Here is a 144,179-nt window from a genome sequence, read left to right on the forward strand (position 1 = left end):
AGCCACTCCCTCTTCGGCTGCTTTTAAGCCTCACAGTGCTCAGCACCTGCCAGCTATCTCAGTCCTGCTCCTGCGAGCACTCATCATCACTAATGATGCTGGGCCGGTGCTGTGCTGCTAGCCTGGCACTGCGCCTTCTGGCTTGGAGGTCTCTTCTAGCCCTCCTTTGGCAGCGCTCCCGAGGCTCTGGTGATGAAGGGGGAGAGCTGGCCTGCACCTGGCTTTCTGTTGCCAGCCCAGGGCTGGGAAGCTGAGGAACCGATGTGCTGGGACCTGGCTGTGGATCAGTAACTGAGCCTTCAGAGCCTGCCTCCTCCTGCAGTGCCTCTGCCACTGGCTGTGGATCTGGGTCAGGTTCACCAGCTGCCTCTTCCTCAGAGGAGTCCTCTGAGTCTCTCTGCTCCACTGGGCCAGGTTGGTCCATGACACTAAGATTTCCACTGCATCCTGTGGGGACCTGGATAGCGAGATACAGAGTTGGGTGTCATCTACATATTGATGACATCCCACTCCCTAGCTGTGAATGAGTTCTCCAAAAGGTTTTACGTAGAGGTTGAACAACATGGGCGATAAGATTGCACCCTGTGGAACCCCACAAGATAGTTCCCATTCTGGAGACAGCTGATCTCCGACGGCAACCCTTTGAGTCCGTTCCATGAGAAACGATTTAAACCAGTCCAAGGCACATCCTTGGATGCCCACTTCTGTTTCCAAACGCCTCAACAGGATGGCACAGTCTACTGTGTCAAAGGCTGCAGAGAGATCCAGGGGGAGCAATAAGGAGATGGGGCCTTTGTCTATATTCAGATGGAGATCATCCACTAATGCTACTAGTGCTGTCTCTGTCCCATGCCCTAGTCTGAATCCAGACTGGAAAGGGTTCTCCAAGAAGATCTGGAATTGGTCAGCTACTACTCTCTCAATCACTTTGCCCAGAATGGGCAGATTAGAGACTGGGCAATAATTGGCTACATCATTTTTGTCTAGGGATGATTTTTTATTCATGGACTGATAACTGCCTGTTTGAGTGGCTGGGGGAAGGTGCCCTGAGTTAGTGATTGATTTGCAATAGATCTCAGTGGTTCATTTCTGTGATCTTTACTTGATTTTAACAACCAACATGGGCAAGGATCAAGTGCACAAGCAGTGGCTTTCATAAATGCCAAGATCCTGTTAAGGTCTGTCATTGTAATTGGTTCAAAGCAGTCTAAATGTAGGCCAGATAGCGTATTAAGCATTTCTCCTATCTCGCTTGCTTTGCATCTAACATCTAGATCAAAGAGTATTCATGCTATTTTATCAGCAAAAAACTTAGCAAAGACCTCACGGCTAATAGTCTGTTCTAGGGACTGTAAAGGTTTGGATTTAGGGGTTAGAGGGTGTTTGGATATCCTGAACAGTTGGGAGAGCATGAACTAGCTGACATAATTGTTGCCGAGAAATAACGTTTCTTTGCCGCTTTCGCTTCTGCTTCATAGATCCTCCAGTGTGTTCTGTAGCAAGCTCCAGAGGCGTAGCATGAGGAGGGCCAGGGGAGTGGCTGCCCTGGGCACAAAATTTTGAGGGGGTGCCATGTCCATGGCCCCTCCAGGAGCGCCCCTGCTCACCTCCCCGCCCCTTCGCTGCCGCTGCCAACACAGCGCCCAGTGAGCCGGGCCCCCCTGTGGTGTGGCAGGCGGCCTGCCTCCCCGCTCATCTCCTGACCCTCCCCACTCCCACAGTGTCAGGTTCAGAAGGTTGTCTTGTCTGCTTGTGCTTAACCGACTCCATTTTTAATCCTTTCAGTGTTTAAGTGCTCTCTTCCAGGTGCCAAGGTTCCCAGGCAGCTATCTCACTGAACTGTATTGTTTTGGCTACCGATGTTCCACCAAGAACCGGCCTTGAGGAAGCTTTCGCTCTTCTGACTTCAAAGGGAATGTTTTGAGAACTATGGGGGGAGGATGGGCCAGCTATGATCTCTTACTTTGTATCTCATGCTCTGCCTGGCATTGGTAACAATGCATATGTACCAACCTGAATATTGCATTCAGGCCAGTGGACTATAATAATCTTTTTCTTCATTAAATGCTTTTTGGAAACAATGGACTTTTGTCTAATTGCAGAAGGCAGACTGGAGGAAGGATATTATCTAGCCACAGTTCTGACATTTTGTTACCAATCACCTTTTCCAATGCCTAAGCCGGATCAGACGGACTCCAAAGCTGTCCCAGTCCAAAGGGATCCTTTGTTTGACCCGTATGCCTCTCCCGGCTCTCAAGGCTTGGAACCTGTACCGCGGGGAGACAGTTCCTCGGTTACTACGGTTTACACCCTCGCTACCAGCAACGCGGATATGCGGCCTAGAGCCACAGCTGCACCACTCTTCAACTTGCCCACCCCGACGCAGTGGGGTGCAAGGCCAAGGGAAACGAGAGAGCAGAGGGCCAGCGCGATGTTTACGCAGCTACAGCTGGATAGTCGGCACAGTTTGGGATCCATACCCGAGCAAACGGATTGGGAAACGTCCCGCCGTGGCACCCTGAGTTGGGATTATGCGGAAGTCACCCCGTGGTCGGGGCAACAAGAAGTGGAAGAACTCATACCTGGTCTGCCGAGGCCACCTACTGAAAATATGCCCTCTTCGCAAGCTACTGGCTATACGATACAAGAGGAGGAAACTACGGATAGAGTTCAGCTGTTGGAGAACAGACTCCTAAATATGGAAGAAAGTTTGGCAAATGCCATCCACCTGCTTTCAGTGCTAGGGGCGGGGGACAGAGGTCGTGTCCCGCCAGCTAGTCTACCGGATATCAGCCAAAGTTTGCTTAACTTGCAAAATCAACTGTGGCCGCAACAGCCACCAGAAACGGGAGACGAGGACTCCATCACCGGGGAAGGACCCTGCCCAGGAGATCCTTGTCCAGACGAACCCCGCCCCGAGCAACCGATGGCACCAGGAGACGTCGGTGCCGATGGGGGAGGTGGAGAACCGTGCCCGGAAGACCCTCGTCCCGATCGCCCTATAACTCCGGCAGATGATGGGAATGGGGGAGGAGGTGGGGGAGAACCAGGACAACCGCTGGAGCCAGCTGCCCCGATAGTCCCACCACCTACAACTCAAGCGAGCCAGACCCCAGACCTTCCGGGAGGAGCCACGCCGCCGATCATCCCTGGAGCGGGCGGGCCTCTTCCTACACCAGGGCCGCGGGGGGATACGGTCCCTCTCCAACCCATCTCTCCTCTCCCACCTCCGGTGCGGCTGGCTCCCACTCCCCGTCAACCAGTACCCGGGGGCCTACCGAGGGGGCCTCCGGTGCATCTGGCACCAAGAGGGCCCCAACCCATTCCTCAGCCGACTCCGGGAGCGCCTCCACCACCTCAACCACAACCCTACCCTCAACACCCTCCGCCGCAGCCACAGCCGAGGCCGCGACAGCCTCTTCCTCAACCTCAACCTTACCCTCACTATCCGCAGCTACCACCGACGCTGCAACAGCCTCCCTTACAACTAGCTCCACTAGATGTCTACCCAATGCCGGCACCAGCTCCTAGACACGATCTTCCCATGGGATGGGTCAAACTGGACGCTACGTTTGATGGAGACCCTTCCAAATTGGGATTTTTCCTGGTACAAGTGGTGCAATTTTTCAACCAATGGGGACATCTTTTCGGGAGTGAGGCCAGTCAAATAGAGCATCTGGGATCACGCCTTCAAGGTAAAGCTGCAGACTGGTATGTGGGGCTTTATAATGTGGGAGCCCCTGAATTGGATACGCTCCAAGGGCTAGTGGATGCGATCCGAGCCCAGTATGAAGACCCCCTAGAAGAAACTAGGGCCAGAACGGAATTGCAAGCAATTAGGCAAGGCAGCATGTCGGCTAGAGACTATGCTACAAAATTCCGACAGCTCGCTGCCAAATGCCCAAGGTGCGAAGAGTCTACCAAGATTATTTTGTTCAAACAAGGGCTAAATCCTAAATTGTTGGACCGAGCTCTTATGCAAGATAACCCTCCTACGCTGTTAGGGTGGATACAATTGACCTGCGAAGTTGAAAACCGTCTACTAGAGGTTCGCTTAGTGGAACAACACCAACAACCTCCGGGCCAAAGGCGTTCCTCCACTCCCCTCAGGGGAAGCCGGGGGACTGGATATGCCACTCGTGGAGCAAGAGATGTTAGATGGCAACAAGGGCTTTGTTTGCAATGTGGCCAAAGTGGTCATTTTGCGGCGCAATGCCCATACCGGCCTGTGCAAAGACCTCTGCTCCAACTAAGACGCCCAGCCCCCGCAGCCTACCCGGCGCCACCGCGCCCCACTCCAGCTCCAAGAATCGCTCCAAGAGGTAGGGGGGCGTCGAGGAGAAACCTCCCCGAAAGAGGACTGGAATTGGAAGAAGTTATGGAGGATGATCCAATAGCCTTATCGGGGGGAGAGAATCCAGAGAGCCCCGCTTCGGGAAATGAAATAGATCTGTCGTAAAAGGACCCAAACGGCAGATCAAACCTTCGGCAGTTCCGGTTCCAAACCGACCCCGTGGGTCCATCCTTTTCATACCAGTAACGTTGGTGAATCCTGACAAGAAAATGCATATTCGCATACAAGCTCTAATTGATTCAGGTTGCTCCAGGGACATCATCGCTCCAGCCGTAGTTAATGGACTAGTACTTCCGGTAAAAGATTTGGAAATACCGGTAATTTTTGAGCAAATGGATGGCACTAACATGAACCCAGTCACTACCGAAACCACTCCAATTATAACAGGCATGGGACAACATTGGGAAATATGATCATTCGTCATTAGTGCCACAGCGAAATACCCCTTGATCCTGGGAAGCCGGTGGTTATGCGATCATAACCCTTATATCAACTGGGCAGAGGGAAGTATCACGTTTACACATGAATCCTGTAAAAATCATCGTTGGAATCAAAACTGGGGTAAGGACCCTACTATAAATGACTCCGCTCTCCTTACCATGGAAGAAATCAACCAAATACCCAAGCAATACCGAGCATACACCCAAGCCTTCACAGAGGAAGAAGCCAATGCTTTGCCTCCTCACAGGAGGACAGACTGTGCCGTGGAAATATTACCGGGCGTCTCGCTGCCCAAGGGCCGTCTCTATCCGATGAGTCCCAACGGAAGAGAGGAGCTCCGCAAGTTCATTGATCTCAATCTTCAAAGAGGATTCATCCGCCCTGCCAACAGTCCCCATGCAGCACCAGTGCTTTTTGTCAAAAAGAAGGACGGGGGCTTAAGACTGTGCACCGACTTTCGGGGACTTAACGCCGTCTCCTCCAGCAACGCCTACCCTATCCCGCTCATCAGAGATCTACTCAACGTCGTGGCTCAAGGTAAGGTCTTTACGAAATTAGATTTAAAAGACGCTTACTTCCATGTCCGTATCCGAGAAGGGGATGAATGGAAAACCGCGTTTAACACGCCCCTCGGCCAATATGAATATTTAGTTATGCCTTTTGGCCTGGCCGGGGCATCATCGGTTTTCATGTCCATCATCAATGAAGTACTACATGAATTTTTATACAAAAGCGTTGTGGTGTACCTTGATGATGTGTTAATCTATTTGGAGACCGAAGAGGAACATGTGGACCTTGTAAAAAGGGTCTTAACCACTCTCATGAATAACAAACTGCCCATTAAGCTCTCTAAATGTGAGTTCCACAAAACAGAACTCACTTACTTAGGCTATTGCATTTCCCAAGAGGGCTTGAAAATGGATCCAGGCAAAGTACAGGCAGTACTCAATTGGCAAACACCCGCGACCCGCAAAGAGCTACAATCATTCTTGGGCTTTGCCAACTTCTATAGAGAATTCATTGCAAATTTCGCCCAAATCACGCTCCCCCTAACTGAGCTGCTAAAAACCAAAGACAAGGGGGACCAAGCTAAAAAGCCAGGTGCAAAACTATTGTGGACACCAGAATGCCAAACAGCGTTCAATCACCTTAAAACGCAGTTTGTCTCAGAGCCCGTTCTGCAACACCCCGATGAGAACCGCCCCTTCATAGTACAGGTCGACGCCAGCGACATGGCAATTGGGGGCGTGCTGCTACAGCGGGGGCCGGATGGGAAGCTCAAACCCTGCGCCTTCCTTTCCAGAAAGTTTTCAGAGGCGGAAAGGAATTGGAATGTATGGGAAAAGGAAGCCTTTGCTGTAAAAGCGGCTCTCACTAACTGGAAGCATTGGTTAGAAGGAGCCCGTCATCCGTTCGAAGTCTGGACGGACCATAAAAATTTGGAGGCCCTTCACAGCCCTCGGGCAAAACTAACTTCTTGGCCGACGCTCTATCACGCATGCCCCAACACAAAAGCAAAAGGGAGGAGACAATTGACACGGTCTTTTCAGCTACGCAATTAGGGGGCGTGGTGACCACACACAGCCGCACAAACCCCTCCCGTCAACCCGATCAGGGGTGGAGAGACAAGCTGAAAGCTGAAGTGGAAAAGGAGGGGGGGATGTGCCCAAAGACAAACTGCAACAATCGGCCCAAGGGGAATGGCTTTGGGGAGATCGATTCTATGTACCCAAAAGTTTGCGGAAAGACGTTTTACACCGTTGTCATGATGCTCCCACGGCAGGGCACTACGGGTACTTAAAAACACTTCACTTGGTGCAACGCCAATTTTGGTGGCCGGGCATGCGCAAAGACATTTCCCAATATGTAGCGTCTTGCCCCATCTGCCTCAGCGCCAAGTCCCGAAAGGGCAAACCTCCGGGACTCTTACAACCTTTAGAAACGCCAAGTCGACCATGGGAAATAATCTCTATGGACTTTATCACTGACTTACCACCCTCAAAAGGGCACAATTGTATTTTAGTCGTGGTGGATTTGTTTTCCAAGCAAGCTCATTTTATACCCTGCACCACGATTCCTTCCGCTAGAAAGTTGGCCGACATATTTGTAAAAAACATTGTAAAAATACATTCTTTTCCATCGAAGGTGATCTCGGATCGCGGCAGACAATTCGTTGCCAATTTCTGGCGGGAGCTTTTACAGTTGCTGGGCACTGAACAAGGTCTCAGTTCAAGCCATTACCCAGAAACAGACGGACAATCGGAAAAAACTAATCAGATATTAGAGCAATTTCTACGTTGTTACATTAATTTCCAACAAGATAATTGGTTTGACTTGCTCCCCTTGGCAGAGTTCTCGTATAATAACAGCGTACACGCTTCCACGGGAGAAACTCCCTTCAAAATTGTCTACGGCTTCCACTTCAAACCATTTCCGTTCGAAGCGCTTCCCCCCCCACTACAGCTTCCAAAGACGTCACCGAATGGTGGGGGGAAGCAGCTCAACAATGGACTCAAATTAAAGAACACCTCGACAAAGCCAAACAGGATTACAAAAAGTACGCCGACCGCCACCGTGCGGCAGCATGGGATTTACAACCTGGCGATCTTGTTTATCTTTCTACAAAGAATCTGAAAGTAACGCAAACCAGCCGCAAGCTCACTTTAAAGTTCTTAGGACCTTTTCCTGTTCGCAAAGTAATCAATAAAGTGACTGTTGCCTTGGATTTACCAAAGAATCTACGCCACGTACATGATACTTTCCATGTCAGTCTGTTGAAGAGAGCCCCCATTGATAACCAATGGCACACCCGGGCCCCTCCAATCCCTACTTTGATTGACGACCAAACCCACTATGAGGTGCAACAAATATTGGACTCTAAAATAAGAAGAGATCAGTTATTTTACCTCATTAGGTGGAAGGACTTTGACTCTGGGTTTGATGAATGGGTGAACTCTGTATATGTTCATGCTCCTAGACTGGTGAGAGCGTTCCACTCTCACTACTCACATAAACCTGGGGGAGGGGCGTCTTAGAGGGGGCAGAATGTCAGGTTCAGAAGGTTGTCTTGTCTGCTTGTGCTTAACCGACTCCATTTTTAATCCTTTCAGTGTTTAAGTGCTCTCTTCCAGGTGCCAAGGTTCCCAGGCAGCTATCTCACTGAACTGTATTGTTTTGGCTACCGATGTTCCACCAAGAACCGGCCTTGAGGAAGCTTTCGCTCTTCTGACTTCAAAGGGAATGTTTTGAGAACTATGGGGGGAGGATGGGCCAGCTATGATCTCTTACTTTGTATCTCATGCTCTGCCTGGCATTGGTAACAATGCATATGTACCAACCTGAATATTGCATTCAGGCCAGTGGACTATAATAATCTTTTTCTTCATTAAATGCTTTTTGGAAACAATGGACTTTTGTCTAATTGCAGAGGGCAGACTGGAGTAAGGATTTTATCTAGCCACAGTTCTGACACACAGTTCAGGCTGCTTGCGTCGTCCGCCCCTTACCTCTTCACCACAGCCGCCTGCACCGCTGCCATCAGCTCAACACCCAGCAGCGGTGCGGGCAGCTGCGGTGAAGAGATAAGTGGTGGTGAGGTGAGCAGCCTGAATCATGGGAGCGCTCTGGGGCGGGGCTGTGCCCCTGCAGCCCACCTCCCTGCTCCTTTGTCGCAGCCGCCCATGCCACCGCCACCAGCTCACTGCCCAGCAAGCTGGGCCCCCCAGCGGTGCAGCAGGCAGCGCGGCTTGCGGCCTGCCTCCCAGCTTTCCCCCAGAGCATTCCCGCATTTTTGGCCATGCTTGCCTCCCTGCCCCTTACCTCTTTATTGCAGGTGTGGCGAAGAGGTAAGGGGCGGGGAGGCAAGCTGCCCAAACCACAGAGCGCTCTTGGGTGGGTGGGGCCGCGTCCTTGCGTGATGACGTCACACAAGTGACATCATCGTGCAGGACCCAGAGCGCGCGCCCACGCTTCACGTGCACGCACAGGGGCGAAGGCACCACCTCCTTCCCCGGGCACCACTAAGGCACGCTACGCCGCTGGCAAGCTCTATCAGCTTCCATGAGGGTTTTTCGCCAGTGTCTTTCTAGATGTCTTCCAGCCCTTTTCAGGTCAGCCAGCTCCATGGTAAACCACGGTGCCGGTTTCTGTCCCAAGGGCTGGAGGAGTTGACAAGGAGCAATGGTGTCGATAGCTTCAGGGAGATTTGTGTTCCACTCCTACAGCAGCTTCTGTGGAGCCTGTGTCTGGGATTCTAAAATCCCCCAAGGCATTTTGAAATCTGGGAGGGTCTATGAACCTTTGTGGGCGAATCATTTTAATTGGACTCCCTATTTTATGGGCAGTTGGGGCCATGTTCACTTTTGCCTTCAGCAGATGCTGGTCTGACCATGGTTCATGCCGCATTTCCAATGTTCAGCCAAGGTTTCCCCTCAGAGGCTCAGTGCAAAATATTAAGTCTGGTTTGTGACCTCTTTCATGTGTAGGGTCTGTCACAATTGGCGAGAGGCCCAGGGTTGCCGGGCAAGCTATAAATTCCTGAGCTGGGCTTGACTTTGAACACTCAGCATGGATGTTGAAGCCTCCCAGAACAATAAGTCTAGTTGTCTCCAGCACCTAGACTTGTGGACCTTCATCCACTCATGGGTGAATATTCCAAAGCAACAAATTAACCAGTAAACCACTAGGCTATATTAGGATGATCATTTTCTCTAATAATCTTTGACAGGCAATCAGCCCTCTGTTTTATTTATTCTAGGAGCGGAGGGCAATCTAAACTCCCCTCTGTCTGGAGATCAGGGGGCGGGGCCATCAGCCATGTGACCATTTTCAAGAGGTGCCAGAACTCCGTTCCACGGCATTCCTGCTGAAAAAAAGCCCTGCATATCACACTCATTTTGCAGTCACTCTATTGGCTTCCCATCAGTTACTGGACTCAATTCAAGGTCATGACTATCACATTCAAAGCTCATCATGGCCTTGGCTCCTTATATCTGCTCAACTGCTTCTCTTCCTATAGACTGTGCTATTGGCTACTGTCAGCTGGTTGTAGGTATGATCCTTTGGGGGAGTTTCCACATTGCTAAAGATGTCGTGTTAATTAGTTATGCTTTGGTTTTCAGAAAGATTTAATCTCTGTGCTCAATATTAAGCTTGTTTTCAAATTTTCTGCTACCACAATTGCATGTGTTGATTGAATGCCCTAACAGTTGAATCATATTGTATTATATGCAGTGACTGTCCTAGCAGTTGACTATATTGTATTTCACTTGCACTGTGTAATCCACGTTGGGTCTCAGTGAGAAAAGCAGGCAATAGAATGAATGAATGAATGAATGAATGAATGAATGAATGAATGAATGAATGAATGAATCTGCCCAGACTTCTTGCATTGCTCACAAGCAATCTCCCCAAGCTCCTGCTGGACATTGGCATGGCTCTTGGTGGTGAGATAATACAAGAGTAGGTAGTGCTAAACCTTCTTCCAGTGCTACTGGTCAATCTTCCCTGGTTCATACATTGTGTCTGGAAGACTGAATTTGCCCTGGTACAGAAAGATAATATTAAATAGTGGGTTCAGACTTGAAGTAAACCAACAGCTCTTTATTCAGTATAACCACACACAACACAACAACAACTGACAGAAACCCTCAATATATATACATACCACTTTTCCCTCCTAGAGAGTGATATCCAATGAGAACATGTACTCTAGAATACCCTCGTTTGCATAACTCACATACAACGTAACTTATTTACAGCTCAGTGATTGGTCTTTATCTGGCTCTCCTGATTTGCTGCCACCCGTACTTAGTGGCCAATGATAGCAAGCCTTGAGTTCTCTATCAGCTAGAGTTCGACCAGTACATTACACTCCTCCCCCCTAAGTCAGAACTGACCTTCTAACAAATATAATCTTTCAGGTGGCTGGGAGTAGTCCGAGTCCGCTGGGACCTCCGTAAGATCACTTGAGGCGAGGGACAATGTGCGTCCGACACTTGAGCCGGTGTTTGGGCAGTTGGTAGCCCGTTACTTAATTCCGCTTGGTTCTCGGGGGTAGTACTTGCCTCTGCAGCTGGTGAGCTGACTGTTGGTGCCTGCTGTGGTATAGATTCACTGTCCGTTTCTTGAGTGATGGTGTCCTGTTCACTGGGCGTTGGTAAGCTCTCGGCTCCCGTTGTCCTGGTCGGCCATCTGCATCGTAGCTGGTCCACATGTCTTCGTAGTTTCCTGCCATCCGCAGCGACAACGGCGTACGATACTGGCCCCGTTGTGGTGTCCACGGTCGCAGGCACCCATGGCAGACGTCCGCTGTAGTCGCGGGCATATACGAGATCCCCCGGCTGGAAGGTCCTTACCTCTCCTTCCGGCATGGCCTTTCCTCGGCCGCTAGGTCAGGGTGCAGCCTGTCGAGAGTCACGGTGAGCTTCCTGTTCATTAGTAGCTCAGCGGGGCTACACCCTGTCGTAGAATGCGGCGTGACGTGTTGCTGTAACAGGAACGCAGCCAATCGCGATTGCCAGTCTCCTTGGCTGTCCTTTGTTGTCCGCATCATCCGTTCTGCCTGCCCATTGGTGGAAGGGTGGAATGGAGCAGACGTGACTTGCCTGATGCCGTTGTTGGCCAGGAACTGCCGGAACTCCGCTGACGTGAATTGAGTTCCGTTATCCGACACTACCGTGTCAGCCAAACCGTGTGTTGTAAACAGCTGACGTAGGGCCCTAATGACCACAGCAGTAGTCATTGTGGAGACAGGAACAACTTCTCGCCATTTGGAATAAGAGTCCACAACTATTAGGAAGGTTTGTCCCTGAAATGGCCCTGCAAAATCAATGTGGAGTCTCGACCAGGGTGCTCTTGCTGACTCCCAAGGATGTACTGGGGCTTGCGCTGGAGCTGGGCGTGTTTCTTGGCACGGCTGACAGGTACGGACCCATTCCTCGATAGCCCTATCCATGCCTGGCCACCAGACATAGCTGCGCACCATTGCCTTCATGCGGACTATGCCTGGGTGTCCGCTGTGTAGTGCTTCCAGCACTTGTTGTCTCAGTTTGCTGGGGATTACAACTCTATTTCCCCATAGCAGACAGCCCTTGTGTACTGAGAGTTCGTGCTGTCTAATGAGGAATGGCCGAAACTCTTCGGCCAGCTGGCCTGATGGCCACCCCCTCCACACCCAGTTGAGAACGCGGCTGAGGGTGCGATCTTTAGCAGTATGTGACGCCACGTCGGATGCTCTAAGTGGTGGACTCGGCAAGTCTTCCAGCAGCACGATGTGATCAGCTGGAGATGGTTCGGTCCCCTGGTCAGCAAGTGGCAGGCGGCTCAGGGCGTCGGCATGTCCCATTGCTTTGCCGAGGCGGTGCTGTAAGTCGTAGGAGTAGGCAGACATGAACACCGTCCACCGCAGCATTCTGGGCGAAAGGATTTGAGGCGTTTGCTTGTCTGGAGAGAGTAGTCCCAGGAGTGGTTTGTGGTCGGTTGCGATGAGGAACTTCCGGCCGTAGAGGTAATCATGGAATTTTTTCACTCCAGCTACGATTGCCAGAGCTTCCTTGTCTATTTGGGCATAGTTCCGTTCCGCAGCCGACAAGGTTCTTGAAAAGTAGGCGATGGGCGCTTCATGCCCGGTATGCATTCTGTGGCTTAAGACGGCTCCGATACCATATGGGGAGGCGTCGCAGGCGAGTACGAGTGGTTTTTTCTCATCAAAGTGTGTCAGCACGCTCTCTGACGACAGTAGTTTTTTTACTGCTTCAAACGCCGCGGCTTCTCTTCTGCCCCACCCCCAGGGGGCGGAGGAATCTAGGAGGCGGTGCAGGGGTTCTGCAACTGAGGCCTTATGTGGCAAGAATGCGTGGTAGAAGTTTAATAGGCCCAGGAAGGATTGTAGTTCCTTCTTTGATCGTGGAGGAGGTGCACTTTTAATGGCCCGTACCTTTGCTGGTGTGGGATGAATACCGGCTGCGTCAATGAGGAATCCCAAGAACTCCACACTCTCAACATCGAATTGGCATTTCTCTCTCTTTACCTTTAAGCCGGCGTCCTGTAGTTTGCGAAGGACACAGCGAAGCCTCTCTGCAAGTGCGCTTTCTGACTCCCCCGCGATTAGAACGTCATCAAAGTACGGAATGACTCCTGGAATTCCGCGTAGAAGTCCTTCCATGATGCCTTGGAAAATTCCTGGGGCAACGTTGACGCCGAATTGTAGTCTCTTAACCTTGAACGCCCCCCGGTGTGTCACGATCGTTTGGGCTTCTGCCGTCGCCTCGTCCACAGGTAGTTGTTGGTAAGCCTGTGCCAGATCAAGTTTGGCAAAAATCTTTCCCCCTTGAAGCGATGCCAGGAGATGGCTCACGACTGGTACTGGGTAGGCATGTTGCTGCAGTGCTTTGTTGATTGTGCATTTATAATCTGCGCAAATTCGGACCGCTCCATTGGGTTTCAGTGGGGTTACTATGGGAGTTTCCCATTTGGCGTGAGAAACTGGCTCCAGGATCCCCTGTTCGATCAGACGATCCAGTTCCTCATCTATCTTTGGCTTGAGCGCAAATGGAACCCTGTGAGGCTTCAGGCAGATGGGGGCCACGGCTGGGTCTAAGTCAAACGAGACAGGCGGTCCTGTGTAATTGCCAAGGGCCCCGTCGAAGTCTGCTGGGAACTCTCTGCATACTGATGCTACCTCATCACGATGCAGCCGCTGCACGCCTGCGATTTGGATGCCGAGAGGTCGGAACCAGTCGAGGCCGAGTAAGCTAGGTTGGTGGCCTTGAACTACCACTAATCGTAGTGGGCCAATAAAGTCCTTGTACTTTACTTGGAATGTGCCGATGCCCATGATCGGCACGCGGCGGCCTTGGAAGTCTTTCAGCACCATGTCTGCTGATTCAAGATGAGGTGTGGATGACTTTCTGCGTATCAGCTTGAGTGTGTGTGAAGAGATGATGGATAACGCGGACCCTGAGTCGACTTCCATTTCACAGGGCATGTTTTGGATTTTCACGGTTACTTTTATTTTGTTGCTGCTTGGAGGTCGTAATGCTTGCACCGATGACTCACTAGTCTGGGCTACATTAGCATGGCGTATTGTGACTGTATGGCAGTCGCTCTTGCGGGTTGATGCCTTTTTGTAGCCCAGTGCTGACTTGTGGCTGGACTTGGGCGATCCGACTTGGTTCTTTGCGGAGCAACAGGCTCGAGCGATGTGTCCCAGTTTCCCACAGTTCCGGCATTGTGCTTCCCGGAACCGGCAGGACTTCCTCCAGTGAGGTCCTCCACAGCTTGCGCAAGGGGTGCCCTGAAATGTTGTTGCCCCCCCCCCCCGGTTGCTTGTTGTGGAACTTAGTTCGCAGGACCTCTTCCTCGTCATCCTCTGATGATGACAGGTCCTCTATGCACCCCTGATGTACCTGTTCGGACCTGTGGGAGGATGGGGGAGTGTGCGACTGCCGGACCTCTTTTGCGGATTGTTCTGCTGCTTCAGTGGCGAGTGCCTCCTCATGTGCCGTTTTGAAAGTCAGCTCTTTCTTCGCAAATAGTCGTCTTTGGAGTTTTTCATTTCGCAGCCCACACACCAACCTGTCCCGAAGTGCCATCTCTAGGTCAGGGAAATTGCATTGCCGGGCTGCCTGCCGGAGGGCTGTGACGAATGCCACTATGGATTCCCCTTGTGCTTGGTTACGGTTGTAGAATGCGTGTCTGCTGGCTATTTCTGATGGCTGTGGTGAGAAGTGTTCTTTGAGTCTGTTCTTTATTGTGTCGAACGGTGTAGTTTGAAGCTGGGCTGGCACCACTAATGCCCGCGCTATATCAAACGTGGAACGCCCACACACGCTGAAGAACGTCGCTCTCGCAAGATCTGTGTCTTCAATCTTGTTCGCCTCAAGGTAGAAGTCGAACCGGGTAATGTAGGATTCCCAGTCCTCGGCTGTTGAGTCAAACGGTTCCAAGTGGCCCTTAGCGGCCATGTCTGCCTTCTGGACAATGCGAGCGTATGTCGGATGGCGGAGGTGACAATTCCTCACGCTTAAGATTTCAGCTTAGGTCTTGGGGCTGCCTACCCAAGCACCTTGTTAGTGATATCGCTCTGGTATTGGGGCTGCATACCCAATCAGAGATCCCATCCTCGTCGCCAGTATAAAATATTGGGTTCAGACGTGAAGTAAACCAACAGCTCTTTATTCAGTATAACCACACACAACACAACACAACTGACAGAAACCCTCAATATATATACATACCAGTTTTCCCTCCTAAAGAGTGATAGCCAATGAGAACACGTGCTTTAGAATACCCTCGTTTGCATAACTCACATACAATGTAACTTATTTACAGCTCAGTGATTGGTCTTTATCTGGCTCTCCTGATTTGCTGCCACCCGTACTTAGTGGCCACTGATATCATAGCCTTGAGTTCTCTATCAAGCTAGAGTTTGACCAGTACATTACAGATACCATCTCATGAAAGCTCGTACCCTACCACTAATTTTGTTAGTCTTATAGGTGCTACTGGACTCTTGCTCTTTTCCACTGCTACAAACAGACTAACAGGGCTACCCATCTTGATCTACATCAAGACAAACATTAAAGATGAAAAAGTGCCCTTTTTTGGCATGAAAGTAAGGTGGTTTTTTTAAAAAAAGACAAAAGTACAATTGAGTTTCTGGAAGAAGGGAAATTGTCTTCTGCTATGCAAGCATCTTTCTTGGTGAAAACAAGATCCCCTCAGAGCTGATTAAGTACCGGGTGGGGGGCAAGAAAGGGAGGAGGGGAAGAATTATGTGGTGAAGAAAAGATCGGTTTTGTGAGGAGCTGCTAGAAGAAACGTACGGGCGTGTGAATGAGGAGCGGATTTTTGTGGGGAGGACAATAGAATGAACATATTTCTCTGGTTGTCCCTAGCTATGGACAAAGCCTCTTTCCCCACACCTCAACCATAGACCCATTTTCACCTCTATGCCACTGGAGATGCAGTCTTGTCTTAATGTTTTCCTGAACTGGACCATTCACATTTTTATTCCAGCATGACCGTACATATGTCAGGGCTTACTTCCTCAGAGCCAAGCTACAAGTGATGAATGACACTTGCCTGGCAAGTGAACAGACTCGTGTGTATTCCTCCCTGTTCACTTGCCATTTACTTGCGCTCCACTTGATCAAGTGGAGCGCAAGTAGATGGCAAGTGAACAAGGAAGAATACACATGAGTCTGTTCACTTGCCAGGCAAGTATAATTCATCACTTGTAGCTTGGCTCTCAGATGCTATACAAACATTTTGCAAACTTTTATAAAGAAAATTATTGAAGGTTGGGGGGGGGAGAATTTGGGTCAGAAAGAGACTTGGTGTGAATCCCATCATAATCTTTCAAGTGTGATGATCTGTGTAAGGGATTGTAACGGATAGGGATGATGACAGATGTTGAGAGAGGTCAGAAGATCAACCCTCTCTCTTGTGGGGTGTAGATAAAAGTGGAACAAAGTAAGCTAAGTACAACTAATCATGAAGGAGTCAAGCTAAAGGTTTTAGTGTAATAATTTTGTTTATAAAATTTTGCAAAAGATCTGTATAGCTTCTGAAGAAGGGGTCAAGCTAAAGCAAATTAATGTCAGTAAATTTGTTTGTTTGTGTCATTTATAGGCCGTTTTCACATGGGTTATCTTGTTCCGGAAAACAGCGAAATCTCATGCGAAATCTCGCGAGAAGACACTGTTACCGCGTCTTCTCGCATGATAACAGCGTCTTGTCGCGCAATTTCGTGCAAGATTTTACTGTTTTCCGGAACAAGGTAAGCCATGTGGAAATGGACATAGTCTGCCTTTCTCACTGAGACTCAAGGCGGATTACATAGTGTGATATTGGTACTATCAATATCAAAGACATTTCCATAGACAATGCCATAGGGTAAATAAATACAAGTTTACAAAGGGTTATAGTGTAATACATGTTAAGAAGAGCAAATTAAAGTTTTTAAAAGGTGGTTCCTGTTAAGCTATTAGAAATTATAATGAGTGAGGAATTCCAAGTCTTGATTTAAACCAGGTCAGAAGGGGGTTCGTCTATTGACACCCTGAAAATCTTGTTGGTCTTTAAGGTGCTACTGGACACAAATCTTCCAGCTTCAATTTAGTCATTGTAGCTTCTAGGAAGCGTTCAGGCTTAATTTAATCTAGAACCCACTTATTTGTCTTTTTGGCCATCCTTGGTATCTGTAAAACTCTCCTCTAGCACCACGTTTCAAATTAATCGATTCTCTTCCTGTCATTTTTCTTCACTGTCCAACTTTCACATCCAAACACAGTAATGGGGGATATCATAGAATGAGAAAAGGATCTTTTCTAATTCCTTCATGGCTGCCTTCCAAGTCAAAATTTCCTTCTGATTTCTTGGTTATAGTTTATGATTCAGCCAAGGAAAAGAAAATCTTTAACAATTTCAATTTCTTCATTGTCAGCCTTAAAGTTGTGTAATTCCTCAGTAGTCATTGCTCTTGTCTTCTTAATGTTCAGCTGTAATTCTGCTTTGTCACTTTCTTCTTTAACTTTTACCAGGAGTCATTCCAAGTGTTTACTATTTTTTGCTAGTTATATAGTGTCATCTGCATATCTCAAATTGTGAAAATTTTCACTCCACTTTAATCTAAGTCTTTTTTCTACATTATGTTCTGCATATAGATTGATTATTGTAGACCAGGGATTGTTTTATATGTTCTGGGTGGTAGCTGGAAGCATGCAAATGTGTTTGGTGGTAAGTGGATTTGCCGCCTTTCTTCTCTCTCCTGCTCTTCTGTATTTGACCAGTATCTGTATCAGGCATCTGACGAAGAGAACTTGATTCTCGAAAGCTTATGCTACAATAAAATTGGTTAGTCTTAAAGGTGCTACTGGACTCTTTTTGATTTCAATAGAAGGTGTGTCCTTATGTGTTGCTTATGTGTCCATTGCAAAGTTTCACAATAGCTAAGATCGTGATTGGGGTGAAAATTTTTAATGTCCCGGAGGAATCTCTCAAGAGATTCCTTCTCATGCATCCAGATGATGAAAATGTCATCAGTAAATCTTAAGTGCAAGACAGGCATTAATGGACAGGAGCTGAGGAAACGTTGCTCTAAGTAAGTCATGAAAATAATGCAGGATGTGCTCATGCTGGAATAAACATTGGTAGCCTTTATGGTACCAGTGGACTTCTGTTTTCACCTCAGATCAAACATAACTGAGAGTCAGTTTGGTGTAGTGATTAAGAGTGGCAGGACTCTAATCTGGAGAACCAGTTTGATTCCCCACTCCTCTGCTTGAAGCCAGCTGGGTGACCTTGGGTTAGTCACAGCTTCTCGGAGCTCTCTCTGAGTCCCACCTACTCACAGGGTGTCTGTTCTTGGGATAATAACAACACACTTTGTAAACTACTCTGAGTGGGTGTTGTCTTGAAAGGTGGTATATAGATCTATTTATTATTATTGTTATTATTATTATTCAAATTTCACACACCACGATCAATAATAAATAAAGATCACGTTATCATTGATTAGCCTTGCTGAGCTGATACAAGTTTCCATCAGAGACCTAAGTATCAGCCAGGTATCGGTATAATATGTACGCTGTTCCAAGTAATGCTGTCTTTGGCAATTCTCAAAAAGAGTCCAGTAGCACCTTTAAGACTAACCAATTTTATTGTAGCATAAGCTTTCGAGAATCAATGCTACAATAAAATTGGTTAGTCTTAAAGGTGCTACTGGACTCTTTTTGATTTTGCTACTACAGACTAACACGGCTAACCCCTCTGGATCTATTTTGCAATTCTGTAGGTGTTATGTTAGAAAGCTGCAGTTTTTCCATATAAGTTGCAAAAATTTTTGAAATAGTTCCCAGTGCCCCGATGACTATGGGGACTACTGTTGTACTCTTCATTCATAGTCAGTTGGTTTCTATTATTATTGTTTGTTTTGTGGGAAGCGGTAATAAATTTATACCCCTTCAGAATATCTGTGATTAGGACTCGGTTGGAGTGCAGTATCTCCTTCTGCACCTGCTGGATTCCAACTGTTTTTTGTTGCACCTTCACCCATTTGGGGGAAATCCTTCTGAACGTTCTCTTTCTGCTTGGGATGTTATCCCACTTTTGCGCTCATCCTCATCTGCAAAATCACCTTCCTCATTTTTAAGGCTAATTTAAATAGAATGTCTCCTGTAGGTTGTTTGGGGGATCCCACTTTTTACTTGGCTCTGGTTTAGAAATGCTCAATGCATTTCTCTCCTACATTCCTTGTCTTTAATAGGTTCCTAATTCATAAGATGACCTGCCTTCAACTCATTAATGCGAAGTTTCCATAAGAGCCTTTGGCAGGGGCTATGAAAACATTTTGAAAATCCAAACATGGGGTGTCTCTTGAAAGCTAGTATCTGTTTCCCTGATACTTAGCGGTTTCTGGTCACTGAACTTCATCCCAGTCTCTGTCTGTTAACCTGTCCTTGCAGGTATAAAGTTCATACCAAGATCCGTTTTGTAACTATTCTAGACACATGCACGCATCATGTCATGCATACAACTGATACACTGCAACTAATGACAGTTTTATTGCCTGTTTATTGGAGGCCTTTGCTGTTTGTTTGAATTTATTTTTATATTTTGTAATCCATGAGTCTCAGCTAAAAGGGTGAGCTAAAAATCAATCAATCAATCAATCAAGCAAGCAAGCAAGCAAGCAAGCAACCAACCGACCAGGAATTCTTATTTAAAAGGAGTTGGAGAATGAGCCTGCATGGTGCTGGTGGCTGTTTCCTTGAGAGCCTTGTGAAACACTCCCTGTATTCAGGGCCTGCCAGCCACACCCCATCCTTGAGCTTTTCCTCCTCTCGCTGATCCTTTGCTGTATGGCTGATGGTGAGATGCAGATGATGCAATCTGCAAAGCCTGATAAGTTTTGTGCCGCACCCCATTTCTGCTTCATCCTATCTGCATCTGATTTAGCACATTCGAGGTCCCAGCCAGCTGTGCTCTCAGAGGGCCAAGCTACAAGTGGGGCAGCCCTAGCCTCACACGCTTGCTTTCTTCCTGCTATCTCCTCCTTTTGCAGCAGGAAGACGGGCGACCTGGCTGGTGATTGTTGCCGCTCGATCCCTGCTGTTAATTGCACCCACCAAATGAGTTCAAAGGGGTATCACTTGGCACAAAAATGAACAGATTTTGTATTATGAGCTGCCTTGTATTTTCCTTCTTTTGAAAAATCAGGATCAAAGTGTTCTTTAGAGAAAGTGCAGAGTGATTCATGAGCATGTTACTATCCTGGAAAGGGGAGGGATGGGATGTTGCCTTGAGAAAGTTCCCAGATGAAAGCACAGATTCTGCCCACCTTACAGACCCTGCACAGGGTCCTGTAAATGCTGACGGCAATGAATTCAGGGAACTGTCCCAAGGGCATCTGGAGCACAGACTGGGTTGGAAGCCACTGTGGCTTTCCTGCTGGCATTGGAAGCAAGCCCCACCCCTGAGAGTGATGTTGCGCCTGGGCAGTGCAAACCCGCCTGCATCTCTGGCGCTGCCTAGGGGCCAGTAGCGTGTCCTGGCCATGTCCTGCCAGCAAGGGTGGTGCCTTGGGCTGCCACTCATCCCAGCAACGGCCCTTCTTGGTGGTACTGGGCTCTTCCATGCTGCTGCTGCTCCCCCTCCCCCCCACAACCTGGTGGCCACCAGTGTTGTTGCACCGTCTTGACATCGGGTGAATGTCGCTGAGGACTCCGGGGAGGCTGGTGGGCAGCTGACACTGACTCCATCCAAGCTGTGCCACGATGCCAGCTCCGGGCACTCATAAAAGTTTGGCTACTCATGCTCTGGAGCCTTAGGTTCCCTTATGCCCTGCCCTTCAACCCCACAGAACTCAGATGGCTTCAACAAATAGCTTGGCATGGTATAGCTTGGCATGGTGGGCTTAGGGGAGGAGAGGGACCTCAACAGGGCATAATGCCATAGAGTCCAAAAGTGGTCATTTTTCCCAGGGGAGCTGATCTCTGTAGTCTGGAGATCAGTTGTAGTTCAGGAGATCACCAGACCCCACCTGGAGGTTGGCAGCCCTTTTTAAAGGTGACTAGGAAGAGCAAAAAGAACTCGCTTATACCATTTTGTAGGGCCTTGGCGTCTCATTTAAAACCTGCTCAAAGCAGCTCTTGAAGTTTTGTTAATATGTCACAGATCTGTAGCCTGGGTGGGCGTTATACCAGATTCTCATTCACTCATCCCCAAAGATGAAACGTCCAGAATCCAACATGGATTCCAGTAATCAAAATGGAAACTAGGCCGAGTTCAAATGGAAGAAACTCCAAGCACCAAAACTATTCCAAAGTGGAATGTTCAGGTTCTGCCCTTTTTCCTGCCGGCCTCTCTGTTCCCCGTCAGTCATTTCAAGCGGGTTTCATTAAATCTGTCCTTTGCCCTTCTGGTTTGAAATGAGTTCTTTCCAGGGCAACAGTTTTGCCGTTTTATAAAGAAACAGTCTTAAAGAAATACACAAAACAGTATTTTTTATTGAGCAAGTTCATTATTCACACTGGGTGTTTCAGATCCAAAAGTAAAAATTTCAGTGGCTGTCTTGTTTGGTGCTTTCTGTGGAAAGAAATAGAAGTTAAAAACTATGAATGGATAACACAGGTGTTGAACCCAATTCATCCTACCTCTGTGCTATATACAAGGCTGCCTTGTGACCAGGGCACAGAATGTATCTATGTGAAGGACCCTAATGGATGCTCAGTGGCAGCTCTTGTGGTGCCAGAGCAGCTGGAATCCCCTTGTACATCATAAGGTTTTCTTCTTCCCACCTCAAATGTCCACAAAATGGTTTTACGTATGGGGGAAATTCTCTAAATTCACTGCAACTTGACCAGATGGCGATCCGTATCAGACAGACCTATTTCCAGCAACTTGTTCAAGCAATCTCTCTGTCAAGACCAGGACACTACAGGACTTACTACACTTCCGCCAGCTAGCAAGACGGAGGTGTTCCACCAGGCCTATGGCAGTGGTTGAGGTCTGGGTGGGCTCCCTGGTCGGCCTCTCTGTTGTGGCCTTGATCTGCTGATTATCTGAAACATCTATGACCTGCCTGCCCTACTCTTTCGATTGCTGAAGAAGTGTATAGTTTTAATATCTTTGCTGCTGTTGGATATGGTTTTATGGTTTTAAATTGTGTTTTGTACTTTGTATTGTATTATTAATTTTATACTGTATTTATTGTTATTGTAGTCTAACAATATTGTTACCTGCACTGAGCCTGTTTGCAGAGAGGGTGGGTTAGAAATCTAACAAATTAAATTAATAATAATTCATTGTTCATGGGCTGTGGCGGGGCAAGGTAGAAACTTGAACATAGAAGATGGGTTTTTAAAAATCCACACCCAGTTGGGTGTGTCCCACCCAAAAGTGACTGCCATGAAAGTGTGGCTTTGCTATTTGTTGACCAGATAGGAGTGGCTCACCCAAACCCTCCCTCCAACCCCACCCCTTTGATTCACAGATTGTTCTCCCCAGCTCAACCCTACCTGTGCTGCAGGGTGCCTTGTACTCAGCCTCAGCATAGTCCTCTGTGGGAGACAGAGAGAAGAAAGGACTGTCAGGTAATGGGGAAGAGTCAACACTAGCATGGACAGCCCCACCTGTCTCCTGGGGGGGGGGAGTCACCAGGAACATTTTAGGGCTGATTTCACAGAACAGGTGAACAAAAGATCAGACCTAAGACTGCATGTTGTACACAGTTAAAATCAAAATAAAGATCATGCACTAGATTGGGACTAGACATGGGCACGAACAGGGAAAAAATTACAAACACCCTGTTCGTTGCCATCCACGAACAACGAACAACGAACAGAAGCGAACATGTCCCCTTAACGAACATGTTCGGTGTTTGTGTTCGTAGCCCTTGAAAGATCCCTTTAAACTATCAGCTGGCAGGTGGCAGAGGGGGGATTCCCCCTTGCCACCTGCCAGCTGATATTTAAAGGGCCCTTTCCTACCACATGCAAGGGGCAGGGCCCTTTAAACACCCCACAACCCCCATCCCCCATCCCCATCCCAGTGCCACCGGGCTGCTGCTGCTGGGTGCGAGAGGGACGGAGAGATTCTCTCTGTCCCTCTGACAGTGGGCAGAGCCGATGCTGCGGGGCCACTTCTGCCTGCTGTCAGAGGGACCAGGGGAGTATCTCCTCGTCCCTCTGACAGCGGGCAGAGCCGGCACCACGGGGCTGCTCCTTCCCGGTACCAGCAGGATGGATAGATTCTCTCTATCCCTCTCGCACTGGGAAAGCCAGCGCCGGCCCCTTTGCTGTCATTTTCTGTTCACAGTGGCAAAAACTGTACTGCCTGTTGGAAGCTACTTTGAGGGGTTACAAAACTGACCTTCCCAATGCCCAATACCCACCAAATTGGCAGGGGACATAGGGCTCAGTGTCCTCTGAAGACTCCCCAAATTTCAGAGAGATTGCACCCTGGGAAAGGTATGATCCATGGGTTCATCCCCCCCTTTGCTGACTATTTCTCTTCTGAGTGGCAAAAACTGGACTGTCTGCTGGAAGCTGAAGGGTGGAAGCCAGAAGGAAAGCCAGAAGGAGTTCAGATGGAGTTCAGTCCCTGCCGCTGCCAGGGGAATTGATTGAAAGGTGCCAGACTGTCTGGCTTGACAAACGGCTGCCGAACGCAACTAATGAGGCTTGTGACGACCACCTGTTTGTTTGGAGTGGGGACTCACAAACGGCTTGTTCGCAAACAGACGAACGGGCTGTTCATGGGTTTTTTTGTTCATATTGCTGTTCGTACCCATGTCTAATTGGGACATGCGTCCATCATGTCCGAGACATGCAGTTTCTGCTTTCCTGTGCTTGTTGCTCCTGTCCAGACCACGTGTCCAAATGTATTCATGTGTCATCAGATTTCAATAGCTCCTGCCTCCAGGGGTCAGTTTTCAAATGCATGAGGGCTATCAAAACTGAAACTTAATCCTAGCAAAGTACTACCAGTGGAAGGAAAGTTGGCCCCGGAAATGTTTTTATGTTTTCTGCCTTTGGAGCCTTATTTGAATGGAGAGGTGGCATAAAAAGGGTTTAAATAAAATAAATAAACAACATGCTACCAAAAGAAAAAAAATAAGAGTCCAGGGGCATCTGAAAGAATAAAAGAAATTATCCCAGCAGAAGCTTTCTTGAGTCAGAGCTCACTCCCTCAGATGCTTTGGAATATAAATCCATCAGGCCAACTTATATTCTCAACAGAAAGTTCGTATAGTTAGAGGTGGGGTGGGGGGAAGAGGCTGGGTCAAAACAAGATCCAGTCCAAGAGCCACACCTACAACTGCGCTCCTGTAATTCTGCCACCAGAACGTCACGCTCAGGTTCAGATATTTTCAGTGGTGGTGATGACACGTTGCTGTGCTCACTGAACTGGTGTCATGTAGCTGCTATGGCCCAACTCTGAACCAGGGAACCTCTGGCTGTGCCATCACCTCCAGAGAGGCCTTCAGCAAGCCACAATTGCACCACACACACCCAATCTACAATACATTGTAAGGATTACTGAGCTAATGTACATCAAGCACTCAAAACACTTCTCACAAAAAAGCAAATTAATGAGGGTGGAGGCGGACTCAGGCCTAGGCAAGCCAGCAACGGTTAGGGCAGAAGCTGCCCTCGTGCCTTCTGAAGGTGTGCAACTTGTTTGTGGCAAACACATGCCTGGATCTATTCTGTACAGACGGTGCTCCTGAAACAGGTGTCCCATTCCCTGATGGTGGTGATCAGGGGTCACTTCGTAGAAAAAGAGCTGGAGGAACTCATTAGCATAACTCATTAGCAGGGCTGGATTGAGAGGGGGGCAGTGGGGGTAGTCTGCCCTCGGCGCTGCCAGGGAGGGGGCGCCGGGAGCAGCTGCCAGCTGCCAGAGCACACGGGCAGCAGCGTGGGCAGCCTCGCAGCCCCCCGCGCTGCCTTTCACCTGCCCCACCTGCAGGGCAGGCAAAGGGCAGCGCGGCCGCCCATGCAATTCGCCTGTCCCGCAGAAGAGGGGGCAGCCGGTCGCCCCCTGTCCTGCGGGGGAGGCACATGGCGTGGGAGGCCTCGCAGCCCCCCACACTGCCTTTTGCCTGCCCTGCAGGGCAGGGGGTGCACAGCAAGACAGCTGCACCCTGTCCTGTGGGGCAGGCAAAAGGCAGAGCGGGGGGCTGTGAGGCCGCACGCGCCATTCGCCTGCGGGGAGGCGAATGGCACGGGCGGCTTCCCAGCCCCGCACACTGCTTCCATCGCCCTGCATGATGATATCACCAAAATGTCATCATGCCGCGCCGGGAGCGTGCGCGTGCTGTGCGCGTGCACGAGGTTGGACTAGGATTGCCCCAGGCTCCGGCAACCCTAGATCCGGCCCTGCTCATTAGCATATGCCACGCCTCTTGCCATCACTGGAAGTGTCATTAGTATAACTGATTTGCATATGCCACACCCCCTGACATCACCTATTCTGGCTGTTTTGGGCCCAATCCTGGTCATTCAGGGCCAAAATTGGGCCCAAAATGGCAAAAAGGGGCTGATAATGGCTGAAAAGGGGCCCAAAATGGTCAGGATCGGGCAGCTGATGAGCGGGAGAGTGCTCCACCACCTGTCAGAGGCCTGATACAGGCCATTTCGGCCCCAATCCAGGCCGAAACGGACCCAAAATGGCTGAGAGACATGTGACCTCTTTGGGGAACTGCCAGAACTGCATTCCTGTGCGTTCCCCCTCAAAATGAGCCCTAGTGGTGATGGACCTTTGTCCTTTGCTACTATTGCCCACCACCATTCAGTGGCGGTTGAAGAAAATAATTTTTAAAACCACAGAGTCAGCTGTAGATTCATGTCACATCCAGTAAAAATCTGGAAGTGGCACTGTTTGCTATAGGAATTGCCAGAAACTTTATGGTAAAACCGGTTGTTGTTTTTTTACTGGAAGTGATGTGATGCCACAGCCGGCATCACGGCCTCTCCATTTCCTCAACCACTGCCCTCCTGTCTGACAACCTTGCCCTGAAATAAAGTTCAGCTGCACTTCCATTAATAATGGAAAGACATTAGAAAAAAAAGGGCTGTTAATCATTTCTTAGAGAAAGTGTAGAATTGACATGGTACGAATATGTGTTTTGGAGAAAATCAGATACCTTTTAGTTTAGTTTTGTTGTTGTTTGTTCTGTATTATGTATGTTTTTGTATGATTAGTTGTTTTGGTTTGTTTTATTGTAGATCAAGATGGGTAGCTGTGTTAGGCTGTCTGTAGCAGTAGGAAAGAGCAAGAGACCAGTAGCACCTCTAAGTCTAACAAAATTTGTGGTTGGGCATGAGCTTTCATGAGTCACAGTTCACTATGTATTTGAGGGCTATCTGAAGAAGTGAGCTGTGACTCACAAAAGCTCATATCCTACCACAAATTTGGTTAGTCTTATAAATGCTACTGAACTTTTGCTCTTTTCTACTGCATAACTGTAGTTTTTTAAAGATTGTTTTTAATTATATAAAACTTAAATTAAAAAAAATGCAAATAACCATCTCAGCAAACCACGAGTAAGGAAAAAATGGCAATCTCATTATGGGCTTTATTATGTGCTCATTATCCTAAGCTTACCACACCGGCCCATTGCTTCAATGCAGGAGAAGACCCAGTTTGAGAAATAAACATGGGAGCAGTAGAAGAGCCAGAACAGTTATATTTATGGGACTCAGCCTTGAACCCACCACCCTATCATGATGTTGCTGGATAACCTTGGGCCCTTCCCTCTCCAGTTTTGCTAACCTGGGTGGTAGTAATCATACACCTTCACTGTTGCCGGCTTCAGGTCTATCACTTCCACTTCCTGTTCCACAGAGAAATGGTAGTGCCGCACAGTCTTATCCAGCTAGAAAGAAACAGAAGAGGGGAAAGGTCTTGCTCTGAAGTCAGGCAACTACCGTAACATAAAGAACGCTGCTGAATTTTGTTTGAAACAACAGCTGGCTTTTCCTGTCCGCAAATCAATTCTCTGTTTCCTCAACTGAACTTTCCTTGGGATTTTTAATTTTTTACATTTTTTATTTAAAAAGAGGAGAAGGAGAAACAAGTTAAAATAAGCCTTGCATGCAATATAAATAAAAACATGACAACAATAGGGATAAATCTACACATCTTAAAAGGGTTCTAAATATCTAAAGACAAGTCCAGAAAGAAATTGAATTTTTGTTAATCTTGTGCTATTTTAAACATTCTTTTTGCATTGATTGCATGGAGGGGCATAGCTCAAAATGGTAAGACGATGCCAAAAAAGAAACACAGAAACGGGGACTACCAGCCATAAAAACAGACAAAATGAAAAGGACGACAAAGTGGCAAAGGTGCCCCAAAGTGGCAGAGGGCATATTCTCTTCCATTTGCCCCTGACAGACGGTTGGCTGGAAGGAAAACCCTCCCTGCGCTGCCTTGATTACCTCCTTGTATCTTGTCAAGCTGACAAAAACATGCACAGTTCTCACCTGATCCAGGTAGAGGCTTATTTTGTCAGGATCAAATTCCACCTTCTTTACTCCAAGTTTCCCTTCAAGCTGTCAAAACAGAAAAAAGGACACAGCTAAGAAACCACCTAAGGGGTGCCTCCTTAAGCTGCCACTGCCCCCTTCCCTTGCCCCTCACATCTACGGGCGCATGCACCATTACTTGAAGTGTGCAACAGTTTATTCTGAGTGGGTCTCATAATAAATGTTTTCCTCCTTTAATCGCCAATTGTTGTCTACCTTGGTAAATGATTGATTGAATCTTTATTACAGCACTTAGCCAGTACATTTACCATAGAAATTTAAGTGCACATTTTACAACCATTTGAACATGGAACATATGAATATATACAGTTTAAAAACATAATTTCCTAATATCTATCAAAATTTGTAAAAACCAGGAAGTCAGCATAGTTCTAAGCAAGCAACCAAAAATAGAGGTCTACATTCTAATGGGCTTTACACCTTGGTAAATGTAAGACTGGTAGTTTAGAGGTGCTTCCACTGTTATTATTATTATTATTATTAAAATTCCATGCAACACAATAAATAATAAATAAAGACCGCATGTTATCACTGATTGGCCTTGCTGGGCTGATACAAGTTTCCATCAGAGACCTAGGTATCAGCCAGGTATTGGTGTAATATGTACGCTGTTCCAAGTAACGCTGTCTTCTGCAGTTCTGTAGGTGTTATGTCAGAAAGCTGCAGTTTTTCCATATAAGTTGCACAATTTTTCGAAATAGCTCCCAGTGCCCCGGTGACAATGGGGACTACTGTTGCTTTCTTCATCCATAGTTGGGTGGTTTCTATTGCCAGATCTCTATATTTAATCATTTTTTCTTGTACATTTTCTTCAACTCTGGCATCCCCCAGAATTGCAATGTCTATTATCCAAACTGTTCGATTTTCCGCAACTGTTATGTCTGGTGTACTGTGTTCAAGGTGTCATTATCATGATGATGGTGATGACAACTGTGCTTATATACCACTCTTCTAGACAGATTTGTGCCTCACCCAGAACAGTGAACAAGTAATTATTATCTCCACAATACAGCCGGGGAGCTGGGGCTGAGAGAAGTGGCTGACCCAAGGCTACCTTCCGAGCTCATGGCAGTAGTGGGATTCGAACCAGCAGAGTACTGATTTGCAGCCATACCACTTAACCACTGTGCTACAGCAGTGAACTCCAGAGAGAGTTTTCCCCTCACAGAGAGACCATAGTTGCTGGTCTATCAGGGATGTTCCCTCCCATTCTGTGCTGGGAAGCAACTATTCTGTCAGGTGGTCTTCCAGGTAAGAGACCTCTGAGGGTGCCCTTCTGGGAGGGAGCCACATAAGGGAGCAAGCAGATGGGGTCAGGGGCATTGTGCTTGGAAAGGTCTCACACCCCATGCCTGAAGCTGCCTGAAAGCTAGCGTGATCAGAAAGCTAGTGGTCAGAATGGCAGGCTAGGACTTGAAAGACTTGAATTCAAATCCTCACTTGGCCCAGTCAGTCTTTCTCAGGCTGACCTACCTCTCAGGGCTGTTGTGGAGGGGGACACAATTTAAGCAACCCTGAGCTCTTGGGAGGAAGGGGAACGATGTGGTGTAGTGATTAAAGCATCAGATCTGGGAGGCCCGGGTTTGAATCCCCACTCTGCTATGGAAACTTGCTGGGTGACCTTGGGCCCTCTGAGCCTAGCCTACCTCACAGGGCTGTTGTGAGGATAAAAGGCAGGTGAGGAGAATGATGTTAGCTGCTTTGGGAAGAAGGGGGATAAATTAACATGTGAACTATGATTGGTCATCAGCAATCCTTATCCATTTTATTCTTGGGATAAACTTGGACGTATCTAACCATAGGTTAGAGTCTAAGAGGATAAGGTGAGTTATAAATATTTTAAACAAATAAAAATGCATTTCATGGTACGTGCAAAAGACATAAGGCTGCTTGCCATGCAATTAACAGTTGTGGCAAAGGTGGCATTTAAGACTTCCTCACCCTCTTCACCGACTTCTTCACAGGGATGAATCCCGAGACCAAGTTCACTTCTATCAAGGCCATGTTGCTCGATTCTCGTTCCCCTGTGTAGCTACAGGAAGATGCAAAACAAGTTTCAATAGCGAGGGCAGTTGTTGAACTCTGGTAAAGATACAACTTCATGGTGAACTTTCCTCGGTGGCCCCAGGGAATTGCCGTTGAGAGGGAGAAGGGGTGGAGCAGGGCTTGGTGCCTGCAGAGTTTTCCCATCTCCTCCCCTCTAGGGGTGCTCCACAGGCTCAGGTCCATAGGATTGCCAGGTCCAGGTTTGGAAATTCCTGAAGATTTGGGGGTGGGGGTGGAGCCTGGAGAGGGCAGAGTTTGAGGAGGGGAGGGGCCTCAGTGGGGTATGATGCCGTAGAGTTCACCTTTCAGAGCAGCCATTTTCTCCAGGGAAACTGGTCTCTGTTGCCTGGAGATCAGTTGTAATTCCGGGAGATCTCCAGCTACCACTTCGGGGCTGGCAACCCTAGCTCAGGAAGCAGCCAAAGGAAAATACCATACCTCACTTGTAGGTGGATATCAAAATATTTCCTGGAAGTCCGGTTGCATTCTTTGGGGGATGTCTCCACAATCAAAGCAAAAGCGTCGGTCTTCTCAGGTGGGTGGTTATAGCGAAGTGTACTCTAGTTGGGAGAAGAAATGGGGTGAAGCCCCAATTCCAGCTGAGTGGTAGGCAATAATATTGGGCTAGTGGCGTGCCATATCCAGCTTTATAGTTGGGGTCTTCCCTTGGAGAAATGTGACTTCCATGGACACACTACACAGACCTTCCTTATTTTAGCAAACTAGCTATCTCCAGAGTTGGGAACTAACTTGTGGGGTTCAATTGGGCACAATCTTATCCTCTATGTTATTCAACCTCGACATAAAACCTTTAAGAGAACTCATTTGTAGCTATGGAATTGGATGCCATCAGGGCTTTTTTTCTGGGAAAAGAGGTGGTGGAACTCAGTGGTGGAACTCGGGACCACACAATGACGTCACTTTGGGTCAGCTGGAACAAGGGGGGGGGGGTTAAAAGTTTAAATTGCCTTCGGTGAAAATGGTCACATGGTCGGTAGCCCTGCCCCCTGATCTCGAGATATAGGGGAGTTTAGATTGCCCTCTGCGCCGCTGCAGAATGCTGCAGTTCAGTTATCCGGAGTTAGGAGGAGCATAGGTATTACTCCCCTCCTACAGTGACTTCATTGGCTACCTATCAGTTACCAGGCGCAATTCAAGGAATTGGCTATCACATACAAAGTTCTTCAGAGCCTTGGTTCACCATGTCTACAGGACTGCGTCTCTCCCTATGTTCTGTCACAGCAGCTTCGTTCTGAACAGGGCCCTCTCTGTGTTTCTTGGTGTATCAGATTTCATTAGACTACGGCTAATGAAATCACATGAAACCTGCCAAGTGGGACTCCCTCTGGCACCATATTCCTGAGCCAGGCCCTGGAGTGCTCGGGAAGGTTAGTTCTCGATGCCATATATATCTATAAAACAAGTCAGGGGACTCCGATCGGACTTGTGGCAGATGTAACATCTAGTTTGGCCTTTCTTTAAGGGCACACTGTAGTATATTTGTTTGTTTGTTTGTTTATGTCATTTATACGCCGTTTCCACACGGCTTACCTGTATGCGGCATGTCCCGGTAAATCGCGCAAAAAATGCGGAAGATCGCGTTTCCTTGCATGAGATTTGCGTGATGTCATGCGACGCTGCACACATCTCGCGTGAGGAAACACAATCTTCCACATTTTTTGCGCGATTTACCGGGACATGCCACATACAGGTAAGCCGTGTGGAAATGGCCATAGTCCGCCTTTCTCACTGAGACTCAAGGCAGATTATATAGTATGAGATTAGAACAATCAGTGTCAAGAACATTTCCATAAACAATGTCATAGGATAAATAAATACAAGTTTACAAAGATATAGCATTAGCAAGGATCCAATATGGGGTTGAAGAATTGCTGAAACAGAACATAATCAGTTCTAGGACTGACATTAGACAACATAAAGCACAGGTAATATACAGTAGTACATATTTAAAGCAAGAGATAATATGTAAGGCAGCATAGTGGTGAATAAAGTCCCTAACTCATTAGCACATCATCTGAGACCCCTCCTCCCTACAATACAGCCCTCCTATCTGAGTAAAAAGTCTTTTTGAACAATTTGGTTTTGCATTGTTTTCGGAAAGCTAGGAGAGTGGAGGCTCTCTTGATCTTCTCAAGCAGGCTGTTCCACAGGGCAGGAGCTTTCTACCACAGAGAATAGTGATCAGCACTTCATAGGGAGTCATGGAGCAATTGCTAAGCTTGTGTGTTAGCCTTGCTACTATCCAGGCTACCACCTACTAGCTTTGCAAGTAACTGCCTGACTCCACCTGGCATAGGCCTTGCTAACATCCTGTAAGAATGTTCATAAGCTAATTATGTGCGGAGGCCGGATTTTCCACTCATTCTGCTGCAGCATGTTAATTTGGGGGGGGGGCATCACTTAGGTGGGGGTCTGCAGCATGTGTGCTGATTCCCCATTCTTCTTCTCAACAGCATCGTCCCCTCACAGGTGGTGATGTCAAGAGGGCTTCCTGCAGCTCCCGCCTTTGCAACTGACTGCCGCTCTTCGCCTGACTGCCGCTCCCAGCAGATCAAGGAGCAGGCCTGTTTGCCCCTTTGGAGAATGCCCCCCAGAACCCCCCTGGCTCACCTGCACGTACGCACAGCCACTCCCTGATACCTCCACTGTGTACTGCCCAGGGACCTCAGGGAGAGGCGCCTCTTGCAGCACCAGCTGGTTCTTCTTGTCCACGTGGAATTCATGCTGGAAACCTGTGGTGGACTTCACCAGCACCTTGACGCCTTCGATTGCTTTATAGGTTAAGGCTGCATACTGGGACAAAGCCTGCAGGCCTACCACCGTGTCCTGTGGAGCAGAACAGAGTGGCTTCAGATGGGTGGGTGTGCATGGGAGGTGGTCTCCACTTGGAAGCCGTGAGACAAATCAACAGATTTAGAAAGTTCACAGCAATATGCGGCATTAACCTTCATTTCCCCTCCCCCAGTGCAATCAGCCCAGAAAGAGGTTACATCATCGCAGCACAGGGCGGTGTCTGAGAGGGCATCTAGCCCAACCCCTTGCTCAAGGAAGGAAATCCAACGCTAGAGCATTCCCAACAGCCGGTTGTTCGATCTTGATTCAAGGACCCCAACCCACCCAGTAACTAGTTGCCTTGTCAAAGCACTGTAGTGATAGGAAGTTTCTTCTAAAGGTCAACCCAGACCTCTCCTCCTGCATCCTAAATATCAGTTCATTATCCATCTTCTGTGCAATCCCAGTGTGTGCCTGCACAGAAGATGTCAATGAACAACAGATAACTGCAACCCTGTTTTCTCATCTCAGGATCATCTAAACCCAGTCCAAGCAGGAACCTGAAAGAATTATCCACTTGTAAAGGAAGCAGCAGAAAGGTAGCAAGCGTTCACGTCAGGAAACCTCAGTTTAAAAAGACAGAGCTGGCTCCTGATTGCTCCTCAGAGGGTTTGTTAATTTCATCGTCATCTCCCAAAGACTCTGTCAATTTCACCTCTCCAGTCTACAACTGCTTAGGATTGCCACCAGAGGGCAGCGAGGAAGTGAAATGGGCTGGAGCTGTCTTCCAGAGCCAGGCTTGGACCTGGAGGGGTTATAATGGGCAGAAGTTTCCCTTCTGGCAATTCACAGCCCCTTCACACAGCTCCAGTGCAGAGCAAAGCCTTTGCCCTGCCACCAGCTCTGTCTTTTTAAACTATCCTTCCCAGCTAACATTGCATCTTCTGACACATGTTCTTCACATGCAAATGTTTCATGTAGAGAGACTCTCAGAGCCAGTCCTTCCTGGGATTTTGGCCTTCAAGAACACTGAACCGATCCCAAGTCAGAGGAAGGAGCTGAGCTGCTGGGTGCAAAACACACAGGTGCTTGCACAGGGGCAGGAGCTGGGAACTGACCCTCTCCCAGACTAGCTAAGACGCATCATCAGCACCCCTCAGAGAGAAACGAAGGGACAGCAAGCCAGCCAGGGGGCCCCAAGAGCTGTTTAAACAGCAACAGCTGCAGTGACTTCTTGGATGAAGTGGGTGGAGGCAGCTCAGCATGTGCTTTGAACCCAAGCCACCAGGGGCTGCCAAGGTCCAAACCAGCTGCTGTGGACTGACCCTGGAGATAGGCAACATAACTGGTAGAACACACTCTTGGCATTGTGCCCAGGTCCTGCCCTGGTTTTCCACATGCTAAACCAGCTGGAGTTTTGGGCCCGAAATTTGAAGTGTAGAGTGTGCAACACTCCTGTCTGGAGGATTTTAGGCACGTCAGAGGCAGGGCTCACCTTCTCTAGGAACAGCCGGGAACACAAATGCTGCTCAAATCAAATGCTACTGGTAGAGCCCTCCTGTGGCATTCCCTTCTCCAAAATGCACATGTTTTTTTAAATCTCCACACTAAGAATTTCTTCACCAGTCCCTTTCAGACTCTCTCTACATGAGACATCTGACATGTGAAGAAGATGTTGTTGGGAGATGCAATTTTAGCTGGGAAGGGTCATTTTAAGAGACAGAGACAGAGAGGTGAAATTGACAGAGCCTTCAGGGAGGCGAAGATGAAATTAATCCTCTGAGGAGTGATCTTCGACAGCTCTGTCTTTTAAAACTATGCTTCCCGGCTAACATTGCATCCCCCTACACTTGACGAACATGCAGCGAGGTGTCTGATGTAGAGAGATTCCCAGTCACCATATCGACAGGGAGTGCTAGAGCACCAGGCCTCCAATTGCCACTGTATCTCTTGGTCCACCGCACATCCAAACACCAAAAGATGCTTTAAAGGAATTACAGCCATTTCCCTTCTCCATCGCTCCCTTTGCCCAGAAAAAAGGCCTGGTCAGCTACCTGTGTGGAGTAGAATCCCCCATAAGGGTTCTGTTGCTTGATGAGGGTGCGGACAACCTGGAAGGCTTCTTTGATGTCTTCTGCAGACACTTCTGGTTTGGAGATTAAAGCCAGTAGCACGTAAGCTGCTGTCTCGGCCTCTGACAAGGAAGAAAGAGAGGAATGGGATTTAAGTCCATACAGAGTAGCTTTATGTCCCACTGAGGACACAGTGTATTAATAATCTGAGATCGTTCTTGGAGCAGAAACACGAGGTACTTCCAAGCCATTTACTATTTCTTAATACCAGTAAGTGCCACAAGCACGGCACCTTTTCTCAAAGCAATAGATATGCTGTGTCCTAAGCAGGGCTTTTTTGCAGCTGGAACGTGGGGGAACGGGGTTCCGGCACCTCTTGAAAATGGTCACATGGCCAGTGGCCCCGCCCCCTGATCTCCAGACAGAGGGGAGTTGAGATGGCCCTCCGCACCGCTGAGCTAAACTCAGCCTCTGTCTGGAGATCAGGGGGCGGGGCCATCAGCCATGTGACCATTTTCACGGAGGGTGATTTAAACTTTTAAAAACTCCCTCCTTGTTCCAGCTGACCCAAAGTGACGTCATTGTGTGGTCCTGGGTTCCACCACCTCTTTTCCCAGAAAAAAAGCCCTGGTCCTAAGAGAGAAAAGAGCAAGAAGTAATGCAGTCTGGATTTCTGCATGGAAAACCAAGGAGCTGCTCTAGACAGAACACCAAACCTGGATTCAAGTTTCTCCTAAACAATGCAACGATGGGTTTATTGCTCCCGCCTGAAAGGTGAGAATCCTACTGCTGGTCCATACAGGGAGCTTGTGCAGGCAAGCAAGCCCTTGACGGGGTGCTATTAATGACCAGTTGGCTCAAGAGCCCTGTTTACAACATACCACAAGGAAAATCAAACATCCTCTGGTACTCTCCTCCTGGGGGCAAGCCAAGGATATTGGAGTCAAGGAAGCTTTTCTTTCACCAGACTCCTGTCTTAGCATTCCCACAAGGGGCTGTATCATCTTAGCCAGCAGCTTAAAAGAGCACCATATTTAAGCATCTGAGTTGGTGAGGAGGATTTAACTGCTGAAATAAGATGGGAAGAGGCAATCATATCACCAAAACAGATCAATAGAATAGTGATCCAGCCTGTGACAGGGAAGCCACCAATGCAAGCCCAAGAGAACATAACAGGTTACATTTAACATCCCAGATCACTCCCTAAGGATTGTATTTTTTAACTTTTTTATATATAAATAACTTCTCTGGAAGACAATCCCCAGATACGTCAACAAGACTGAGCCTAAATAAGGCAGCCACAAACCAAAACCCTCATGGCAGCAGAGAAAACTAGCTTTCTCCCCCGCAAGAAATGCAAATATTTCAGAGTTCTCTAAGACTGTATAGAATGAAGGACTCATGGGCCCTACCACATGGTATTCTGTACAGCAGAAACAACACAGCCAGAGAGGCAGCATGTCAGAGCATGCAGGCCCAGCCTCCAACCTACGTGCAATCCCCAACTCTTGAGCACAGCGTCTGTGCATGAAGGAAGCGTAAGCTCCATGGTCAGGAATCCTGGTGAACACAGACTTTGTGCTCATGAGGCAGAGATCACACATAGGTAGGGGGCACAACCGGTGCAATGGCCCTCGCTCATCCTATACGTGTGTCAATTTCAACACACGTAATGGCTGCATGTATTTTCAGTGCCATCACTTGAAAGGCCCTGCTCCAATCCAAGGAGGAACTGACGTCCTAAAATGGAAAGCGTAAAGGTCCTAGTACTCTCTTGGATTCTCTGGGCCCAATGAGAAGCTTTCATTGCAACAGGAGGGACAATTCTAATTTCTTCGGATCGGGGTTTTTTTTTCTGGGAAAAGAGGTGGTGGAACTCAGTGGGTTGCCAGCACAGGGGGCAACTTCTGGCGGGAAGTGGTGCTCCTGGTACCACATGCGCAAAGTGCACACACGTTTCCGGGACTGCGCAATGACATCACTTTGGGTCAGCTGGAACAAGGGGGGAGTTGTTTAAAGTTTAAATTGCCCTTGGCAAAAATGGTCACATGGCCGGTGGCCCCGCCCCCTGATCTCCAGACAGAGGGGAGTTGAGATTGCCCTCCGCTCCAGCAGTGCAGAGAGCAATCTCAACTCCCCTCTGCCTGGAGATCAGGGGGCGGGGCCACCGGCCATGTGACCATTTTCAAGAGGTGCCAGAACTCTGTTCCACCGCATCCCAGCTGAAAAAAAGCCCTGCTTATGATTCAGAAAAGTAACTCTTTTCTCGGCAGCCCTCAGAGGTACAGAAGGCTGCTGTGTGTTCTCCACTGGCCCTAACTCTGGGAATACTATGGAGAAGAAAAAGGGCATCTCTGAGCAGCCATATTTTTTAGGAGCATAAGCAGTGAGCCATGCATTCAGAATTCAGTCCAGCATCCTCAGTGGGAAAAGCTGATATTCTGAATGGGGCAAAAACTCGACTGAAAGGCAGGCTGAACAAAGATGAAGAGACAATGGAGGCAGAGGAAAGGAATCTTTAAGTATTGTACAACCCCTATGTGTTTTGCGTGCAGCTTCTTCAGGAAGAATCTTCCAGATTCTTTCTAGTTCCGTTCCCATATGTACACTTTAGTGGAGTCTGCTAAATGCGTAGGGGCTGTGCGATGATTAAAGATTCCTTTCCTTTGCACCAATTGTCCTTTCATCTTCATTATGCCTTGGTGTGGCCCTCCTCTGTCATTGACAGGCAGCCGGGCAAAATAGAATTAAACGGCTAGTGAATGAGTCTGACACTGTCCCTCATACTAATTAATACCATACTAAATTTTTTCAGGGTCCACATCGCTCTTAAATCAGTACATCTAGTTTGTCTATGTTATATAATTGCTTAATCCACTCTGACTTACGTATGTTAATATATCAACAATTCTTCTATACGATGTATATGTTTATTATCGTCTTGGTATAAAGTTGGAATTTGTATTGGGAAATATGTTTCAATTAAAAAAAACATCCCTCATACCGTATTCATCAGAATGTTCCTTTAAGTCTGTCAGGAGCTGTTGCCGCGTCTCCATATCCCCGGCCAATGTGAAGGTATACGCCGACAAGGCTTTGGGGTAGGTAGCATTCACAAAACTTAAGTTCCTCTTAAGACAAGCTAAAGCATCTTCCACCATGGTGCCCTTGAATAAAAAAGATTCTGTTAGGATGTAAAGTGTATACAACTAGACAAATGAGTGGGATGGTGACCCAATAAGGTCTGTTAGTGCAAATCCTCTCCATTCTCCAGACACCTCCCTCTTCTCAATAGAGAAAAGGGAGTCGCTACAACATAAAGGGATTCCGCTTTGTTGTCTTCTCAACAGGGCCATATTCGTTTGGCTGCCCAGGCCAAGAGAAACTAGCTCAAAGGAATTAATTGGTCACTGTGGCCTCATTCTAACAAGCAGCAAAAGACGTGGATGTCTGGAGGGTGATATGTGACACTTCTGGCTACAGGACTCATAGGACTGAAAGGTCCTGCATACAAAAAATAAAAATCTGCACAGAAGAAATGAATTGTCAAGGAGCCCTAGCCTTGCCTTCTCCCTGACTCGCTACATTTCTGTGCACAGACGTTTTTGCATTTCTTCCTTTCCCTTGCAGGCTGGAGTGGTGCCGTTCCAGATTTCATGAATCTGCTTCATGTTAGGGGTGTGTGATTCGCCTGAGGAATGCCGAGTACATTCCTGAAAAACTATTTGGAATTGTTTGGGTACATCCAGATAATATCTAGCATATCCAAATATATTTGGAAATATCCAGAAATCACATTTCAAAGGCTGCAGCACTTTGTCCCTCCCCTCTTTTTCAGGCTTACCAGGCAACAGGAGGGGAGGGGAGGCAGGCAGCATTGCTGTGTGTGTCTGTCTGTGTCAGGGTCACTTGCTTGCTATGCGCCATTGCCAGGTCTGGCTGCTGCCTTGGCATTACTGCTTGCTCGGTTGGATACTGAGATTCTCTGGTTTGCTGTTTTCCACAGGCACACTACCTACCTGCAGTGCCTTCGCCAGCCTGCCAACTTGGGCTTTCATCCCACCCACCTGTAGCTTCTGCTCCTCCCTGCCTGCTAAATCTGCATCACCATTTCCTGCCTGGCGCATGTGGTGACTTCAGGACCTGCTGCGCTCCTCCCTCTGTCTGCCCATGTGCAGCATACCTCCTCCTTCACCAGCCCGCCTCACATGGTGGTGGCCGCTTGCAGGGGTCATTTTGTAGAAAAAGAGCTGGAGGAACTCATTAGCATAACTCATTAGCATATGCCATGCCTCTTGCCATCACCAGAAGTGTGTCATTAGTATAACTGATTTGCATGTGCCACACCCCCTGACATCACCTATCCTGGCTGTTTTGGACCCAATCCTGGCCATTTGTCAGGTCCAGTGTATATCTAAACTGTACTGACTCCATTTTCTAATGCTTCTAGTGTTTAAGTGCTTTCTCCCCAGGTGCACCAGTTCCCAGGCAGCATTCCCACCAGAGGAGATTGTTGTGTCTAACACCGTTCCACCAAGCATTGGCCTTGAAGGAGAGCAGCTTCCCAGGACTGAAAGATGTTGTTTTGAGAACTGTGGGGGGAGGCTGATCCAGATGGGTATTGTTACTCTGTATCTTATGCTTGCTCTTCATTGGTAACAATGATCATGTACCATCCTGAGTCTCCTATTCAGGACAGTGGACTATAATGGACCTTTTCGGCAGTGAGGCCAGCCAAATCGAACATCTTGGATCTCGTTTACAGGGCAAGGCAGCAGATTGGTATGTAGGACTATACAATGTCGGGGCCCCAGAACTCGATACTCTCCAGGGGTTAGTGGATGCTATCCGAGCGCAATATGAAGACCCCTTAGAGGAAACCCGGGCCCGAACAGAATTGCAAGCCATTAAACAGGGCAGCATGTCAGCCAGAGACTATGTCACAAAATTCCGGCAATTAGCAGCCAAGTGCCCTAGGTGTGAGGAGTCCACCAAGATTATTCTGTTCAAACAAGGCCTTAACCCGAGACTTTTGGACAGAGCCCTCATGCAAGACAATCCCCCCATGCTGTTAGGGTGGATCCAACTTGTTTGCGAAGTAGAGAATCGCATTTTGGAAGTCCGTTTGGTTGAACAACAACAACAAACGGGACAAAGAAGACCATTGACCTTACAGAGGGGAACACGGGGAGCTAGCTACGCCACCCGTGGAGCGAGAGATGCTAGATGGCAACAAGGGCTGTGTTTGCAATGCGGACAGGCTGGTCACTTTGCAGCACAATGCCCTTACCGGCCTGTGCAAAGACCTCCGCTCCAATTACGGCGTCCAACCCTTGCTCCGTTTCCTACGCTCCAACGCCCGACTCCAGCACCACGAGCAAATAGAGGCCGCGGCGCTTCCCAAAGGCCAGCCTCGGAGAGAGGGCTGGAAGCGGAAGAAGTCATGGAATACGATCCCGCTTCCCCAACCACAGAAACCAATCCAGAAAGTCCCCAGTCGGGAAACGAAATGGATCTGTCGTAAAAGGACCCAAACGACAGATCCACCCTAAGCCCGTCCCTACACGGAACCGGCCGCCTGGGTCCATCTTATTCATGCCAGTGACTTTAATCAACCCAGAGAGGAAGATGCACATTCGGGTGCAAGCTCTTATTGACTCGGGCTGCTCAAGAGACATCATCGCCCCTGCTCTAGTCAATGGACTAGTCCTACCAACTCGGGATCTACAAAATCCAGTAATCTTTGAGCAAATGGATGGTACCAACATGAATCCTGTCACAACTGAAACCATCCCAGTGATCACAGGCATGGGACAACATTGGGAAAAGAGGTCCTTTGTCATCAGCTCTACTGCCAAGTACCCGTTAATTCTAGGCAGCAAATGGCTATGTGATCACAACCCCTACATAGACTGGGCACAGGGATGCATTACCTTCAGTCACGCCAACTGTGAAAATCACCGTTGGAATCAAAACTGGGGCGAAGATCCAACTCATAAAGAAAAGGCCCTTCTCACCCAAGAAGAAGTCAACCAAATACCCGAACCGTACTGGCCTTTTCTAAATGCTTTCTCTGAAGAGGAAGCAGATACTCTACCCCCGCACCGACGAACGGACTGTGCGGTAGAAATTTTACCCGGAGCCTCACTGCCCAAAGGACGACTTTATCCCATGAGTCTCCATGAACGCGAAGAGCTCCGGAAATTCATTGACACCAACCTCCAACGAGGGTTCATCCGCCCAGCCGCTAGCCCCCACGCCGCTCCAGTCCTCTTCGTGAAAAAGAAGGATGGGGGACTTCGACTGTGCACAGATTTCCGAGGCTTGAATGCAGTGTCCACCAACAATGCCTATCCTATACCGCTCATCCGAGACCTTCTCAACGTCGTGGCCCAAGGTAAGATCTTTACGAAATTAGATCTAAAAGATGCTTACTTCCACGTTCGTATCAAGGCAGGGGATGAGTGGAAAACCGCTTTCAATACGCCCCTCGGACAATATGAATACTTAGTTATGCCTTTTGGTTTGACGGGAGCCCCGTCTGTATTCATGTCCATGATAAACGAAGTTCTACACGAATTTCTGTACAAAGGGGTGGTGGTGTACCTTGATGATGTGTTAATTTACTCGGACACCGAGGAAGAACATATTCAAACGGTACGAAAAGTCTTAGCCACCCTAATGAAGAATAAGCTACCCATCAAACTGTCCAAATGTGAATTCCATAAAACCGAACTCACTTACCTCGGGTATTGTATCTCCCAAGAAGGTCTGAAAATGGATCCAGCCAAAATACAGGCGATCCAGGACTGGCAAACACCCACCACCCGTAAAGAACTACAATCCTTCCTGGGTTTTGCCAACTTCTATAGAGACTTCATAGCAAATTTCGCCCAAATCACGCTCCCTTTAACAGACTTGCTGAAAACCAAAGATAAAGGGGACCAAGCTAAAAAACCCTCTGCCAAACTGCAATGGACCCCCGATTGCCAAACGGCCTTCGATTGTCTAAAAAAGCAATTTGTAACAGAACCCATCCTCTCCCACCCCAACGAACAATCCCCTTTCATAGTACAGGTCGACGCCAGCGATACGGCGATAGGGGGGGTTTTACTGCAGAAGGGGGAGGATGGTAGGCTGCGGCCTTGTGCTTTCTTGTCTAGGAAATTTTCGGAGGCGGAAAGGAATTGGAATGTGTGGGAGAAGGAGGCCTTTGCAGTAAAAGCGGCCCTTACTAACTGGAGACATTGGCTGGAGGGGGCGCGATACCCTTTCGAGGTCTAGACGGATCATAAAAATCTGGAGGCCCTCCGAAGCCCACGCAGACTGAATGCCAAGCAATTGCGATGGGCGGAATTCTTTTCCAAATTCAACTTCACTCTAAATTATCTCCCGGGCAAAACTAACTTTTTGGCAGACGCCCTATCGCGCATGCCCCAACATAAGAGCAAACGGGAGGAGACTGTCAACACTGTCTTCTCGCCTACGCAACTTGGGGGCGTGGTGACTACTCGCAGCCGTGCCAAGCAGCCCCTCCCGGCCAACCAAGAGTGGAAATCGAAACTTAAAACTGAAGTGGAGAAGGAGGGGGATAGGGCTCCGCGAAGCAAACTGACCCAATCCCCACAAGGGGATTGGTTAGCCGGGAGCAAGTTTTATGTCCCAGACAGCCTCAGACTGGAAGTTTTGCAGCGCTGTCATGATGCTCCCACTGCTGGACACTATGGATATCTGAAAACTTTGCACCTAATCCAAAAACAATTCTGGTGGCCGGGCATGCGCAAAGACATTTCCCAATACGTTAGTTCCTGTCCTGTTTGCCTCAGCGCCAAAACCAGGAAAGGGAAGCCTCCGGGTCTCCTGCAACCATTGGAAACGCCAAACAGACCCTGGGAAGTAATATCCATGGACTTTATCACTGATCTACCTATCTCAAAAGGACATAATTGTATTTTAGTTGTGGTAGATCTGTTCTCCAAACAAGCTCATTTTATCCCCTGTACTACTATACCCTCCGCTCGAAAACTAGCAGATTTGTTTCTAAAACACATCGTAAAATTACATTCTTTTCCGTCCAAGGTGATTTCGGATCGCGGCGGACAGTTCGTTGCCAACTTCTGGCGGGAGCTTTTGAAAATGTTGAATATTGAACAAGGCATCAGTTCAAGCCACCACCCACAAACCGACGGGCAATCCGAAAAAACAAACCAAATATTAGAACAGTTTCTTCGTTGCTACATCAATTTTCAACAAGATAATTGGGCGGACCTTCTCCCTCTGGCCGAGTTCTCATATAACAACAGTGTACACGCTTCAACGGGGGAGGCCCCCTTCAAAATTATCTACGGAACTCACTTCAATCCCTTCCCGTTGGATGCACCCCCTCTCCATTCCTCTAAATTGCCAGATGTATCTTCGTGGTGGGGGGAGGCGGCGCAGCAATGGACTCTTATTAAGAAACACCTTGAAAAAGCCAAACTGGATTACAAAAAATACGCAGACCGCCATCGTGTGGCCGAATGGAAATTACAACCCGGAGATCATGTGTATATTTCCACAAAAAATCTAAAACTCGCTCAGACAAGCCGCAAACTCGCTCTAAAATTCCTAGGACCTTTTCCTGTGCGCAAGATAATAAATAAAGTGACTGTTGCTGTAACTTTGCCCAAGAACCTGCGCCATGTGCATGATACGTTCCATGTCAGTCTTCTAAAGAGAGCTCCCATCGACAACAAATGGCACGTCAAAGCTCCACCCATTCCAACTTTGATTGACGACCAAATACACTATGAAGTACAACAAATCTTGGACTCTAAACTCAAACGAAATCAGCTTTTTTACCTCATTAGATGGAAGGACTTTGATTCTGGTTACGATGAATGGGTGAACTCTGCACATGTTCATGCTCCTAGATTAACCAAAGCTTTTCATACTCGCTACCCATATAAGCCAGGGGGGGATCTGTTTTAAGGGGGGCAGAATGTCAGGTCCAGTGTATATCTAAACTGTACTGACTCCATTTTCTAATGCTTCTAGTGTTTGAGTGTTTTCTTCCCAGGTGCACCAGTTCCCAGGCAGCATTCCCACCGGAGGAGACTGTTTTGTCTAACACCGTTCCACCAAGCATTGGCCTTGAAGGAGAGCAGCTTCCCAGGACTGAGAGATGTTGTTTTGAGAACTGTGGGGGGAGGCTGATCCAGATGGGTATTGTTACTCTGTATCTTATGCTTGCTCTTCATTGGTAACAATGATCATGTACCATCCTGATTCTCCTATTCAGGACAGTGGACTATAATGGACCTTTTCTGCAGTAAAGTTTCCTTTTCCAAACAATGGACTTGTGTTTGCTTCTAAAGGGAACCCTGTAGTGAGTGCCTTATTTAGCCACAGTCTGACAGCCATTCAGGGCTGAAATTGGGGTGAAAAGGGCAAAAAGGGGCTGAAAATGGCCAAATATGGGCCCAAAATGGTCAGGATCAGGCTGCTGCTGAGTGGGAGAGTGATCCACCTCCCATCAGAGGCCTGATCCAGGCCATTTTGGCCCCAATCCAGGCCAAAACGAGCCCCAAATGGCTGAGAGTCAGGTGAGCAGGGCTACCTGACATGTGACCTGTTTGGGGACCTGTTGGAACTGTGTTCCTGTGCATTCCCCCTCAAAATGAGCCCTGGCCGCTTGGCAGAGGCTTGGGCAGCCTGGCTCCCACTGCAGGGGCTGCGTCCCCTCCCTTTTGCTTCTTCAAAATGTCAGCTGAGATCTCATGACAAAGCATCCTGAGATTGTAATCTTTTCCCCTTATGTTAAATTAATGGGGTGGGGGTGCAAAGCTTGTGGGCTGTCTAGGGTGGAACAAACATCTTCCTCCTCTGTACCTGGCCCCAGGGAGTGGATTTAATGATCCACAAGTCCTGGTCCAGCATTAGATATAGGATATTTTCACCTTATTTTCCTCAAGCTGGCATTACAATTTAAACAAACTACTATAGACAGTGAATAACAAATAGCAGAAAATGTGGGACATACAATTGATCTGGAGCAATGGTCCCAAATGTGGAAAGAAAATTTAAAGATGACAAAATCTGCTTCTTTAAAAGAAAATATTTATAAAATGTTTTATAGATGGCATTTGACTCCTATCAGAATAGCCAAAATGTCTCCAAGTGGGTCAAATAAATGTTGGAAGTGTGAAACTAAGGTGGGTACTTATTATCATATGTGGTGGACTTGTAAGAAAGCGAGGGAATTTTGGAAAATGATTCACAGAATGATCCAGCAGATTCTCAAAATCTCTATACCACTGAATCCTGAACGTTTTTGAATAAAAACCAAAAACATTTGATTTTGAATATAATTACTACAGCTAGAATTTTGTATGCGAAATTCTGGAAAATGACAGATGTCCCAGCACAAGATAATTTGATTGAAAGAATACTCAACACAACAGAAATGGATAAGTTATCCAGTTTACTGAAAGATAGAGATAATATGACATATGATGACATTTGGGACCCCTTCTATAATTGGATTTAAAAGGGCTTTCAAGAAACTTAATTCCCGGATAAGCTGATGACCTTTATGGACTGTGCAAAAATAAATGGAAAAGCTGTAACAATGAGCTAACTGATGGACTATAAAAAGACAATAAGAAAACATTTTTGATTGAACGTTGCAATGTATTTGAATGAACCAATATGTATTTCCTTCCCCTACCCCTACCCCTCTTACTCTATACTTTCCCAGCTATTAATAATAATAATAAAAATCACTTACAATAAACAATAGTGTTCAATAAAATCACTACAATAGCAACCTAAAATTAAAACTAAAAAATAGTAATGAAAATAACCCAGTCTAAGATGGTTTTAAACAGATATACTAATATATATGGGTTCTCTTTTTTAAAAAATACTTTTTTATTGATAAGATTAAAAATTACCTTATTTTCCTGATGCAAAAAATTAGATCAGAATTAAGGATACTAAAGTCAACCTATTTTATTAGTGGTTATTACAATGCATAACAGAAACTCTCGCCTGCTCTCCACGTTTTTTTCTCAGTGGGAATAATCCAAAAATGCAGATTACTAGAAGTTCAAAATACACTATTACACTATCAGTGCAGCATTACTGTGATGGCACAAATTCAGATAACTGGGGTTCAGATCAGAGGGATTTCGCTTCTTTCCACCAGAGAGTGTGACTTATTTAGAGTGCTTTCCAATATAGTATTTTTCCACCATGAAGACATATTTTGGAAGGAATAGATATATATGTGAATTTCCTAAATCTATGCAGGTTTTCCTGGATTATTACAAAATAATTTTTTTAATTGAGCTCAGAATTTTAAAGGTCTGCTTTCCCTTTGTGGTCTCTTCTCTCTAGCCAGCTTCTCTCTTCCAGGAGTTCTAATTGTGGGCAGCAGAATTGTAAGAGACACAAATCCATGTACATATCCAACTGAATTGCTCTCAGATCCTGGAAGTATGTTTAACATTAATGTTTGATTTATACACTGCCCTTCAGGACAACTTAACACCCACTCAGAGTGGTTTACAAAGTGTGTTATTATTATCCTCATGCCAATCACCCGGTGAGGTGGGTGGGGCTGAGAGAGTTCTGAAAGAGCTGTGACTGACCCAAGGTCACCCCCAGCTGGCTTCAAGCGGGGGAGTGAGGAATCAAACCCAGTTCTCCAGATTAGAGTCCTGCAGCTCTTAACCACTACACCAAATTGGCTCTCCCTAGATCCCTGGATGATGGGCAGCTTCCAGAACCCTTTGGAAAAGTCAGAGGAACAAGAGAACTCACGTTGTGCTGCAGGTGGAGCTCGAGGAGTGCAGCCGTCACATAAGCTGTCAGGGAGAAATCATCGTCCACACCACCCTGCGGATGTAAGGGGAGGCTCAGAGGAGAAGCCAAGACGTGAGAGCTCATTCCCTCCCTGTTCAAAAGACATTTCTCCACACCAGAGTCAATACATGTCCCCCACCTGAACAGGCAATAAAGGTTCCTCAGGCCGCCGACCTGATTTCAGCCACCATTTTCACAAGTGCTGTAATGAAAACTAAGGCGGTACAGAATACCAGATTGTAAAGAAAGACACACTATAGTTGACCAAGTGCACACCCAGTTTAGTCGTTAGGTCTGGAAGTGGCCAGCAAGAGTTAATCATACGTTGAAGAAAAGGCGTGATTCTCTGGACCAGGGCTTTTTTTCTGGGAAAAGAGGTGGTGGGACTCAGTGGGTTGCCCTCGGAGAAAATGGTCACATGGCTGGTGGCCCTGCCCCCTGATCTCCAGACAGAGGGGAGTTGAGATTGCCCTCCACGAGGGCAATCTCAACCCCCCTCTGTCTGGCGATCAGGGGGCGGGGCCACCAACCATGTGACCATTTTCAAGAGGTTCCGGAACTCTGTTCCACTGCGTTCCTGCTGAAAAAAAGCCCTGATCTGGACCATGTCATCATGCTGAGATGAGACAACGCAGATCTCCGTCCATCTCCCCGTGCAGTTCCAATTTGGATCGAGAGGTGGTTGCTGCGTGTTTTTGATGCTCAAAGGACATCATTTAGTATTTTCAAAAATGATGTGTACGACTTTGTGACATAGATGTCAGCATAAAATATCTGGTCTTTCCCCCCTTATATAAACAGTCAGCTGGCTAAGCTTCCTTGAGAACATCTGAACTCTCTAGCTTGACCAGCCATAAAGAGGGACTCTGGTGCTGTGCCTGTCAGCCCCAGGATCTAGATCTTTCTTCATCAGGTGGGGTGAGGTGCGGGTGTGGGAGAGAGGGGCTGATCCCAGCAGGGAGCCTGCAAGGAGGCCAGGGGGAGAAGCCAGTTCAGGTTTTGCATTGAGGAAGTAATGATGGTTGCTAAAGACTGAACTCACAGAGTGAGGGGCACGCTGGGCCTTAGCATTCCCTGCTGACCTTGGCAGTGAGGAGAAGGCAGCTGATTTCCTGCTTCCTTCTATGGCCATGGCCACATCTAGGAATGGTTCCTCCATAGTTGCCAACTGGCCTGGAGGAAAAAAGTCACATCCCTGTGAAACAACAAGATTCAAGGCCAGTAGCATCTTAAGGTAGCATCTTTAAGGTGCTACTGGACTCGAATCTTGTGGTTCTATTGCAGACCAACCTGGCTACCCACCTGAAACATCCTTGTAAGAAAGGCTTACTGGGATGTTATTTACCAGGTGACAAAAAGCTTTGGCTATTGATTTCCAAAGCTCTGACCTAGATAGCCCAGGTAAGTCTGAACTTGTCAGATCTCAGAAGCTAAGCAGGGTCAGCCTTGGTTAGTAATTGGATGGGAGACCTCCAGTGAAGACCAGGGTTGCAGAGACAGGCAACGGCAAACCACCTCTGTTCTTCTCTTGCCCTGAAAACCCTGCCAGGGGTTGCCATACATCAGCTATGACTTGAGGGCTCCACTTTACCTTTACTCATTTCCAGACCTTAAGTCTCTATTCAAAAGACAGGACATTTCTCTCCAGGCCCGTTGGCAAGTCCACTGACACACTACAAGTCATTCCCTCTTGATGACCCTTCTAATTGTTTTGCTTTTTGACTTTACACACCGCCAACATAAAATGCCAGCACGGTGGAGATCCACTCACTATGTCTTAAGAAAAGGGGCCTCATCCACAAAAGCTTCTGTTGGCATAAGACATGGTTCATCTTTCTGAAGGCCACACAAAGAATCTCCTCTTTCCTTTTGCTACAACACTGAACCCTCAGGGATTCCCTCAGAAACAACAGCTCTTAAGATTGACCTGGATAAAACATTCACAACCAATAACCAAATAACAATACTATATATAATGTAAAGTAACAGTGGCAAGGCTTAAATTCGAAGAACTACGTTACAGCAATTCAAAAACAGATTTGTGAAACTTTGATATAGCCCAGATATTATTGTTTTTCAGATATTCAAAGAATGGAGACCAACATGTCATTAATTTTTGGAAGAAAATCCTCACTTCGATTAAAGACATCACAATCCCTCTAAAGCCTGAATTAATCTTTTTGGATCAATGGGACAACCTACTCATTCCCAAAATAAGAAAGGACCTTATAAACAAGGCTTTTTTTCTGGGAAAAGAGGTGGTGGAACTCAGTGGGTTTCCCTCAGAGAAAATGGTCACATGGCTGGCGGCCCCGCCCCCTGATCTCCAGACAGAGGGGAGTTGAGATGGCCCTCCACGACAACTGGCGCGGAGGGCAATCTCAACTCCCCTCTGTCTGGAGATCAGGGGGCGGGGCCACCAGCCATGTGACCATTTTCAAGAGGTTCCGGAACTCCGTCCCCCCGCGTTCCCCCTGAAAAAAAGCCCTGCTTATAAGAAGCCTACTAACAGCTGCAAAGAGCATTATTGCAACTTATTGGAAAAGTAATAAGTGTTCCAACATTATCCGTCTGGCATAACAAGATCTGGGATCATTTCATTACGGAAAAAATGAGTGACAAAATTTATCAAGCCAAGCACTTCCCCCAAAGCACTGATTTTCAGGAGAAACGGTCTCCCCTCTTTGAATATCTGGAAAACAATAATATCTGGGCTGTATCAAAGTTTCACAAATCTGTTTTTGAATTGCTGTAACGTAGTTCTTCGAATTTAAGCCTTGCCACTGTTACTTTACATTGTATATAGTATTGTTATTTGGTTATTGGTTGTGTTTTAGTTACCAAATGTTACTTGTTAATCTATGCTATCTTGTAATTTATTGTATGCTTTATATTAATAAAATTCTGTTTAATTAAAAAAAAAGAAGAATGACCTGGATAGCCCAGGAGAGCCTGATCCGGTCAGATCTCAGAAACTAAGCTGGGTCGGCTTTGGTTAGTAATTGGATGGGAGACCTCCAAGGAAGACCCAAGTTGCAGAGGCAGGCAATGGCAAACCACTTCTTTTAATCCCTTGCTATGAACCCCCACCAGGGGTCGCCGTAACTCAGCAATGACTTGAGGGCACTCTCCTCCACCACCAAGAATGAGTCGCTATGGCAGCAATATCAGCGAGTGTTAGATTCACAGGGTTTGTACCTGCAGAGCATTGTTGAAGAGCCTCCCGACATTTTGAAAGCAGCCGCTGGGAAGCTGGTGCTCCTCCAGCCAGTGAACAGCATCGTGAACGTGCTTGTCATCAATAAAGACGTAGGACTTTGCCTGGCCGAAAGCCCGAGCCACAAAAGCCGTCAGCCTGGGGAATGAGCAAGGGGGAGAGACACAGAAAGGAGAGAAGTTGTGGCTTCAGTGGCTTTGAGGACGACGTTGCCTGACAGGTGTTGCTTTGTCAGGTGACCCTCTACTCACCAAGTGTTGCCCTCCGTGTCCTGTTTGCCAAAGGCACTGTAGGACCCATCATCGTGTTTATAGAGCAATTGCCGCTGGTACCCTGCAAGAGATGGGGAGAATGATGTTCTCAGTTCTGCGGATCCATCCTGCTAACGGAAGTGCTTTCCTACAGCTGAAAGAGCCTTCCCCAATGCAAGAGCCTCTGGCCTCAGGGGAAGGGCACTGTCGCCACAGGAGAGGGCCACCGCAGCTCTCACCGAATCAGAGGGCTGGAAGGGACCTCCAGGGTCATCTAGTCCAACCCCCTGCACAATGCAGGAAATCCACAACTACCTCCTCCCACCCCACAGCCCCAGTGACCCTTGCTCCATGCCCAGAAGATGGCAAAACACTGTCAGGATCCCTGGCCAAACTGACCTGGGGAAAATTGCTACCTAATAATAATAATAACTGCGCTTATATACTGGTCTTCTCGACAGATTAGTGCCTCGCCCAAAGCAGTGAACAAGTTAGTGTTATTATTATCCCCACAATACAGCTGCGGAGCTGGGGATGAGAGGAGTGGCTTCCCCAAGGCCACCTGCTGAGCTCATGGCAGTAGTGCGATACGAACCAGTAGAGTGCTGATTCACAGCTGAACCACTTAACCACTGTGCTACAGCAGCTACCTGACCCCAAGGTGGTGATCAGCATTACCCAGGGCATGTAAGAAGGGCCACAAGAACTAAGTACTGATGTAACCCTTCCTGCCCTCCCTCTCTCAACAGATTTGACCCAGCAAATGTGTGGTTTCAATTGGGCAAGGCTAGCAGATCAATGGGTTTAAGCCAAGGCAGCCAAGCTTCAGCCTTCTGTCCCCTTTCCAGGGAACATGCTAAATACTGGTTGTTGCTGGAGCATCCACACCACAAAGCTGTCCATCCAGGCACTTTCTGACTTTTTCTCTCTTTTAACTGGAGTTAAAGTGACTTTGTTTGGATAGGAAGGTGTGAATTTTTGAACTTCTTGTCCACATTGGAACTATTTTAGAATCCTCACTGCTGCCAACCGCGCCACCCCGCCTTGTGCCACCAAAGGGCCTTTTTAAACAAAAATGATTGTGCCTATCTTGCCACTAATGATTTAAAAAAGCTCTCTGGTGGTACGAAAGTGTCTGTGTGGGGTAGCCATGAGAGGGTGACCAAGGCAAGTACTGCAGAAAGGCTGTTGTGAATGCATCATTCCCACAGAAAATATCACTGTAGAGATAGTGGAAGTACAACAGAGAATCTTCCCACAAGTGGAAGCAGATTTAGAGTTTCTCTATATGAGACATCTTATACGGGGATACTTTAGGGAGATGAAATGTTAGCTGAGAAGTGCAGTTTAAAAAGACAGAGCTGGCGGAGATCACTCCTCAAAGGATTTGTTAATTTCAGTTTTGCCTCCTCAAAGGCTCTATCAATTTCACCTCTCTTCAGGTGGGTAGTTTAAAAAGACAGAGCCAAAGGGAAGTGAAGACTAAATTAACAAACACTCCAAGGATCAATCTCCCTGGCTCTGCTTTTTTAAAACTACCCTCCTGTAGAGAGGTGAAATTGACATAACCTTTGGCTCTGACTTCTTAAACTATGCTTCCCGGCTAATGTTGTGTGTCCCTACATTTGAGTGCCCCTGTGTAAGATATCTTGTGCACAGAGACTCAGAGTAGGAAATCTGTACAGCTATATCATCACCACTAGCCTAATCTCTGCATCAGATCTAGGTCGGAGTTAAATGGGGGAGAGGCAATGAATTTGCAGCTGCAGCACAAAGGATCCCCTTCCCTTTTTGGTGACTGCTCAAAAGACTTGCTCAGAAACCATTTGCCTATTAAGACTAGGGGCAACGTCAATCCAAGAAGCAAAGCCATTGCCTTCGCTCTCAGTTGGCTTCATTTGCCCACAGTGACCAATGTTGAACGGTTCTGTTGCACCGAGAAAACAATTGCCAATTGGCTGGGATCGTTTCCCAAAAGGAAGACCCCCCCTCCCCCCAACACAAATGGTACCAAAGCAGTGAACAGTCAACGAACATCCAAGAAGCAAGGGCCGTTTTCACACTGCTTACCATCCACGGAACATGGCGCCGAGCTGACAGCGCACCAGGAAGACGCTGTCGTTCCGGGAGCTCGGCGCGATATCCCATGGCTGGTAAGCAGTGTGGAAATGGCCAAGGTTAAAAGGGGGTGGGTGAGTAATATTTTAGCACTACTCATCTGTCCCAAAGATGCCAGAATTTCACACAGAAATGACTCTCTCTCTCTGCTAGGGATAAAAGTTTCTTGAAAAACAGGTAGGCAGTCTGAAACCCAGAGGCAAGAGGGTGAATGGAAGGACCTCTTCAAGCTACATGGCCTGGGTAGCCAGCCCTTCTGCATCTCACCCTTCCTCAAAAGAACACGGGTTGGCTTGTGCACAAGCAGCCAGCCCATTATGTTTTCACTCCAATCCTGTACGGCAGGCAAAGATGAAGCCTGACCAAGCTTATCGGGAGAGCTTCATCTCTCAGAGGTCTGCTCTCTAAATCCATTATATGAAAAGAATAATCACCAGCATTTCTAATTTCATCTCCAATAGTTTGAAGTTGAAATGACTCAGAATGGTTAAATGACCCTTTTGTGTTCACACAGTTCTTGTCAACAACTAGCTGCACTTTTCTCAAAAAAGAGACGTGGCAAAGAGCCCCCGCTCACTCACCGCTCTTCATGTATTCCGTGGCCTTGGCTTTGATCTCGGGAGTGGCCTGGTTGGTCGCCTCCAAGTATCGGAGAATAAAGATATTGGGAACAAACTTGACCATGTTCTGCTCACCGCAGCCGAAGGGCATCTGAAGCAGGTAGGCGATATGCTGGAGCGCAGGGCCCAGTATGTCACCTGAATGTCACAAAGAAACATTCCTCAGCTCAGGAGACTGGAGTCTCAGCCTTCCCTCTAAACTCCTGAACAGAATCCTGAAACAGCCTCCTTCCTCCGAGCATCCAAGGGCTTGTGGAGTACAACAGTACAACAGAGACTGAAATACTGTGTTTTAATTTCAAACCCTGCACCATTTTTGGGCCAGAATTTTGCAAAACATGAAGACAGGAGCAAGCTGGGAAGCTACTTAATCCATGGCAAAAAGAACTGGGCTTCAGAAAGCCCACTCTCAAGGACCCACAGGAAAGGGTTAATAACAACAACAACAATATTTCGGCCGTTTCCACCTGGCTCCCTGCTGTTCGTAACAACCCGGAATATTGCGAAAAAACCATGGAAGATCGCATTTTCTCATGCGAGATGTCACATTGCGCAAATCTCGCGCAAGAAAACGCGGTCTTCCACATTTTTTTCGCAATATTCCGGGTTGTTACGAGCAGCGGGGAACCGTGTGGAAACGACCTCAATTTATATACTGGCCTTCAGGACAACCTAATACCCACTCAGAGCGGTTCACAAAGTATGTTATTACCACATCAATGTGAGGTGGATGGGGCTGAGAGAGCTCCAAGAAGCTGCGACTGACCCACTTTACTAGTTCACTTTACTAGTTTAAAGCTGGTTGTGAACCGAAATAAATTCAATTCATTCATTCGACCCAAGGTCAACCTGCCAGCTTCAAGCGGAGGAGTGGGGAATCAAACCTGGCTCTCCAGATTAGAGTCCTGCCGCTCTGATCCACTACAGCAAACTGGCTCTTAGCAGCTGGCCCAATATTTGGGACCCCCTTTCCTCATCTACAGGCTAACTACCATCACTGGAGCACCAATTCACTCCTGGCTCACCTGGGTTGCTGCCAGAGACACCTGACACCCAAACTTTAACACAGGAAAGGACGCAAAGGTCAAGAGCGCGAGGGAGGGAGGAACAAAGGGGCAAAAGTGCCAGAAGGCAGCCACGTGCATTTGGGGGCCACCCCACCTTCAAGAGCGCTCTACATTCCCTCCTGGGAGCTTCCAGGAAGAATCCACAGAGGCTGAGGAGTAGCAGTCAAGGGTGGATGCTCAGGAGGGGATGAGAACTGAACCACGACACATCGAAGGCAGGCTGCCAGCACCACGGCATGCCCTCATCTCATCCATGGCCGGGGAGAGGGCTGTCAGCTGGAGCCTCCCTCAGGGACCCGGGTCCGTTTCCTCACCGATGACAGAGATGGTGGCTCGGCCAGTGTCCTCAATAATAACCGCAGGCAGCGTCAAAGAGACTTCCTCCAGCGCAGGATCCCCTGAGAGGAGAAGAGAGTGACCACAAGCACACGGCCCAAGTAAGCAGGACCAGAGGAGTTAGCCGTGTTAGTCTGTAGTTGCAAAACAGTAGAGTCCAGTAGCACCTTTAAGACTAACCAACTTTACTGTAGCATAAGCTTTTGAGAACCACAGCTCTCTTCGTCAGATGCAACCGTTAGGTTGCATCTGACGAAGAGAGCTGTGGTTCTCAAAAGCCTATGCTACAATAAAGTTGGATCTGACGAAGAGAGCTGTGGTTCTCAAAAGCTTGTGCTACGATAAAGTTGCATCTGACGAAGACAGCTGTGGTTCTCAAAAGCTTATGCTACAATAAAGTTGCATCTGACGAAGAGAGCTGTGGTTCTCAAAAGCGTATGTTACAATAAAGTTGCATCTGACAAAGAGAGCTGTGGTTCTCAAAAACTGACGATGCATCTGATGAAGAGAGCTGTGGTTCTCAAAAGCTGACGATGCATCTGACGAAGAGAGCTGTGGTTCTCAAAAGCTTATGCTACAATAAAGTTGCATCTGACGAAGAGAGCTGCGGTTCTCAAAAGCTGACGATGCATCTGACGAAGAGAGCTGTGGTTCTCGAAAGCTGATGATGCATCTGACAAAGAGAGCTGTGGTTCTCGAAAGCTTATGCTACAATAAGTTGGTTAGTCTTAAAGGTGCTGCTGGACTCTTTACTATTTCCCAAGTAAGCAGAGGTTCAGAGTGCTCCTACTTCTGCCTGCGATGGGTGAGAGGCAAAGGCTGAGCGCCAGGCAGCGTTTCCCTTAGGGACTTCTCCTGCATGAGACGTGGCATCTTCTCCTGCACCTCCCACCCTCCTCTCAGCCACGATAGTGCCTCAAACGTCCTGCTGCTACCCTGGAGTTCCATTTCCAGAGCAATAAAAGGGCACCTACGTGCAGTTTCACCGGTATTCTGCTCAGGCTCGGAGGCCAGCGTACGGTAGCCTTGCCACCTGAGCTGAAGCTGGACAATGAATGAACCGACGTGAAACAGGACTGCTGGCACTTCACATCAAAAAGCAGGGAAGTTTAACAATACAGAGAGAATCAGGAGAGTTGGTAACCAAACAACATATCGTGACGTCCTAACGAAATAAAGTACTAATAAAGCAATTACAAAATCAATTATTTGTTCTTATTTCATAGATACACAAATTGCCTTCAGTATATTATAATTCACGCAATCTTCCCACCTTCAGACCTGAACATAAAGTGCATCCAGTACAATGGATGAAACTTCCTATGATCTGTACTAGGCACTGGTCCTATGCACTTTAAGAACTTTACGTATTCTACTACTGTTGTTACTTACATTATAAATTGTTTCGTGTAGCACTTTAAATGATGTTAAACGACTGTTCATAGGAAGTTTCATCCATTGTACTGGATGCACAAGCACTTTATGTTCAGGTCTGAAGGTGGGAAGATTGTGTGTATTATAATCAGGGCTTTTTTCTGGGGAAAGAGGTGGTAGAACTCAGTGGGTTGACCTTGAAGAAAATGGTCACATGGCTGGTGGCCCCGCCCCCTGATCTCCAGACAGAGGGGAGTTGAGATTGCCCTCCGCGCCAAGTGGCGCGGAGGGCAATCTCAACTCCCCTCTGTCTGGAAATCAGGGGGCGGGGCCACCAACTATGTGACCATTTTCAAGAGGTTCCGGAACTCCGTCCCCCCGCGTTCCCCCTGAAAAAAAAGCCCTGATTATAATATATTGAAGGCAACTTGTGTATCTATGAAATAAGAACAAATAATTGATTTTGTAATTGCTTTATTAGTACTTTATTTTGTTAGGACTTCATGATATATTGTTTGGTTACTAGCTTCTAGGAGAGAGCTGATGAGAGCTGGCAAACAGGCCCACGGCCTGACTCGGCATAAGGCAGCTTGAGAGGGTCATAGGTAACGGGCAACTGAGCAAACGTAAAGGGGCCAAGAATCTATGGCTGCAGTGTACGGCCTTTCCAGCCTCTATCTGGCTAGAGAGGTCAGCTCCGCATGACAAACTGGTACCATGGGGCTTGGGGCAGCCAGGGGCGGCACAAGGGTTTACCATGCACGTGGCCGGCCGGCTGGCCAGGCGCCCCTGCATGCGCGCGCGTGCGTGTGCACACACCACCCTGCGTGATGCGCACGGAAGCGCACGAGCCACCGCCGGCCCGATTGCTGCAGCGGGCGGCCTTCAAGCTCTCCCGCTTGGTTGCCTGTGCCGCCGCAGATGCCTGCCCATGGTTGCTGCACCTGGCCGGGGGCTTCTGCTGGCGGCGGCAGCGGTGTGGGGTGGGAGGGATAGGAGGCTGGTGCTTTGTGGCGCGTGCTCCCACGCACCGCACCTCCTCCGGCGCTCCCTCCAGCACCCCGTGCCTGCGGCCACCACCTACCTGGCCTCAATAGGCCCGCCGCCCCTGGGGGCAGCCGGGTAAATTCCTCATCTCTAGGCAGGACAGAGGCACCAGGAGCTCAGTTCAAAGGGGCTCATAGAACCCCTTGACATCCTCTTTGCTTTAAGAATTCTTCCTCCCTGCTGCTAGCCACCTATCAGAGTGAAGGATGCCTTACCTGAAGAGCAGAGGAATGCATTGTGGGTCTCTTCTTTGAGGACACCTTCAGGCTGTGGAAGGAAAAAAAAGTTGTAGGTTCTCATCTCCCTCCCTCTGAGCATAAGGGATGCCACACAGAGGCACTTCCCTACACTCTCCTCTTCCCCCCTCCAGGGCTTTCCAACAGGGTCCTACTCTTAGCATTACTGCATTGTGGCCAAATGGATGTAGACCCCCACCCCCACCCTGGCTGGAGGTCTGCAAACGTGGTGGCTCCCTGCCCAAATTCTCAGGCGCGAGAGAAAACCCCCCCAGCAAAAGTGCTTCCAAGAGGGCCTAGAACAGCTGCTGGGTTTGACATCTGCAGCCACAGTCACAAACTCCTGAGGTGACCACACTGACCTTGACCAGCAGGGATTTGATCACGGCGTCAGAGTGGCCATCCCACAGCAATGGCACAGCGATTTTGTCGCCGCAGCGCACCTGTGTCTCCATGGTGGTTACCATGAGTTGGACACGTCCTACAGAAATGGGAACATGTTGGTGATTGGAATTTATGCGCCTAATGGAGCAAAAGAAAGCTTCTTTGAGGATTTGAGGAAGCAATTAGATGAACTTTCTTATGACCAGATAATTCTTGCAGGAGACTTCAATGGAGTTACAAACTTGGAACAGGATAAAAAATCAGTAACTGTACAAAAGAAAAGAGGACTATTACCAAAGACTTTTTTTGTATTAACGCAACAGGAAACTTTAGAAGATGTATGGAGAAGACAGAATCCCAAAGGCAGACAATATACGTTTTTCTCCGCGAGACACTCTACATTATCAAGAATTGATATGATCTAGGCCTCAAAAGACTTAGTGCTTTGGACTAAGGATGTGGAAATAATGCCTATGGTAGGCTCAGATCATAATCCAATTATGTGGAAGTTTGGGAAAAGAACTAAAAGGAAAGGATGGAGAATAAATGAGGACTTGCTGCAAGAGGGAGAAAACATCGAGACGTTGAGAAGGGAAACTAAGTTTTTCATACAACAGAACATGAATAGAGAAGTACCAACCAATAAGGTATGGGATACTTATAAGGCAGTAATCAGAGGCATACTAATGGACTTAAACGGAAGAGCCAGGAAAAAAAGAGAGGAGAAGAGACAGGAGATTATGGAGAAAATAAAAGCCAAAGAAATACAGCTAAAGAAAAGACCAGGGAAAAAGAAAATATATCAGGACATTAAAATCCTTCAAGAGCAGCTGACAGCAATGAATAACAAAGAATTGGAATGGAATCTCAAGAGAATGAACCAAAAGTCGTTTGAAGGTGCAAATAAACCTGGGAAATATCTGGCGTGGCAATTGAAGAAGAGAAAGGAGAAGAAGATAATAAATATGTGAGGACAATAAAGTATACCTGGAACAGACGGCTATTAGCAGAGCCTTTTATAAATTTTATGCTAAACTGTACAACAAAAAAGAAGTGAACAAAGACTCAATAGCGACATATTTGGGGAAAATGAAGCTCCCAGTAATTTCAGAAGGATGGAGATATAAACTGAATAGTGAAGCAACGGAGGAAGAGATAAGGACGGCAATACAGTCAACAAATTTGGGAAAGGCGCCAGGACCTGATGGACTTACAGCCAAATTTTATAAGGTAATGGTCAATGAACTGGTGCCATTCCTAAAAGAAGTGATCAATGGTGTCTTGAACAATCAAAGGATTCCAGATACTTGGAGTGAAGCCAATATATCATTGATCCCCAAAGAAGGACATGATCTGACGAATGTTAAAAACTATAGACCTATTTCATTACTCAATAATGATTATAAAATTTTTGCGAAGATACTGGTGGAAAGAGTAAAGGGATGGCTTTCCGAAGTTATTGAGGAGGAACAAGCTGGTTTTTTACCAAACAGACAAATTAAAGACAACTTTAGGACAGTTATAAATGCTATTGAATATTATGACAAGCGTTGTGATAAGGAGGTTGGTTTCTTCTTTGTGGATGCTGAAAAAGCATTCGACAATTTGAACTGGGACTTTATGTTTGCCACCATGGAACAGCTACAAATGGGAGAAAGATTCATAAGAGCAGTGAAAGAAATTTACAGAGACCAGAGTGCAGCAATTGTGGTGAATGATGAGGTGACCAAGAAACTGATTATAGGTAAAGGTACAAGACAAGGTTGCCCGTTGTCTCCACTGTAGTTTATTTTGGTCTTGGAAATATTGATGATACAGATTCGAGAAGACAATGCAATCTGTGGAATAAAAATAAAGGACTTTTCCTATAAGGTCAGAGCATTTGCGGATGACATAATGTTAATTGTGGAAGATCCGATTGAGAACATGCCAAAGGTAATAGAGAAAATTAAGGACTTTGGAGATCTGGCAGGATTTTACGTAAACAAAAAGAAGTCAAAGATATTATGTAAAAACATGACTAAACAAAAACAACAGTTATTAACGGAAATAACAGACTGTGAAGTAACAAGTAAGGTGAAATATTTGGGAATTGAACTGACTGCAAAGAATATAGATCTATTCAAGAATAATTATGAGAAATTGTGGACTCAGATAGAGCAAGATTTGATTAAATGGAATAGATTGAATTTGTCATGGTTGGGAAGAATTGCAGTAGTCAAGATGAATGTGTTGCCAAGAGTGATGTTTCTGTTACAGACAATACCAATTATTCGGGACTCTAAGCAGTTTGAAAAATGGCAGAGGAAAATATCGGATTTTGTTTGGGCAGGCAAGAAGCCTCGAGTGAAAATGAAAGTATTACAGGATGCAAAAGAAAGAGGTGGAATGCAACTGCCCAATCTAAGACTTTACTACGATGCAATCTGCTTGGTGTGGTTGAAAGATTGGATGACGCTGAAAAACCGCAAACTACTGGCCTTAGAGGGATACAAAAAAATATTTGGATGGCACGCATATCTGTGGTATGATAAAGTAAAAGCAGACTCTATGTTTTTACATCATTATATTCGGAGAAGCCTCTTCACAATTTGGAAGAAGTACAGAGATTACCTACAGGAAGGAATTCCCTCCTGGGTGGTTCCTTACGAAGTAATAGATCCGAGAACTGTCGATAATGAACAACAGCGCTTAATGTACAAGGAGATAACACGAATAGAATTTTCCAAACTAAGAATAAAGACACAAGATGAGCTGTCTCCAAGTTACGATTGGTTTCAATACAGACAGATTAGAGATCTTTATAACTCGGACTGTGTGAAGGGAGGGATAAGAATGGAGAATTCGGAATTAGAGGAGGTAATTCTACAAGAGGATAAAAAGGAAATCTCTAAGGCTTATAAAGTGTTGTTAAAATGGTACACTGAAGATGAGACAGTTAAAGTGCAAATGGTGAAGTGGGCTATAAACTTTAATAAAGAAATAACAATGGAGGCGTGGGAATACTTGTGGAAAAATACGTTGAAGATCACGACATGCACTAATATTAAAGAGAATGTCTACAAAATGATCTACCGTTGGTATTTGACACCAAAGAAAATTGCTCAAGGGAATTTGAACATGTCTAATAAATGCTGGAAATGTAAAAAGCATGAAGGATCTTTGTATCACATGTGGTGGACTTGTGAGGTAGCCAGGCAGTACTGGGGGGAAATAATAAGAGTGATAAGTGAGATTTTACAATTTCAAGTTAACAAGAACCCAGAACTCCTGCTACTGAACTTGGGAATGGAGGGCATTCCAGCACAATACAGGACATTGCTATTTTATATGACAGCAGCGGCCAGACTTTTGTACGTGCAAAAGTGGAAAGTACAAGAAGTGCCAACCATCGAGGACTGGATTTATAAATTGCTGTACATGGCGGAAATGGACAAAATGACAAGGAAATTGAGAGACCTTGATCCAGGACAGTTTAACACAGATTGGGAGAAGCTGAAACAATATTTGGTGAAAAAATGGGAGGTGGGAGGAGAACTGTGGCAGTTTGAAAATTACTGAAATACAACAAAAGAAGAGGGAGGTGACTTTACCGTGGGGAGGAGAGTTAAATGAGAATTTCTAAGCAACTATTCTATTTGACTATTATATATAGTATTAAGTAATAGAAGTGTTATTATAAGAATCATAAGGATAGAAATTAACTAATTTTATTTCTGGCAGATAACTGTATAATGGAGAAATTATATAATTAAAATAGAATGAATACAAGAAAGGTGGAAAGAAATATATAGTAACGTACAGAATATAAGTTAAATTGATTGACTTATGCTGAATGTATATTGTGTTTACAGCAGTACTTAGAAATGTGCAGAGTATGGGTCAAATTGATTGATTATTTCTGGTAGACAGCTGTATAATGGAGAAATTGTATAATTAAAATAGCATGAAGATAAGATATGTAGAAGGAAGTAAAGAGTAACATATAGAGTATAAGTTAAATTGATTGACTCATATTGAATGTATACAATGTTTATAGAAGTACTTAAAGTTATGTAGAATGAGGGACAAATTGTTTGTCCCATATTGAAGACGAGATTAGAATAAGATAGAGTACAGAGTACTAAAATTAGACAAATGATTATTATTATTAAAGAATATATGCCAGGAATGTAATATCTAGCTGATAAGTTAAGCGGGAAAGGAAATAGAGATAGCACTGTGCTACAATAGACAAGCTTAGAAGAGAGTGAAAGTATATGTTTAATAGATAAAATAAGTTTGAAATGAGTAGGGGAAAAATGGATAAGGGGTTGGAAAACTGTTGGAAGTCAACAAAAGGGGGGGAAAGGGAGGGGGTTAGAACAGGAATATTTAAAGGAAATTGATTGTAATGAACACTATATTGATTTCTAATCCAATAAAAATTAAAAAAAAAGAAATGGGAACATGTTCTTCACTGAAACTCAGACTTTCAATGAAGAGCTCAGCGCTCAAAGATATGGCTTCACTCTGGTGGCTTTTAAAGCCTGCTTTATCCTGCAGCTGTAAGGATCTCTCTCTGTCTATCTATGGCACTGCCAAGCTTTGCATGCCTTCCTGTGCCAAGCAAGCAGAGCCACTTTATAATGAGTGTTTTTAAAAAGCAAATACAAGTTCATTTTAAAAAGAGAGTTCAATGCACTCATGCGCATGCAAGCATGGAAGGGTGCAGTTCATATCTGCCGCCAAGCCATGGGGCTCCCCCCCCCCATGCCACTCTTCTGCAGAATGCAAATCGGGGCACACAGAGGAGAGTTTCTTGTCTTCCCCAACCCCTGCCAATTTGCACCATCCTAAGGGGGCAGGGGACAAATCTTGGCTAGGAATGAAACAGCTTCCCTTCCTACCACTGTGGTAGTCCTGCTCTGGGAGGAGATGTTTGGGGAAGAAAGGGAAAGCCAGGGGGCTCCTCACACACAGTGCCCCCCCCTCCCAGGGACTTCAGGCTCACCCAGATGAGTTGCCGTCACATTCCAAGAGAAGGTCTCAGCCTCGTCCCCACACAGGCAGGTGGGGAAGTAGCAGATTGTGCAGGATTCCACCTTGACTTGCTGCGATTGCATCAGACGGACTTCCAGCTGGATGCAGAGAAGGAGCCATTTGGTGTGCATGCAAAATCCACATGGGGAAGCCCAATAGGGAACACTGCCGGTGCCGGGATGCCCCCCCCCAAAACTAAGGGCCAAGCTAGAAGCGACAAATTACACTTGAATGGCAAGTGATCAAGAGGAGTGCAAGAGGAGTCTGCCCCCAGGGCAGACTCAGGGCCAGATCTAGGGGGGCAGGGGAGTAGTCTGCCCCCAGCGCCGCCAGGGAGGGGACGCCAGAAACAGCTCCCAGAGTGTGCAGGCAGCAGCATGGGCAGCTGCACTGCCTTTTGCTTGCCTTGCGGGACAGGGGACGGCCGGCTTGCCGCACACCCCCTGTCCTGGAGGGCAGGCAAAAGGCAGCGCGGCTGCCCACGCCACTCGCTTGCCCCACAGGAGAGGGGGCAGCTGGCTGCCCCATCCTGCAGGGCAGGCACATGGCGCAGGCAGCCTTGCAGCCCCCCGCACTGCCTTTTGCCTGCCCCGCAGGACAGAGGGCACATGGCAAGCCAGTCACCCTCTGTCCCATAGGGCAGGTGAAAGACAGCGTGGGGGGCTGCAAAGCCGACTGCGCCATTCGCTTCTGAAGCGAATGGCATGGGCAGCTTCCCAGTCCCCCGTGCTGCCTCTGGTGCGCGGCGTGATAATGTCATCAAAATGACATCATCACGCCGTGTCAGGAGTGTGTGCGCACGCAAGGGCCGGCAAGCATTGCCCCAGGTGCTGGGAGCGCTAGACCCAGCCCTGGACTGGGTGGCTTGGCATGCAGACACAAATCCTCTTGGGCCCTTTGTCCAGAAGGATCTTGACCTGTCCTTCTGCCCTCTGTAGTCTATAAGGAAGAAGAGGGAGGAGCTTTTTCCCCAGAACTGCTTCCCTTCCTTCCTGGAGATGCTTGTCAGAGGAAAGAGGGATGGGCAATCCAAAGAAGCTCGGGGGGCGGGGGGGAGGCCCTGGTTGTGCTACTAGCTTTCTTGCTGACCTCTTGCTTGCTGGTGGGGCTCATCCAACCACATGCTGGCATCTGCCGCAACCCCTGGCTGGCCACTGTGCCGCTGCCACCTCTTGCAGCCTGCTACACAAAGTACCCAACAGCCTGATGCCCGAGGTGGGCTACTCCCCACTCAAGCAGCAAAGGGAGAGAGGGGACGCTTGGGTGGTTCCTGTTGGAGTACAATTATATCTTGTGTACAGAGAAGGAAAGACCCTGCAAACTTGAACTAGACAGGCCTGCAGCGGGAGTACCTTCTTTCGAAAGGGTTTTTTTCTTGTCTGCCTACAGAATGCTATTCAGTCTTTTCTTGTACAGCTCTCTCAGTGAGCAAGGCAGCAAGGTGTGCCTTTTCTTTCCTATCCAGTTTGCTAGTTCCATAAACAAAGCTTTTGTTACTTTTGCCCAGATCAGCTTCCTGATAAGCGTCCTGACTGTGAAGACACTCTGCCAACAGTTCTTTTCTTGCCTTTCTCCTCTTCATCTTCCACATCCTACTCCTGGCTGGGAAAGACAGCCCCCCACAACCGAGTGCCTGGTGGGGAAGTGGCCTCTCTCAGGCATAGCTGCAGGGGCCTTTCCCCAAGACGAGGTGATGGCTCAGAGTCTCTCTACATAAGACATCTTACATGGGGATGCTCAAGTGTAGGGGAGATGCAATGTTAGCTGGGAAGCTTCCATTTCGTCCCCTGCAGGGTGTTGCGCTCTGCAGACAAGCAACTCCTGGTGGTCCCCAGCCTGAAGGACATCCTCCTGGCCTCAACCAGGGCAAGGGCTTTTTCTGCCCTGGCCCTGGCCGGGTGGAACGCTCTCATGCTGGAGATCCGGGCCCTGCGGGACCTGTTACTGTTTCGCAGGGCCTAAAAAATGTTCCCCCAGGCCTCCAGCTGAGTGCCAGCGGGTGTCCTCCTTCTTCCATCTAAGATCACCACTTCTTCTGGGGCTGCCCTTGGCCATCTGCTATGCCCGTATATGGACTCCCAATATTTGTCTAAATACCCTGCTCCTGGACTATTTTAATGAATTTTTAAAAATTATTGTTGATTTTAAGTTTTAATGTATTTTTTTAATGTTGATAGCTGCCCTGTGCCCATTTGTGGGAAGGGCAGGGTATAAATCGAATAAAATAAATAATAAATAAATAAGCGTAGTTTAAAAGACAGACCCAAAGGCTCTGTCAAATGTCCTCTCTCTACAGGAGAGGTTGCTCCTCAGAGGGTTTGTTAATTTCATCTTTGCCTTCTGGAAAGGGAGGTGAAATTGACAGAGCCTTCAGAGGCGAAGATGAAATTAACAAACTCTATGAGGAGCAATCTCCACTGACTCTGTCTTTTTAAACTACCCTCCTGTAGGGAGGTGAAATTTGACAGAGTCTTTTTTAAACTACACTTCCTGGCTAACATTGCGTCTCCCAACACTTGAGCATAAGATGTCTCATGTAGAGAAACTCAAAGCCAAAGAATGGACAAACAATCTACTATTATGGAGAGGAGCATTCACTGATGCGCTACAGTCCCTTTGTAACGTGCAGCTGTCCTCTCCTGTGCAAAAAGAAAGGTCATTCACCTGGATGCATTCCCTCAGGTAATTGAAGACAGTGGCTTTGAGTTCAAAGGTCTCCCCACGGACTACAGAATAGGGCAATGTCAGTTCCACAAAGAATGGCTGGAAGACCCGGAGGGAGGCCGGCTTGGCAAGTCCGAAGCCAACATCTGCCACACAGAACGCGTTGGCTTGCCACTCCGTGATCGTGTCTGGAATGATGAGTGAGCGCGATGCTTTCCCCTCCTCGCTGAATAACAACAACAAAATTTGATTTATATACTGCCCCTCAGGACAACTTAACACCCACTCAAAGAGGTTTACAAAGTATGTTATTATTATCCTCTTGACAATCACCCTGTGAGGTGGGCGGGGCTGAGAGAGCTCCGAGAAGCTGTGACTGACCCACAATCACCCAGCTGGCTTCAAGTGGAGGAGGGGGGAATCAAACCCGGCTCTCCAGATGAGAGTCCTGCAACTCTTAACCACGACATCTAACTGGCTTTGGAAATACAGCATACCCATCAGTGACAACCAACAGAGTTAGAGTTCTTTACCTTGAAGGCGAAACCAAATTGAAGTAAATAAATTAAAATAAAAGTCCTTAACTGTGCCCGTTAAAGCAAGCCTTGGCACGGATGTTGAAGTGGAGGCTCAGAGGCCTCAGTGGCAGGTCCAATATCAGTTGCAGCATTTCACATCGAGGATTATTCAGAAATGAGCAGGGCTTTTTTTCTGGGGAAAGAGGTGGTGGAACTCAGTGGGTTGCCCTCAGAGAAAATGGTCACATGGCTGGTGGCCCCGCCCCCTGATCTCCAGACAGAGGGGAGTTGAGATTGCTCAGCGGTGCGGAGGGCAATCTCAACTCCCCTCTGTCTGGAGATCAGGGGGCGGGGCCACCAGCCATGTGACCATTTTCAAGAGGTTCCGGAACTCTGTTCCACCATGTTCCAGCTGAAAAAAAGCCCTGCTCCTATTGCACTCAGGAAGGAAAGCCTTTTATAAAGACAAATGTCTGGGAAAGTAGAATCATTTCAGCTCCAGAATCTAGACTGGACAATGGAAGGTTTTAATATTGCCAGCAGCAAGCCCTAAAAATCAACAATGCAAAACACTGTAGGATTGGGCAAAGGAAGTTTGCTGGGCTCTTTTAGCTGTTCACAGAGCAGGAAAGAGAGGAACACTGGGAGCCAAGCTACAAGTGATGAATGACACTTGCCTGGCAAGTGAACAGACTCACGTGTATTCCTCCCTGTTCACCTCCCATTCACTTCCTCTCCACCTGATCAAGTGGAGCACAAGTGAATGGCAAGTGAACAGGGAGGAATACGTGGGAGTCTGTTCACTTGCCAGGCAAGTGTCATTCGTCACTTGTAGCTTGGCTCTCGGTGATTGTAGGAGGTGGTACACCAGTAGAATCCCTAATCTGGTCCTAGGTGTAGTGGAGGAGAGTCCCCTCATGTCAGAGTTGACTTATGGCAACCCCTAGTGGGATTTTTAAGGCAAGAGACTATCCAAGGTGGTTTGCCTTTGCCTGCCTCTGCAACGCTGGTCTTCTTTGGAGGTCTCCCATCCGATTACTAACCAAGGCTGACCCTGCTTAGCTTCTGAGAGCTGACCAGATCAGGCACACCTGGGCTACGCAGGTCAGGTCCCAAGTCCCAGGTATCTGCACTTGAAACTGGAGTTCTGACACCTGGGGAGTTGAATGGAAGCCCAAACAGACACAGCAGCCCTCCCTCCACCTCCCAAATAGGTCTTGGCTGGCAGACAGTTCTAAGAGCTAAGCTACAAGTGACGAATTACACTCCCTGTTCATTTGCCATTCAAGGGGAGCTCAAGTGCATGGCAAGCGAACAGGGAGGAATACACGTGAGTCTGTTCACTTGCCATTCAAGTGCAATTTGTCACTTGTAGCTTGGCTCTAAGACAACTCCTCCCGTCTTGTCCCACTAGATCTTGTGCCAGGTTACATTACTCTGTGGGATCAATTCCTGGATAATAGATCTTTTTTCCATTGAACTAGCCTGGTACCCAACCACAGCCTACTCTGATCCACATATGGCACTCCTAAAGAAAGCTGAGCATTTCTAATAAACTTTTGGGTGCCCAAGCATTATCAAGAGTATATGCAGTAAGAAAATTACAATTCAAACACATATCCAGGCAGGGATTTATCCAGCAGAATCCGGCCCAGTCTGTCACCTGTCAGCAATCTGTCTCGGCAACTTGTCAGGAGCAACCACAGCAGGGCATGCCTGAACGGGACCATTTCACTTAGATCTGTAGCATTTTGTTCCCTCCCTGGCAGCTTTGTGCTTACTTGACTGGGACCAAATCCCAGATCCAGGTCTCTGGGAAGTGTGTTCTTGGTTTCATCATCTTCTCTATCTTAGGTTCTGAACGAAGAGGCGGAGGGACGTTTTCAGCCATGGCTTGGACAGGGACACTTAACGGTTCTGAATCAACTTCTGAAAGAAATGTAAACAAAAGAAGTGGAGAGTGAAGGGATCCAGGAAGCGTGGTTAGAGATCACGCTCTTATCAATAGGAAAAAGGGATCTCCCACATTCACTGAAGAGCTTCCAAAGAAGCATTAACAACGGGGTTTCCCATGGAGTCAGGTGTAACACCTGGCAACATCTGTGACAGTTTTAGAAAATAGCCAGCTGGCATCCCACAACAGGATATTGCATTTGTTTGTTGCATTTGTTGGGTGGAAATGTCATGAGCTCCCTACTTTTTTGTATAGATATATGAGAGTTCCAAAAATACACAAAACTCTGAAACATTCAATGCTGCAGAGCTGTACTTGGATATCAACAGATGTTGTAGTTGTAAAAGGGCTTTCTTCAGCAGGAACGCGGGGGAACGGAGTTCCGGAACCTCTTGAAAATGGTCACATGGCTGGTGGCCCCGCCCCCTGATCTCCAGACAGAGGGGAGTTGAGATTGCCCTCTGTGCCATGCGGCGCGGAGGGCCATCTCAACTCCCCTCTGTCTGGAGATCAGGGGCGGGGCCACCAGCCATGTGACCATTTTCACCGAGGGCAACCCACTGAGTCCCACCACCTCTTTTCCGAGAAAAAAAGGCCTGGTTGTAAATATTAACATTCAGCAAAAACAGACCTCAGTTAAAAACAACCGACAAAAATTCGTCATCGTAGGCTGTCTGATCCAAAGTAAAAATCCCCTTACCTTTTCAAGCCTTCCATAAAAAGGATTTCCTTCCATTTTTAAAAAATCTGAATTGGCCCATAATGTTAATTTAGCATGAGAAAAGGGGTCAAAGATATTATCATGACATTATTCGCCACAGTTCTCTAACTGCAGAAACTGTAGAAGGAACAAGTTCCATTTTGGCACAAATGCACTCCATTTAAAGAGGGGGACAAAACAAGAAGCTTCCAAAAGAGCCCAAAATAGATAATCCAGCTGGGAAGAGCAGTTCCAATAATTAGTACAAATTAACAAGTACGCCTGATGATATAAACTAAGATCAGGGAAGCCAAATTGTCCATGCAAAGTCTGAGTCTCTCTCTCTACATGAGACGCCTTGGCACATGTTCTTCAAGCACAGGGAGACGCAATATTAGCCAGTGAGCAAAGTTTAAACAGACAGAGCCCGTGGAGATCACTCCTCAGAGATTTGTTAATTTCATCTTCACCTCCCCAAAGGCTCTGTCAATTTCACCTCCCCTTTGGGAGTCGAAGATGAAATTAACAAACCATCTGAAGAGCAATCTCTGCCAGCTCTAGAGCAGTGAAATAGCTATCATCTTGTCTCCCTACACTTGAGTGTCCTCGTATAAGACATCTCATGCAGAGAGACTATGAGCCAAGCTACAAGTGACGCCTGACACAGGTTGGACACTTGTCAGCTTCCCTCAAGTTTTGATGGGAAATGTAGGCATCCTGGTCTTGCAGCTGTAATGGAGAGCCAAGCTGTAAAACCAGGATGTGTATATTTCCCATCAAAACTTGAGGGAAGCTGACAAGTGTCCAACTTGTGTAAGGCGTCACTTGTAGCTTGGCTCTCTGTGTCTCCAGCCAAGATTCAGCAACAGAGAGCCAAGCGACAAGTGACGAATGACACTTGCCTGGCAAATGAACAGACTCGCGTGTATTCCTCCCTGTTCATTTGCCATTCACTTCCTCTTCACCTGATCAAGTGGAGGGCAAGTGGAGGGCAATTGAACAGGGAGGAATACACGCGAGTCTGTTCATTTGCCAGGCAAGTGTCATTCGTCACTTGTCGCTTGGCGCAGAGAATAAAAATTGTCATGGCAGAGACTGCCCCTGACGTGGTCTTCAGGAGGTGTCCAGCCATGAGGGAATCAATTGTCTGTGATTCTCACCTGTCCTTCCCTGCATTCTGAAAACGTGTCTCTCAGCAAATGGCACACAAGACACAGGCTTTTTCACTTTGCAGTTAGTTAAAAGTTTCATATTCAGTTGCTGTAAAACAATTAGAGCAGAAGAAGGAACATCAGCTGTATGTGTGCAGCCAATTTACATTCAAGGAATTCACGCTCTTCTCTCCCATTCCCTTTTCAAAGTTTCCCAGTTGGGGTCTTTTTGGTTCCCTCCCCACCTTTTAAAAAGAAGTCACAACAACACTCGATTCCTACAGCCTACGACAGATCCTAGAAAACAGCAAGATAAAGAGACTGAAAATAATACGTCACAATCTGAATTGCAAATCCATGTAGTTCAACTGTAATTCAATATTTCCTCTTTAGCGGTCTCATCTGGTTTAATCCTATTCCAGTACATAATAAAAGGACTGCAAATGAATGTAAAACCAATTATTCAAAAAAGCTTTTGCATTGAAGGGAGGGGGTCTCAGATTCTGGACTTCACCACTATGTTGACTTAATGTACTATCAGTTGCTTTAAATAGGTGATCCTATGAGCTACCTGTGCTTCATGTTATTTAATGTCAACCCTAGAATGGCTTATGTTCTGTTCCAGCATTTCTTCAACTCTGTATTGGATCCCTGCTAATGCCATGTCTTTGTAAACTTGTGTTATTCACCCTCTGGCATTGTTTGTGGAAATGACCTTTATATTGACTGTATTAATCTCACTCTGTGTAATCCACCCTGAGCCTCAGTGAGAAAGGCAGACTATGAATGACGAATAAATAAATAAAAATATTAATTCGAAATTTCCAAAATTTCCTATATGCATATATTTTCCCATAAACTTGATGAACCACATTCTGAGGAGCCACTACTGTTACCTTGATGTTTGAGCTGCCATCGGTAACCATCTCTCAGCCCCACCCACCTCACAGGGTGATTTTCGTGATGATAAATTGTGATGAGAGCCAGTTTGGTGTAGCGGTTAAGAGCGCAGGACTCTAATCTGGAGAGCTGGGTTTGATTCCCCACTCCTCCACGTGAAGCCAGCTGGGTGTCCTTGGGCTAGTCACGGCTCTCTGGAGCTCTCAGTCCACCCACCTCACAGGGTGTTTGTTGTGGGGATAATAAAAATGACATACTTTTTAAACCGCTCTGAGTGGGTGTTAAGCTGTCCTGAAGGGCGGTATATAAATCGAATGTTGTTGTTGTTGTTATCCAGAGCAGTTAGCCATGTTAGCCTGCAGTAGCAAAATAGTAAAGAGTCCAGTAACACCTTTAAGACTAACCAACTTTATTGTAACATAAGCTTTCGAGAGCCACAGCTCCCTTTATCAGATGCTAACAATGCATCTGATGAAGAGAGCTGTGGTTCTTGAAAGCTGGCGATCCATCTGATAAAGAGAGCTGTGGTTCTTGAAAGCTTATGCTACAATAAAGTTGCTTAGTCTTAAAGGTGCTACTGGACACTTTACTATCAATCACATACAGAGGATTTTTCTCCTAAGTCATCGAAGCAGGCTTTGCATTGCTCAGCTGCTTGGAAGTTCAAATTTTAAACTGGAAAATATTGGGTCAAGCTAGAAGTGACGAATTACACCTGAACGGCAAGTGAACAGACTCACGTGTATTCCTCCCTGTTCACTTGCGCTCCACTCATACTGATCGAGTGGAGCACAAGTGAACAGGGAGGAATACACGTGAGTCTGTTCACTTGCCTTTCAGGTGTAATTCGGCACTTCTAGCTTAGCCCAATATTGCCTCTTCTACAGCAAAACTACTGAATGCTTCAGAATTTTTGGCTGCTTCTTTTTAGTACCATCTTAAGAACAACCTGGACAAGCCCCCAGAAATTCCAGGGCACAGCTCTGGAATCACTGACTGGAACAATGCAGCTAAAAGCCATACAAGGACAACTTGGGACTGGAGACGCCATTTTCGGGAGGAGATGCTACTCACCTTGAACAGGCTATAGACATCAGCCTGGCTTTCGTACCAAGGCCCTATCAAAGTCCGCTTGCGCCTCTGACCAGGGAGCTGGGGGTGCTCCAAAGGCAGACAAGGGTAAGGCTCAAAATCTTCCAAGTGGTAGTCAAATCCTCTTGTGCCAACAGTATCGGTGGATCCGTAGTAGGGAATAGCATCATACACCTGAAAGCAGAGATCATGGTAAGCAGTATGAGGTAAGCAGTCAGGACACATTCATCACTCTTGATCATAGATCCAGAGAAATTAGCTGTGTTAGTCTGTAGTTGCAAAATAGTAAAGAGTCCAGTAGCACCTTGAAGGCTTACCATCTCCATTGTAGCATAAGCTTTCGAGAACCACAGCTCTCTTTGTCAGATGGATCGTCAGAAAGCTTATGCTACAATAAAGTTGGTTAGTCTTAAAGGTGCTACATCACTCTTGACGATATCACTTAAAGGTTTGTAGTCAAGTAAAAAAAGGTGCGGAGTTGATGGTGGAGCTCAGGGCAATCCATCACTCCCCTGCTCCCGTGCCTAGAAAAAGAAGGCAAAATCACACACATTTGAAGAATGTATACAAATGGCTGCATCCAGCTGTTCTTAGAATAGCACTGGATGCAGAATTGTCATTCTTTAATGCAAAGAACATGTTGCCAGCTGTTGTTAGGGTTGCCAACAGGCCTGGAGAAAAACGTCCCCGACTTTTAACAGAGGTTTAAGGGGTGGAAATTGGCCGAGGAAGCTTTTCATAGCACGGCCATAAATAACGTCCTCTATTCTATAAAGTCCCATTAAGCCTCTGTTAAAAGATGGTGGTGTTACAGAGTGCCCTCAAGTCATAGCTGACTTATGGCAACCCCTGGTGGGGTTTTCAAGGCAAGAGACTAACAAAGTTAGTTTGCCAATGCCTGCCTGCGCAATCCTGGTCTTCTTTGGGGCTCTCCCATCCAATTACTAACCAAGGCCAACCATGCTTTGCTTCTGAGATCTGCCAAGAGCAGGATCACCTGGGCTATCCAGGTCAGGGCTGTTTATCCAGTTACACCAGGGGAATTCTGTGCCAATCCAGCCCTCCCAAGGAGATTCCAGATTTTCATACCAAGAACATTTGAAAATCTAATCAAGCCTAAAACTATTATGTCCACAGATGCATGAGCATGTCTTCTTTAACCCATTTAGCTCACTGAGCTGTTTGTAGGTCCTCACCCTCTCTCCTCTTCTCTAAACTGGCTTCCAAAGCAGGGCTTGCTTGCTTTGTTGCCCGATTGCCGGTGCAGCTGCTGAGCTTCAGCATGGCAGGTTTCCCCAGTTTCGTTGTTCCCGTTCCCTGGCAGCAGCCTTCTCCGCTTCCCAGACCACTTTTTCATTTTTCAATTTAATAAATGATGAAGCTCTGTGTACTTTACATTAATTTTGGTACCCCACTGGATTATGGAAGAGTTGACACCCAACTTCTTCCCTTCACAGACTGTTTTTTCCTCTGGATCAAGGAGATGGAAGAATTTATTGGTCCTAGATGGAATGGGTGGGATCCCTCACCTCTTCTGCTGTCAGAGTTATGTCTTTCTTCAGGATGACGCTCTTGTCCAGAGCTTGGAGAGAGCAGAGGGCTCCAGGCGCAGCGTCCACTTGCAGCTTGATCGTTGAATCTGGATAATGTTCTTTCTGAGAGAAGGCCAGCGTCACCTGGGAACAGAGGTGGAGAAGAGTGGAATTTTCAATTGGGAAACCTCCTCTGGCAGGGAATAGTGGCCACACAACATCAGAGGGAGAAGGACAAAGACTGCACACATCCTACCCTGCCCTGGGTGTAGTGGTTAAGAGTGCAGGACTCTAATCTGGAGAACCGGGTTTGATTCCCCACTCCTCCACTTGAAGCCAGCTGGGTGACCTGGGGTCAGTCACAGTTTATAGCTCTCTCAGCCCCACCCACCTCACAGGGTGTTTTGTTGCAGGGATAATAATAACATACTTTGTAAACCACTCTGAGTGGGTGTTCAGTCATCCTGAAGGGCAGTATATAAATCGGTTGTTGTTGTGTTGTTATTGGTTACCGACATGATTTCCTCACGCAGTCTAGATTGAGAATCTCTCTACATCAGTCATTTTACATGGGGACACTCAAGTGAAGGGACACTCAATGTTAGCCGGGAAGCGTAGTTTTAAAAAAAAAAACCAAAGCCAGCGGAAATCACTCCTCAAAGGGATTGTTAATTTCATCTTCACCTCTCAAAGGATATGTTCATTTCACCTCCCCTTGGAGGAGGTGCAAGTGTAGTGCAAGTGAACAAGGAGGAATACACGTGAGTCTGTTCACTTGCCGTTCAAGTGTTACTTGTCACTTGAAGCTTGGCCCCCAGTAATCACTTTCCTGGATACAGAACAAGTCGCAGAGGCAGCAAGACCTTTACAAGGATGCTGGTTAAGAAAGACTACCAGAAAAGGGGGGATCTGTATAGGTGGGAGGCTGCTGTGATTGTGTCTCTTGCCTTTCCTCTAGGGTTGCCAACTCCAGATACTGAAATTCCTGGAGATTTGGGGGGTGCAACCTGGGGCGGGCAGGGTTTGGGAAGAAGAGGGACCTCAGTGTAGTATAATGCCGTACAGTCCACCCTCCACAGCAGGCTTTTTCTCCAGGGGAACAGATCCCTGTAGTTTTCAGACCAGTTGTAATTCCAGGAGATCTGCTTGCAGTTTTGGGGAGCAGACAAAAGATGTCATTTGACATTTTTGGTTATCATCTGGAAACATTCAGAAAGAAAGAGGAAACAGAGTGCATGTGCAAAGGCAACGGACAGCTCCTAAGCATTTGGAAACATTGAGAATTCACAGGATGGATCCCTCAGAGCGCACAGACAGCAGAGGGCCAAGCTACAAGTGACAGATGACACCCGAACGGCAAGTGAACAGACTCACACGTATTCCTCCCTGTTCACTTGCACTCCACTTGCACTCCACTCTATCATGGAGTTCTTCAAAGGGGAGCATGTGCATGAAGTGATCGAGTGGAGGGCAAGTGGAGTGCAAGTGAACAGGGAGGAATGCATGCGAGTCTGTTCACTTGCCATTCAAGTGTCACTTGTAGCTTGGCCCAGAATCACCCACTTCTAAACCCTTTCACTTCAATGAACTTAGAAATGTGTGACTCTGTTTAGGACTGCCCTAACAACCGTTCCTTTCATGCCACTTTCATCTTTGCTTAAGACCTCGTTTTCATTTTTAGTATGTTTGGCCAGATGAGAGAACTGGAGAGGAAATCAGACGCACGCATCATGAGCAGCAGAGGCCCTTCCATCGGCCTGCCTCCATCCAAAGATCAGTGAACACGTGGCCCGTTTGGCATTTGCCCTCCCGAGAGTTATGCACCAACCTGATGCCGGAAACACTTCTCGATTGTGAACACGTCCACATCGGCAGCCACCTCACCATCCTCAAACACGGCATACAGCAGAAGCCTAGCAATAGGTGCCAACTCAATACTTGCGGGCAGAGTGAGAGCGAAGGTGCCTTTCAGTGCTGGATTTGGGGCAGGGGGAGAGAGTCAGAAGAGATGGACAGGATTTAAGTACTTGCTGGGAAATACACACATCTGTGGGTCTTGCTTCCACCAGATCACAATAAAGCAAAGAGTCTCTTGCCTCTGAACAAAGCCCTTGCAGAGGAATTCCCAGAATTATGGGCTGGATCTTTCCACTAGTGAACACGAGGAGAGGACTTCACTGAGATAGGTCTTCCCCACCTAACTCCTCAACAGTCCCCTGGCCCTCAAGTGGCCCATACAGAAAGGCAGGGACCCCCCCCCCCCCAGACCAAATGCCAGGAGACAGTTTGGTGTAGTGCCTAAGAGTGGGAGGACTCTAATCTGGAGAGCCGGGTTTGATTCCCCATTCCTCTGCTTGAAGCCAGCTGGGTGACCAGCTCTCTCAGTGCTCTCTCAGGACCACCCACCGCACAGGGTGATTATTGTGGGGATAATAATACCATACTTCGTAAACTGCTCTGAGTGGGCATTAAGTTGTCCTGAAGGGCGGTATATAAATGTTATTATTATTATTGTCAGCCAGTTTGGTGTAGTGGTTAAGAGCGGCAGGACTCTAATCTGGAGAGCTGGGTTTGATTCCCTACTTTTCTGCTTGAAACCAGCTGGGTGACCTTGGGTCAGTCACAGCTCTCTCAGAGCTCTCTCAGCCTCACCCACCTCACAGGGTGATTGTTGTAAGGATAATAACATAATTTGTAAACCACTGTGAGTGGGCATTAAGTTGTTCTGAAGGGTGGTATATAAATCGAATGTTGTTGTTGTTGTTGCTGCTACTACTACTACTACTCAGGGAAAGAAAGAAGATGGGAGGAATTGGGCAGAAGTAGTTTGGGAAGCTCTGCCTCTGCACGACTCACACCCTCCCAGATGGCAGGCTACAACACTGAGTTTTCGAACTAGTAATTTAGTTCTTCTGAAGAAAAAATTTGGCCCTGTGATATAAGGAGAATTTTAAAAAATAAATATAAATCAACATAGTGATACATTGGGGAGTTGTGGTAGATGGAACATAAACAATTCATAAGAGAGTGCCAAGCATGGAAAAATAAAAATATGGGAAAGCATATTCTACAAAGTATTTTATTAGGTATTGTGTTGAGGAGAGAAGACAAAAAATTAAAAGATTAGTAGGTCAAGTATGAGAAGAAATAAAGGGTTCAATACGCCCTGCTCCTTCTGGCTGATTAATGGTGGCTCCTTGGCCTTTTTGGAGATGCGTTAACTGAGTAAGTTAAAAGCTTGAAAAGAAAATTGTCTTCTAAAGTCAGTGGGCAGAAAACCTGTGGGTTATGGCTTTACTCTTTTTATGATTACTACTGTATTCTGTGTTTATTGGAAGCTAGTTTGAGGTGCTAGGCCAAATCCAAAGGTAAAAATCAAATATCAAAATAGACAGCTCAGGCCTACCACACTAGACTAGCCTGGCCTGATCTCCTGATGAAGCCCCCCCCCGTGCCCCCCCCTCCGATGAAACATCATAAATCTCATACTTACTTTCATCCTGGCCAATCGGCACCTGTTTCTGCCCACTCAAAACAATATTTCCTCTTGACACCACCTGTAAGAAGATGATATATGAAGTATGGAAAACTGGACGCCCTCTCCCCATAACCCACTTCAGAAAATCAAAAGCTAAAAAGGTCCCTTCTTACACGCCCAGGGTAATGCCGATTGCCTCTTTGGGGTCAGGACGCATTTTTCTCCAGGCCACTTTGGCTAGGGATCCTGACAGGGGCCATTTCCACATGGCTTACTTTCTTCTGAAAATTTCTGAAAAACAGCGTCTTCTCTTCCATGATAACGGCATCTTCTCACGCGATTTCTCACGATGACAGCGTCTTTCTGGTGTGATTTCGTGCGCAAAGATGCTGGGTTTTGGAAGAAAGTAAGCCGTGTGGAAACGGACAGTGTTTTGCCATCTTCAGGGCTTGGAGCAGGGGGACGCTGGAGGGGAGGGGGAGGGAGGAGGTTGGGAACTTCCTGCCTCGTGCAGGGGGTTGGACTAGGTGAGCCTATGATTCTATGAGTCTATGAAAGAGAAAAGTTTGCAATTTTGCACAAATCTCCCGGATAACAGCGTCTTCCTCGTGCGATTTCACGTGAGAAGACGCCGTCTTCTGGGTCTTTCACACGATGTTCCGCAGGCAGGTAAGACGTGTGGAAATGGCCAGGGAGAAGACAGTCATGGAGTTTGCTACAGGAGGCCAATAGCTAAGCAGAGAACCCACATTTGGAAATTCCTGGATTTTCTGTCATTTTAGGACAAGATGTAGCAAAACCACATGAAACGGCCCAGTCGGTTGCTGTTGAGATTTTCACATTTGCAAATACTTGTTTGCCTTATTCACACTTTTAGTTGTTTCAGTGCAATGCCGTTTTTCTGTTGTCTGCTCAAAGCAGTTTCCTATCTTCAGGCAGTACCATGAACTTCAAATCCAGCAACACTAGGATATCAGACAACTGGCCCCACAGATCAGTTTCCACGGGCCCCTTTAAACCAGTTCAGCCTCGCCATTTCCCTCTAAACATTGCCAAAGAAGACACCTCCTGCACTTCTCTAGACCGCCTGTTCCAAAGGACCAGAGCTGCCCCTGAAACGTCCCTAACCACTGCCCAGGCCCACAAAAACAACCTGATCTTTGAGTTGGACTTGAGAAATATGGGAGGTGGGCAGAGGGAATCTTTCTCTTGGAGGCAGCGGGGGCTCTCAGTGGCCATGTTTCTCTCTATACGCCCTTCATTCTCATGGTGCTCCGAAGATCCCCACCCCACTTTCCACAAACCATTAGATTCTCACCAAGTAATAGAAATCCACGTGATCAGCGTTCGGCCCCAGCTCTTTTCGGTCGAGGATGTAATCTACCAGCACTTCCTGATCCTTTCCACAGGGCAGCTCTTCTTCCACATGCTGGATCTCAAGGAAGCTGTTACTCTCTGAGTAGAAAGGCTTCAGCCACGTGAAAGCTTCTTTCCGTACTATCTCAAGGTCACCAGCATCCTCGGCACTTACATTCACGATGGAGGATCTGCCCTGCAAAGCAGACAGACAGAGCAGAGGTCACGAAGCGTAGAAGTGGAAGGGGCCTCACAGACCATCAAGGCCAACCCCCTGCTCAAGGCAGGAACAGCCTAAACCATCTCTGGCACATACTTATCTAGCCTCTCCTTGAAGACTGCCAGTGAGGGGGAACCCACCATTTCCTTAAGCAGCCGATTCCACTGCTGGATTACTTTTAATGCGAAGAAGTTTTTCTAATGTCCCGCTGGTACTGTAGTTTAAATACTTAAAGAGAGCAATCATGTCTCCCCTCAGCCTCCTCTTCTCCAGACTGAATGTTCCCAGGTCCCTCAGTCTTTCCTCAAAGGGCTTGGTCTCCAGGCCCCTGATCATCTTGGTTGCTCTCCTCTGCACCCATTCGAATTTGTCCACAATCTTTTTGAAGGGGGGCCTCCAGAACTGCACACAATACTCCCCATGGGGCCTGCCCAGCGCAGTATATAGTGGGGCAATTACACCCTGTGATTTGGATGTTATGCCTTTGTTGATAGAGCCCAAGATTGCATTTGCCTTTTTTGTTGCTGCATCACACTGACTGCTCATATTTAGCTTCCCATCCACCTGTACCCCATGATCTTGTTCACACATGTTGCTATCCAGAAGTGTATCCCCCATCCAGTACACATGCTTTGCATTTTTGTTACCCAATGGGACAAGGGTTTTGGCAGTGATATGTAGTCTGTACTTCAGTGGGTCAACTGCACAGCTTAGAAGAAATAGCTTCTTCTTAATTACTGTTTTCACGACCAAAGTCACCAACAGCGACATAGAAGAAACTGGAAAGTTCACCCTGACCTATCAGTGGTGAGTGGATGATGACAAGTAGAGACAATAAGCAAGGAGAGTTTTTCAAGAGATCATGGAAAGGCTTCACCGCAGAAGTTCTGGTTAAATGTCCTAGGAAGGGTGTGCAAATGGGAATGTGCATGTGACGACAGAAAAATACAAAACTGAAACCACACGTGAGAACTGAATTTTTAAAAAAATTGCTTCCCAAAGCCCAAGATGGCTTACAATAAGGCCAAAGTCCCCCATGCCAATGAAAAAAGTCACAAAAACATCGAACACTTAAAAGAGGTGAACAACAATTTTTTTTAAAAATCCATCAGGAGAACACTGAAAAAGAGCATCAAAGACCTTGTGGAAGATACACAATAAGGATGCCTTTCCGACTGCCCTGTGCCCTGGGCTTTTTTTCTGGGAAAAGAGGTACTCAGTGGGTTGCCAGCAGAGGGGCTTGGCGGGAGGTAGTGCCCCTGGTACCACATGCACATGCGCAAAATGCGTGCACGCTCCCAGGACTGCACAATGACATCACTTTGGGTGAGCTGGAACAAGGGGGGAGTTTTTTAAAGTTTAAATCACCTTCGGTGAAAATGGTCATATGGCTGGTGGCCCCACCCCCTGATCTCCCCCTGATCTCTGTCTGGAGATCAGGGGGCGGGGCCACCAGTCATGTGACCATTTTCAAGAGGTGCCGGAACGCCATTCCACTGCATTTCAGCTGAAAAAAAGCCCTGTTTATGCCACAATGAAGGAGCCACAAATAGAAAAGACCTACAAATGGTCACCAAGCCACATGGTGAGTGGGGAATGCTGTAAAGAGCGCACTGGGAGCATGCGGTAATGCAGTGGGGGCTGCCCTTCAGATGTGTAGGTCCCAAGCTGAGAAGGGCTTTCAAGGTAAGAACCAGTACCCAGGTTGAAGCTTCTGTTATTGGCAAGGGCGGCCCCGCACAGAGAGCGTTGCAGTAATCCAGCATCAATGAGGCAGAAGAATGGCTCAGAGCACTCTTATCTACTCCTTTGAAGTTCATTTTGCTGATAAAAAGAAGATCTCCCAAGCTCTGAACAGGACTGCTAACATGACCTAGAATAGGCCTTATTTTGTGGACCTAGGCAGATCATGAGAGGGAGGGCAGGAAAGGTTACATCAGTGCTTAGTTCTCGTGGCCACCTTATATGCCCATGGCAAGGCCAACCGTCACCTTGGGGTCAGGCAGCAATTTTCTCCAACCTACAATTTATCGTTAAAAGTAGGGATGTGCGTTTCGGCATTCAGAATGCCGAAAGAATGCCGAAACAAAAGTGTTTCGGCTTCTTTCAGGGAATGCCGAAACGTTTCGGGGAATCCCGAAACGTTTCGGGTAGCCGAAAGAAAAAAGCCGAAACGTTTCGGGATTCTTTCGTCTTTCATTCGGCTTTTCAATGGGAAAATGCCTCCGTCTTCCCGGACGTCTGGGGGAGGCATCTTCCCACCGAATAAGCCCAAAATTGGTGGGGACCTTCCTCTAACCCTTCTCTAACAACCACCCAAGTTTCAGACAGATTGGACTTTGGGGGGCCATGTTATGGCCCCCCAAAGCAGGTCCCCCCATCCTCCCATAAAGGAGCATCTTCTTCATTATTTCCTATGGGGAAAAAATGAAGAAGCAGGCTTCCTTTGCCAGGGGTGGCATTTTGCATGCAAAATGCCCCCTTACCCTCAGGGGCCCTTCTCCCACCCCTCCTCCCACCCCCCACCAAGGCTCAGCCTGCTCCCACTTGGGGGGGCCATTTCATGGCCTCCCCAAGTAGGTGCTCTAATCTCTACCACTGACAGCTGGGGGAGGCTTGTGTTGCCAGGGGTGGCATTTTGCATGCAAAATGCCCCCCAACCCTCTGGGGCCCTTCTCCCACCCCTCCTCCCACCCCACACCAAGGCTCAGACTGCTCCCACTTGGGGGGGCCATTTCATGGCCTCCCCAAGTAGGTCCTCTCAGCCCCTAAATTCCACCCCTTACAGCTCCACACAAACCCAATTCCCCCCAGCTGCCACACACAGACCCAAATCCCCACATTAGCCCCTCACAGACCCAAATCCACCCCCACCTGCCCCACACCCATAACCCCAGGAACAGGCTGGCAAAGGCCAGCCCTCTCCCTTTGTTCCCTATGCTGGGAACTTCTAAACTCTCTTTCCCTGGGCAATTCTGCACAGCCCAGGGGTGCCACAATGGTGGGCACACTTCTGAGTGCCAGCTGGTCCCTGTGAAAGAGCACCTGAACCACAGACACCCTCCCTCAAATTCCCCCACCACCTACAGAGATGGCTGGCCAGCCAGCCCCATTGTTCCCTATGATGGGAACCAACTGCACAACAAAGAATAAAACAAGAACAACACAAAATAAAGTTTTTAAAAAATTATTTTCTCCCTTCCAAAGTACAAGTAGGCAAAGCATTATGACACATAACACCAGCAGTCCCCCACACAGAAAAATAACACAACTCACTTAACATCAGAGAATCACAAAGCACGATTCCTGTCAAAAACACTTTATTTCTTGAACAGCTTTAGGCTACACAGCAGGGGGGGAACACCAAAGGGCATGGCAGCAGTATCTTACACAAAAATAACACAACTCACTTAACATCAGAGAATCACAAAAGCACAATTCCTGTCAAAAACACTTTATTTCTTGAACAGCTTTAGGCTACACAGCAGGGGGGGGGGACACCAAAGGGCATGGAAGCAGTATCTTACACAAAAATAACACAACTCACTTCACATTAAAGAATCACCCCAAAAAATTGCTGTCAAAAGCACTTTATTTCTGTAACTGCTTTAGGTTACACAGTAGGAAGGCACCACAGAGCAGGAAAGCAGTGTACTACACAAAAATAACACAACTCACTTCACATCAGAGAATCACACAAACACAATTGCTGTCAAAAACGGTGAAGTGGGTTGTATTATTTTTTGTAGTACATTGCTATCATGCCCTTTTGTGCCCTCCTACTGTGTAACCTAAAGCTGTTCAAGAAATAAAGTGTTTTTGCCAGGAATTGTGTTTTTGTGATTCTCTGATGTTAAGTGAGTTGTGTTATTTTTGTGTAAGATACTGCTTCCATGCCCTTTGGTGTTCCCCCCCTGCTGTGTAACCTAAAGCTGTTCAAGAAATAAAGTGTTTTTGCCAGGAATTGTGTTTTTGTGATTCTCTGATGTTAAGTGAGTTGTGTTATTTTTGTGTAAGATACTGCTTCCATGCCCTTTGGTGTCCCCCCCCTGCTGTGTAGCCTAAAGCTGTTCAAGAAATAAAGTGTTTTTGTCAGGAATTGTGCTTTTGTGATTCTCTGATGTTAAGTGAGTTGTGTTATTTTTGTGTAAGATACTGCTGCCAAGCCCTTTGGTGTTCCCCCCTGCTGTGTAACCTAAAGCTGTTCAAGAAATAAAGTGTTTTTGACAGGAATCGTGCTTTGTGATTCTCTGATGTTAAGTGAGTTGTGTTATTTTTCTGTGTGGGGGACTGCTGGTGTAATGTGTCATAATGCTTTGCCTACTTGTACTTTGGAAGGGAGAAAATAATTTTTTAAAAACTTTATTTTGTGTTGTTCTTGTTTTATTCTTTGTTGTGCAGTTGGTTCCCATCATAGGGAACAATGGGGCTGGCTGGCCAGCTATCTCTGTAGGTGGTGGGGGAATTTGAGGGAGGGTGTCTGTGGTTCAGGTGTTCTTTCACAGGGACCAGCTGGCACTCAGAAGTGTGCCCACCATTGTGGCACCCCTGGGCTGTGCAGAATTGCCCAGGGAAAGAGAGTTTAGAAGTTCCCAGCATAGGGAACAAAGGGAGAGGGCTGGCCTTTGCCAGCCTGTTCCTGGGGTTATGGGTGTGGGGCAGGTGGGGGTGGATTTGGGTCTGTGAGGGGCTAATGTGGGGATTTGGGTCTGTGTGCGGCAGCTGGGGGGGAATTGGGTTTGTGTGGGGCTGTAAGGGGTGGACTTTAGGGGCTGAGAGGACCTACTTGGGGAGGCCATGAAATGGCCCCCCCAAGTGGGAGCAGTCTGAGCCTTGGTGTGGGGTGGGAGGAAGGGTGGGAGAAGGGCCCCAGAGGGCTGGGGGGCATTTTGCATGCAAAATGCCACCCCTGGCAACACAAGCCTCCCCCAGCTGTCAGTGGTAGAGATTAGAGCACCTACTTGGGGAGGCCATGAAATGGCCCCCCCAAGTGGGAGCAGGCTGAGCCTTGGTGGGGGGTGGGAGGAGGGGTGGGAGAAGGGCCCCAGAGGGTTGGGGGGCATTTTGCATGCAAAATGCCACCCCTGGCAACACAAGCCTCCCCCAGCTGTCAGTGGTAGAGATTAGAGCACCTACTTGGGGAGGCCATGAAATGGCCCCCCCAAGTGGGAGCAGGCTGAGCCTTGGTGGGGGGTGGGAGGAGGGGTGGGAGAAGGGCCCCTGAGGGTAAGGGGGCATTTTGCATGCAAAATGCCACCCCTGGCAAAGGAAGCCTGCTTCTTCATTTTTTCCCCATAGGAAATAATGAAGAAGATGCTCCTTTATGGGAGGATGGGGGGACCTGCTTTGGGGGGCCATAACATGGCCCCCCAAAGTCCAATCTGTCTGAAACTTGGGTGGTTGTTAGAGAAGGGTTAGAGGAAGGTCCCCACCAATTTTGGGCTTATTCGGTGGGAAAATGCCTCCTCCAGGCGTCCTGGAAGACGGAGGCATTTTCCCATAGAAAAAAGCCGAAAGAATGCCGAAATAATGCCGAAAGAATCCCGAATCCCGAATCCCGAAAGAGATTCTTGTTTCGGCTTTCAGCTTTAACGATAGAGAATTTTCTTTCGGCTTTCTACTTTCGGCTATAGCCGAAAATTTTTGGCTTGCACACCCCTAGTTAAAAGTCCATCATAGACTGTCTCACAACATCCAATAACAGAACTGATATTCAAAGGCACTCATTTATACTCACTATTTCCATTCCAACATGGTCTTAAGACGTGAAAGAAAACATCCAAATACAGAAGCAGTATAAAGTGCATTCAAAGGTAACAGGGAGGTCATATCTAAGTTAATAAATACTCTAATCAAGAGAGGATCCCATCCCCCTCCCCACAAATCATTCATCACATCATTTCATTGGGTTCTGGTCCTGAAAAGACCACCAACTATATGGAATCTATTTCCTAAAAAATCAAATTCAGGATGGTCTCCTCATAATTGTTATTGCACATAATCCCCAAAATACATTAATCAAAGAGCCCCACCACTCTGCGTATTTTTCAAAAGCCAATGAAACAAATCAAATCTCAATTCCGAGATAAGGGAGCTACAAAAACTCCCTCAATTGACCAATCTATTCATATCCTACAATAGGCGACAGGAGTGGGGATGGGAAGGTAGGGGAGGGAACAAGGGGGGAAGGGGAAAGGAGAAGGGGGGTAGAGTAAGAGAAATCAATAATAAGGAGAAGGAAAGTTCTGAATGGAGGATGGTACTAGCTGTCACTGGAGACCCGTCCTTTCCTATTTGAATCATCCCGGGGATCACAAAAAGGCTGAGTAGTCTACCTCGGTGTTTAAGCCCTGTGGAGCCATGGTGTTTAATCTAAAAATCCATCTGGTCTCTGCCTGTAAAAGGCGACGTTTATTCACTCCAGGTTTGGATAACACCTCCAGTATGGAGAACTTAAAGGTTTTATCCCTGCCATGCGTCCGCCACAAATGCTGGTGAAGTGTTGTCATTTCGCTATAATTTTTAACCCGTGACACGTGTTCCTGAATTCGCTGACGGATCGGCCGGGTAGTACAACCTACATATAGGAGGGGACAGTCGCATTGAAGGAGGTATACTACATTATCAGTATTGCAGGTAGAGAACCCTTTAGACTTCACCGGTTGGATGGGCGATGGATAATTGATATCCTTAAGATCGCAGGACAGGGCGCACACACTACAGTGCCCGCAGGGGAAATGCCCCCGCGGTAACGAGTTCTCTTTAAGAGGTGTTTTAAGATCGGATTGAACTAACATATCCTTTAGATTCCTGGTGCGGCGAAACCCTATCCTCGGTAAATTTTCACATCCCGGGATTTGTAAAAGGATGTGCCAATTCTTCCTAATGATATTAGCAATTGGGCCAGACAGAGGAGAATAATCAATAGCCCAAGAGATACCCGTAGTTGCAGGATCCTTCTGTCTATACGTGAGCAATTGGGGTCGGGTTAATTCACCGGTCTTTTTCAAGGCACGGGAGATCACCCAATCAGGATATCCCCGTGCTCTAAATGCCTTCCCCATCCTATCTGCCTCTTTACAATAATCAAAGTGGAATGACGCATTCCTCTTAATGCGCATAAACTGTCCCACTGGGATGCTTTTCTTTAAGACGGGGCGGTGGTGAGAAGTGTACTGTAAGTAAGCCGACCTGTCAGTCGGCTTCCGGAATGGTTTAACCCCTAAAGAGGTAGCCGACCGCTTAAAGACAACTACGTCCAAAAAAGGCACACTCTCCAAACTACCATGGGATGTGAACCGTATATTAGAATCTATGCTGTTAAGCCAATTCACAAACCCTTCAGCCATCGATGCATCCCTAATTATGCAGAAAACATCATCAATGAATCTTCTTATGCAAACTAATTGTTTGAAAAAAGGGTTATTCTCCGCATTATATACATATTTTTCCTCCAATGCGGCCATGAAGAGGATCGCAATACTGGGGGCCGCAGGGCATCCCATTGCAACCCCCTTTACCTGATAGAAGAATTGGGATTCAAATCTGAAATAATTTTTCTCCATAATAAGATCCACAAGATCCAAAAGAAAAGCAGTGGGGGGGGCTTTCAATGATCTTTTTTCCAAAAAGTGCTCAATAACCACTCTAGCTTCACTGTGAGGGATTGAGGTGTACAGTGACTGCACATCAAGGGTAAGCAAATATGCCCCCGCAGGGATCTCCATATCCTCCACTAGTCTAATGAAATCCGTGGTGTCCTTAATAAACGATCTGACCTCCAACACAAAGGGCTGCAAGATATTATCCAAATAAATAGCCAATGGTTCCAGGATGGAACTACATGCGGAAACGATTGGGCGGCCCGGGGGGGGTCGGTCAGGTTTATGAATTTTAGGTAAGCAGTAAAATACAGGAACCCGAGGATCCTGATTGTACAGGGCATGATGTAAGGGAAGACCGATCAGGTTGTCCGCGAGTGCGTTATCTATAACAATCTTGATAACACGCTGAATCTCTAAGGTAGGGTCGTGATCAATAGGAAGATAATAATTACGATCCCCCAATTGCCTTAATACTTCCTGTCGGTAGTCCTCGCGATTCATGAGTACAATACCCCCTCCTTTATCTGCCGGTTTGATGACTACGTTGTCATCCTCCTGTAAAGACTGTAAAGCTATTCTTTCTAATCTGGTCAAATTTTGCCATTTATTTCTAGGCTGGCCCTCCAGTAATTCCACCTCTTTGAGTACCAGCTGCCGATTCAACTACTGAACTACAGGTTTTGAATAAAGGATTAGGCTTCGTCCCCTCCCCCAAGTACAATGCCCTTAATACTCGTGTAGACTTGTATAAGCTATTTCGTCAACTAAAATTTAAAAAGTTTTTTGGAAACACCAGTGTGCCTCCCGTGGTCCCTGGTTTGAGGAGTAAATCTACCTTTATGCCCTCGGTCTCAGACATCCAGCTGGAGACCTTTGAAAAGCTGGTACTCAAAGAGGTGGAATTACTGGAGGGCCAGCCTAGAAATAAATGGCAAAATTTGACCAGATTAGAAAGAATAGCTTTACAGTCTTTACAGGAGGATGACAACGTAGTCATCAAACCGGCAGATAAAGGAGGGGGTATTGTACTCATGAATCGCGAGGACTACCGACAGGAAGTATTAAGGCAATTGGGGGATCGTAATTATTATCTTCCTATTGATCACGACCCTACCTTAGAGATTCAGCGTGTTATCAAGATTGTTATAGATAACGCACTCGCGGACAACCTGATCGGTCTTCCCTTACATCATGCCCTGTACAATCAGGATCCTCGGGTTCCTGTATTTTACTGCTTACCTAAAATTCATAAACCTGACCGACCCCCCCCCCGGGCCGCCCAATCGTTTCCGCATGTAGTTCCATCCTGGAACCATTGGCTATTTATTTGGATAATATCTTGCAGCCCTTTGTGTTGGAGGTCAGATCGTTTATTAAGGACACCACGGATTTCATTAGACTAGTGGAGGATATGGAGATCCCTGCGGGGGCATATTTGCTTACCCTTGATGTGCAGTCACTGTACACCTCAATCCCTCACAGTGAAGCTAGAGTGGTTATTGAGCACTTTTTGGAAAAAAGATCATTGAAAGCCCCCCCCACTGCTTTTCTTTTGGATCTTGTGGATCTTATTATGGAGAAAAATTATTTCAGATTTGAATCCCAATTCTTCTATCAGGTAAAGGGGGTTGCAATGGGATGCCCTGCGGCCCCCAGTATTGCGATCCTCTTCATGGCCGCATTGGAGGAAAAATATGTATATAATGCGGAGAATAACCCTTTTTTCAAACAATTAGTTTGCATAAGAAGATTCATTGATGATGTTTTCTGCATAATTAGGGATGCATCGATGGCTGAAGGGTTTGTGAATTGGCTTAACAGCATAGATTCTAATATACGGTTCACATCCCATGGTAGTTTGGAGAGTGTGCCTTTTTTGGACGTAGTTGTCTTTAAGCGGTCGGCTACCTCTTTAGGGGTTAAACCATTCCGGAAGCCGACTGACAGGTCGGCTTACTTACAGTACACTTCTCACCACCGCCCCGTCTTAAAGAAAAGCATCCCAGTGGGACAGTTTATGCGCATTAAGAGGAATGCGTCATTCCACTTTGATTATTGTAAAGAGGCAGATAGGATGGGGAAGGCATTTAGAGCACGGGGATATCCTGATTGGGTGATCTCCCGTGCCTTGAAAAAGACCGGTGAATTAACCCGACCCCAATTGCTCACGTATAGACAGAAGGATCCTGCAACTACGGGTATCTCTTGGGCTATTGATTATTCTCCTCTGTCTGGCCCAATTGCTAATATCATTAGGAAGAATTGGCACATCCTTTTACAAATCCCGGGATGTGAAAATTTACCGAGGATAGGGTTTCGCCGCACCAGGAATCTAAAGGATATGTTAGTTCAATCCGATCTTAAAACACCTCTTAAAGAGAACTCGTTACCGCGGGGGCATTTCCCCTGCGGGCACTGTAGTGTGTGCGCCCTGTCCTGCGATCTTAAGGATATCAATTATCCATCGCCCATCCAACCGGTGAAGTCTAAAGGGTTCTCTACCTGCAATACTGATAATGTAGTATACCTCCTTCAATGCGACTGTCCCCTCCTATATGTAGGTTGTACTACCCGGCCGATCCGTCAGCGAATTCAGGAACACGTGTCACGGGTTAAAAATTATAGCGAAATGACAACACTTCACCAGCATTTGTGGCGGACGCATGGCAGGGATAAAACCTTTAAGTTCTCCATACTGGAGGTGTTATCCAAACCTGGAGTGAATAAACGTCGCCTTTTACAGGCAGAGACCAGATGGATTTTTAGATTAAACACCATGGCTCCACAGGGCTTAAACACCGAGGTAGACTACTCAGCCTTTTTGTGATCCCCGGGATGATTCAAATAGGAAAGGACGGGTCTCCAGTGACAGCTAGTACCATCCTCCATTCAGAACTTTCCTTCTCCTTATTATTGATTTCTCTTACTCTACCCCCCTTCTCCTTTCCCCTTCCCCCCTTGTTCCCTCCCCTACCTTCCCATCCCCACTCCTGTCGCCTATTGTAGGATATGAATAGATTGGTCAATTGAGGGAGTTTTTGTAGCTCCCTTATCTCGGAATTGAGATTTGATTTGTTTCATTGGCTTTTGAAAAATACGCAGAGTGGTGGGGCTCTTTGATTAATGTATTTTGGGGATTATGTGCAATAACAATTATGAGGAGACCATCCTGAATTTGATTTTTTAGGAAATAGATTCCATATAGTTGGTGGTCTTTTCAGGACCAGAACCCAATGAAATGATGTGATGAATGATTTGTGGGGAGGGGGATGGGATCCTCTCTTGATTAGAGTATTTATTAACTTAGATATGACCTCCCTGTTACCTTTGAATGCACTTTATACTGCTTCTGTATTTGGATGTTTTCTTTCACGTCTTAAGACCATGTTGGAATGGAAATAGTGAGTATAAATGAGTGCCTTTGAATATCAGTTCTGTTATTGGATGTTGTGAGACAGTCTATGATGGACTTTTAACGATAAATTGTAGGTTGGTGGCCTGATGAAGGATTTGTCTTGAAACGAGCCAAATAGGATTGGACCGGTAAGCTCGTTGCCACTCAGCGTTCTTCGTTGTTTCCAAACGGCTTCTACGGATTTCGGGATGAAATAATACGAACTGACAGCGACGTGATCATTAAAACTACTTACCTGTTGAATACTTGAAGAACTTTGATGGACCTTTCTTGCTCCTAATATTGATACACTAAACTGCTTTCCATTGGTGTATTCCTTGTTGTAAATTATTGTAATACTGTGTATAGGGCAATATACTTTTTGGCTTGCTTCCTTTATTGTGTTTGGTGCAGTTTTACTGAGGAAGCTTTTCCCTCTTGGTTTCTGCAGCAATTTTCTCCAGGCCAGCTTGGCTAAGGATCCTGATGATGTTTTGCCATCTTCTGGGCATGGAGCAGGGGGGGTCACTGGGGGGGGAGGGGGAGGTGGTTGTGAATTTCCTGCCTTGTGCAGGGGGTTGGACTACATGACCTTAGAGGCACCTTACAACCCTGTGATCCTATGAGATCAATCCTAGAACATCAATACCTTGAAGGCACCCAATTCTCAAGCAACAGATGATCTCCTAGTGTCTTGAGGAAGAGATCAAAACTGAAAGCATTAACCTCTGGGGCAATTCCCCATTTCAGATCTTCTACAAAGAGTTCAGAATCTCCAGTAACCACTATTCATATCCTTTCAGCTAAAAATCAAAACTACTGCAAGATAGATGAGGGGAGTCCAGCTCTCTCTTCCAGTGACCCACAACACCAAAAGCCACCGTAGATCTAAGAGGAGTAACTGAGAAGCTTTGCTTCTGCCCAGCTGAAAACAAACAGCAGCCACCGGAACAACCAAAGGCAGGTCTGAAACCAGATTGAACTGGGTCAAGGGCAGACATGCCGTCCAGGTAGGCCTGACGCTGCTCTGCCATCTCCCTCTTGATGACCTTACCCCAAAATGGGAGGTTAGAAATAGATTTTTTCAACCAGGTTTCTCCAGGAAAGACAAGGTGAGGCGCCAGCTTGCAGGGGGCAGCCTTCACACACCTGTCAACACCCGTTGGGGAAATCAACCCAAAACTATTCATACAACTTCAACAAGCAGATCTTTCCAATGCCTTTCACATCAGAACCACATCTAAACTGGCTCAGATGAAAAAGACAAAATGGGTTTTTTTTGACACCTTGACACCTTCCAGCTGACAAAAACTGAACAACATTCAGATTGGTTTTGACTCACTCTACTTCTGAGATGAAAGAATTCAGCTTACGTTTTTTACATGACACAGCCCCCCCCCCCCACCAAAAGCAGACTTTGCCCCTGCCAAACTTGTCAGGCTTCACTGGGGTAACAGAGTGGCTAAGTATCTAGACGATACTTTTCTGCAGGGCTTTTTTTCAGCGGGAACGCAGTGGAACGGAGTTCCGGCACCTCTTAACCTTACGGTTAAGGACGGTTAAGGACGATTTAAACTTTAAAAAACTCCCCCTCCTTGTTCCAGTAGACTCAAAGTGACGTCATTATGTGGTCTTGAGTGCCACCACCTCTTTTCCCAGAAAAGAAGCCCTGCTTTTCTGCACTGGTATGCCCTCATTTTAACATGGGGAATCTGTGTCCAGATTTTGTGGAACAGCAAACACCACAAAATGATTCCCTCCATGTGGTTTTCATATGAGAAGATAGCATTGGAGGGGGAAGGCAAGAGAATTTCCTCCTCCCCATGGTGCCATTCTGCACCTGTTTGGGCTCTTTTTTAAAAAAAGAAACAGTTCCCTGCAGCTGCTGTGTGACTGCACAGAGTACGTTAAAGCGAGTGCATGACCGTGCAGAAAAGTATCGTCTAGGGGTGCCCTAAGATGCCCAAATCAGGAAATCCTTGAAAAGCTCCCCACCCGCCCCCAATCCTATCAGGAACTCATCAACCGGCCACTGATTTTTGGCCTCAGCTTCTGCTCTGATATTGAGGAAATAATACTGTCCTACCTTACAGAATGGTTGCACGGCTTACGGAAAGATAATGTATGCATTGCACACTGCTTTGAATATTAAAAAGCATTATGTACACGTTGATATGGCAGGAAGACCATTGCTTTCCACACATAGGACCAGGGCTTTGGTGTTCACCTTATTTATTTCCTTATTTATTGAGGAAATCGGTCAGCTGCCTTTCCAGACCTGCTCAAGAGGGCAGGAATTTAAAAAGTCATGCCACTGCAATAAAAGTAAATAAAATAAAAAACACCAAGCCAGGGCACAAAAGCTCATAAAACAAAAACGGCAGTCAAAAATGGTATTTGTGAAACAGTCCCTAGGCTAGGAGCATAAAACAGCTAATAAAGATGGAAACCCTTAGCATAAAGCCTGAGTAAAGCAAACTGTTTGGGCCTAGAGCATAAAGGAAAGAAAGGCAGGCGTCAGGGGAGTTAGATCCTGCATTCGTCCCTTTTCTCCTGCGTTACCACCTCCTTGGCCAATAGAAGCTGGACTCACCCGGAGAGAAACCAGCGTCTCTTTCCATCCTGCTGTGTCCAAGGAGAAGTGAACTTCACCATTCTCATCCGTCGTATACGGTAAGTGGGTCTCCACATCGTTGACATCAACCGTAAGATAGATGGTCTGGTTCTGGACAGGAACGCCATTCACGCCACATTTCATCTGCAGAAATAAAACAAGAATTGGAGTGGAGAGTGCCATCAAGTTATAGCTGACTTACGGTGACACCCCCCGCCCCGGCTTTCATGGCAAGAGACTAACAGAGGTGGTTTGCCATTGAATTAATGCCATGTTATTCTTCCAATGACATCCTAGGGGGAGGGGGTTGAAAGTTAATCCGTGCTGATCCAGTAAAATGAATTGCATGCTATTGAAATGAACACAATTTCTTCCCAAGATGTCCTGAATTGCACAGAATGTACAGAAGCATTTTCTTTAAAATACTATGCTCAGGGCTTTTTTTCCTGGGGAAAGAGGAGGTGGAACTCAGTGGGTTGCCATCGGAGAAAATGGTCACATGGCTGGTGGCCCCGCCCCCTGATCTCCAGACAGAGGGGAGTTGAGATTGCCCTCCGCGCCACCAAGCTCCCCTCTGTCTGGAGATCAGGGGACGGGGCCACCAGCCGTGTGACCATTTTCAAGAGGTTCCGGAACTCCGTTCCCCCGCGTTCTCCCTGAAAAAAAGCCCTGACTATGCTCATGGAAAGCCCAACTCTGGGACCACACGTAACTATCCTCTATAAGGGCCGATATTTGTGTCCGGCTCGCTGATTCAAGCAACTACTGTTATAAACAATTAATTTCACTGTGCCCCAGGTGAGCATGTCAAAGGCACAAATTCCTCTCTGGGAAAAAAAAACGGTATAATCTTTATAGATCATGTTGCTGTAGGACAGGGCTTTTTTTCTGAGAAAAGAGGTGGTGGAACTCAGTGGGTTGCCGACACAGGCGGCAACTCCTGGTGGGAGGTGGTGCCCCTGGTACCACAAGCTCACATGCAAAGTGCATGCATGCTCCCAGGACCACACAATGATGTCACTTTGGGTCATCTGGCACAAAGGGGGGTGTTTTAAAGTTTAAATTGCATTCAGCAAAAATGGTCACATGGCCAGTGGCCCCACCCCCTGATCTCCAGACAGAGGAGTGTTTAGTTTGCCATCTGTGCCACTTGAGCAGCGCAGAGGGCACTCTCAACTCCCCTCTGTCTGGAGATCAGGGGGCGGGGCCACCAGCCATGTGACCATTTTCAAGAGGTGCTAGAAATCCATTCCACTGCGTTCCAGCTGAAAAAAGCCCTCTTCTAGGACAGTGAGTTATTAAAAACCAACCAAATGTTCTTAAAATGCATGTCTGTGTAGTTTAATCTTGACTACATCTAAAAGTGGACTTGTAAACCGTTTAAATTTTTCATCTACCCTTCCCACACCCAAATAGCACCTTTTATAACATCTTTCTTTCCTCTTAAATTTTGCAACTTTTTCTGAACACTGAGCAAGTTTCCAAGGAAAGAAATGTCAGATTAGATAGCTGGTTAAAGGAGAAATTGGAGAGAATGGTGTCTAGACCCTGACCTTGCCTGTGTATGGAAAGCCATGTTTATAAAATGGGTTGAGATTGATGAAGGAAACTTCCACAGTTTTGGTGACAAGAGAGATCATGTGATATCCCGAGTTGATGGTTCCTGAAAAGACAGAGGACATCCTGGCTAAGCACAAAAGCACAAAGAGTCTGCTAAAATACATTAACAGAAGGCAAGTCTCTGCTTCAAGAACCTTTCTGAAGGAGCTCTGCTACCTGTCAAAATTATAACAGATTTAGAGCGGATGAGTCCCTGCAGCTGTCATTCATTTCCAGCAGAAATAAAAGCAGAGCAGGGCTAGAGACAGATGGTTATTTTGCAGAGTTAAAGATGGCCCACGGATTCCCCAGCCTCAAAAGCTTTCAAGGGGACTTCTTGTTGTGGGGCTGGGCAGACAACTGATTCTTCCGAGAGACATGCATATCTTGATCTTGCTGCTTAAGAATGAAAACGTGCATTTTGCAGATCCATATCCAAAAGCCGTGAAGGACTCTGCTTTGGCACTAAAGAGGGAGCTCTAGGAGTCTCTCTGCATGAGTCATAGATCCAGAGGAGTTAGCCGTGTTAGTCTGTGGTAGCAAAATCAAAAAGAGTCCAGTAGCACCTTTAAGACTAACCAATTTTATTGTAGCATAAGCTTTCGAGAATCACCGTTCTCTTCGTCAGATGCATGGTATATCTTACACGAGGATGCTCAAGAGAGGGGAGATGCCATAGGCCAAGCAAGAAGTGACAAATTACACTTGAACGGCAAGTGAACAGACTCACATGTATTCCTCCCTGTTCGCTACATGATCGAGTGGAGTGCAAGTGAACAGGGAGGAACACATGTGAGTCTGTTCACTTGCCGTTCAAGTGTAATCGTCACTTCTAGCTTGGCCCAATGTTAGCTGGGAAGTGTGGTTTAAAAAGACAGAGCAAAAGGCCCTGTCAATTTCACCTCTAGCAGCAGAGATTGCTCCTCAAGAGGGTTTGTTAATTTCATCAGAGGCTTTGGAGAGGCAAAGATGAAATTAACAAACCCTCTGAGGAGCTCTCTCTGCTGCTGGCTAGGGTAGAGAAGTTAAAGGGACAGAGCCTTTAGCTCTGTCTTTTAAAGCCATGCTTCCCGGCTAACGTTGCATTTCCCCTCACTTGAGCATCCTCGTGTCGGATATCTCACGTAGAGAGACTCTCAGGAAGGGGGCAACTGGGGGCAAGATGTTCTGCCGTTCTGTGGCAGCACCACTTTAATGACATGCACCGGTCAAGAGATGGCACACGCTGGTAAGGAGCTCGGTAACAACCCCACCAGTATAAGCAACCAGCATGCTCAGAGGCATGGTAGGAATATTCCCAAGGCAGCATCACCCTCGCCATCACAACAATATTCGATTTATATACTGCCCTTCAGGATGACTTAACACCTGCTCAGAGCAGTTTACAATGTATGTTATTATTATCCCCACAACAATCACCCTGTGAGGTGGGTGAGGCTGAGAGAGCTCTGAGAGAGCTGTGACTGAGCCAAGGTCACCCAGCTGGCTTCAAGTGGAGGAGTGGGGAAGCAAACCCGGTTCTCCAGATTAGAGTCCCGTCACTCCGAACCACTACGTCAAACTGGCAGAAGAGATTAACCCCCAACTGTCTTTTGTTTAAAGCCACTTGATATTGTAAAAAAGAGAAAGGATGAGAAGCATAATCACTGGTGGAGATTTCAGGTTCCCCACAACACACAGCATGAAATTGTATTCTCTTCTGCTTTCCCATTTGATGCCAAAGCAATTAACCCTCCGCACAGATAGGAACCCTCCGATTTCCCTGTTTTGTTCTTTCCTTTATACCTGTTCCTTCTTCTTCCAGTTCTGCAGAAAGCTTAATATAATCAGCATAGCCTTTTTGGGGCAGATTAATCTCAGCTGCATCAATAGTAATAAAGGCACAACCAGTCTTGTCTGTCTGAGGATGCAAAAAATAGAGAAATTATATGACCGCCCTGTCCTCTGTGCCTGATGGTAAAATATTTTAATCTGTTTTAACACCGGTATTCATTTAATACTTTTTAATGCTGTTATCTTTCCCAGGAACTTCAGTTTATTTACAGTATTTTCCTCCATTTTTTTCTCGCAACCACTGAGCGCGACAGGCCAAGGTCACCCAGCAAGCAGGACTTTGAATCTGGTTCTCCCAGATCCTCACCTGAGATTCTGACCGCAACACCACATTGGCTCTTTGTTCAAGTTCTCACTCTACCACCTCACAGGGCTGTTGTGAGGATAAAATGGAAGAACGGATAAAATGGAAGAAGGGAGAATGACGTTCAGAACTCAGAGCCATCAGTACAAAGGGCAGGATAAGAAATGTACTAAATAATCAGTATCTTATCTCCATATGGACAAGTTTGAAATCGAGAAGGACTTGCTCCAAGACTGCTACTTGGAAACTAACCCCACCACCTACGGTTCATGTGTGTGTATATATCTATGCCGCTATTTCAAAGGAATGTTTTTCATCTCCAAATATAAATTGCTGGAGCTGCTATTTTCGGGGAAGAACGAAGGGCCAGCCCTTTCACGCTGCTTTCTTCCTGCATGATGTTCATCCTCCTTCCCCAAATAGGGGAAACAATACTAGCACTTAAAAAAATTGTTTTACTTCCTTTGTACCCTGCCTTTATCCTCAGTGGGGTCACACTTACGTCATTCTTCTTTCCTCTGCTTCATCTTCCCAACAGCCCTGTGGGGTAGGGTAGGCTGAAAGGAGAACTGGGAAGCTTGAGGATTCAAACCTGGGTTTCCAAAATGGTAGAGGAGGAAAGGTTTTTACATCCCTCTTTTCTCATGCTGTCCTTTCCCTCAAAATAGCCACTCCCTTGACTCTCTTTGGAAAAGAGAAACAATGTGTTTTAAAACCACCACCGAGCTCTGGCTCAGGGAATTTTATGCCTCAATAAGTGTGTTCATCCTCAAAGCATCTCAACATCGTTTGATGGTCCTGAGCTTCAATTTCTGAATCAAAGAGCAGAGTGGCCAATCAGATTTATTTACAGTTAAAAACCAGTACAGACTTGTAAAGAACACAAGTGAGTATCATACACAAAATACACCACTTTATAAAAATAATTATATAAATATATAATTATATAAAAACTTGGCAATATAAATACAAAAGTGTGGGCTTTCAGGGTTAGAAATAAAAGCAGATGTTACTCCTTTGCACATTCCCTGCGGATTCTACAAGCCGCGGCTAAAAATCTGGCACTAGCCAACGTGATCTGGGGATCGGCACCTAACAGGAGCTTATTCGTTAGCTCTGTGTCAGGGAGGCTCGAAAGCTTCTTCAATGCAGGCTGGATATGTTTTACACGTATTTCGTGGTAGAACTTACAAGCAAGCATGATGTGCTCAATTGTTTCTACTTTCCCTGCCTTGCAGGGACAAACTCGCTCAGCCATCGGGACCTTCTTAGAACGGCCTTCAAGTACGGCAGATAGGAATGTATTACATCGGGCTAATGAGAAAGCCCTACGGTGGGACGGGAACTCCAGGCTTGATAGATAAGAGCCTGGAGAACCCACATATCTTGTTTGTGGGGGGGCTAGGAAATTGGAGACCCTCGCAAGATCCCTCTGTCTTTCGACATCCAGTATACGCTGTTTGACCACAGCCCTTGCCTGGTCCAGGGACATTATCTGTAGGGATTCAGATGAGAAGCCCAGCATTGTTAATTTCTGATGGGTGGTCCCGAGCCAGGCAGAACAGTACCTGTCTTTAAGGATTAGGGAAGTACTATCTGATGGACAATGGCTGAGCTTAAGCCAAATATTAACTGACACCAGAGTTACCCTGGCCTCTGTTCTCAGCAGTCCAGTTTCCAAACATAAAGTTGCATTTGGGACGCTACATGGAAATCCAAATATAGCTCTTAAGAACTTAGACTGAGTTTTCTCCAAAGGAGCTAGACTTGAGGGTACCGGGCCTAGTAATGTCCCATATATGAGTTGTGGCACTGTCTTCGAGAGATATAATTTAAGAGCCACTGGAATGTACTGCCCTGCTTTGGTATGGAAGAACCTAATGATTGCTTGAGCAGACTGGCGACCAGTATTTGCAGCATATTCACAATGGGCCTTTTTTGCTCCAGTAGATTGAATCATAACCCCTAAATACTTGTAAGTTGTCACTTGTTGTAACTTACATCCTTTTGTGCTCCACTCCCTTGGCTTGGGTTTAAAGAGCAGGTTAGAAATAAAGAAGGCACCCCGGTGTGCCCATCAGCTCTCTCCTGCTTAGTTTACCTGGGCAGTATACTCCTTTTTTAGGGCAGTCAATGTTCCATTTTGTAGCTCTTCAAAAAAATAATAGGATACATCCCTCTTCAAGCTCAGCCGCACCGTCCCACGAACTCCTTTTCCGTAAGTATACCTGTGTCAGAAGATAGGATAGGGACAGGGAACAGAAATATAGGGGGTGTGAACTGGGAAATATATCTGAAACTCGAAATGAGTTGTTTCAGGTCCACTCAGGAATATCTGAAATGACTTAAAACTCTCCCAAAATGCAGAAAAAACAAAAGTTTATCTCCTGGAATTCTGGGAGCGTTTGAGGTCTGCCAAACTGCTGTGAGTTGAACCGCCAATCCCTTTAAATTTAAAGAGCTATTATTTTCTATGGGAAAATAATGGCCTCTGCTACGTTCACAGAAAACAATGGTTCTTTTAAATTTAGAAAGACCTGAGAACCGACTGAGTAGACCTGGCCTCTCAGGCCAATCACGGAGCCATTATTTCCTAAGGACAGTAAAAGAAGCCAGATCTACCCATAGGAATAATGGCCCCATTATTTCATAGAGGTCAGCCTGGACTATCTACCATCCATAGGGAATAATAGCTCTCTTCTGGGACAGGCATCAGATACCAGCTCTGATGGACTCTGGCGAGCCCCCTCATCCCTAGGGAGGCCCGCCTGGCGTCGACCAGGGCCAGGGCCTTTTCAGTCCTGGCCCCGACCTGGTGGAATGCTCTGTCTTGCGAGACAAGGGCCCGGCAAGATTTGCTTGCATTTCGCCGGGCCTGTAAGACAGAGCTATTCCGCCAGGCATATGGCTAACGCCGGGCAGTGCCCGCCCCCCCCCCCCGTGAAGGGGGGGTTAAACCATCACCCCTATGCAAACACAGAGGCATGTATGAACCACTGGGCAGCATGAATTGTTATATTTAATGTTTTTAAATGTTTTTAAATGTATTATTTAATGTTTTTAAATGTTTTTAAACATGTTTGTATTTGTTATCCGCCCTGAGCCTGCGAAAGCAGGGAGGACGGAATATAAATATAATAAATTAAATTAAAATTAAATTAAATTAAAAGGGCTTGGAAAAGCACCCCTACTCCACCACTCCTACTTTGTGCTTTCCTGGGCTTCCAAATGAGCCACTCTCCACTTGGCTGCCTCTGTACTATCGAGGAAGAGACCACAAGATTTTACTAACTTGCCCGTCACTTTGATCCTTATTTCTGTGTCTGAAGTGGTGACTAGCGGAGGGACCTCGAACGATACTTCAAACTTAGGCAGCACTGCAAAGAAGAACGGAGACACGCAGAATGAACCGGCCGCCCTGATTCTGATGAAATAACCAACAACCAGAGATGATGTTCCGAAGATTCATGATAAGTGACCCCCTCTGAAGAGCTCAATTTGGACTGGAGAGGAGAAGGGACCTCTCCATTCTGTTATTGGCCCATCAGATGGATATCGGTCTCTGTCCCTTAAAAGGGGGGCTAATTTGCAAAAGGTGTGCAGGAATTAAAGTGTTAAACTTCGTCTCCTGGAATGGGCTCGATCCCAAGTGGTCGATCCTAAGTGGTCACAGAGATTAGAAAGGTGAAAGAAAGATCTGATCACAGTTCTCCTCAAGACCCAGAGAATCTCTCTTTTGACCTTGATTTTATTTATTTATTTGACTTACTTCCCACCCTTCCCGCAAGTGGCCTCAGAGCGACTTCCAACAATATTTCAATAAATACAATAAAAACATTAAAACCACTTTATCCAGGTTAAAAAATTCAGATGCCAGTGACCAAACCAGGCTACAATAAAGCAATTACAAGCCACAGGCACCGCCATGGTGTAAATCTGGGGTGGGCACCAAAGGAGGGCAGGCAGTCAGAAAGGGGGGACACAAAGCTGGCTGCTAATGAAAGGCCTGGCAGAACATCTCTGTCTTGCAGGCCCTGCGGAACTGTAATGGGTCGCACAGGGCCCAGATTTCCAGTGGGAGAGTGTTTCACCAGGCCAAGGCCAGGACAGAAAAGGCCAGCCAAATGTCCTTCCAGCCAGGCACCACCAGGAGCTGCCTATCCACAGAGTGCAAGGCCCTGCGGGGGACATAATGGGAGAGACGGTTCCCCAGATATGCAGGTCACTGTCCGCGAAGGGCTTTGAATACTAATATTTCACATAATTTTTGAACTATCTGTGTTCAATTGTGGAAATCATAGGCATATTTAAAAGATGGTCCAACATATAATCTGTCGTTTTTGCATCACCCTAGGTTTGGTTCCTCTGTGGGCTTGCATTTCTAAGTTCTCAGAAATGGACCGCAAGAAAGAAAGATGAACATTTCTGCTTTGCTATTCTAGTATCTGAAAAGGCAGCAAGAGAGTTTTGTCCTTGCGCATATGCAGTTCTCTCTTCCTTCTGCTCTTACAGCCCTTCTTGCTGGCAAAGGAAACGTCTCCATTGCAAAGCTCACCATATTCCGCCACTCCAAAATATCTTTGTCTTGTATAATCTGCCATGTCTCCCACTACGATGGCATATTCTCCCAGGACGGCTTCTGAGGCCAGGGGGAAGGAGAATTCCGCAATGCCTTGCTTAGTCTCCACATTCAGCCACTGGCCAATTCGGTTTTCATTGGGATCCTGCAAGAAAGATGAAAAGAACTGTTCACTGATTGGCTTGGTTAAAGTCATCAGCTATACATTTGCAGACAGTGAAATTCAGAGAGAGAGAGAGAGAGAGAGAGAGGGAGAGGGAGGGATATGGATATGGATATGGATATGGATATGGATATGGATATGGATATGGATATGGATATGGATATGGATATGCTAGGAGAGGTTTTTTTTAGTATTAGGAGTTCTCCAATGTGACCTATTGGGTGTCTTTCAATTCTGTAATTTTACACGGAATGATGACTTCATAGTACATCATACTTTAAAGTTACTCTTTCAGCTGTATGGCATCTGTCAGCTCCGTGCTTTCAACGATTAACTCCACTCTACATTCAAAACTACCCAGCCAGCTATCCAGATCTAGGTAGGAAATTCTCAAAAGTGAGCCAGAAGCAAAGTGACAGCAGAAGTATGGGTGAAAGAGACAACAGATACTTACAAGAAACAGGCCAGACCCTTCCCCTTCCCCCTTTTTTGCTAGGTCCTTCTAAACAAATCTTATAAATTAAAACAGTTTTTAAAATGGCTCTCTCTTTCAGCCACATCCTACACCTATTGTTCTATTCTGGAGTATGCGGCGAGTGCCCTCAAGTCATAGCTGACTTATGACAACCCCTGGTGGGGTTTTCATGGCAAGAAACTAACAGAGGCAGTTTGCCATTGCCTGCCTCTGCAACTCCGGTCTTCCTTGGAGGTCTAACATGCAATTACTAACCAAGGCTGACCCTGCTTAGCTTCTGAGATCTGATAAGATCAGGCTCACCTGGGCTATCCAAGTCAGGGCTGTTATATTCTACATGCTATGAATTCAAACGAGTATCAATTCACTAATGGCCATTTTTGGAAGGAACTTTCAAATTGTAATTTTGTGTAAGGGTTAGGAGGGAAATGTCAGATACCTCTCACAATTATAGTCCCTGTTTTATATAGTCTCATCTCCACGTGCCTCATTTTCAACAGATCTCAAAGGATAGTTGGGGCACGGAAGGCCCTGTCAACCAGGTGATCCCTAAGATTATCCCTGAGTGGGATCTTCCCTAGTCCCAGTATCCATGGATTGATTTGGTGGCTGCAACAGAGCATATACATAATATTCCCGTAACCCAGCAATCTGTGAGTCTCTCAACATGAGGCGCCACAGTGCGTGTTTCTCAAGTGTAAGGAGATGTAATGTTAGCCAGGAAGCATAGTTTAAAAAGACAGAGCCAGGAGAGATCGCTCCTCAGAGGGTTTGTTAATTTCATCTTCGCCTCCCTGAAGGCTCTGTCAATTTCATCCCTCCAGTCTAAAACCATGAGGGATCACAACAACCAGAGGGCAGAAAGGAATGGAAATGGGCTGGAGCTGCCTTCCAGAGCTGGACTTGGACCCAGGGAGTTTAGAATGGGCTGAAGTTTCCCTTCTGGCATTTCACAGCCCCTTCACACAGCTCCAGTGCAGAGCAAAGCCTTTGCCCTGCCGCCAGCCCTGTCTTTATAAACTACTCTTCCCAGCTACCATTGCATCTCCCAACATGTGTTCTTCACGTGTCAGATGTGTAGCAAGACTCTGTGCATAGAGGCCTCATTGCCCAAATAGGATCCTGTACTCACAGAGCAGCATGTGTGCACAGAGAGATTATAACAGTGAAGATAGCATGGGGGATCTCTCCTCTCCCACCTCGGGGTGTATAATCCAGTTATCCGTTTGTTCCTGTGCAAATGTTTTTATATCTTTTTGTTTGCTTTATAGCACAGTATTGCTTTTGCCTTACTTATGGGATTTACATTGGATTTACACAATGTATGCACAGGTGACAAAATGCTTTCTCCATATGCACAAAAGATATGCTAGTTTAAGAGTCTTCCGCCCACCTCCAGTGCTGGGCACAGCCTGGCTCTAGTAGAGCGAAAGGTTTGTGCAATTTCTAAGGCAGGCAAAGGAGTGCAGGGAAAAGAAGCCCTGCGGCTGAAGTCCAAGGAGCTTTCCCATCCCACAAACCAAAACTGCCTGCCTGTCTGTTTGTAGTCCACCTTTCTCATTGAGACTCAAGGCAGATTACACAGAGCGAGATTAGCACAGTCAATATCAAGGACATTTCCATAAACAATGTCAAAGGGTCAATAAATGCAAGTTTACAAAGACATGGCATTAGCAAGGATCCAATACAGAGTTGAAGAAATACTGAAACGGAGCATAAGCGATTCTAGGACTGACATTCGACAACACAGAACTACCCAGTAGGGGCATACTTAAAGCAACAGTTGAGCATATTAATTATTTCTCTGAGCTTGCCTGCCATCAAGGCCTTAAGGGGCTATATTTTCTTTGCCCAGGGCTTTAGTTGGAATAACACATACAAAAACTATATCTACTTATTGCTTTATGGATTTTTTGTAATCTGCCTGTTTTGCTTTGTTGTGCTACCAAAGCCAAAAGATTTCTTTCTCATCAGATCCTAAACAATATGAATGTCTCCCTGCTCCCCCACGCTCTGAAATAATGTCAGAATAGCTTCTTTACTTACTTTCAGCAGCACCAACGGGATCTGTGAAGGAGAAGAAAGAGTCAGAATCAGTCCCCTCCACAGCAGAATAGATTCCAGTTTAGCTAATGTTCCGCAGAACCGTCCAAGAGCCCTGACAGGCGGTCTCTTGGAACTCAACCCAATCTCTGGAAGAGGAAGAGGAGCCTTGGGCTGCTCCTCGCTGGCTGCCAGGGCTTTTTTTCTGGGAAAAGAGGTGGTGGAACTCAGGACCGCACAATGACGTCACTTTGGGTCAGCTGGAACAAGGGGGGAGTTTTTAAAGTTTAAATCGCCCTAGGTGAAAATGATCACATGGCCGGCGGCCCTGCCCCCTGATCTCCAGACAGAGGGGAGTTTAGATTGCCCTCTGCGCCAGCGGCGCGGAGGGCAATCTAAACTCCCCTCTGTCTGAAGATCAGGGGGCGGGGCCACCGGCCATGTGACCATTTTCAAGAGGTGCCGGAACGCCGTTTCACCGCATTCCAGCTGAAAAAAAGCCCTGCTGGCTGCCATCTTGTGCCACTTCATAGCAAGCAGTTCCTTCCTTTCTTCCAAAGGCATTGAGTCTTTTCTTCCTGTTAGCCACACCTGTCCTGACCTGTTGTATGCCCTGGCTGGTTGGTTCCCTTCACGTCTCTCAGCTTCACCCATTCCTTGACTCCATAAAGATGCACTTTGATCTAGTATCGGGGCAAAACTAGCACACTGCCAATCAGCAGGGTGAGGGGCAGCAAGCCCATAGTTACAGGGGTATCTGGGAGCAATGCACCCTCAGAAATATACCATGCCCCTTCCCTGCACACATACCTTTAATGTTTTTTTTAAAAAAAATTCTATCTCTAGCCCTTTTCATTGCAGACGTATAATGGAAATGTGTTAAAATATTTTCTCCAGATTTCCAGGGAAGGAATTGTGGGGGGGGGGGGGGAGCAAAACAGGTGAAGTTGATTAACTTAACCCTTTTCTGACAAAATTCACTTGCATTACTTTTTATCCACAGGCTCTTTACTTGTTTCTTGATTGTTTTTCTGGTCTTGAATGTCTGCAGACAAAAGTCAGCAGGATATTGGGTAAAATATTGGAGTCATACAAATTTTTGGATTCTTCTCTGTTTGCAGTGGGGAATTGGCCTTGGGAGTAGGTGGGGCCATGGGAGGGGGGTAGGAGCAGAAAAAATGAACTTGGTTTCACTTGGACCTTGCTGTAACTTGCCTGTGTGAAGGAATGCAGGCCTCTGAATACACGTGAGTTTGTTCATTTGCCGTTCAAGTGTCATTCGTCACTTGTAGCTTGGCTCTTAGAGACCTCACATAGAGACGTGGGAAATATTATCATTTCTGATGACAATGTAGCTTTATGGTTGCAAAGTGCAAACATTATTTGGTCGAATAGAAGTCCCTGGGACTTACTGTCCAGTCCAATTGAAATCAATACATTAAGGGCCAAGCTACAAGTGACGAATGACACTTGGCTGGCAAGTGAACAGACTCACGTGTATTCCTCCCTGGTCACTTGCCATTCACTTGTGCTCCACACCGGAGCTCTTCTCAGATGGCTCCTTTTGAGAAGTAGTTCAGAACTTCCTGTTTCAGCTCTTCTCAGATGGCTCCTTTTGCACAAGTGGAGCGCAAGTGAATGGCAAGTGAACAGGGAGGAGTACACGTGAGTCTGCTCACTTGCCAGCCAAGTGTCATTCGTCACTTGTAGCTTGGCTCTCAGTAGCCTTTTTAAACACAGTGGATTTATTAAATGTTTTGTTATTTCAAATTAATTTAAGATACTCCCCTCCCCAATTACAAGCCTTTGGCCCTGAGTCTTTGGGGCTCAGGGGAAGGGCCTCAGAGTGATAGGCTGGAAGCTATGAGCTCTCTCCTGCATATGCAGTTGCTTCTTTGAAGATGTCTCTGCATGTCTGCTTGCATTAACTGCTGCACAGAAGAAGGCAATGATTGGCACTTGAAGTGGAGCGCAAGTGGAGCGCAAGTGAGCAGGGAGGAGTACACGTGAGTCTGCTCACTTGCCAGCCAAGTGTCATTCGTCACTTGTAGCTTGGCTCTCAGTAGCCTTTTTAAACACAGTGGATTTATTAAATGTTTTGTTCACTTGTCGTTCAAGTGTCATTGGTCACTTGTAGCTTGGCCCTCAGCTACAGTTTGCATGTAGCACTTACTCCATGCTATTTTTTATGTGACTACACGGTGACTACTCCATCTCTTCACAGCCACACAGTGTGACCATAACGCACATTCTCCGGCATGGTACAAGGCCTAGCAGTGTCTTGTGTGAAAGAACTACCATTAAGACTGCTCATCAATATTACATCTCTGGGCTCCATGCATGATATCATCGGCCCACTCTCAGGGTTTGGCCTGATGGAGAGCAGGGGCTCCCCTCCCCATCCAGTGTACCTTATGCTAGGGTTGCCAGCTCCAGGTTGAGAAATTCCTGGAGATTTGGGGGTGGAGCTTGGAGAAGAAGGGGTTTTGGAGAGGAGGGGCTTCAGTGAGGTACAATGCCACTCTCCAGAGCAGCCATTTTCTCCAGAGGAAGTGACCTCTCTGGCCTGGAGATCAGTAGTAATTCTGAGAGGTCTCCAGCCACCACCTGGAGGATGGCACCCTATCTTATGCCATTTCTATGGGCCCGCCTGCAATGCCTCCTACTTTAAGACGCAATAGATCTTTACAAACAACATCACACATGCCTGGGCTTCTTATCGCAAGAACCAACACTTACATTCTTCTTAATGGCCTTAAAGTCTTCATCAAGCCTCACAATTCGGAACTTTACTGAGAAAGGAAAGATCCAAAAAATTATTAGCTGTGATAGTAATTTTGTTGGGGCAGCGGGCTCTCCCACTGCAGTCCCCCCACCTCCCTCGTTGCTCTGCAATCTTTTCCCCTCCCCAACTTGTTTGAAGCCAGGGTTCCCCTAGTGCTAGAGGTTCTAGGTCCCCTTACCCCCCCCCCAGGTGGCCTGACACCTCCCTTGTAGCATTCCCCTCGCACGTTCCTGGCCTGCGTGATGATGCCACTTCCGGGAAGTGACATCATCACGTGGGTCACATGCAACCCTGGGAGCACTCCTGTGCTCCACAGGGAGTTGGATCGGGCCAAATTGGGCTGCTGCAGAGCACAAGAATACCCCCACTCTCTGCAGCAGCTGAATTCGGGTTGAATCAGGCCTGCATCGGGCAGCTACGGCACGCAGGAGCACACTGCACTGCCCAGGAGCATGCCCCCCGGAAGCACGCCCTGGGAGGCTCATTCCCTCGCACCATCCAGGTAAGCGGAGGCAGGGGGTGGAGGGTGGGAGTGGGGAATCCCCTGCCTCCACCGGGGGATTCTCTACCCCCAGCAGCGGACTGGCAACCCCACCTTGCCCAGTGACTCTTGTTTGCCCCTGCTGGGCCTGCACTCCTCTGGGCTCTTAGAGGCAGCCCCTCTTGGGTCCAGCAGAGCCACTCTGCTCCCTCCAGCCTTATTCTCCCTCCCTGCTAGCAGCCCAGAAGGTGGGGCAGAAGCCTATGCAGGCTGGGCCAGGCCTCCGGGGGCCACTGGCGGGTAAGGCCTACCTGTTTCTCCAGGCTTGTAAAAGGGCTTGTCTGGCTCGATGATGTGCCGCGTGTGAGCTCTCCTGACCAACACCTTCTTCCGGCCCTCAAAGCTCACGCTGTCGCCCTTGTGAATGTGGACGTGCACGTGGGCCACCTCTTCCTCCTCCACAAAGCAAAGAACAAAAGTGCTCTCAGTTATGGGACACCAGGAAACGGGAGGCCATTTTGAAAGTGAAGCAAAGGCTCTTTGCTGCTGAACCGGATCTTTTCTGTTCTTTTTTTTTTTAACAGCTTTTTATTAGTTTTCTCATATAGGAATATGGGAGGACAAGGGAAAAAGTAGGGAGGGAATAGCAGATATTCTTTTCATGGGAGAATCCCAAACTGAAATTCCTCCCAAACTGGGCTCCTCTTGCCTAGGTGCCCAAGGACCACCTCCCTGTTGACCCCATCTTCCTCTTGCCACTCCCAATAGGGTTCCCAGGTGCCCGCTGATGGCGGGCAGACTTCCAGGGATTTGCCCCCTCGCGCAGTGATCACCCAGCGATCGGTAGGAGGTAGCAACCCCCACTGCCTGGAGGTTACCCACCACTGGCAGGCACCCAGGGAACATGTACCATGCACACACTCCCTGGGGGCATGGTGACATCACTTCCAGAAGTGATGTCATCGCATTTGCCCCAGGCCAGGCACACACGAAGCAAAACCTCATGCTTGACATGAGGTAAGTGCCAGGAAGCCTACCCTCCCAACAGGAGGGGGGAGGGACCTGGCAACCCTAACTCCCAAGCCGTTTTGGAGATTTCATCCTTTGCTCTTCCCAGTCTGTCCCATCTTGTTCCCCCTTCCTTTCCCTCACAAACCATTTCATAAATAGGGTTCTCGCTTGGCCGCTGATTGCTGACAAATCACCCGGCGATCGGCCACCACCGGCAGGCAACCCAAGCAAGTATGCAGTGGGCATACTCCCAGCAGGGTGCAACGATGTCACTTCCTGAAGTGATGTCATCACACCGACCGCTGAAGCGCTCCCATGCTTTGCGGGGGACCAATTTTTGGCCCCCAGTGGGCTGAATCGGCCCCATGCAGAGCGTGGGAGCACTCACTCCAGAAATTGACGTCATCACATCGGGAGCGCATGCTCTTTGCGTGTGAGTGAAAATGCTGCTCCCAGTGAGTAACGCCCCCTCCTTCCACCAGGAGACCTTAGGAACCTGGCAACTCTATTCATAAACCTCTTCCTGACTTTCTCCTAATATATGAATTCTTCCCCTATGGCTAGGGTTGTGAACTCTGGGCTGGGAAATTCCATTTCCTGGATATTTTTGCGGGGAGCTTGAGGAGGGGAGGCAACTCACTGGTGTATAATGGCACACAGTCCACCCTCCAAAACAGCCATTTTCTCCAGGGGAACTGAACTCTGTTATCTGGGGAGCAGCTGTAATGCCAGGAGATCTCCAGGCCTCACCTGGAGGCTGGCAACTGTACTTAGAGCCCAGAATATATTCGGGAGGAGGAGGGGAGTTGGTAGATGTGAGACTTACTATTTCATGTAGCTCTCTTTCCTTGGGAGAGAAGAGCGGGACCTGAAAGAGAGAGAGAGAGCGATAATGAGCCTCATAGCACATTTTTCCATTTTGTTATAGACAAGCTATAATCATAATCATTATTAAAAGCAGGGCTTTTTTTCAGGGGGAATGTGGGGGAACGGAGTTCCTGAACCTCTTGAAAATGGTCACATGGCTGGTGGCCCCGCCCCCCTGATCTTCAGACAGAGGGGAGTTGAGATTGCCCTCCATCTCAACTCCCCTCTGTCTGGAGATCAGGGGGCGGGGCCACCAGTCATGTGACCATTTTCTCCGAGGGCAACCCATTGAGTTCCACCACCTCTTTTCCCAAAAAAAAGCCCTGATTAAAAGGAACAGAAAGCAGCCATTATTCTTAAGACCAAAGTCTATTCAGATGCCTCTGGAAAATAAAGAGAAAACATTAGATCTTCCTTATGCGGGTGGAGTCTGGAGACCTGAGGCTTGAAGCTAGGGTGGGTATCCAGTCCATTCATATGTGGCCGAAAGCTTTTTTCTATCCTCAGGGTTTGCTCTCCTTGATTCTCCATGACAAATTTAAATCCAGCTGGCTTAAGGCGGTTTATAGGCATATTACAAAAATAGGTTTCTCTCCTCAGGTGCTCCTAACTCAGGGGGCTGAAAGAGCCACAGGGTTAATTAAACAAAGAATTGAAGACATTGAGCGCCAATATCTCTAACGCATCTAAAATGGGGGTGCTGATAAAATATAAAGGTACTCTTGAGCCAGCCAAGTATCTGGCCTCTGTGGAAGTAAATAATTTCAGAAGGCCATTTTCTTTGGCCTGGTGTTCTGCTTTTCCATCAGCGGTTGTTGAGAGTAGGTACAACAAAATCCCCTAGGCAGAAAGGCTGTGTCTATGTCCTTTGGGAGAGGTAGAGTCTGCAGAGCACACGTTCTTCAGTTGCCCATTCTATGGAGAGGTTCGTTTAAAAATTATTACTCCACTATTAGACAGGATTCCCAGTCATATAACTACAAATAAAGCAAAGCTTTATTTAGCCGATAAAAACCACATGATCAAATGGCAAGTAGCCAGATTCTGTACAGTAATTTTTAATACACGTGAAATGTATTTTTAAAGTTCTTAAAAAACTGATGGTTTTCTTTTTATTGATAAGTGGTTTGGTAACATAATTTTTGTACGTTGGTCTTGGTACTATAATAATAATAATCGACGACGATGATGATCTTCCTTATGGATCTTCCTCATGCATCTAACGAAGTGAACTGTGATTCTCGAAAGCTTATGCTACAATAAAGTTGGTTAGTCTTAAAAGTGCTACTGGACTCTTTTTGATTTTCCTTATGGATGCCTCCCAATTCCTGAAAATGGAGATTCCATTTAAGCATTATGGCTGCTGCCTTTGACATTTTTCCATTCACTTGTTCTCGAATGTATTTTAAGCCAATGGCCATTTTCATACCTTGGGACAGCAAATTTAATAAATAGCATGTCATATGAACAAGGGGTTGTTGTTTTTTGTTGTTTTTCTGCTCAATTTATCACCAGCATTGAGTAACCCAGAATTTTGATATAATGGGAAAGGAAGAAAAGCCACTTTTTAATAAGCTTTTATCATGCCCCTCCTTAGCTGTCTTTCCCCCTAAAAGCCCCAAATCCTTTTCTCATAGGTAAGAGGCTCTCATCCGTCAGTCCTTTGGGGCTATTTTTTTCTGCCCCTTTTCCAGTATTTTTTTTAGTTGGGGGCAACTAGGACTGTACCCACCAGTAATACAAATGCTACCACACCAAAGATTTACATAATAGTATTCAGTGACTGGCATTTTATTTGTTATCTCTTACCTAATTGTCTGTGTCATAGAACGTGCCTTCCTCTTGGAAAAGCCATTCTGACTTCCTCAGCAAGGCATGTTCTTCCACACACAAAAGAATTCTACCAATATTTCCTCCTAATTTATTCAGGCTGAATACAAGCTTGTTGTCCTGGATTCTCTTGGCTCTCCACATCATTAACATTCAATTGGCTACCTTCCAGGAAGAAGGCTGGTTTTAGAGATGTCACATATTTTTGTTAGGAGATCAACAATTTGGCAGTTGTTTAATGCCAAATTTGTTTAATGGTTACTTCCATTAGCGGCGCAGAGGGCAATCTCAACTCCCCTCTGTCTGGAGATCAGGGGGCGGGCCCGCTAGCCATGTGACCATTTTCAAGAGGTTCCAGAACTCCGTTCCACCGCATTCCTGCTGAAAAAAAGCCCTGGTGACCTCCAAATGTGAACGAAATAATTGAAGCCTTGGGTTTTGTTATAAGGAGTTCATTATATATTTCAAGTATGTATATGTATTTTTTAAGTATGATTGCTTTTTCATTTGATTTTATGACATTAATGATCTCTCTCTGTCTTTTTTTTTTAACAGATTTTTAAAATGGTCATCTTACTGGTGTCAGGATGTTGACATCTGCCATCTGTCTCAAGGGGGGGCGGTGCCATTGGGTTCTCTCCCAAGGTTAGCTTGCAGGTTCTTTTCAAGGTTGTGCCTCTGAGAGCCTGGCAGATTAGCCTGGAGTGCTCTAAGCCTGAATGCCCAGTCCCCAAAAGGGGAACCAGTTATCTCTGAAGTATATGCATGACTGGGTTTTGCATGTGTCTTATTCCTAACAAAGCCTTCATAATATCATGACGCTAGGTCTTTTACAATAAAGTTTCAAAAAAACAACCAGTGAAGTCTTTTGTAAATTCCTTGGCAAGATCCATACAGCTAGTCCCTGTGGTGTATCATGTTTTCCACGGTATGAGTGAGATGAAATGAAGTGAAATCCGGCCCTCACGTCAGAGTTGACTTATGGTGACCCCTGGTGGGTTTTCATGGCAAGAGACAAATAGAGGTGGTTTGCCATTGCCTGCAACCTGGTCTTCACTGGAGGTCTCCCATCCAATTGCTAACCAAGGCCGGCCCTGCTTAGCTTCTGAGATCTGATGAGATCAGGCTCTTTTTGTGCCAAGCTACAAGTGACAAATGACACTTGCCTGGCAAGTGAACAGACTCACGTGCATTCCTCCCTGTCCACTTGCCATTCCCTTGCCCTCCACTTGTCATTCGTCACTTGTAGCTTGGCTCCTAATATATCCAGGTGAGAGTGTTAATTATGTATATAATAATGTAAATCACTGAAGGATTTGTGCCAAAAAATGATTGGATTGTTTTTTATCTTACTTGGCACTTTGTCTTATCTTATTGCATGTGCACATTTGTATTTGGTTTTTGAGGGGTCAACAGCTTAAACTTTGGTTTTATGTTCTGTGCACATAATGGAATTGGCTTCATTCCCATATTTCATCATACACTATTTCTGTCTTTTGTTTACTCAACCTCTCTGGTTTCTTCTCAGAGTACAGGAGACCTCAAAGACCCCATGTTTCTCCACAACAGGGTCCCAAAGCAGCTTACAACCTTCCCCTCTCCTCCAATTTATCCTCACCACAACCCTGTGAGGTAGGTGAGGCTGTGTGGCTGACCCAAGGTCACCCAGTAAGCTTTCATGGCAGAGCAGGGAATAGAACCTACGTTGCCTAGATCCTAGCCCATCATTTTAGCCACTACACCACACAATTGTGTATGAGCATCATGCTATGACACAGTGATGCGTATAAGTTTTCAACACTAATAGATGCTTTTCAGTCCAAATGGGAAAAGCTCCTTTCAGAGAAACTATTGATTTGAGGGTATTCTCTGGGTAGCTTAATAGTCCTCAGCTACTCAAAAATCAAATCAATAATTTAGCAAAGGATTTGGGTTATTGAATTACAATTATTATTACTGGTTTAAATTAATTACTTAATTCATTACTCCTGGATGTGTGTGGCTTATTATATAATTATAATATATATTATATAATAATTATATATAATATATTATATTATTGTATATTATTGACCACTAAGGAAGGCCTTTTAGCAGCCGAAACGCATATGGTCCATTTGTTTTAGATAGTCCGTCAGTTGTCTATTTGATACTTATTATTCGAATACAATTGTTTTTGGTCATTTGATCCATCCTTGTATATGTTATATTATAACAGTGTATGTTTTTACCATGCTGTCTGATATCCAGACTTTTACCTTTTAAAATTTTTAATTATTCTTACGTGTACACATTATAATAAATATATGTAATTTTGTTATACTTTTGTAGAGTTATCCTACTTACTTATTGCATTACAAGATCATTTAAGTCTTCTCACAAAATATCATTTCTTCAAGGACAAGAAGTTTCTGCTAATTATTTGGCCAATCTGCTAATTCCCAAATTCATAAAAACTTTTCACTTTGATTTAAGGTATGGGTGGCATAGCTACCTGGGGTACAATAAAATCAAAATAAATGTAGACTTTCAAAAAGAGTCCAGTAGCACTTTTAAGACTAACCAACTTTATTGTAGCATAAGCTTTCGAGAATCACAGTTCTCTTTGTCAGATGCATCTGATGACGAGAACTGTGATTCTCAAAAGTTTATGCTACAATAAAGTTGGTTAGTCTTAAAAGTGCTACTCGACTCTTTTTGATTTTGCTACTACAGACTAACACGGCTAACTCCTCTGCAATGTAGACTTTAAGAATCATATTATACGCCAAGCCCTGATAAGAATCTGGAATAAGTTTAAGGCAAGAATAACAATAAAAACACCACTGTGGCTTTCACCACATGAGGTACTATTTAGAAGAGAAATATTACATAAAGATAAGTAGTTAACATATTATGATTTATGTAATTTCTCACAAGGGGGAATAAAAATGCACTCAAGAGAGGAACTGAAAGAGAAAGGCCTGGATTGTCAGTGATTTGTGTATATAACTATCAGAAAGGTTTAAAAATGACCTTAAAATGTATGGTATGGAAGAAACAACTAGTACATTTGAAAAAGTTATGTACAAAAGAAGATCACTTAATATCTAGAATGTATAAATTTGTGTTAAAAATGGGACTGGAAGAAGAACAAGGATTACATGATTAAATGGGCCAAAAATTTGGATATAATATCCATATGGAGCAGTGGGAGAAAATGTGGAATTATGGTCTAAAATTTACATAATGTTACAATCTGAAAGAGAATTTTTATAAAATGATGTACAGGTGGTAGGTACATGACCCCACAAAAATTAGCTAAGATGTTTAATGGGGTGTCAAATAAATGTTGGAAATGCCAAAAAAAAAATTAGGATTCCTTCTACCATATATGGTGGATCTGCCCCATTGCTAAAAAGTATTGGAAACAAATATACTTAACAATGCAAAAAATACTAAAGCGTAACTTACAATTAAAGCCAGAGATGGTGCCTATTGAGCTTAGTGGATAATTCAATAGAAAGTTAATTTGGAATTTTGATTAGATATATGAAAACGGCTGCAAGATTAGTCTACGCACAATATTGGAAATCGAATAAACTTCCAGTAGATGACTGGTTAATGAAAATGCTGGAGATTGCGAAAATGGCAAAGCTAACGGAGTTGCTGAGGGATAAAACGACAGCCAACTTTGGGAAGACTTGGAAACCTTTCATGGACTTTCTGTATGTAAAAGAGAAGTCAGAGTTAATGATTTACGGATTTGAAAATTAGATGTGTAAGGCGGGCAATAAATAATAGGCTGAAATATGGAAAAATGCAGATATCTTCGCAGTAACGTCAAAGTTAAAGATATGAGTATTACGGAAGAGTTATTGATTAAAGAAATTTTGTAAAATGTCCAAAATGGTATGTCTCCGTCGATGCTCTTTTTCATTTGTTCTTTTTTTTGTTTTTTTTGTTTTTCATGTTTATGTTCTTATTTCTTTATGTGAATTTTTGCTTGTCATCTGTTGTAATAAAATAAAAATAATATAATAAAAACTTTTCACTTTGGCTCAATTAAGTGCCCCAGTCTCTGCGCTATTGCAGTGTATCATACCATGAACGTACATGCCCTTATGAAAGTGAGGGAGTTGAAACTGTTGCGCATGTCCTAACGTACTGCCATTTTTATTGTGACCTTAGCCATAATTTTATTACTCCTGTTCTTCAGAAAATTTCGGGCAGATCTTAGGGATCCTGTATTGCCTTTCTCTTCTTGAACCATGAGCCTTAGATCACAGATAAGGTGGCCCAGATTCTGTATAGGTGCCAAAGTCTATCATAGTTCTATATTAATCGAATGGATTATATTTTCTTATTTCAGTATAATTTATGCATTGATTCATGACACAAACTGGGGTTATCACGGGAAATCGCGCCAGGAAGACACCATCATTCCCGGAGTTTTGTGCGATTTTGTGTGGCCGTTCAGACGTGTGAAAACGGCCAACGATTTTAGCTAGAAGTTTTGCAAGGATGAATTGAGCTGAGACGAGACTGAAATTTGCAGCAATACATGCCTGACCAGACTACAATTCAAGTCTATGAAATCTTAAAGAGGGTAAAAAGATTGATTCTTCAAGCATTGTTGAAAGCCAAATGATTAATATTACAAGCTTGTATCTGCTGTCCATCCACCAGTGGACAAATGACAGTATTACCTTAGTTATATACAATAATCGTATATTAATGCATAAGGACCTCTTTCAAGACATTTGGCTGCTTACACAGAAATTTTTGAATAAGGCTCATGATGGACTTTACCTGTTGGACAAAAAGTGTTAACTATGAATGCAAGATCATATCACACTTCCTGAGCTCATTCCATCTCCCCTTACTTTAGCTTTTAAAAAATGTGGTGCTATCTATTGAGTCTCTAGCAGTGGGAAAACACACCTGGAAATTAATGCATTCAAAATGATGTGGCTTCTCCACGTCCTTCTCCACCAGTGTGTGATTCCCGGACTTCATCTCCAACATTACTTCCAGGTGGACATTCTCAGGGAGCGATCGTAGAAGTACGCAGAACTTTTCAGTATCGGGATAACGAATGACCGCTGGGAAGGCTACCAGATAATGACTGGAAGAGAAAGGAAAAGAAACTTACCGAGAGCATGAACCACTCCACTCAGATTTTACCGAGGTTACCTTCAGATTACTTGCATGAAGGGAAATGAGAGACCCCATGGAGGCCTATGGATAGGAAGAGACCCCCTATCAAAGAAAAAGCAAACTCATTTCCTAGAAGGAAGGGAAGCTTTCAGGGTTTTAATAACATAATAATAACATTCAATTTATATACTGACCTTTAGGATGACTTAACACCCACTCAGAGCGGTTTACAAAGTATGTTATTATTATCCCCACAACAAACGCCCTATGAGGTGGGTAGGGCTGAGAGAGCTCTGAGAGAGCTGTGACTGACCCAAGGTCACCCAGCCGGTTTCAACCTATATTATTATCCTCCGACTTTCCCTGGCCTAATTGGAGGCCAGAGATACACTGACTCCTAAATTGGCTTAAGTAGGAACTGACCTAACCTGAAGAAGCCCCTGCCAGATAAGACTATCTAGTTCAGCATCCTCTTTCATATAGTGGCCCACCAGTTGCCCTCGCAGGGCAACAAACAGAAAGTAGAGACCAAGGATCTGTTGTTTCCTCCTCCTACGGAAACTCATCGATGTATTCCATCAGGGTGTGATGGTGCACTTCAGTCACCGTGGCTAGTAGCCCTCGATGGATCTCCTCTCCGTGAATGTGACCCATCCCCTTTTAAAGCCAGCTGTGCTCGTGGCCTTCACCATGTCCACGGGCAATTAATTCTATAATTGAGTTACTCTGATCATTGCTTAAGTGTAGGGTTGCCACCAGGTTCCCACACCCTCCTGGAGGTGGGGGGACGGGGACCCGGTTCTCACCAGCATGGGGGTCTTTGTGTGCGCACTTCTGGCACCAACGTGATGATGTCACTGCTGGATGTCATTTTCAGGAGTGTACCCACTGCACACCTGCCTGTGTTGCCTGCCAATGGCAGGCGATTGCTGGGTGGCTTGCAAAGGGGAAAACCTCTGGAAGTCACTTTAGACAACTAAAACTTTAGCCAACAAGGGTGGGGGGTTGTGGTAGACATTTGTACAAAATTATACATGAGGAGGAGTAAGCAGATAGAGAGAACTCTCTCTCTCTCTCCTGTGAGGGCAAATCTAGATATACCCGCTTTTAAAGAGTTGTGTCCAGGTTTCCTAGACCGAGCTCAGTTTTCCCACAGCCTCATGGGAGATCCTGTTTGGGCCTGGAATGCCGCCATGGGAGAGGAAGGGCTCCTGCCTCCCCCCTTAAGCTGTTTCCCCACACTGAAATAGCTCTGGGGAGGAAGTTATTTCCCCATTATGGAAGCGCAGGGCTTTTTTTCAGTGGGCACATGGTGGAACGGAGTTCCGGCACCTCTTGAAAATACTTGGCAATAGCATGTGAAAATAATATTATTTCAAAGACTCCCGTGTGTTTCTCCCTCATTTCCCTCTTGAGAGTTCCGCCACCTCTTTTCCCAGAAAAAAAACCCCTCTGGAAGCTCCCCATTCTTCTGAGCACTCAGAGCAGCTAAAATGGGAAATAACTCCCCCAGCACTCTTTCAGAACTGGAAGACAGCTTGGAGAGGAGACAGGAGCAGACTTTGCAGATTTAGCAGATTTAGCAGACTTTGACATTCATAGAGGCAGTAGCCGTCTGAATGCCAATGCTGGCAGGCAAAGGGCCAAGCTACAAGTGACGAATGACACTTGAACGCCAAGTGAACAGACTCATGTGTATTCCTCCCTGTTCACTTGTGCTCCACTTGCCTTCCATTCGATCACATGAGTCTGTTCACTTGCCGTTCAAGTGTCCACTCAAGTGGAGCGCAAGTGAATGGCAAGTGAACAGGGAGGAATACACACGAGTCTGTTCACTTGCCAGGCACTTGTAGCTTGGCTCTCATTTGTCACTTGTAGCTTGGGCCAAAGATTGGGGGGTGGGGGTTGGCACTCTGCTTGCAAGAGTCTGCTTGGTCATTCTGTGAAATATGATGCTGGATTCAATAGTCTGTGATTTTTTTCCATAATGAGATATCACATTTTGGCTCCCTAGGCGACCAAATATAGTATGAATATGGCCCAATATCTCAAGCTCCTAGATTTTCCCTCCCATAGGAGGGCTTTTACATTGGCCAGATGTAGTGTCATGCATTCAACGATCTTGGAGGGGAGATATAAAAAGATTCCATACTCTGAGAGGATCTGTCCCTGCCCCCTGGCTGAGGTGGAAACCACGGGACTGCGCTGTCCCCTCTATAAAGAAATTCGAGTTCAGACGATTTTTTCAATTATAAATAGAGCCGACCCAGTGACGGACAGTGCATGTTTAGATAATCTATTAAAAGACAAAGCTTTAGCCACTACTAAGGCAACAGCTAAATTTTGTGCGATGGTGATCAAATTACGCAACAAACACCAACCAGGCGTATCCGGGCTTTAATTCAGACCACTTTAGGAGGTTGCCATATGGTGGCTGTTTAAGATCTCTGCTTTCTCATTTTAAAGTGTTTATGTGGGGCTATATTTATATTTATGATAACTGTTGTAAGATATGTGATATATGCTAATTAGATTTTATAATATTTACATTTGTACTATTTTAACTGAAGTTTTAACTTGTAGGGAATGTCTTATTTTACTAGTTTCAAGCTGGTCGTGAACCAAAATAAATAAATTCATTCTCACATTTTGTTGAACTAGGGTTGAATTGTTTGTGAGTGGAATTTTTGACTTACAGAATTTTGATATTACAGCTTTGGCAGCATTTAACATGAGAGAGCTCAGCTCCTTACATATTGCTGGGGTCTCTGGGTTGTCCCACAAATTAAGAAGAACCAATTCAGGTTCTAAATCTAAAATCTTCCTCCATACCTTTCTGAAGATAACCTGACCTCAGGCCACCCGCCAGCTCCAAAAGTTCTCTCTAAAATACTCCCAGCCACATTAACATACTTCTCTAATTCTGCCCGGCAAAGAGACAAGAAACACAATCTTACGGCTCTGGAACCACTGAAGTTGTGACCGATAGCAGAGTCAGGCCCCAGAGGAGTAGCGCAGCCTCCATGGCTTGGACTGCGGCAGGCTGCAGAGGTGAGAGTCAGACAGAACCGCTGCGCAGTCAGCTCTGGGATCCTGGTGCAGAGACCTAAATAGCCTCTGGTACCCATCTGAGCTGTTCTCCCTGGTTCATTGACCGCCTATTTGCTATCCTCTGCAACCCAGACTGAGTAAACACTACCAGGGTCTCCTCTGTCCATCCCCATTCAGAGAACACCCTACCAGGGTTCAGAATCCTCACGTGTGATACTGGAACGTGAGACACGTAATTTGGCCTCACAAAGCAGAAGTGGCATGTTTTTTGCAATCAGGTGCTTGCTTGCAATGTTGGTCTGCTGTGGACCTCACATGATCAAATCGATAATTAGCTGCAAATTCAAAATGAGCAATATTTGGGGTGATTTTGTGTCTGTTCAATGGCCGCTTTCAGCATAGCCGTGGACTAAACCAGCTGATACTTGAGTATGCTCACCATTTAGTGGCTCGGGCAGGGCAGGCCTCATTTGAAACTAGCTGTGTTAGAGTGGACGTGCCATTTTTGCCTCAGGACAAATATTATTAAATCATGCTGGGATGGACTCGTAATGCTGGATCCAACTTAAGTTCCGAGGAAGCAATGAGAGGCCGTGTCGATGTGATGCAGGGACTAGACAGAAGTGAACATGCTTTCCAGTGAGTGTCAGGCAGGGAGACAAAGCAGGCAAGATCCAGAGGAGTTAGCCATGTTAGTCTGTAGTTGCGAAATAGTAAAGAGTCCTGTAGCACCTTTAAGACTAACCAACTTTATTGTAGTGTAAGCTTTCGAGAACCACAGCTCTCTTCATCAGATGCAACTTTATTGTAGCATAAGCTTTCGAGAACCACAGCTCTCTTCGTCAGATGCAACTTTATTGTAGCACAAGCTTTCGAGAACCACAGCTCTCTTCGTCAGATGCAACTTTATTGTAGCACAAGCTTTTGAGAACCACAGCTCTCTTCGTCAGATGCAACTTTATTGTAGCACAAGCTTTTGAGAACCACAGCTCTCTTTGTCAGATGCAACTTTATTGTAGCATAAGCTTTCGAGAACCACAGCTCTCTTTGTCAGGTGCAACTTTATTGTATCATAAGCTTTCAAGAACCACAGCTCTGTTTGTCAGATGCAACCTTATGCTACAATAAAGTTGATTAGACTTAAAGGTGCTACTGGACTCTTTACTATAAAGCAGGCAAGGGCAGATCACTAGAAAGAAGAGCCACACGGCTTCTTTTTGCCAAAGCACAACTCAGACAACCAAGTCTATATTTCCCCCCCCCCATTGGAAGGGATCCCAGGTGTCCATTAGGGGTGGGCAATCTCCTGGCGGTTTTCTTGTGGGAAGTTTCAGGCTTCCCAGCGATTGCCCAACACTGGCAGGGATCCTGGGAACACGCACGGCGTGCACGCTCCAGGCGGACGACGTCACTTCCAGAAGGGACATCATCGCACCACCTGCAAGAGTGCTCCTGCGCTTCACTTGGCGCTGGATTTAGGTTCCAAAGGGGCCGATTCTCAAAGAATTGGCCACGCAGAAAGCACAGGAGCACTCTTGTGGCCGGCGTGATGTCACTTCCAGAAGTGATGTCATCGTATTGGCGCTGTGAGCACATAAGCACACTTTGCACACGTGCAAAGAGGATCTCTACAATAAGTATTGGGTCCCCTCTCTTCCCACAAGGAGGGCATAGGGACCTGGGAACCCCACCCATTGGGTACACTTGGCAGAAAGATGTGATGGAGACTGCAGAAAGCAGCGTAAGAGTACTTGAGACCAGCCCCTTTAAATGTTCCCGTGAATGAACACGGAGCTAATTGGGCAACATGGACTGGGCTGGAACAGAGGCCAGTGTGTGGCTCCTCCCGCTCCTCCCACTCTATCTCAGAATTAATCTAATACACTGGGCTACGCAGAAGAAACTGTCCACGTGAACACCCGCTGCCTCTTTTCTGCCATGCAAGTGGCCAAAGGATCAGCCGAGTGGCAAGCTCAGACACAGCGGGTGTGGCCATCAGGGCCACTGTCTCCCCAACACAAGAGGAGCTGGAACTGTGGGGTTGCAGGAACCGGATGCCCCAAATATACATTTGAGCAAGCTCTGGTTTCTTCCACATGGGGATGTTTTACTCGCAGGCAGCCTTCCGCAGCTGCTCTTTTCTATTGGATCAAAGGAAAGCTTCCTTTGATCTGAATACAAGGGAGCACTGTGGGGTGGCCACAGATGGACTGGGCACTCCACCTGCAGCCATTAGAGAGGGAGTGAGCCAAGACCCACCTTCAGGATGGAGCTAAGATCTGCATGCCTCCCTTCTCTTGTTCACCCTTGGAAGGGCTTTTTTGTCTTTTTACAAAGCAGCTTCGCTGACAAAGGGAATGAGGAGAGAGGGTTTTCTGGGGCCAGCAAGACCTCTGCAATTGGGAAGGAAGCATTGGGGCAGCAGCAAGAACAAGCCATCTGGGAATGGGCCTTGGGGCCTGCTCCCACGCCACATGCTGCTGGTGCCTCTATATCTGAACACCCCCAAAGACCCCCCGACTTAGCTGCTAGAGGTCTGGATAAAATAATCCACTTTGATATCAAGATCAGGTGGTGGTGGTTCTGAACGAACAGGAATTCTCCCTGGATATACCTGTGTGGGAGAAGCCCACCTGCTGGAATGCTCAAAATAACAACAACAACATTTGATTTATATACCACCCTTCAGGACAACTTAACACCCACTCAGAGCAGTTTACAAAGGGGGTTATTATTATCCTCACAAGTGAGGTGGGTGGGGCTGAGAGAGCTCCGAGAAGCTGCGACTGACCCAGAGTCACCCAGCTGGCTTCAAGTGGAGGAGTGAGGAATCAAACCTGGCTCTCCAGATTAGAGTCCTGCCTCTCTTAACCACTACACTCAACTGCTGAATGTCAAACGAAGGCCTTTTGTCTTCTGTTTTCAGAAGCTCCCTCAAGTTTGCTGATTAATAACTTCAGGCTATAGAAGTTTCTTCCTCATTTAGCCCACCCAGGTAATTCCCTAGGGAAATATCACCAAGCTGCTTCTCAGCCTTTGTCAGAACATCGTGGGCCAAACCCTACCCCCATAAGTCAATCATCTCACCTAACAACTCCCATACCTTCTCCCGAATTCAGTACCTTAAGCTCTTGATCTAATTTGCATGTAGATCCTAGCCCTATAAAATGGATATCCCAGACTCCCTAACTTCATAGTTCGTTCTGCACCTGAGCCTCCTCCTTGCTTCCTGGACTGTTGCCTCTTTGTTGAACCACAGAATCCCACACCTGGGACCTCCAACGTCTTTACTGGCATTGGTACAGATTTTTCCTTTGCCCAATATCAGCTTCCCTCCTTTTCAGCCCCAGATCACAGCCCAATAGACTCTGTGGGATAAGGCAATGGATCTTTTTCGTCCTTTATTTCCCCTTAGCTTCCCTCATTCACCTCGACCAGAGGTAGCGTTGCTCGGACTGTGTCAATATATTGCAGCATTTTTTTATGCGTCTGCTCTCTCTTGTATTTCATCCCTCTGTCCTTGTATCTTGTTAGGGGAATGAAGATCATTTCTTTGCGAGATTCTTTCTCTTTGTCTCATTGTTTCTTCCTAATTGGAGTACTGTGCCAGATTGGGATCCAGGCATACGGCAGACTTTAACCCCGAAATAATTGCCCTGGTATGACAGTGCAACCATCACTTCTAGACAATGCTTTGCAGAGCTTTTTTTCTGGGAAAAGAGATGGTGGAACTCAGTGGTGGAACTCAGGACCGCATAATGATGTCACTTTGGGACAGCTGGAACAAGGGGGGAGTTTTTAAAAGTTTAAATCGCCCTCGGCGAAAATGGTCACATGGCTGGTGGCTGGTGGCTCCAGCGGTGCGGAGGGCCATCTCAACTCCCCTCTGCCTGGAGATCAGGGGGCGGGGCCACCAGCCATGTGACCATTTTTAAGAGGTGCCGGAACTCTGTTCCACCACGTTCCAGCTGAAAAAAAGCCCCGATGCTTTGCATGTTCCATACCTGACACATGTACCTATTTGGCTAACCCTCCTCTTTACTAATGTTTCAATAAGGCTGCCAGGTTTCTTGCGACCTTGCATGTTCCTGGAATAGGTCCAGAGCAGATCTAAAGTAAACTGTATACTTACCAAGCAGGACAAGTCAACATGAGAGGAGAGCGGCTGACGGGTCAGTAACCCACCAAGGGGCCATGAGGATGAAGCCACCTACTCCCAGGTGTGTTGCTGTTGCGGCCAGTCCCCGTCCTTGAACTCTAAGTGGCAATCTCTGTGGTGGCTACCTCGCAGGGCCCCATCTGGACTGTTGAAATGTTGCTTGGTTGCAGCAGCTGGCAACGCTTTGTGCACTTGGCCAAGCAACTGCTGAAGAAGCAAAATGGACGAGTGATTGCCAAACTGGCTGGAGGGAGGTTCGTTTCCCGTCCTACTGAAGCCCAGGAAAGGGTAGAAATGGAGAGACACCAAAAAGGTTCCCTGGCCATAGCTGTTTCTTACTAAGCAGGTTCCTGTATCACCCATGCGAATGGTGCTGCATGTGTGTTATGTGCCCTCAAGTCGCCTCCGACCCATGGCGACCGTCTGAAGGAAAGACCTCCAGAACGTCCTCTCATTAACAGACTGGCTCAGATCCTGCCGACTGGAGGCCGTGCTGTGAGGGTAGTAAAAATCGGCCGAAAGGCAAGAATGGTCAGGACGGAGTCGGGCTCCACGGATCTGCCACAGAGTGCTTTCAGAAGTTAAAAAAATGGCCTGCTTAGATCACTCACCACTAGTTATAGCTGGACCCTCTAAGCTGCGCTGGAAGTGGGATGGGATGCCAGATGGACACTGCTGCAGGAATCTCTATTCTGTTTTGTCCTTGCTTTTGCTTAAAAGGCTTGAACGTAAAATGGAAGATAAAGCAAGCACCAAACCTAGGTGGAACCATGGTTTACTTTAACTGTGGTTAGTTTGTGAGCCCAAGATTCTGCGCAAAGACCCTTATTCAAACCCTGACGTGCCTTGACATGCGCTGGTTTCATTCTCTTCACTTTTTGCCTGACGTCTTCCATAGAGACCCAAGTGGTATCCAGCTTTGCAGTGCAGCAAGAGTGGTGCCAGGAACAACACAGAATGTTGCACAAAATTACAGTTAAGACTAGTAACACTTGCCTTCTCCTCACATGACTGCAGAACTTAGCTCTTTCCCTTTCTCGCTGGGGCTCCCTTGCTTGCAGAGAACTACAACTATATAATAAAGTACTGCATCCTTATGCTAGGAAGAGGGGAGAGGGGAAAGAAATGCTGTATGGTGGATCTACGGTGTCTGGACAGGGGAGTGTTGTTTGTTTGTTTGTTTACGTTATTTATAGTCCGCCTTTCTCACTGAGACTCAAGGTGGATTACATAGCGTGAGATTAGTAAAATCAGGATCAAGGACATCTCCATACTGTGTCTAGGACATTTCCACAACAATGCCGTAGGATTTTACAAAGACGCAGCATTAGCAAGGATCCAATACAGAGTTGAAGAATTGCTGAAACAGAATGTAATCAATTCTAGGACTGACATTAGACAGCATGAAGCACAGGTAGCACATAGGGGCCCATATTTAAAGTAAATGGGTAGTATGTAAGGCAACATAGTGGTGAAGTCTATGGTCCCTAACTCATTAGCAAAGCATTTGAGACCCCTCCCTATAATGCTTCCCTCCGATCTGAGTAAAAAGCCTTTTTGAATAATTTGGTTTTGCATTGTTTGTGGAAAGCCAGGAGAGTGGGCGGGGGGGGGGGGCGCTCTCCTGACCTCCTCAGGCAGACCGTTGCATATGGTGGGGACCACCATAGAGAAAGCCTGTGTACGGGCTGCTGTTGATTTCGCCCATGTGCAGCCTGACACCTGCAAGAGACCCTGTTCAGATAAGGAGTGAGGTGATCTCGTAGGTATGCAGGGCCAAGGCCGTGAAGAGCTTTGTATGTAATGACCAATACCTTGAACTGAGCACGGTAACTGATAGGTAGCCAATGGAGTGACTGTAGGATGGGAGTGATGTTCATGCTCCTGCTAACAGTCAAGCCACAGCATTTTGCACCAAGTGGAGCCTCCTAGTTAACTTAGATGCCAGATCAGCCGTGTCAAGGTAAGAAGCCATCTTCCAGGCTAGGGTGAGATTGTAGTAAGTATTTTTTGCGGCTGCCTTAGCTTGTTTTTCTAGTAATAATGCTGGATCCAGTATAACCCCTAGGCTCTTAACCGAGTCTGCAACGGTCAGATGAACTCTATCGAAAGTGGGGAATACAATGTCTTTCAAGATCTCTGACTTCCCAACAAGCATCTCTTCAGTCTTGTCTGGGTTCAATTTCAATTTGTTATTTTTCAGCCGTTTCACCACTGCTGTCAGGCAGCAGTCTTAGATTTGTACTGCACCCTGTGGGGACCTGGATAGCGAGATATAGACTTGGGTGTCATCTGCATATTGATGACATCCCACTCCATAGCTGCGAATGAGTTCTCCAAAAGGTTTTACGTAGAGGTTGAACAACATGGGAGATAAGATTGCGCCCTGCGGAACCCCACAAGATAGTTCCCATTCTGGAGATAGCTGATCTCCGACGGCAACCCTTTGAGTCCGTTCCATGAGAAACGATTTAAACCAGTCCAAGGCACATCCTTGGATGCCCACTTCTGTTTCTAAATGCCTCAACAGGATGGCCTGGTCTACTGTGTCAAAGGCTGCAGACAGATCCAGGAGGAGCAATAAGGAGGTGTGGCCTTTGTCTATATTCAGATGGAGATCATCCACTAACGCTACTAGAGCTGTCTCTGTCCCATCCCCTAGTCTGAATCCAGACTGGAAAGGGTTCTCCAAGAAGATCTGGAGTTGGTCAGCTACTACTCTCTCAATCACTTTGCCCAGAAAGGGCAGATTAGAGACTGGGCAATCATTGGCTACATCATTTTTGTCTAGGGATGGTTTTTTAATTCATGGACAGATAACTGCCTGTTTGAGTGGCTGGGGGAAGGTGCCCTGAGTTAGTGATTGATTTGCAATAGATCTCAGTGGTTCATTTCTGTGATCTTTACTTGATTTTAACAACCAACATGGGCAAGGATCAAGTGCACAAGCAGTGGCTTTCATAGATGCCAAGATCCTGTTAAGGTCTGTCATTGTAATTGGTTCAAAGCAGTCTAAATGTAGGCCAGATAGCGTATTAAGCATTTCTCCTATCTCGTTTTCTTTGCATCTAGCATCTAGATCAAAGAGTATTCATGCTATTTTATCAGCAAAAAACTTAGCAAAGACCTCACAGCTAATAGTCTGTTCTAGGGACTGTAAAGGTTCAGATTTAGGGGTTAGAGGGTGTTTGGATATCCTGAACAGTTGGGAGAGCATGAACTAGCTGACATAATTGTTGCCGAGAAATAACGTTTCTTTGCCGCTTTCGCTTCTGCTTCATAGATCCTCCAGTGTGTTCTGTAGCAAGCTCCAGAGGCGTAGCGTGAGGAGGGCCAGGGGAGTGGGTGCCCTGGGCACAAAATTTTGAGGGGGTGCCATGTCCATGGCCCCCCCAGGAGCGCCCCTGCTCACCTCCCCGCCCCTTCGCTGCCGCTGCCAACACAGCGCCCAGTGAGCCGGGGCCCCCCTGTGGTGTGGCAGGCGGCCTGCCTCCCCGCTCATCTCCTGACCCTCCCCACTCCCACAGTTCAGGCTGCTTGCGTCGTCCGCCCCTTACCTCTTCACCACAGCCGCCTGCGCCGCTGCCATCAGCTCAACACCAGCAGCGGTGCGGGCAGCTGTGGTGAAGAGATAAGTGGTGGTGAGGCGAGCAGCCTGAATCATGGGAGCGCTCTGGGGCGGGGCTGTGCCCCTGCGGCCCACCTCCCTGCTCCTTTGCCGCAGCCGCCCATGCCACCGTCACCAGCTCACTGCCCAGCAAGCCAGGGCCCACAGCGGTGCAGCAGGCGGGTGGGGCCGCGTCCTTGCGTTGTGACGTCACACAAGTGACATCATCGTGCAGGAACCAGAGCGTGTATGCACGCTTCACGTGCACGCACAGGGGCGAAGGCACCACCTCCTTCCCCGGGCACCACTAAGGCACGCTACGCCGCTGGCAAGCTCTATCAGCTTCCGTGAGGGTTTTTCGCCAGCGTCTTTCTAGATGTCTTCCAGCCCTTTTCAGGTCAGCCAGCTCCATGGTAAACCACGGTGCCGGTTTCCGTCCCAAGGGCTGGAGGAGTTGACAAGGAGCAATGGTGTCGATAGCTTCAGGGAGATTTGTGTTCCACTCCTACAGCAGCTTCTGTGGAGCCTGTGTCTGGGATTCTAAAATCCCCCAAAGCATTTTGACATCTGGGAGGGTCTATGAGCCTTTGTGGGCGAATCATTTTAATTGGACTCCCTATTTTATGGGCAGTTGGGGCCATGTTCACTTTTGCCTTCAGCAGATGCTGGTCTGACCATGGTTCATGCCGCATTTCCAATGTTCAGCCAAGGTTTCCCCTCAGAGGCTCAGTGCAAAATATTAAGTCTGGCGTGTGACCTCTTTCATGTGTAGGGTCTGTCACAATTGGCGAGAGGCCCAGGGTTGCCGGGCAAGCTATAAATTCCTGAGCTGGGCTTGACTTTGAACACTCAGCATGGATGTTGAAGCCTCCCAGAACAATAAGTCTAGTTGTCTCTGTCAGGGCTTGCCGCGACTGCCGCTGGGCGTGGCACTGGGCGGTCTGCACCTGACGTCACAGGGGGGCCAGGGATTCTGCAGGACCCTGCTCTGTGGAAGGAGGGGCGGTATACCTCACCCAGACTCCCTCTCAGTCCACTCGCTGGCCTGCTCAACCTGGCCTGCTTACCCCCTGCATCCTCCTTCATCTCCTCCTTCCAGCACTCTCCTCCAAGCCTCCACTCCCACACTGCTCTGCTCTCACTCCACATCATCACTCCTTACTCACACCCACCACCTCAGAGCTCTTCCTAGCCACCTTATATAGGGCTTCCTTTCCCCGCCCCGCCCTCCTTCTAGGCTTGTGCCCTCTCCTGACTTGGCCCAGCTGTGCCTTCCCTCAGGTGTTTCCCTCCTACCACTAATCCCTTCTTGGCTTCCTTGCCTTGCTGTCAGGGAGGGATTGAATGCGAGCCATCCCCAGCTGAGGTCTCCTTGGCCTTGCTCACAAGGAGCTGCCCCAGCCGGCCTCTGTGCTGCTGAGCCTGCCTGGCCTTGCTCACGAGGAGCTGCCCCAGCCGGCTTCGGTGCTGCTGAGCCTGCCTGGCCTTGCTCACGAGGAGCTGCCCCAGCCGGCTTATGTGCTGCTGAGCCTGGCTGGCCTTGCTCGCGAGGAGCTGCCCTGGCCAGCTTCTGTGCTGCCTGTTCACTGATGCCGGGCGGGGCTACCCATCTCCTCCCCCAGAATGCCTGTGGCAGCTCCACCTGGAGGGGCTTGGCTCCTAGCACCTCCTGAGCCAGGCTGCTGTCCTCTAGCCAGGGGGTGGCTCTGGGCTGTAGTGGCTGCTTCTCCTCCTTGGAAGGTAAGGGCTCTGTTTGGGTTGTTGCTGTGTCCCTATTCCCCCTGCCTTGGCCCTTTTCCTCTAGCCTGCTTAGCCCCCTCTCTTCCCCCTGGGGGGTGGGACTAGCTGGCTTCTCCCTGCTCCCTCCAGCCTTCTGAGGCTTTGGCCTTTCGCCCCTTCCCTCTGGAGTAGGCAGGTTCTGGCTCTGTTTGCCAGACAGAGCGGTTGTACTGCTGTCTCCTGGCTGCCCCCTGCCGCTGCCTGTCAGCAAGTCCGGGGGCTGGGCTGCTGACCCCGGACAGTCTCCAGCACCTAGACTTATGGACCTTCATCCTCTGATGGGTGAATATTCCAAAGCAACAAATTAACCAGTAAACCACTAGGCTATATTAGGATGATTATTTTCTCTAATAATCTTTGACAGGCAATCAGCCCTCTGTTTTATTTATTCTAGGAGCGGAGGGCAATCTAAACTCCTCTCTGTCTGGGGGTGGGGCCACCGGCCATGTGACCATTTTCAAGAGGTGCCACATTCCTGCTGAAAAAAAGCCTTGCGTATCACACTCATTTTGCAGTCACTCTATTGGCTTCCCATCAGTTACTGGACTCAATTCAAGGTCATGACTATCACATTCAAAGCTCATCATGGCCGTGGCTCCTTATATCTGCTCAACTATAGACTGTGCTATTGGCTACTGTCAGCTGGTTGTAGGTATGATCCTTTGGGGGAGTTTCCACATTGCTAAAGATGTCGTGTTAATTAGTTATGCTTTGGTTTTCAGAAAGATTTCATCTCTGTGCTCAATATTAAGCTTGTTTTCAAATTTTCTGCTACCGCAATTGTAGCTGTTGATTGAATGCCCTAACAGTTGAATCATATTGTATTATATGCAGTGACTGTCCTAGCAGTTGACTATATTGTATTTCACTTGCACTGTGTAATCCACCTTGGGTCTCAGTGAGAAAAGTAGGCAATAGAATGAATGAATGAATGAATGAATGAATGAATGAATGAATGAATGAATGAATGAATCTGCCCAGACTTCTTGCATTGCTCACAAGCAATCTCCCCAAGCTCCTGCTGGACATTGGCATGGCTCTTGGTGGTGAGATAATACAACAGTTGGTAGTGCTAAACCTTCTTCCAGTGCTACTGGTCAATCTTCCCTGGTTCATACATTGTGTCTGGAAGACTGAATTTGCCCTGGTACAGAAAGATAATCAATCAGTTGTATTAGCGCAATATTTATCCCTATCATCAAGGTCAACAAATGTTTCCAGTGTTTTTACAATTGACCTGTTAGAATGCAAGACCTCTGCCATCTGCTGGACAAAAACAATATGGCTCAGTGAAACCACTCCAGACCAATTCCCAGTGTCTGTCCTCTCTGATCCCTCTGAACAACAACAACACCAACAACAACAATAACAAACAAACAACTGTGCTTATATATCGCTCTTCTGGACAGATTAGTGCCTCACCCAGAGCAGTGAACAAGTTAGTCCACATGGTGAACTTTACATCGGGCTTTCTGCATATTCAGCCCATGAGTATTATGGGTATCAATTATTGTTGATTTTATGTTTTTGTGATTTTAATGTATTTTTTAATGTCGCTAGCCGCCCTGTGGGGAGGGCGGAGTATAAATCAAATTAAATGAATGAATGAATGAATGAATGAATGAATGAATGAATGAATGAATGAATCTGCCTTATTCATCAGTTCTGGCCCCATACTGCTTTGATTCTTTAATTCTGTACTTTTAAGGGAATTGAACCAAGGTAGCATTTTTCATTTCCGCACCAGAAAAATACCACAGTTCTGCTTCAGGCTTTGAGGACTCGTCAGTTGCCTCAGCTGATTACTGAGGAAACTTACAAGGCTTTTTTGTTGTCGTTGTTGCAGATGACTATTTTTTTGTACATATTTATCCTGCACTTCCTCCAGTCTTTCCTCAATTTAACACTTTCAAAAACCCAGCGAGGTAGGCCAGCTGAGGGGCAGTGAATGATTGGCATGAAATCACCCTGTGAGCTTTATGGCACAGTGCAGTTTTCCACGCAATTTAGTACTGTATACTAAAAGTGTCAGCTTCCTTTTCAACTTAAAGCAAGTCTCTGGTCCTTAAGTAAATGAAAATAGTTTTGTCAGTATTTATGTGGACTATTCCGGACTAGATGGAGACACTGGGGAACGGGGAGCCGAACAGAATTTCCTTCCCAGTTTCCCCAGTCCAGCTGCAGAATCGGAGAATACTCACGGATATAGCCCAGTGATCTATGGCTGAGGAGGCCCCAGGCTGAATTTTGAGTCTTCTATAGACCATGAGCAAACTTCTGCTTGCCTACCTTATTGGCCAATCAGTGAAAAGGAATATCCCACCCGGGAGAAAAAAACACTTATAACCACAAAATCAATTCATACAATTTAAAGCGTCCAAGTGCTCAAATGCGAATTTGTCATGTACAATTCATCACAATTCATACAATCAACAATTCATCACAATTCATACAATATTATTAATACATTTCATAAATAACACCACACTCCCCAAATGTTCAGTTTATATAAAACGTCAAGGAGGTGACTCCAGGAAAAGTCTCCAAGTAAGTATCTTTAGAATTGAACTGATCTTCCAAATCTTGTAATAATGTTCTCTTCTTTTCTTTATTCAGCTGACTCGGTAGATGGGAACCCGAAGATTCCAAGCCCAAACTGGGGCCGGCTATCAGCAATGCAGATTTCGTCCCACTGACTTCCTCAGGGGCATACTGACAGTCCACTATAATGTTTAATAATAGCATACAATTTTCTTACAAAAACATTTCTAGTATCAAATTCATAAATACTTGGTTTCATTATTCCTAAAAAACCCGTATCAAATGCAATTCATTCATGCAACCCAGAGGATGACGCTGACACCTTCAATCACGTGCACTTCGAATCAAATCATTTCCGTTCTTATTCCCTCCTTGTCTTTTTCTGTTTATTCCACTTAAAGGGACCATGTCCTCATAATACTACACATTAATTTATCCTAAGAAACCATTGAAGAGCGATTCCCTATTAAGACCCCGTGGTCTCATGCTGTCCAAAATATAAATCCATTGGGCCTCTTTACATAGCAATATTCTCTGCATGTTCTGATGCAATCAGAATAATTGACCATACGGTGTTTTCAGGCGCTTTATAGATGATCTTTTCTTTTTTATTTAAAGGTCCCCACCTAGTGAAAGATTCTTGTGAATGGCTAAATTCCCAAAATAGTAACATTCAGTATACATGGCAGTGTGGTGCATATGAAATTAATTTTTTGGACGTGGTGGTCTACAGGAGCCAGAATAACACATTGCAAATTCGCTCATACAGAAAAAAGACAGACCTCAATTCCGCAATTGACATTTTATATAAGCTGAACATTTGGGGACTGTGGTGTTATTTATGAAATGTATTAATAATATTGTATGAATTGTGATGAACTGTTGATTGTATGAATTGTGATGATTTGCACATGACAAATTAGCATTTGAGCACTTGGACACTTTAAATTGTATGAATTGATTTTGTAGTTATAAGTATTTTTTCCTCCCAGGTGGGATATTCCTTTTCACCGATTGGCTAATTTGAAAAGGAAGTGCCTCTGTTCGGTTTAAGCTGCCTACATTATTGGGCTATTGTAAGGAATACATCTTTGAGCTGTATAAATGTTTTTATACATTTTATACTTTCTTTATATTTCTTTGACATTATATTTTCTCTTCCCCCCCTTTCTTTCTCTTCCTTTTTCTCTCTATTCTTTCCCTGTTCTGTTTATTTTGTGTTAAGTTTTGTTATTTGTATATTGTCTGTTTAAATAAAAATAAACTTTTATTTAAAATGCTGTATAAATGCTAAGTATATATTCTACATGTAAATATTTCTAACAAACCTGAAATGTTTTGTGGGATACACTCCTTGACTGACTTATTTGTTTAGAAAGATAAGCATGGCTGTATTGTACAGACACACAACGGGTTGACTTCTCACTGTGCTCATTTGCCCCACTAACCAAAAATTTCTGCCTCTGGGCTTGGCTCCAGTCCTGGCTGGGCAGTGTTTGGCCAGTGCACCCACCACCACATCTCTGGTTGAAGGAGCTGTACCTCATTCAGCCTATGAACATGTAACAATCCCACAAGAACTCATGTTTGTGAATGTGTGGATGATGCTGAAAACTCAGATTCCAGAAAACACGTTTCCAGTGGTTAGATCATTGGGAGATAAGTCTTCAGTATCAGAGTTGTATTTAGGAGGGGGGCAGCGGGGGTCACTTTCCCCAGGAGCTTCCAAAGAGAGGGCAGCGAGCACAGCTGCTGGCTGGAAGTGTGCAGAGCTGGCAGCGGCAGCGCAGGCGGGCTGAGAGGCGGCCCACGCTGCCCTGACCACCTGCCATGCTGACAGGGCGGCCGGCTTGCTGGGCACTGAGCTGGCACTCTGGCTCCTGCAGCGGGTGCTGGCCGGGAGCACATGGAGCTGGTGGCAGCTGTGCGGGAGGGCTGGGAGGCCACCTGCCATACCGATGAGACGACCGACTTGCTGGGCACCAAGCTGGCCCTCTGGCTACTGCAGTGGCTGCTGGCTGGGAGTGCGCTACCAGGTAACCGATAGGGAGGCAAGTGGCCTGAATCGTGGGAGCACTCCCAGGGGACGGGAGTGCTCCCAGGGGGTGGGCATGCCCTGAACGATGACGTCACTTCAGTGACATCATTGCACGGTCCTGGGAGCGCGTGCATGCACGTGTGGTGACAGGGGCACCACCTGCCAGGAGCTGCCCCAGGTGCCTGCAACCCATGCTACGCCACTATTCAGTAATAACGACACACACTGTAAACTGCTCTGAGTGGGCATTAAGTTGTCCTGAAGGGTGGTATATAAATCGAATGTTATTATTAGTACCTTGAGTCTCGACCCCTCCCAATACCAAATTATGCAAATTTAGCATAATTTGCACACACTGCAACCTTCTCTATTTCTTGGCTCAAGATCATTTGAGCAAAAAAATATTTTAGCAGATAGTACACCCAGCTTTGATGAGTCAGAGTTTGTAAGTAGAGCAACTTCTGGCTCATTTTTTGGAGTGCCTAGGGAGACTCGCCCTCACTAGACAAGATGGGGCGCTTGCCTTTCCACAGAAGGTCCCCTGCTTTGCCTGAAAACATGGTCCTTCTCTTCCCCACCCAGAACTAAAGAGGGGCTCTTTCTGGGCAAAGGGGGCTGCTGTCCTCTGTATCTCCCAAGCTTTGGAGCAGTTGGGTCTGACTCCTTGTTGCTCAAAAAACATTCTGAGTGCTGGAGGCTGAAGTCTCCCTGGCTTTTGATCTTGCAGTTCCTTTGGGAAACCGGTTTGCTGTTTGGACCATCGCCACACATTCCCCTTCTTTTACAGGACTTACCAGACATTTCCACACAGGTTGTTTGCCCTGGATTGGATGCTGTTAGGAAGCAGGGCTGTGACGTCACCCTCAGATTTAAGGTCTTGGGTTTGCTTTCTGCGATGCTCCACTGTGACCGAGAAGCCGCATGCAGGACAGAGCTCTGCATTCAAAGGGAAGAGCCTGGGCTCTCTGTAGTATGTGCAAGGATACCTCAATGGGCCTCCTCTTCCAGAAAGAGGAAGGGGCTGTTAGTCACTCCCTCTCATTTTAGGGGGATGTACTGTGAAAAGGCAGGGTTATCAGTCTTGGCCCAAATACCCAAATTTGTCTCTTTAGAGCTAGCAGTGTTTGAGGTTCCGGCTGGCTGTGGGTAAGGTGATATCTAGTCCACGACCACAGGGTCTCTTGGGTGGGCTTCCAGTAGTGGTGGGAGCAAATCTGCCCAGTGTCTCTATTTAGTGGTCGATCCCCGTGACACAGAGTGGTCAGCTGCAGTATTGCAGTCCAAGCTCTGCTCATGACTAGAGATGGGCACGAACAGCAATATGAACTAAAAAAAACCCCACAAACAGCCCAATCTGCTGTTTGCGAGCAAGCAGTTCGTGAGGCCCCATTCTAAATGAACAGGTGGTCATTGCAAGCCTCGTTTGTTGCTGTTCATTGCTGTTCGTCAAGCCAGACAGTCTGGCACCTGCAATCAATTCCGTGGCAACTCAGGTAGGGATTGCCTGAACTCTGTCTGAACTCCTGCTGTTGCCCTGGAAACCCCAATCTAAGCCCAATTTAGCTTGAAAGGCAGGTCTTCCTTCCAAGTGTGGACTGGAGCTCCAAATTTGTTACAAGAGGAAAAGACCAGAGGGGAGGGGGGCTCCCAGCTAACCAGTGGGGAGGGGGCTCCCAGCGCTGGCTTTCAGGGAGAGACAGCTGCTGTTAGAGAGACAGGATGAGTGCATTGGAGCTTGAATTTTCTTTGTGTGTGGTGGGATAGGGATCTACCCCTTCAGGTTCCAGGGCTGCCGCCAGGCTCTGGGCCAAGCTATTATTTATTATTGGTACCTTTCCTGCTGCCTGCTCAGGTAGGGTTTCTGGGAATGGTGCGGTAGGGATCTACCCCTTCAAGTTCCAGGGCTGCTGCCAGGCTCTGGGACCAAGCTATTATTTATTATTGGTACATCTCCTGCTGCCTGCTCAGGTAGGGTTTCTGGGAGTGGTGCAGTAGGGATCTTGATGGCTGGAGGAGAGCCTGCTGGCCCCCACGAACAACAAACAATGAACATGTTTGTGACAGGATCATGTTCATCAGTGTTCATTGTTCGTGGATGGCAACGAACAACAAACTCCATGTTCATTTTTTTTACTGTTCATGCCCATGTCTACTCATGACCTGAGTTCGATCCTGGCGGAAGTTGGGTTCAAGTAGCCGGCTCAAGGTTGACTCAGCCTTCCCTCCTTCCGCGGTAGGTAAAATGAGTACCCAGTTTCCTGGGGGTAAAGTGTAGATGACTGGGGAAGGCAATGGCAAACCAGCCCATAACAAAAGTCTGCTAAGAAAACATTGTGATGCAATGTCCCCCATGGGCCAGTAATGACTTGGTTCTTGCACCTTTACCTTTTTACCTCTAGTCGACTGATGCCCCACCATGCAGCCCCTTGAGAATAAACCCAAGTCCAGGTCCTTTTAAATTAAAAAGCTCTGCCAATAATATTAATAAAACAGTATTAATTAGCAGAAGTTTTAATAGTTAGAACAATAACAATAGTAATAATTAACAAATTTTAACAATAAATAATAACCATAATAATAATTAGCAGGCAGTTTTAACAGTAATAATAAAAAGTCATAGTTCAGAGACACTTCAACAGTCATGATCTATTTTCTGAAGGATTCTATGCCTGCTCCAGGGCCAGTGGCAGCCGTCAGCGCTGATGAGGGTGAACACGGCTCCGGTGCTGGGCAATCCACACACTCAGCCAATTGGCGGTCTGCCTGCTGCCATTTTCAGCCTCAGTACTCGTGCTGGGTTGTGGTGGTGTTGGTGAAGATTTTCTGAAGATATTCCATATCCAGGAAATAAAGGAACGGATGCTGCGGCGGGAAGGGGAGGGTCGGGATTCTGAAGGGCTGCTGGCCAATGGGGCTGAGGAGCAACTGAGAGCAAGTGGTGTCGCTGGGTGGCTTTCCTTCACTCTCTCAATCACTGGCTGGAGCTGCAGTTAAAAGAGATGTAACTGACTGAAACCATGCTAACTGTCATGGCTCCTAACCAAGGAATTCTGGGGACTGTAGTCCTTTGAAGGAAACATGGCATCTTTTCCCAGGCTGCTTCATACTCCAGCCAGCCAGATGGGGTAGTGGGAGTATAAAGCAGCTCGGATGTGGTTTCTGTCACTCTGTAATGAGACCAAGAAGTTGAATGTAAGGGGTTGGGGTTGAGGGTGGCATTGTAGACTGGAGCAGTCCCTCTTCCCAAGGAGCAGATCTTCAAGGCTGGGAGCCAAGTGACAAGTGACGAATTACACTTGCCTGGCAAGTGAACGGACTCGCGTGTATTCCTCCCTGTTCACTTGCATTCCACTTGCACTCCACTTGATCTAGTGGAGAGCAAGTGAATGGCAAATGAACAGGGAGGAATACACTCGAATCTGTTCACTTGCCAGGCAAGTGTCATTCGTCACTTGTCGCTTGGCTCTGGGTTTCATTTGGGGCAAAGGAGGCCAAGCAATGGGGTTTGGCAATAGAGGACGGGTTTTGTCCATTGTTTTGTCCGAGGAAATAGTCTTTCTCTCTACTCCCATCTCAGCCCTCCTTCCTGGAAATCAAAATTCTGATGCTCAACCTTAAATGCTTGTCTGCTATCTCTTTTGTCAATTCAGCTTGACCAACAATCTGCATATAAGATGGGGCTGTGCATGAAAAAGGGGGGGGGATACGGAACTAGGGGCACAGTTCTCCATGGGCCTCCCCCACTCCAAACATGGGTTAGTACCAACATTCCATACTATTTCTGGTAGTTTATTGTTTTAAAATAATTGCATTGTGAAGAATGCAAAATACATTTAAATTAGATCAAGATGAGTAGCCGTGTTAGTCTGTAGCAGTAGAAAAGAGCAAGAGTCCAGTAGCACCTATAAGACTAACACAATTTGTGGTTGGGTAGGAGCTTTCGTGAGCCACAGCTCACTTCTTCAAATAGAAGAAGCTCATAAGCTCCTACCCTACCACAAATTTTGTTAGTCCTTTAGGTGCTACTGGACTCTTGCTCTTTCCTACAGCTAATTTCCTACAGCTAATTAGTATCTAATGCTCCCTTTTGCCTCTTTCTCATGAGTGATGCACAGAATGTCTCTACAGTTGCAAATGAAAGCTTTGAAATCACCATATGACAGAGAAGTATATGTTGGTGGAAAGATTTGCAAGTTACTTAAGGTTATGGCCCTACACACACTTGCTTGGGAGAAAGCCCAATTAAGAACATGCGAAGAGGCCTTCTTGATCTAACTACCTTAGAGTTTCCAGGTCCCTGTAACCTCCAAGGGGGAGAGGGGGAGACCCCATACTTACCAGGAGTGTGTTCTTCGTGTGTGCACAGAGTGCACATGTACTCCCAGCGTGTTCCTGGAGTGCTTGCCAGTGGAGAGGAATCTTCAGGCAGCCCAAAACCTCCAAGCAGGTAATCCGCCAGGAGATTGCATGCCACTGGCGGACACCTGGGACCCCTAGATTACCTTATCCAGTGATACTTACTCAGTGGTTCAGGAGCCACCTGTGGCTCTTTAATACGCTAACTGTGGTTTATCTGAGCACTGGTCCCCAATGTGACACCTGTCCCATGCCCCTGGAAGGTGGCCAAGGCTTCTGCTCAATAGACTTATGATTGGCAAATGTTTCCTACTTTGAAACAGCCCCAAACTTTCTAACTTTTCTTGTAGTGAAGGAGTTCCAAACACTGAATTATTTGGGTTGCCCTTTTTTGCACCTCTCTGTACAGACTCCTTTTTTGAAGCAGGGACACCAGAATGATTTATATAGGATCCCAAAGGCAGCTGCCTATTTATATAAAGGCACTCATTTGCAGTTCTACAAGATTAATTAATCCAGTCTAAAAAGATGTGTCATATATAGGCTCATTGACCATCTGAGCAACTTTAATAACAACATTCGATTTATATACTGCACTTCAAGACAACTTAATGCCCACTCAGAGCGGTTTACAAAGTATGTTATTATTATGCCCACAAAAAGAATCACCCTGTGAGGTGGGTGGGGCTGAGGGGAGCTCCTAGAAGCTGTGACTGACCCCAGGTCATCCAGCTGGCTTCAAGTGGAGGAGTGGGGAATCAAACCCAGTTCTCCAAATTAGAGTCCCGTCGCTCTTAACCACTACACCAAATTGGCAAGTTTTCAAACATATCTCTGTACAATGAGGACTAGAATATCTTTTACCTGAAAGTGGACGTCCTCAAGATCATACACAAAACAAACAGCCTTTGGAAGAAAAGCTGAGTCTGGTATCTTTTTTTAAAAAACTGCCCTAAACTAGGTAGGTTTTGCTAAATTTGCCACCCTTCTCGGGTTTAGCAACATAGATATTTATAGAATTGTGCAATGGAGTTTGTTTCATTTCTTTCATTTTTGTTATTCATTCCAAAAGGGTGTGTGTCAAATACTGGCAGCATCTGCCAAACTCATACCTCCCTGGATGTTACTACGTTTATCTGTTACAGTTATGCTGTACTATAAGCTGTTTCTTCACTATCATGGGGTATGAATCTCTTTGTTTCTGCAGTTATCTTTCCTAGACTATGCTTGCTTCTAGCCAGGGCTTTTTTTCAGCTGGAACGTGGTGGAACGGAGTTCCAGAACCTCTTAAAAATGGTCACATGGCTGGTGGCCCCGCCCCCTGATCTCCAGACAGAGGGGAGTTTAGATTGCCCTCTGCCCGGCGCGGAGGGCAATCTAAACTCCCCTCTGTCTGGAGATCAGGGGGAGGAGCCACCAGCCATGTGACCATTTTCTCTGAGGGCAACCCACTGAGTTCCGCCACCTCTTTTCCCAGAAAAAAAGCCCTGCTTCTAGCCTCTGAGAAAGGAGCCCACATAACCTTGAAACCCTGCGTGCCATCCCCTGCATTGGGGGGCGGGGGCGGGGGGGCGGGGAGTGCTAGCCTATGAATGACATATGTTCTTGATACTTGCTTGTACCCTCATTCCTGACAAAGAATCTAGTAAGATCCTGAATCTAGCAACTTTTCAATAAAGCTTTTACTAACCACAGTGGAGTCTTTTGGAAAATCACTTGGCAGGTCCTTACAGGGCGTTTCATTATTGGGTTGTATTGTATAGTTTTATTTCATTACTGTCATTTCATTTTCATAAATCTATTTCATTATTATTTCCCACTGGTGTCAATGGAAGACCTCTCCTTCTCAGGTCTGTAATTTCATGGTTTCCAGTCCAAACTGGATAAAACTCAGGGGGAGGGTAGCATTTCGCAAAGACACCCACATTGCCATGTTTCCATTTCTCACACCTTCCAGACTGTGCCCCTTTGGCTTGATGGGGCTAGCACATACCTCGCTGTTTTCTCCCGCAGCCTCCACACCATACCAGCACGTGTGCAGGAGCCCAGATTTCTCCTCTGGGCTAGGCGGCAGTGAACGTTGGTTAAGTAGGGACTGCTTCAGCTCCATCTCTTTGGCCTGGTCCTTCTCATTGGTCCAGCAGCTTTTGTGTTGTTTCTTCCGGGGTGATTTCCTGCCACAGACCGGACTGGGCAGTGGACTGCTCTGAGATCCCAACCCTGGCACATCTTTGGTGACACCAGTCTTGACGTTTGGCTGGGAGATGGAGCTCCCTGGCCGGCGGGGCTTCGGAGCTTTCTCTTTACCCAACTTCTCCTCTCGCTCCTTCGGGCTGCTGCCAGCCTCCGGACTGCTCTCTCCGTGTCGCAGAGACTGCCGGCCTCTCGACCCTTCCAACTTCCTTCCACTAGACCCAGGCCTGGAGCTCCCCCTGGGCTGTCCCGTGATGAGATCAGGATGAGCAAACACCAGTTTGGCCTCTTTGCAGTTGCTGTTGGCTTCCACACCTGTCTTTTCCCACCTGTGCACTTCTGCCTCTAAACACTCACCACACTGGATGCTGGCATCACGGCTACTCCCAAGCTGCTTCTCAGCTTCGTCCCTGTGGGACGCATCCCCATCTGGAGGATGGTATTGGGGGAGCTCGGCATATGTCTGGTAGCATGGGAAGTAGCCCATGGATACACTGGATTCATTCAGGGGGGCTTCGTCATCGTGGAGGTAGTAACTTTCCTGGTCTAAGAGGTCACTTTTGGGAGCATCTGACCTAAAGTTCTTCAGGCTTTGTGCGAATTTTCCATCCGATTCAAAGCTATCAATTGAGGCAACCTAGAAAGAAAACAAGTAAAAGCTTCGAACTATACAGGAGCTGCTGATATCATCAAGCGATTAACAGCAGGAACCACAAAGCCTTCCCTCACCCCATTGCCAAATTCACTACACGCAAGGAGATGGTGCGGAAGCTACAAATCTAGGTGTCCCCCCTGCCTTTCATCTCTGCCATGAACTCACTACTCTTTAGACAACCGTTTGGCCCCTAAGCTTGTGCAATCATGGCAGAAGCCTGGTTATAACAGGTAGGACTGCGTGGCTCAGGGTGGAAATTCACGTTACAAAGTACCTAGGGACGCACAAGTGAACCTTATTTCATGTGTCCCCCCTCCAACTTCCCATGCACTCGTTCGCACAGTCACACTTCAATTTGTTCCGCATGAGTACATTCAGATGTTTGATTTCAGTTCTTCCTTAACTGCCAGGCTGTTTACTACTGCCAAATACCATTTCCCCCACCTCCCACATGCATTCATGGAAATGCAGATCTTGACACTTTCTCACACCTTAAAGAAATGCAGATTGGCAAGTCAGAGGGACCTAAAGTACTTGCCCCATGGTGGTCATCCTTGATCGGTCTCCCTGCAAAAACAGAGCTGAGACTTGGTGGTGGCGTTTGTACTCACTTGCAAATGCAATCTTACAAAGGGAGTTCCCATGAAAGTGGCATTCGTGTGTGCTGAGCAAGAGACAGCCTGCACAGGAATTGAGGACCAAACACAAAATCCTGCACTTGCATATCCCTGGGTAACTTGCAACCTGTATTTCCACTCTCAGCGGCAAAGCTTAGACAGAAAGTCCCCAATTCAGTTCCCAGTGCCTCTGGTTAAAAGAGCTCAGGTGTTGTTAGGAAGTCATTTTCTCTACCAGAAATCCTGCTGAGCTAATGGAGAATGCTGAGCTAGACAGACTAATGTTCTAGCTCTGCATAGGGAAACTCTATAGGCTGATCTGTTTTCCCAATGCATGTTTGATTGGGAGTTGAGTCTATTTCTCAATGGTTAGAGCCCCCAATTTGAATGCCGAAGCAGCCAGGTTCAATCTCTACTTAATCTCAGACAGCAGGTATTGAGGAGGGCCTTTCTCTGCCTGGATAGCTGCTGCCAGTCAGAGTCAGCAATACTAAACTTTGCAGACCAAAAGTCTGACTAGGGTTGCCATTCTCCAGGTGGTGGCTGGAGATCTCCTAGAATTACAACTGATCTCCAGGCCATAGAGATCATTCCCCTGGAGAAAATGGCAGCATCAGATGGTGAACTGTACGGCATTATAGCCAGATGAGACCCCTCATGTCCCTAAACCTCACTCTCTCCAAGCTCCACCCCCCAAATCTCCAGGAATTTCCCAACCTGGAGCTGGCAACCATAGGCTCGACTCTGCATAAAGCAGCTTTGAATGTTTGTGGAAAGTCCCATAGCTCAGTGGTAGGGCAGAAGCTTTGTATGCAGAAAGTTTAACCCTGGCACAACCAGCTGAAAGGATCCCTGGTATTGGAAAACAGCTTTCCCTGCCCAAGACCCAGGAGAACTGCTTCCAATCAGAGGAGACAAGACCCTCTGACGCCACCCCTAGCAGCTTCATACGAAGATTTGTGTCTTCCTGGCAGCTGGTTTCGTTTGTTTTGTGGGCTTGGAGCTCTAACGTATTTTGATGGAATGAAACGTGCTCCCGTTTTCCTTATGGGTACTCTGGGTGTTGTGAATTCTGTAAATTGGGCCGTTTCCACACGGCTCCCTGCTGCTCGTAGCAACCCAGAATATCGCGGAAAAAATGTGGAAGATTGTGTTTTCTCGTACGATATTTGTGCGACGTCACATGACGTCACGTAAATCTTACGCGAGAAAACTCAGTCTTCTGCGTTTTTTTCACGATATTCCGGGTGGCTACGAGCAGCGGGGAGCCGTGTGGAAACAGCCTTGTTCTCAACAATTCTGTTTATTTTATTGGTAAATAATGGTTCTAAACTGTGTATTTACACTGCGGTCCCTGGTGCTTTTCACCTTTAACGGCTTCGATTTTTCTTGTTTCTCATTTATCCACCTCCAGGACTGACAGATTCTCGCCTGTCCACTGAGTCCTTCTATCAGTCCACCTGGCCCCTAAACCAACCTGTGCCTCTGGTCCTCTGCCCAGCTCCTGTCTTGCCTTTGAAGGCTCACCTCATTCAGCCTGGGCTCAAGATGTTCTTCAGTGTTACCCTCCATGGCTGCAGCCCCTCGGCTGCTGTCTTTCAGCATATTGTACGGGCTGTTCTGAAGGCTTTTCTCCTCCTCTTTTGCTTCCTTCTGTGGCAGCTGCAAGGCCAAAGTGTCCGAAGAAGATTTAAGACCCTTCTGAGAATCATCGCAGTCAATTTCTTCACAAGCAAATAAAAATGCACATATGGGCCATTTCCACAAGTCTTACCCGCCTGCGGAACATTGTGCGAAAGACCCGGAAGACACCGTCTTCTCGTGCGAATTCGCAGCAGGAAGAGGCTGTTATCCAGGAGTTTTGCGCGATTTTGCGCACAAAACTCCCAGATAACGGCGTCTTCCTGGTGCAATTTTGCATGAGAAGACAGTGTCTTCCAGGTCTTTCGCGCGATGTTCCGCAGGCAGGTAAGACATGTGGAAACGGCCTTTGTTTCACTTATTTTTATCTAGTCCATTAATACCCCACTTTCCTCTCCAATGGGGACCCATAATTAACATGGAATTCTGCCTCCCCCCCAAAAAAAAACCCACAGAGATGGCCACTGGCTTAGAACACTTGTTAAAAGAACCCCAAATACGTGAGACAAATTCACTGACTTGGGGTTAGTAGTGGGTTTTGTGGATGGAAGGTATTTCCATCTACCGAGTGGGACTTCCCTGACTTCCTCCCACCTATCTGCAGCCCAGAATGCTCCCCATGCTGTTCCTGGGGAAAGGGGAACCTCTGGAATAGCATGTGGAGAGCTGGAAGTCAGGAAAAATATTCAGAAATATTCTACCTCTGAATAGCAGGTGCTGGGGGTGGGGTGGGGGACAAACGCTAGGGAAGGGGCAGTATCTCACTGTTCTAGAAGCAGTAGGCTAACCTCTTTGGGATTCTTCCAGCAAGGCAAACTTTGGTTTGAATCTGTTGGAAATTACTAGCTAGAGCTGCTCCATTGTCTGTGATGCAAAACCGAATTATTCAAAAAGGCTTTCAACTCAGATAGGAGGGTAGTATTGTAGGGAAAGAGTCTCAGATGCTTCGCTAATGAGTTAGGGACCACAGACTTCACCACTATGTTGCCTTACGTACTATCTGTTGCTTTAAATATGTACTCCATCCTATATTCTACCTGTGCTTCATGTGGTCTGTTGTCAGTCTTAGAATTGCTTATGTTCTGTTTCAGCAATTCTCCAACTCTGTATTGGATCCTTGCTAATGCCATGTCTTCGTAAACTTGTATTTATTTGCCCTATGGCATTATGGAAATGTCCTTGATATTGATTGTACTAATGTCACACTATGTAATCCGCCTTGAGTCTCAGTGAGAAAGGCGGACTCTAAATGACATAAATAAATAAATAAATAAATGCTGAGGAAAAAGAATGGATTCTTTTTGCACCCTTTCTATGGACTTCCCACTGGCTGATCTCTTTAGGAAATGCTGAACTAGATGTTGAAACTAGACAGGCCTTCTTGATCTGAACCAACAGGGTTCTCCTTAGGTACTTTTTAAAGAGTTAGATAAAATTAATCAGCTGACTAATAAGCAGCTTATTAAGCCACTGTGGGATAGCGGTTAGAATATTGGGTTGGGATCTGGGAGTCCCAGGTTCGACTCCCCACTCTACCATGGAAGCTTGCTTGGGGACTTTGGGACAGTCACGCACTAACCTACCTTATAGAATTGTTGTGAAGATAAATGGAGATGAGAATGGTGTCAACTGCCTTAGGTCCCCATAGGGTAAAGCAGGTAAATCAATAAGCAATGTAGCTAATACAGTGCAGGGACAGTCTACTGTAAAGACAAGATACTGTGAACAAACCAGAATTGTGTCTTTGTGTGTTTTGTGTGGTTTTATTTTGTTAAAACCTTTGCAACTTGGTTGCTATATTTTGGCCCCCTTGAATCCATGCATACAAGGTGAGAAAGAAGCATTTTGAATAAATAAGACACCTTCAAAGACAAAAACTGGTTTAGGACTAAACAGAGACCCCCATTGTGGTCAGTTAGTGGGCAAAGCAAGGCGGAACTGTACTCAGGATGATGCTGTGTCATGTCTCTGTATATCCATCCCACGTTTGTTTGTTCTGTCACTGATGCCACAGTATATAGAGTGTCTAATGTCTAACCTGCTGTATTCTCTCAGTAGCCATGGTCTTTTCATATTATAACTGTTATTCAGCCAGGATGGGTCTCCTGTTATCTTACAGAACTATGCATCTCTGAGCTAGAAATGACCTTGGAGACCCCAAACGCTTGCCTTTGTTACTTTGCCCAGATGCTGGGAATTCAGTATTGTGTACTCACTGCTTAGCCATACCTATAATGGGTTCTCAGAGAACGAGTGTACCCCTGCGCGCCAAGACGTAACCGTTGCTGGAACGCAGGAAAACTCAAGTATAATATTGACCTGTTGTTTTGAATTGTCACTTCTACCAAGCTCTGTGATGGAGATCAGACCTGAACTGTAAAATCCTGAATAAAGCCTTTTCTATTGGAACCAATGTGTTCACTGGAGAGGGACTGAGGGATCTACCTGCCAGGAACTGACACACTGAGAGTCTAGATCAAGATGGGTAGCTGTGTTAGTCAGTCTGTAGCAGTAGAAAAGAGCAAGAGTCCAGTAGCACCTATAAGGCTAACAAAATTGGTGGCAGGGTATGAGCTTTTGTGAGTCACAGCTCACTTCTTCAGATACTGTGAGTCTAGTGAGGTTGATTTCCTCTGGAGAAGAGGGCCTTGGAGCCTTAAAATGTCTTTCAAATATTTAATCTTCTATGCTCTGATGGGTGTTTCCACACAGCCATCTTGTTCTTGGGCTGATGGGAGGGGCTGTTCTAGCAATAGGGCCACCAGGAGACCATTCCCTAAGAATTCATCCCCATTCTTTTGCCAAGACGGGTCCCAAGTATCGAAATCAAGTAGAAATAGCAATTGAAAGGCAAAAGGCCTCCCAGGGGACCCAGCCGGGGCTGGATCCAGACACAACGGAGAGGAACCTGGTTGCCTTCCCCCTTTCACTGCTCATTTTGCCTTTTATGAACATGGTGTTTCTAACTCTGCTTAGCTTCTGAGATCTGGTGAGATCAGGCTCACCTGGGCTATTCAGGTCAGGGTATCTAACATGATGTAACTGATTTATAAGATACTTTACCACCTGGGGATGTGCCATTTTGAATTCCCCCCCCCTTGGCCAGCCAAATCTCTGACATTTGTGTACATGCCTCCCCCCCCCCTGTAGAGAGTGACAGAAAATCTTTCTTACCAATTTCCCATCCATTAATCTGATCTCACCTCTGGATTCTTCCCCCAATAGTACTATTTATGGAGCACCAGTTATTATTTAAGAAATTGTAATGTTGGTTTTCCTGCCTGTTGATGCTAGCCCAGCATCATTGGAGGTCTGACCCCGGGCTGGGCTCCCAAATGAAATGCCAGGAAAGGTTCTGAGGTGACATCACAACGGGCTCTAGATTTGTTCACTGGTAAAGAATCCATCTCTCCCAGTGTTGCTCTGGCAACCTACAAAACTGGAAGAAAAACAGATTTCAACATCTAATAAT

The 144,179-nt window shown here is 46.7% G+C and overlaps 1 protein-coding gene and 1 pseudogene across 1 annotated transcript; both read right to left on the reverse strand.

The window, feature by feature from the left end:
- Positions 1-8,297: 8,297 nt before the first annotated feature.
- On the reverse strand, positions 8,298-14,025 carry LOC129345719 (uncharacterized protein K02A2.6-like; annotated as a pseudogene).
- Positions 14,026-21,286: 7,261 nt separating this feature from the next.
- Positions 21,287-117,174, reverse strand: LOC129345353 (alpha-2-macroglobulin-like protein 1). Its single transcript, XM_055002472.1, has 37 exons — positions 117,028-117,174; positions 113,855-114,038; positions 107,061-107,102; positions 105,535-105,679; positions 104,697-104,749; positions 101,961-101,981; positions 99,253-99,421; positions 97,990-98,074; positions 96,799-96,925; positions 94,346-94,460; positions 92,515-92,624; positions 90,941-91,105; positions 77,092-77,325; positions 75,789-75,852; positions 74,124-74,269; positions 72,293-72,439; positions 70,746-70,937; positions 68,781-68,880; positions 66,748-66,895; positions 64,449-64,674; positions 61,756-61,882; positions 56,741-56,859; positions 56,358-56,409; positions 53,700-53,783; positions 52,280-52,456; positions 49,581-49,662; positions 49,311-49,467; positions 46,071-46,145; positions 37,270-37,432; positions 34,248-34,387; positions 32,032-32,247; positions 29,839-29,960; positions 29,296-29,386; positions 27,292-27,360; positions 26,579-26,681; positions 22,318-22,359; positions 21,287-21,385 (listed from the first exon to the last, which is right to left on the reverse strand). Exons 1-37 carry the CDS (start codon positions 117,093-117,095, stop codon positions 21,360-21,362), a joined length of 4,386 nt encoding a protein of 1,461 aa, XP_054858447.1. The 5' UTR covers positions 117,096-117,174; the 3' UTR covers positions 21,287-21,359.
- Positions 117,175-144,179: the final 27,005 nt, after the last annotated feature.

The sequence above is a fragment of the Eublepharis macularius genome, chromosome 18, assembly GCF_028583425.1.
Source record: "Eublepharis macularius isolate TG4126 chromosome 18, MPM_Emac_v1.0, whole genome shotgun sequence".
Classification (NCBI taxonomy): Eukaryota; Metazoa; Chordata; class Lepidosauria; order Squamata; family Eublepharidae; genus Eublepharis; species Eublepharis macularius.

Excerpts from the sequence above, each read along its gene's own strand:
- LOC129345353 (XM_055002472.1), bottom strand. The coding sequence starts at position 117,095 with ATGGAGGCTGCGCTACTCCTCTGGGGCCTGACTCTGCTATCGGTCACA. Across the intron at positions 91,106-92,514 it reads GCTTTCCATACACAGGCAAG|ATGAAATGTGGCGTGAATGG; the intron begins GTCAGGGTCTAG and ends TTATTTCTGCAG. Across the intron at positions 29,387-29,838 it reads GATATCCACCTACAAGTGAG|CTACACAGGGGAACGAGAAT; the intron begins GTATGGTATTTT and ends ATCTTCCTGTAG.